The 134,230-nt window shown below is 42.5% G+C and overlaps 5 protein-coding genes across 8 annotated transcripts; 2 read left to right on the top strand and 3 right to left on the bottom strand.

The window, feature by feature from the left end:
• The first annotated feature begins 334 nt into the window (after window positions 1–334).
• kcnh6a (potassium voltage-gated channel, subfamily H (eag-related), member 6a) lies at window positions 335–55,172 on the top strand. Of its 3 annotated transcripts, none has more exons than XM_064322014.1 (16): window positions 335–997; window positions 11,083–11,313; window positions 14,656–14,808; window positions 15,108–15,220; window positions 17,557–17,854; window positions 18,741–18,934; window positions 39,714–40,139; window positions 43,091–43,490; window positions 44,808–45,007; window positions 48,226–48,478; window positions 50,075–50,268; window positions 50,560–50,659; window positions 51,703–52,002; window positions 52,385–52,565; window positions 52,816–53,017; window positions 53,525–55,172. In XM_064322014.1, the coding sequence occupies exons 1-16, from the start codon at window positions 922–924 to the stop codon at window positions 53,804–53,806; spliced, it is 3,603 nt and encodes a 1,200-aa protein (XP_064178084.1). In that variant the 5' UTR covers window positions 335–921; the 3' UTR covers window positions 53,807–55,172. The 3 variants fall into 3 exon arrangements, with proteins under 3 accessions (XP_064178084.1, XP_064178085.1, XP_064178086.1); XM_064322015.1 differs by having other exon boundaries at window positions 338–997; window positions 51,703–51,987; XM_064322016.1 differs by lacking the exon at window positions 335–997 and adding an exon at window positions 4,841–7,016.
• Window positions 55,173–56,230: 1,058 nt separating this feature from the next.
• On the bottom strand, window positions 56,231–61,780 carry dcaf7 (ddb1 and cul4 associated factor 7). The gene is made up of 7 exons (XM_064322017.1): window positions 60,734–61,780; window positions 60,059–60,217; window positions 59,816–59,927; window positions 59,548–59,666; window positions 59,073–59,282; window positions 58,793–58,910; window positions 56,231–58,584 (listed from the first exon to the last, which is right to left on the bottom strand). The coding sequence occupies exons 1-7, from the start codon at window positions 60,869–60,871 to the stop codon at window positions 58,412–58,414; spliced, it is 1,029 nt and encodes a 342-aa protein (XP_064178087.1). The 5' UTR covers window positions 60,872–61,780; the 3' UTR covers window positions 56,231–58,411.
• Window positions 61,781–65,291: 3,511 nt separating this feature from the next.
• Window positions 65,292–73,570, top strand: ccdc47 (coiled-coil domain containing 47). The gene is made up of 13 exons (XM_064322019.1): window positions 65,292–65,449; window positions 67,857–68,140; window positions 68,399–68,491; window positions 68,811–68,985; window positions 69,377–69,498; window positions 69,955–70,020; window positions 70,120–70,221; window positions 70,650–70,760; window positions 70,977–71,062; window positions 71,163–71,221; window positions 71,674–71,783; window positions 71,893–72,060; window positions 72,860–73,570. The coding sequence occupies exons 2-13, from the start codon at window positions 67,865–67,867 to the stop codon at window positions 72,938–72,940; spliced, it is 1,449 nt and encodes a 482-aa protein (XP_064178089.1). The 5' UTR covers window positions 65,292–65,449; window positions 67,857–67,864; the 3' UTR covers window positions 72,941–73,570.
• Window positions 73,571–74,472: 902 nt separating this feature from the next.
• erbb2 (erb-b2 receptor tyrosine kinase 2) lies at window positions 74,473–103,591 on the bottom strand. Its single transcript, XM_064322018.1, has 27 exons — window positions 103,268–103,591; window positions 90,991–91,142; window positions 90,679–90,847; window positions 90,356–90,493; window positions 90,165–90,233; window positions 89,555–89,667; window positions 89,146–89,287; window positions 87,643–87,771; window positions 87,404–87,530; window positions 86,758–86,831; window positions 85,890–85,980; window positions 85,544–85,746; window positions 85,139–85,271; window positions 84,503–84,593; window positions 84,257–84,411; window positions 83,849–83,896; window positions 83,567–83,705; window positions 83,173–83,295; window positions 82,968–83,066; window positions 81,521–81,706; window positions 81,194–81,349; window positions 80,861–80,936; window positions 80,545–80,691; window positions 79,735–79,832; window positions 79,457–79,642; window positions 78,217–78,571; window positions 74,473–78,058 (listed from the first exon to the last, which is right to left on the bottom strand). Exons 1-27 carry the CDS (start codon window positions 103,338–103,340, stop codon window positions 77,712–77,714), a joined length of 3,819 nt encoding a protein of 1,272 aa, XP_064178088.1. The 5' UTR covers window positions 103,341–103,591; the 3' UTR covers window positions 74,473–77,711.
• A 2,720-nt stretch (window positions 103,592–106,311) lies between these two features.
• On the bottom strand, window positions 106,312–116,779 carry pgap3 (post-GPI attachment to proteins phospholipase 3). 2 transcript variants are annotated; one of them, XM_064322020.1, is made up of 8 exons: window positions 116,365–116,777; window positions 114,940–115,037; window positions 113,956–114,108; window positions 113,635–113,697; window positions 110,208–110,269; window positions 109,787–109,923; window positions 109,412–109,616; window positions 106,312–109,093 (listed from the first exon to the last, which is right to left on the bottom strand). In XM_064322020.1, the coding sequence occupies exons 1-8, from the start codon at window positions 116,570–116,572 to the stop codon at window positions 109,030–109,032; spliced, it is 990 nt and encodes a 329-aa protein (XP_064178090.1). In that variant the 5' UTR covers window positions 116,573–116,777; the 3' UTR covers window positions 106,312–109,029. The 2 variants fall into 2 exon arrangements, with proteins under 2 accessions (XP_064178090.1, XP_064178091.1); XM_064322021.1 differs by lacking the exons at window positions 106,312–109,093; window positions 109,412–109,616; window positions 109,787–109,923; window positions 110,208–110,269 and adding an exon at window positions 111,509–112,490 and having other exon boundaries at window positions 116,365–116,779.
• Window positions 116,780–134,230: the final 17,451 nt, after the last annotated feature.

The raw sequence follows: 134,230 nt of genomic DNA on the forward strand, positions 1-134,230 counted from the left end.
TGTTCTTTTTAGGGCTACCATTTATTATCACTCAGCACCCACCCTACTGATAATGGAAAAATAAAATTAAGCGCTTTTCAAAACCTATTAATAGGCTACGTATGGACTGGTTGCAGGCTAAATGGAAATTAGCCTAATTGAACTTTAAAACATGCATTATCATCAACAAAAATCACATTTTATTAAAAGTGTCTATAAATCCAAGTTTCAAACGAACAATAGGTTCACAGTATAATAATGACCCACGCAAGCATGCTTAACGTGGGCCATTTCTTCTAAACACCTAGGTTTGTTAGCAAGAAACAAACGACGCAAGTGTTGAGTGGGAGAGGTGCTTGTGACGAATTAAATAAAACATCCAAGAGGGCAACAGCTCATGCCGCAGAGACCACTTCGAGCGGGGCGTTCTGTGTTACGCAGAGGAGTGTGACAGTGCCTCTGCTTTCCGTCAAGTCAAACAGTCGTGCCTGCTGATGGACTCTGGAAACTAGGAGGGGAAGCTCAGCTTTTGCGTTAATACGGTGTCCCATGAACACAGATGCTCGCTGTTTAAATCTGACTTTAGACTTTGTTAATTTACTTTAGTTTTACATAAAATGCTGAAGCCTAGTTAATAATCGGAACACGATGTGGTTACAACAGACACAATAACATTGTTAGTATTTCCCCACAATATAGTTAGGCAGCCTATATATCGACTTCCATTTCGCAGAATTTCATCTTTTCTCTCAGCTCGCGCAGGAGTACAGTCGTTTTAACATCGCCTTGGCAACCGGGGAGCACTGAGATATTTATCGTCGCTCAACAATATCTTAAAGCAGTATACGATACTGTATTCCTCAGAACACTGGTTTCATAGTTATCTGAAACAAGCGGAATTATTAATGCGTGGAAGAAGACAGTTCGTTTTCCCTCGTCAAAATGCCAGTGAGAAGGGGTCATGTAGCGCCCCAGAACACTTACCTGGATACAATTATCAGAAAATTCGACGGCCAAAGTAAGTGCTGACTCTTTAACGTACCTAACGTTTCTCAGATCTATTCCACGTTGTTTAATCGGCAGGTTTTTACGTGTATGGGACGCGCAGGTAAATTACACATTTTAGGCGTGGAAGTGTAAGGCTACAGTGTAGGGTAGCCTACTCAGTTCTGTTTCAAATTCGTAGTTTTCTTGCTTTTCAAAACTTGTAGCTTTTCAAAAATAACGATAAGCAATTTACGACAGCAAAACTTCTTTCAGATGCATTTCCTATAATAGGTAAACCATGGTGTATTTTAGTGCATTTATGTTGGATGTTAAAATGAGTTTCTCAAGTATCGTTTACAGGTCTGCTGATGCACTCGCTTTTATGAAAACAATTTAGGCCGAGCATTTCAGATTAGGATCATAATAAATATTTTTTATTTATCATTGCCGTTTTTTAAGTATCCAAGCAAATAATTGATTTGCTAGTCCATACAGAAAATGTTAAGCTTGTGTAATTATAGTTATACTTATATCTGGAAAAGAAATGCAATTGTTGTGATTTATTATTTATAATTGGATGACATGTTTAAACAATGAAGCAACGAAGAGTATAGAACTTGATTTGAAGTTAATTCGCAATACTTGTTTGCCAGACAGGCCCAGTCCAATCTAAGAATAATCCCAGCACAAGTGACTATCCAATTAGGAATATTGCTGAAGATCAGATCTTGTAAAATGTGTTGTTTATATGATTAGGCCAAGTGTGGCTTGACAATGTTAGTGGAAAATGCATGGGGAGGGATGAAAGAAGAGAGAAAAATGGAGGAAGAGAAGGCAGGGAGAGAAATATGTTGTGTACCTCAGTTTTCTCATTTTATTGGAAGGGAGCTAGATGTCCTTTGGGAAATGCATGTGTGTGCCTCTGCATGGATGAGCATCTGCATGGACTCTTTGCTCCGTCCATCATAGCTTGTGTGTAGAGCATATAAATAACATGAATCGTGAATCATGTTACCTTATGTGTGCCACTGAAAAGAAGTATCCAGGATCCTCATCAGTCGTCAAAGTTAGTGAAGTGTACTTTTGTTTAAATGTCTCTTGACAAGAGGACACTGGCGTTTCAGTTGAAAGATAATTATCCTCCATTAGGCAATCAGCAGTTGCTTTATCGTGCCATAGCTTAATTTGAGAACAGACCATTTTTTTCCCTTCTTTTCACTGGTTGGTTTCAGGCGGCTAATTTTGTGTTGTGAAATTTGTAACTTAAAATGTGTGCTTTCTTACAGCAGTTTATTTGTACAACAACACAGATCTATTGATACACTATCGGCTCTCACCTGGGTTATTAGAGGCAGAGAAGAATACACAAAAAATACATGATACAATGTCTCAATAGCAGATGTCTTGACATTTAGGATGCTGTCACACTGTACTGCTTACAAATTTCGTACATTTGTCATATGTAAGGAACCTCTCATTTCATGTATCACAAAGGTTTAGACAGCATCAAACAAATAGTAACCCAATCACAGATTAAATAGAATGCTGTAAATGGTCCTCTGGTTATAGTCCACAGTACACATGCTTAGCTGTAAATAAGGTGCAGCAGTCTGGTTTTAGTCTAGTTCATTCTGAAATGATGAAATGATTTCATTCTGAATGAGCTCTAAAGGAAGATGACTCTAAAACAGTTGAAAGAATCCCCCGTTTCCCCAGTTTAAATAATATTCTTCCTTCAACACTGAGGTCTCCCCTTTAAACTGTACATCTCTCCTTTGCTGTGAGTCTCACTTCTCTCAAGGCCCCACAAGACTTCTCTTGGAGTCCACAGCTCTCATAGCCCTGTCCACTATGATGGGTCCACAGCTCTCATAACTAGAGCCCGACCGATGCCAGATTTTTGGGTTTGATGCCGATCCCGATTTTGGAGAGTCCTAGCCCACCGATTACCGATGTTTTGACCGATATTTTGTCAAAAAGTGCAACATTTTCAAATCAATTTGAAAAATTTATATTTTATCAAAGTTTCTATATTTGAGAACATTTAACTTATAAGCAAACAAATAAATAAAAATAAACACACAAAGAACTTTCTGATAGATAAAAAAATGTAAAAGATTATATTAAATTAAATATACATATTAACACCATCTTCAGGTGGTGTGAATTCAAAATAACTCCACACGTTACTTTTACTCCTTTCTTTTCCAGCCATCTATAAAAAAATTAATTAAAACATTTTTTTTCCAAAAAAATTTTTTTTTTAAAGTTTTCCAGTTCCAAACATGTATTTTTATGAATATTATTATTATTGTTGTTGTTGTTATTAATTTGTTATTATCATTTCTTAGTATCTATTGTCAGTAAATTAATTATGTTTTCTTATTTCATTCCGACTACATGATCTCAAAGAGTAAGACTTTATCTAGCGGAGCTAATGAGTGAATAAAGTGTAACGTTAGATGAAACTAAATTGACTGTATGAAATACGTAACGTAACGGCTTGTCCATAAGAATTCGGTGGTGAAAAAACTACAATGCGCTTTCGTGCAGGTTACCGCGCTAAGTGTTGGTTGATTCACTTCTCCAACAGCAATCCTTCTCTCATGTTATCACGACAAAGCTAGATAACATGGCTTAAAATTATCCACGTTAGAAGCGTTTTATCGGCGTTTTTACTGTCTGGTTAGCTTGCTACGATGACGCGTGACTAGATGACACACTCGCTTGCAATAACGCGTTGGCTATTGACACAGCATCATATAGTAGCTAATATCATTACCTCAGATAAAAAACAAATGTGTGATGCATTCAATCACCATTTTATTTTGGCTGGTTATTTATTTGAGAATACAGCGATGTCCTCTGGAAATGTAGGCCTAGATCCTACGCTGCTTATGTGCTCACTGCCACTTCATAAAGGCTTGCTAGCCAGCTCGCTTGCTAAAGTGAACCAAATATGTTAGCTAGCACGCTCGCTCGAAAATGAGGATTGATAAACATAGTGGTCGTATAAACGCATTTAATTAAAAACTTTCACTAAATATACATACCTTTATTGCGACAATCGAATTTGTGCAGACAAGTCTTGCAGTGGAGAATACTGGATGAGGCACGAGTGACAAACGTCTTATTACAGAAGTAGCGCGTCAGCTGCTGCAGTTCACACTTGTATTAGAGCTCCCTCTACTGGATAATTCTAGTAAATAGCAATTACAACGTTTGAACAGGCAAGTACAGATAAATAATCAATGTTTTTTTTGTTTATTATACTTATTTAAAAATCGGGACACATCGGCTACATAACTGCCGATCCCGATGTTGTCAAAAAAGTCAAATAATGGCCGATATATCGGCCAAACCAATATATCGGTTGGGCTCTACTCATAACCCTGTCCATTATGGTGAGTCCACAGCTCTCATAACCCTGTCCATTATGATGAGTCCACAGCTCTCATAACCCTGTCCATTATGATGAGTCCACAGCTCTCATAACCCTGTCCATTATGATGAGTCCACAGCTCTCATAACCCTGTCCATTATGATGAGTCCACAGCATAACCCTGTCCATTATGATGAGTCCACAGCTCTCATAACCCTGTCCATTATGATGAGTCCACAGCTCTCATAACCCTGTCCATTATGATGAGTCCACAGCTCTCATAACCCTGTCCATTGTGATGAGTCCACAGCTCTCATAACCCTGTCCATTGTGATGAGTCCACAGCTCTCAGAGTCATAACCCTGTCCATTATGATGAGTCCACAGCTCTCATAACCCTGTCCATTGTGATGAGTCCACAGCTCTCAGAGTCATAACCCTGTCCATTATGATGAATCCACAGCTCTCATAACCCTGTCCACTATGATGAGTCCACAGCTCTCAGAGTCATAACCCTGTCCATTATGATGAGTCCACAGCTCTCAGAGTCATAACCCTGTCCATTATGATGAGTCCACAGCTCTCAGAGTCATAACCCTGTCCATTATGATGAGTCCACAGCACTCATAACCCTGTCCACTATGAGTCCAAAGCTCTCATAACCCTGTCCATTATGATGAGTCCACAACTCTCATAACCCTATCCACTATGAGTCCACAGCTCTCATAACCCTATCCACTATGAGTCCACAGCTCTCATAACCCTGTCCATTGTGATGAGTCCACAGCTCTCATAACCCTGTCCATTATGATGAGTCCACAGCTCTCATAACCCTGTCCATTATGATGAGTCCACAGCTCTCATAACCCTGTCCATTATGATGAGTCCACAGCTCTCAGAGTCATAACCCTGTCCATTATGACGAGTCCACAGCTCTCAGAGTCATAACCCTGTCCACTATGATGAGTCCACAGCTCTCATAACCCTATCCGTTGTTGCGGGTTCACACCTGTCAGTGCATACTATGCATCATTTTGAGCTGTATACCCCTGTATTTCTCTGCTCCTGATTTTTATGCAGTGTGTAGACAAACTGACTATGGAAGGAGCAGGTTAAAAATAGCTGCACCATGCTCTGTTTCAGCTGATGGCGAGGGGCTGAAAAAAGAAACCCCTGGCAAGCTTGCTTTTCCAAGTCAAGATTGCTATTATCACAATTGTTGCCTGCAACTGTCACCATTACAGAGTGAGATATTGTTGGGAATTTTAATTAAAAACCAGCTTGTAATATTTGCAATGTTATACGTTACATTACAGTCCCTTTTCAGACACTCTTATCCAGAGCGACATATAAAACTGGAGAACATCAGTTGTAGTTTCAGGAATACGAAAGTGTGATATCACCAAGAAGGCACAGAAGACCTATTTATAAACAATGAGTGTAAAGTTGACCAAACAGACAACAATTTGCACCATAAACATCAGTAAATACTACCATGCAAATAATCAGTGACCACTTTGTAAGGTGCATCTTGTAGGTGTCCATGCATCCATCTTGAACCAACAGGTCAGACTCACGTCATTCACATCATCACGCTGGAAAGACTGATCACATGGTGACTGAGTTCATGTAGGTTATAAATGTGAATTCCCTTCTCGGTACCTGTCTGTTATCTGATGGACAGGATGTCTAGAAGATGTGCGGATGGCACAGTCTGTAAGGGCACCTCGGCCTAGCTAACCCCGCCGGGGACAGAAAGAGCTAAGGCCTGCAGGTGCAAAGGAACATGCGAGAGATGCAATCACTCTCTCTTTGCCCGTGATCAGTGGATTCTAACTCAAAGTGAACGCTTTATCCTGCAAGTAAGCTAAAGGAACTGATCCATGTAGACAAATCGGCAACATAGCAACAAGAAAATTCATGTAGCCTATGGACCTTCCTGCGACAGCGAACCATGGCTTCCACCTCCAGGAACAACAAAAATCCTTTCGTCATACCAGCAAAAAGGAAAACCAAACAGAGACTAGAGACGGCCTGATCCAAGGATGCTCTCCAAGCCAAAGTTTCCTTGGAAAAACCAGCAAGCGTCTGCTCACACGGACCCATCTGCGCTACATTAGTAAGACTGACAAACATTCAGGCATTAGCTTAGGAAACTAATGTGTGTTCTTTATTTTCAATGAAGGATGTTATCAATTGTATGTAATGTTGTGTTTAGATTATATCACATTGCTTGCTAGTTAGCTACAAAACCTAGCCTCGCATAGCTAACGTATATACCGTATTACTACCACAACTCGTTAGATAGATGGTCGTATATTTAGAAATGGTCCGATAAACAAAAAGTATCCAGTGAGCAGCAGTTCTGTGGGTGAAAACATCTTGTTAATGAGAGAGGTCAGAGGAGAATGGGTGGACTCATTCAAGCTAACAGAAAAGCCACAAATGCTCAAACAGCTGTTTACAACAGTGGTGTGCAGAAGAACATCTCCTGAACACAGCACATTGAACCTTGAAGCAGATGGGCTACAGAAGCAGAAAACCATGCCAGGTTCCACTCCTGCCCGCTAAGAACAAGAAGATGACCCTGCAGTAGGCACATGATCACCAAAGCCGGATGACCGAATATTGGAAAAACGTGGACTGGTCTGGTCTGGAATCTGCAACATGTAGGTGGTTGGGTCAGAATTTTACGTAAGCAGCTATTTCTGTTACATTATCCCAAAAGTAAATCCAAAAAGAAAGAAAGAAGATAGCTCAAGAAGGTCAGGGGAGCCATAGTGTAGTCTGAAGAGGTGGGTCTTCAGTCTGCGTCAGATGATGGGTGGGATTTCTGCTGTCCTGAGTTCAGTGGGAAGCTCATTGCATTACTGGGGTCCAGAACAGATGTGATAAATCAGCAGTTGAGGGAGATGAGAAAGGAAGTGACATGGCCAGGTCTGGGGAGGTTGTAGATCAGGTGAGCTGAGCAGCAGCACAGTGGATTTACCGCAAAGGTTAGAAGGCAGGGGGACCAAAGTGAAGGGAATTACATCTAACGTAATTAATTCTCTGAAAGATTCAAAGGGATCTACCTATGTAGCCACAGGAGATGGACAGTGCATTAGGTTTTGCTTTGAGGCATACGGCAGCTATTTGGTGATATCAGTGATGTCATTAAGGAGTGATACAAGTGTGCAATCCATGTCTATGAATATGCTCACAGCATCAAAATTCCTTCAGAACCATCTTAAAAACATAATTACAGTATATAGTTTGTAACACCTACTTTTATCAGATTGACCTTTTGGGGGTGTGGACCCCCATAAGAGTGAGTGAGCTTTGGACAGGAGATGATGGAGGCACAGTTTCGGCACACGTATGTGAGCTACCAGGAAAGTAACATTGAAGTAAGTGGGGAGACTACTCCACATTACTGCTGCTATCATCAAATAAGCACACGACCATATTATTTTACAGCCATGTGAACATGTCTTTTTGTGTCAGGGAGATAAAAGGGCCAAATGTAAGTTTGACAGCAAAAATGATGATTGCAGGGATGATTCAGGTGGGGAGTCCTTTTTTCCTCCTGTGTGAAATGCTGTGTGAGCTGGAATGGAAAACAGCTGGCTTCCTTATCAGCTGTATGTTTGTACCTCAGTATCATGCCAGGGTGCTTTTTCATGCTTCACACAGGATGCACAGACATGCTTTATTTAGTGTAAGGCAAACATTTGCACCACTTCTCAAAACAGCAACATGCACACAACGCATACCAACATCTACACTACAACCCAAAACAGTGTATAATAAGAGAGGGGAAACCAATTTATGCATATTGTGTCTTAAAAACTTGGTTTTCAAACCACAAGTCACTCTTTTGTGGCATTTTACTCATTTGAATTAGAAAGCTTCTTACTCTTGCAGGCAAAACCAGTACTTTGCGATTGTGTTGGAAATGTGGATGGAATTTAAACATAGCTCAGGCCTTCTTGGTGGTCAAGTAAAGATAACGACTCTTTCCTGCTGTCACAGCTGCAACATGATCCCTTATGCATTCTGCACAGTTGTCACTTCAATGACAAAAGCCCTCAATTTCTCAGTTAAATAGTGAGGTGTTCCAAACCCCTCAGGCTGTACTGTGAATCAAAATTCCATGACAGCTGAGACTTAAGAGTAACTAGTCATAGCCCTAATTTGAAATGTTTCCCCTAACTGTAATTGACTCTGACTTTTACTATGAGTCTGAATCAAACTGAAGCCCTGACTCTCACTCTGACTCAGACGTAAGTTATGTCTTTGGTGATAGCTATGCTACGTTTTTCTGCCTGTGCAGTTATTCAACCCCTCGCTGCCTACAGCGTGGAAGGCGTATCGCTGAGATCTCTTTCATATTGGTGCAGATCGACACTTAGCTCAGTAGGCAGGAAACAGCAGTACTTGCTTGCATATCATAGCTGTCAGTGTGCACCCTCACCACTTCCTGTATAGTCCTACTCTGTTGACTGGACATGGCTATGAGCCAGGGGACTGCCTGCTGCTGGTCATTAAGATGAAGGGGCCAAACTCATTAACACACTCACACACGCACTTGCACACTCAAATAATCATCCTCCTGGCTCGTTGTCTTTATCATCGCACCTGCTAGCACTTGAACAGTAAGATAACCTTGTTTGGTTTTTGTTGTTTTTATTGAATTTCCATAACTCATAAACCAGACTCATAAAACATAGGCTACATATATTTCCACACCCTCCCACACAATCCATCGTCACTTAATTAGGTTGTAGTTTGTTAGAAGCATGGAGTGCGTTTCATAGTAGCACCTTTGTGACATCACAGCACTGTGGACGGGGATGAGATGAATGCTTAAACCTAGTGCATAACATCCTCACCCACCAATGGGCTTCTGGCTCTGCTTCACAGTGGGTCTGCTGTCAGCCCTGCATTTCTCTTAGATACGAGCTGTCAATTGTTTTTTTAATTAACTGCTTTGTTATGATCCCTCACGATTCTCTGGTTCCTGCTATCAGGCAGTGCCATATACTCTGTATGTGTTGCTTCATTAGGGTAATATGCAATATGCTTCCTGCTTCTTTCTTTACAAGGTATGCAGCAGTGATAGCCTGGCACAGTGATTACAGTAAACGGGAAGACTTTTCAGACATTTTCCTTGACATACTTGAGTCCCAGAGCTGAGATTTTAGCATTTGTTTTTGGTTGGGTTTTAAAGGCTGAAAGACATTGTGATCCAGATAATTTCTTGGTTATCCAGCCTGAGCCTTATTGAAGTTTATGCGTAGCTATTGCATCTTTCAGAATTTAAAAAGTAATCTTGAATTGCAGGATGGAAGATTTTGGCGTCTGAATAATTTTGGATCCAGATTACAGTATCTAGATCATTCTGGATCTGGCTCATTTCGATCCATTAGATGTTTTGAAAAGGCCCAGCTGAATATGGATTCCTGAGGGGGCGGGGGAGGTGAAGGGGGGTGGAGGGGGTGGAAGGAAGAATTGAGGTAACTGGAGGTCAAAATGTCCCATGCAACAAAATAGAAATTCTTGCCAAAATTTGAGTATTCTCAAGCTGTGTGGAGTCAGATTTTCAGTCAAGTTTCGTGCTGATTTTAATTGAGCAGTCAAGCATCCAATCACAAGATGGTAATGCGGGTCTAACTGAGAGTAAAAACTATCTGAGGAGCAGTCTGATTGCTGTCCATGGGCCTTAGTCTAGGGTTTAGTGAAAATCTAGCCCTTCCCTTGTATGTCTTGGTACAGTCTCTTAGGGTAGAATAAGAATGGTGGATAAACAGTACTTATGGTGGTTTTGCTTCATTGTGTTATACTTACTATTCTGTACCCATGCCCTTGTATTTGTAGCTCAATTTACACACAATTTTTGCCATCCTACGACAGGTTTTTAATTTGATCTGGAGAAAAGAATCTTTTATTTAAATCATAGGTATTATATAAATAGTAGCTTTTCCTATTTTGAAAAAATCATATAGAGAGTCTGAGCTAAATACTACAACATTTTAATATGAAATGTTTAAAGAAATGTTTTATTTTGGCTTTTGAAAGTAGCAGTCCACTTGGATTGAGTTTACACTGGCATTAGCCTATAGAGTGTTCTTTGTTGGCTTGTTGGGCACTGTCCAGTGTAGGCTGATACCTGGATGGTTAGTCACACTCACCACTTATGTCAGAGCCATCTTCTCTACTGCCTCTGTGGCTCCCTGAGTGGAACGGGGAGTAGCTGCTTAGCAACAGTGTAATCAGTAAATAGCATCCCTACCGCCTGTGTGTGTGTGTGTGTCTCAGAGCTAATACCACACCAATTTTCCGACAACATATTATACTACAGTGTACCCTTTCACTTTTCAAATTTTTAATTGGTGACAAAGATTTTAATCTTTTTGTCAATCCCTATAGCCTGCTCTTGCAGTGAATCTCAGTCGTGGGCATCCACTTTAAGTTTTGGCATTCATTTTGATAGGATTCCAAATTGTTGTTAGGAGGTGTAGCCTAAATTATGTTGATCTTTATTTGACGCCTCTTAACAATGATCTGCTACGTGTCATCTGGGGGCTGTGCTGCAGTCACAGAAGTTGGGTTTTTACCGTCAAGCCTTGAGCGATGGCTCCTTACCCAGAATTCATTGTGTTGTGTCATCCCTCATCCCTTATGGGTGTTTATTTTATCCCACTCTTTCTCTGCCCTCACTTGGCCATTTTCCTTGTTTTCCTCTTTCCGCAGACCGCAAGTTCCTGATCGCGAACGCGCAGATGAAGAACTGTGGCATCATTTACTGCAATGAGGGCTTCTGCCAAATGTTTGGCTTCTCGCGGGCTGAGATCATGCAGCAGCCCTGCACCTGCCAGTTCCTGGTGGGACCGGGCACCATGAAGGGGGCCCTGGCACAGGTGGCCCAGGCCCTGCTGGGCTCTGAGGAAAGTAAAGTGGAGATCCTCTACTACGCTAAGGAAGGTACAGCAAAAACTGTCCCCCGTTACTGCAGACTTCCTCCAAACAAAACCCCCTCACTGCAGACAGACTCCCTTCAAACAAAACCCCCTTACTGCAGACAGACTCCCTCTAAACAAAACACCCTCACTGCAGACAGACCCTTTCTAAACAAAACCCCCTCACTGCAGACAGACCTTCAAACAAAACCCTCTCACTGCAGACAGACCTCCTCCAAACAAAACCCTCTCACTGCAGACAGACCTCCTCCAAACAAAACCCCCTCACTGCAGACAGACCTCCTCCAAATAAAACCACCTCACTGCAGACAGACCACATCCAAACAAAACCCTCTCACTGGAGACAGAATCCCAATTATGGAGAAAGCTTGTCCCTTGTGATTGAAGTGCAAATTTTGTCTGTGGAGAAGAAATTCACTTTTGTGTTTATTTGTTAAGGACTGTCTGTAGGTACAGTCATTGGACAAGAGCATATATGATGTAGGCTGGAATCAATCAGAATGTTTATAATGACAAATGATTGACGTTGGCTGTGAAGGACTTCTTTACATAAATGAAGGAATGGATTCTGCATATGACAGAAGCCTGAAGAGATGGACCTCTAGAGATGTCAGTTAGAGGGGAGAGTTAGGAGAAAGGTGCAGAAAGGTGAGCTACCAGCAGCTTTCAACTGAGAGGCTGACATGCAGGCAACTTCAGTGTTTTTCTTCCTCATTATGAGGTTGTCTATTCACCCGCTGTCTTCATCCATTTAGTAATGGAATGTAAATGTTAGGTGAGTCCTCCTAAGGATATATTTTTCCTTTAGTTGCACGCTCAGGGATTTATTGTCTTAGTGGAGATAAAATCCCTGATCATGTAAGGACAGTGAAAATTGAAAAATCCTCTTGGGACCAATCTGTAAATGATGTGGCACTCTTGCATCAGCCGAAGAGGCCTGTGTTTATTTCCTCTCAGTTCTCTCCTGTGCCTTGTGACTGATACAAGGGAATAAAGGGAGAAGGCATAGGAAGTCAAAGCTCACTGTACTGTACTGTCCACAGTCTGAACCTCCTCCCCCTCCCTGAACCACACGTGTGCACCCACACACACGCACGCACACACAAACACAGACACACACACACACAGACACACACATACACTACTGGCTGATGTGAATGACTTTCTGTTTTTGCAATGGGCTTCACAGTGAGAGAGTCCTTTTGTTCTGGTTTGGTTGACTTGGCACAAGTTTCCATTCTGACAGATGAGCATCAGGGTTGCACGGTTGCCCGTTGTTATGGAAATTTAATTAGTGTGACAATTCTCTTTCATAGCACACCTGTTTACAGTCCTTTGTATCTCTAGGCACATGCATGAACATGCACATGCACACAGACAGCCATGCCCTCAAACATAAATACAAATATAAATGCACACACACGCGCATGCACGTACATGCACACGCGCGCGCGCACACACACACACACACACACACATTTGTTAATTAATTTTATTTTTGAGACCAGACTAGCTGAACATATAATAAAGTATGCCACTTTTTCCATTACAGTCTGCATGTTTCCATGGTTCCTGAATTTGCCTGTTACATTTCTCCAAATTATACCTAAATATGGAAAGCAGAAAACCCACAGGACCAAACTGTGTTTGCTTATGAGTTCAAACCGCGTTATGTTCAGTTTCATTTCAGTTTTTTCTTTCTGCTGGTTTCTTTTGTAACATCTATGAAAATAAATGGAACAGAGTGAATTTAGTAAAAGTCAGGTGCAGCTAAGGTGTTTCCATGGCCAAATAACCAACACCTAATTAGCACCAGTAAATGGCAAGGGATTATGATTCATGTGGATAAAGAACAGAATAAGAGGTTCCTCCTGGATAGGATGCTATTTTTAACCTGTTAATAGGAGAGATGAGGCAGGGTGTGAGCAGGACTGACTTGCTCTGATCAGTGTGATAGAAGTCACTAAATGGTCTTCCCATTGCTCTGGCCTTTTCCTGCTGTTAGTCCTGCTCACCCTGTTACTGTATCTGTCCTGATAGGACTGTTTTAGTTTTACCCATGTCTCAGGGCCACTGGTGTTGCTTAAACCCATCTGTAATAATTATTTGATATTTAACCTGCTTCTTTTTTTGAGGCTGTCCTCAGAGTCTTCAGATCAAACTTGACAGTCACCACCTGAAGCTTTTGCATACTAAAGCTGCTGAGTTGAGTGAAACTCAGCTCTGTGCATGCCATACATTTGGCTTGGTTTGCTTAAGACACAGCTAAATATTTTAGCCTCAAGCTTAAGGTTTGTGCATTTAGACTTAAAGCCAAAGTTCACAAAGAAACACGTGGTGTCACTGCTGCTTTTTGTTATGCTGCTGGCTACAGCTAGGCTTGCATAGAGTGGAGTCGGAGGAATACCTGTCATATGCGGCTTTGACATGCAGTCTAGGGGCGCCCTAATGGGAGTCACTGAAGAGCAATGAAGTGCGGTCTCCCAACTGACTAATCCCTCCCGTGCCCTGGGTGACGCAATCATCAATTACTTATCGCCCCATGGTGCAGCCACTTTGGGCACTCGATTTGATTTGAGGCTGTGAGGCTCATCTATGCACCACAGTGTGGTGCTTTAACTGAACGAGCCATCCAGCAGCTCTGTTTTGAAGTGTTTATTGTTGGAGACAACAGAGTGGCTTGATATGAAAGCCTGCACCTGTCCCTGTTGGATTCTACTTGTATTTGAAGTGCTCTTTGCTGTATTTTCCTGTTTGAAGTTCTCTGTGATGCTGTCAAACTGGATTTCACAGCCCCCTGTCCCTCTCTGCTTGACCATGGCAGTCTCTTTCTGAATCATCCGTCTCTCACTCTCTCTCTCTCTCTGTTCCTGTCATTCACTGCTGACTGTGGTTGACACTCCTTCGAGCACTGCATCTGATTTTCCCTTGAAGGACAAGATCCAAAACACTTTTAAAGACTGTCAATGTTTGAAAAACTTCTCTAAAGAAAGTTGAAACGAGAGGAGCAGTGGAAGAGCAGTGTGCTGCTCACCACACAGGTCCAGAGGCATGCAGTCACACAGCGTTTTAAGTGTACCATCTTCTCTTGCCTGATTGACCGCAGTTACTGTCACGTAGTCACCTCCTAAGCCCTATTTTTAGCCTGGAAAAACTCATTCGAAACTACAGCTCAGTGTAGGCAGGAGTGAATGTGGAGTAGCTACATGACAATGCATTCAGCTTTTGAAAGGGCCATTGTGGCCAATGCACAGAATAGACGGTGTGTCTTAATAAGAGGTTATAACGTGGTACATTTTGTGTATGTAAAAAGGAGGGGTGACTCAATGTGTGTCTCTCACCACAGGGACCTGCCTGCCCTGCCGCGTACATGTGGTTCCAGTGAAGAACGAGGACGGCGCCGTCATCATGTTCATCCTCAACTTTGAGGAGCTACTGGAAACCTCACACAAGAAGGGCGGACTCAGGCAAAGGCTAGCCCAGGGCTGGATCAGGGCAGGTGTGTGTTTGTGTGTCTATGTGTGTGTGTGAGTGTGTGTGTGTTTGTGTGTGTGAGATAGATAGAGAGAGAGCGAGATGTCAGTCGATGTCAGTGTGTATCACTTTCAGAGGTTATTTGCACAACAAAATCCTGTTAAATCTGACTACATTCGTTAATCCAGCAGAGGATTGTGACTTTGACTGCTGTGTGGAGGGGTTTTGAATGTTATGCAAATTCCCCCAGTTAAAATAACACAGACTTATGTTGAAGTGACAAAGACAGCCTGATGTCGGTGTCCTGGGCTCATGGTCTTTCAGGTCAGAGCCGAGGGGCGAGGCTGAAGCTGCCCTCCCTGCACACCATCGCCCTCCAGCGCCAGCCCTCCATATCCAAGGACCAGTTCGAGGGTGTGGTGGTAGAGCACTTGCAGGTGACTGAGCCTTTTGACCAAGTGAACCTCATCCACAGAAGCATGTGACATGCGGATTTGAAAATACATATGTGTAACACAGCATGTTCCCTCTCATTTTAAAACATACTGAGCAAAGCTTCAGCACTGTTAGCCGCTGGTGGGGGTGGTTGAATTTCAGTTTAAAAACATTCCTAATTTCAGTAGAAAATATAGTAATGTCGATGCTACATCTTTATACTGAAAAGGTGGCCAGTGAGCATTACATTTGCCCTCAGGTAGTCTCAAACATTCGATCAATCAATCAAGTATTATATTGTACACTTCAAAAGAATTTGTTCCAATACACTTCACAGTATACCCCGTACTAACCCCCACAAAGCAAGCCAGAGGTGACAGTGGCAAGGCAAAACTTCCTTGATGGCATTTAGGAACAAACTTGGGAGGAACCAGACACAATAGGGGGAGCCCGTGCTCTGGCTGGCACACTTGTCTGATGTGTGAGACTTGAGGTCTATGTAACAGAAATCTGTAACACTCTCATACTTTTCCAAACTCTTTAAACTGTTTCACTGTAAGTACTGTACTTCAAAATATCACAACATGTCCAATTCGCTTGAAACTTTGTTTTATTCAATTTAGTTGTCTGTGAAAATTTGTATGACTCATTACAAATTTTTTGGGCCTTCAGAAGGGCACCATAAATGCCACAGAGCCGAGGTCAATGTACACATAGGGCACATTCCAAAGAGTAGCGGCTAGGGTATCACGGCAAATATTCTGTTGATTGCATAGACAAAACATCAACAGGTCACTATGACTACTTGGAAATTCCATGGAAAATCTTTTCTAAATTAAAATCACTTAAGGACTTTAGCAACATACAGTGAGCTCCATATTCTCTGGGAAAACAACATTTAAAAAAATTATTTGGCTCTGTAACCCACAATTGTAGATTTGTAATCAAACAATTCACAAGTGGTTTGACGATAACAGACCAAAAGTGTATGAAAATGCTGTTAAATGAAAGCTGAGAATGTGAACTTTAAACTTTAAAATTTCTTGTCTATCTTGGTACTAACTAATGTTGTCTTCCTACTGTAACATTATGTAGCTATCTATAGGTAGCTCTCTACTCAAATTAAACTACAGTGCTCATTCTATTTAATTGAACCTCACCTACAAAACTACTGTGATGGAAGTAAGTAGAATTAATTGAGGTTAGCATACATGCGGTTGCTCTGGTCACTTGCCAGTTAGTTCCTGTAGAATGCAAGGTTTAATCTCCAAAACATTGAGGTTTACTCTCATACTATGGTGGCTTGGGAGGCTCTAAGGCTGAGTTGGGTTGGCACTATTTTGACCAACCCAGTGCCCAAGTGTTTATGATCAGTACGTAATTCTTCTGTGCCATTTGCTGTAACTCCTCGGCTGAAGGCTAGCACAGTAGATCTGTTCAGTGAATTTGTTGCTTTAAAACCCCGTTTGCAGATTGTTTTTGCACGGCGTGAAATTTCAGGTGGTTTTACCCCCGGTCAGTTTGATTGCGCATGTGCACAGCTTGAGGGAGGCTGGTTTACAGAGCACGCCTTTAAAAAAAGAGCAGCAGAAAAGGCAGCCCAGCTGAAGGTTAGTTTGATAAATATGACTTTAACAATGGCAGCACACGAGAGGCCGAAAGCCTGCACGCAGGATAAAGAGAGTTTACAAACCCCGGGTGACAGCCGTGGAATAAAGCGCTGTTCAGTCAGGGCTACTGCCGTAGATAGTTGTCTGGGTTTCTGCCCCTCTGTTCAGGTGAGATAACAGCAGCCCCCCACCCCCCCACCCCCCCCAGCTCGGCCTGCCGTGCAGGTGCCATCCAGCAGTGCTCGGGTCACATGACTACACGTTCGCATAAAACCTAGAGAGGCCTGACAGCAGTGCTTCCGCCTGTGGTCAGTCAGCGGAGCCCCCTTGCCTGCTGCACAGCCCAAGGCAGATTCCATCTAAGCTGTGCTGTCACTTCCTCTTTTTCAGCTGCCAATAAGATTATTTAGTGCCTGTCAGTATTACCGTTTAATGAAAATGAGTAATTCAATATCGGGCTGGGCCAATGGTACTATGTCCGGCATTCATTTCATAGCGTAGTGTCTCGCATGGGCATTTAAAAATATCTGAAGTCCGCTTCAATGCTTATTATTATTTTTATATGATTGCAGTGTATAACATTGTTTGATAAACTGGGGGTTAATGAACGATAGCTGTGGACTACACAGCCTTAGATGTCTATAGCTATTTGGTTGAGTTCTCTTGTAATGATTGATTGATGCAGGGTGCTAGAGCCACATGCATGATCTCCACTCTCCGCCCCTTAGCCCAGCAATGACCAGGTGCCCTTGAAGGATTTCCACATCCCGTCCAAGGAGAGCTGCATGCAGTCTGAAACGGAGGCCCTGATCGAGCAGGGCCGATCCTCACGTCCCATTGGGCACTCTTCTCCAAAATGGCACCCCGAGCGCCTGGACCCAGACAGACCCTTCCACGGGGACGGCCTGCCCTGGAGCCGGTCCCGGGACAGCCTGCGGACCCTCCGCCGCGCCTCCTCGCTCGATGACATCGACAGCATGAGGACGGACTGGTGCGGCCGGGGTGGGGACCCGCGCCTGAACAGCAGTGAGTCTGTCTGTGCGAGAGTCTGTCTTCATGCCCGCCCATTCACCTGTTTCTGCTTTAATCCTTCGTTCAACTCTAACAGAGATCCTGTTCAGTTTAATTTTTTAATCCATGGTGAAATTAAACTTATAGTCAGTGTCATATGTGATATTATATATGTGATATTCACTCCTGTCATGCTTTTCACTGTGGTTGTCCTGCACTATTCTGACCCTTGGAAGATTTTGAACATCAAGTCAAAACCAGTGCAGAATCGCAAATCAACTGCAGCTGTCTGAACGAGGCACCCTAAGGTCTTCAGCTATGTGCAAGATTAAGTTTAGACCCTTGGAGGTTATTTCGGGAAAGCTATTATAATCAGATTACTTTTTGCTTCCTCTTTACATCTGCTATGGCAACAGCCAGACTTCAGTGAGAGAAAAAGAGCGAGAGAGAGAGAGAAAACAGTCATGATGCATCAGTCAATGGCTTAGTAACCATGGCATTTATGACTACCTGTGAAGTGAAGTTTGAAATTGCTGAGCCTCTATTTAAATTAGCGGTTGTGGAATATTTGTATTTGGCTTACGACTAGGACAAAACAAGAATCCATAAAACTTCATTTCTAATGCTGAAATTGCATTGGGTAATTAAAAACAGCAAAGTTGTTTTTTGTTTCTGTGGTAAATCAGACAGAAAATGCTAATAACTATGAGTTGTGAGGTTATGTATTTTTAGTGGTTCATTTATTTTGCTTGATTTCAAGTCTTCTCAAACAGCTGTGAACAATTATTTGTTGAATACAAAATAATTAACAAAGTACACCACACACAATTATCGCATTTGGATTATCAATGTAGCTCTCCCCTGAATCCCTCTCTGATTAATCGCGTGGGTTTGGCCGTAGACCTAAAGCACAACTTGCTGAACTCCACCTCCGACTCGGACCTGATGAAGTATCGCACCATCAGTCGGATCCCGCAGATCACGCTCACGTTCGGGTCTGACCGCCTCCGCCCGCCCTCGCCCACCGAGATCGAGATCATCGCGCCCAGCAAGGTGAAGGACCGCACACAGAACGTTACGGAAAAGGTGACTCAGGTAGGACCCCTCAGATTGTGAGGTCATGTCAGCCTTTCTCTTATGTATTGCTGTGTTCAAACTGGTGCCGGTTGCTGCGCTAGGTGAATTAACTATTATGACCTCACAGTTAGTTTTAATCTGACAGTGGAATGTGTTGGACTTGACGCAGTGTCAAGCTTGGCTTTAGGACATCATGGCAGGCCATTTGCATGAGGTCAATGACTCCCCCGAGCCGTGCAGAATGGTAGAGAGTGTTGTGTAACAGCTGCTGTGCTCTTATGCAAAGTGTTTGTGTTTACGTCAAATAAATCTTTGTGTTTACAAAATTTCACAAAGAGTAACTGGAAATGTGCATTACAGCAGCAGACTAAACAGGGAACCAGTGGTTACACAAGTCTCATATACACCATGATGTTCTTTTTTTTAGTTTTAGTTGTGTTTTCATTTTGATAGAGGTCAGCTGTATCATCTGTAAGTCAAAGAATCCAATGTATTGGCGTAGTGACCTAGATCCACTGCATTATTTTTGTGTGGATAACTGGCCTGTTTTTTTTACGCATTTGGAGTGTTTTGTTTGCATGGATGAAGTGCTTTCTGTGCTTCATGGTGACTAATATCTGTAGGTTGCATTGGCTGTTAGCTGTGGGTGCCGCAGTAAGCTGAATATGGTGCTGAGAGTCCCTTATTGACACGCTAAGCAGATGGGAGGCACTATGGTCGCCTTACCAGTGGAAAAATCGTTACGGGCCAACAGATGCTGTTACCACCCCTGGTTCGGGAGGGATTGTGTGCTGCTATCCAAATCCATGACTGCTGTGGCCTACAGCACAACGTTCTGGACTCATGCCAGTCAAGTGTGTCGTGTTATAACAGGGAACACTTCAAACAGTGCTTCGCATTCACTGAACAGTCCAAACAGTCGGGTCACTGTTGAGCGAACATTTGTTGAGATTTGAGAGGGAGGCAGTGTATTTCAGTTGGGTTAAAAAAACTTGTAGTACGCAGTTAGGATATCTGGGTCAGTTGACGTAGATGTAGCATTCAAGGCTTCTGGGGCAGGGGAGGCTCTTGGTGGTCAGATGGAATGCCAGCACGGTTCACCAACACATTCAAGGTCTTTTCCCCCCAGAGAGATACACACATCCTTCTAGTGTAGTCACAACAGCATAGGGGACAGATGCCTGGGTTCACTTTATCTTCAACACACTCTTTTTTTCTCCCTTTGCTGCCCTATCTTCTGCCTCTCCTTCTCTCTTCTCATCTCTCACTTCTCATCTGTCTGGCTCCCTGTCCTGATTCAATCAGTCAAATTTTGTATGACGAAAATCAATCACAATTTATTTGATACAGCACTCAATGAAATAAATGTCTCGGAGCATTTCACAAAGCATCAAAGCATCTCATCAGAATGGATATTACTTGAAAGGAAGCGCGGTGGTTCCTTCATAACAGAAGTTAAATCTCCTTGGGTGTTAAGTGGTAGAAACAATTTGATGTGACCAGCTACGTTAGATGTAAGACAGGCAATGTTAACAGTGACACAGTAAGGTATTCCTTTTTTTATTTGCTCTTTTGAAAAGCGATAAAAAATGCTGGCAGTCTCATCCCATGAAACATTCGATTTCAGCGGTTGGCATGCCCCCATGGTCTGGTATTGACTCCTGAATGTGCCAGTGTGGACAGAAGCCAGCCACCCGCAGGGAGATACATTGTACACTGTAGCATCATCCAGGAGGGAAGGTGTCAGTTGGCTTCCTTCTGCAGCATGTAAGAGTGACTCCTTTGGTCAGTCGGGTACCAGAAGTCTCCCTGTGCCAACTGCACATGAAAAGTATTCCTCTGGTGCAAGGGGCCAGCAATGAATCAGACGAATCATTACTTTGTTTATATATGGTGTAGTCGTATGCCTAAGAACTGATTCATAAAATATGAGGCCAGCAAGTATTTGTCCATTGGGTTTATGTCGAAGAATCGCACTTCATCATAAATGACAAGACTGCATCTATAAAAACCTTCAGTCACTGTGGAAATATCACCATTGCATACAGTAAGCAAAAAAAAGACATTTCTCTGAGGCTGAAATGTGCCACAAATTGTATTAATAAAGTTTTGGCAAAGAATTGTTATTTTCATGCCAGCATTATTGAAGACTAAGCTATTAATGTTGGCTACTTGTACAGTAAATAACAATTTTTACTTTTTTCCACCCATAAAAATACATTAATGTCTATCTCCGCTTATTATAATCTGTAAACTTAAATTTACAGTCTCCGATATGATGCTGTTTGTACATAAACATACATAGCACATACAAAAACAAATCAAAACTATGGCTTGCCAACAAATCATTTCTGCTGTGAAAAAGACTACAGTTTTGAATACTGCAAGAAATGATGATGTCATCTGTAGGCAACTGACCATTAGCAAATTTATGATTGACACTGCAGTCCACCAGTCCCTGTTTAGAAACAGTTTCTTCCTCCAACATCTAGCTCTGACACTGCAAAATCATTGTTGCTAGCTAGCCGATCTTGCAGTAATTCAGTCAAGCTGACTCCATCTTTTTTTGTTGTACATAGCAACAGTAGCTAAGGTGGGTGGGAATTGTGGATATTTTGCTAAGGTCAATTGGTTTAAAAAAAGGTTATCACAACACACTAATGGAACACAAAAAGGGACATGCTACATGTGCTACGTGCTACCTCTGACCACTGAATGTGAAAATAAGCCATAGCCTATTATGTGGGAGATGTCCGTCATTCGTGGCAACATTATGCAGCGTTAATATAAACATCGTCTAATGTCTGTCTGGAAGCTTCTTCATATTAATTTAAAGACATAGCAGCATTAGGGATTATGGTTTGATTTATGCTGTGCTACATTTCACCGGCTCAGGCTAAAAATACCAAAATGTCCTACAGTGCTCCTTTTCTACCGCAAGGAATTGCGTGTCTGGAACAGTTGTTTGTGTTAGATCTTAATTATGTTCATGTTCATGTGATGAGTCGTATGTTTCTGTGAATATGTACACACTTTATGCACACATTCTGATCATTGCCAACACTATCATTGATAAATGAGGCCCAATGACTGCGCTGCTCAGCTAGTGAACTGCAAACTAGAAACAGTGACTGACAGGCGAATGCGTGCTTGTCGCACTCTCCCGAATTGGAGGAGGAAGTTGCGCCGATAAGACAGGCCTACAAGTATGACTGAGCATTTCAAGTTGTTAGAAAAGAGAAAAAGAGATTTCCTCCCAGCCCCATCATGGCTACCAAAGATAAACTTTAAGGGTAAGCCCCGCTGCCTATTTTGGCACATCACAGAGCTGAACCATCTTCTAAATAAGCTGACCTGGAGAAAATGCACACAGTTTACACTGTTATCGGTTACTGCCAGCACAGGAAAGCGGACATGTCTATGAAGCAGACCAGTGTCTCTGTGCCATTCAGAGGCTTAGTCATCTAAGATAAATCCATAACGGCTCTCCAGCAACGGAGGACCTGTGAAGAAGAACAAAAAAGAGAGGCAAGCTCTGAAGAAAGCAAGTGGCTTAGAGAGACTGTACGAGAAAGCATGTGTAATCTGCTTGTATGTTTTTCATAAATGTGGACATATTTGATGATTGATTGTGTCAAACGTATCTGTTCTTTACCAGCCTCTGGAGTAAGGCTCAACAAACAAATATGTAGAGGATTTAGAAGTAATACTCATCTTTGTTATTTCAGACTTATCTGTAAGAGAGAATTCTCAAGTTTATCCAGGCCTAGTGGAGTGAGTGATCATGTTCTTATCTCAGAGGTTCACTGTTTGGGTTTTTTATTTAATATCTTTTTTTTTCATTGATGAGACAAACAAAGTCATTATTACAAGGTAGGAATCAGCCAGGATGGGTCTGATTTGTTCTTTCCAAGTTGATGTGCTCTTCCTAGCCTCAATAAGGTCCAAAAAGTAAGATGACCTTGAGGAAGAGAGTGATCTTTTGTATTTTGCAAGACAGCTCTTGCTGTCTTGCAAAATACAAAAAAACTTAAAACATAGCAGCTCTCCATTAGCACTTCATTTTTCAATGCGATTGTTTTAGCAGACAGCATTTCTCATTGTGCCAGGAAGCAGGCCTATTCATTTTTTGAAGATGTATATTCCAGCATGTCTATCTGGTTCTACAGACCTTTTAGCTATAAAGGCCTCTACACAATACTCTATACATAGCTGGAATTTACTTGCCAGTGAAAATAGCCATTAAGTGCAAGTACAGAATATAATGCAGCTAATATATATTTAGCACAAAATTACATACCATCCTCCTCAACTATGTACAATATAATCTTTCAGTATTTAGTGTGTCCACCCTTTGCCTTCATTACAGCTTCCATTAATTTCAGTAGACTAGATTGCTTCTTGTAAACACCTCCAAAATTCAGTCGTAGTAGTCTGTTGCATTTTCTGCTTCTCTCAGTCCATGTAGTCCCAAACACACTCAGGTCTGGGGTGGCCAGTCCATTTATTCTGCTAACACCACCAGCTTGATCTTCTTAGCATTGTACTTGGTGTCATTACCTTGCTGTAAAATGAATTTGCCCCCAGTCAAACGTTGTCCAGAGGATGTTGCATATGTTAAGATTTGTTTTATTTCTTACAGTACGTACTGCCTTCTCTTTAGAAAATATCAAATTTAGACTAATCATTACATAAAACCTTACTCCACATCTCAAGTGTCCAGTTTCAGTGTACTAGTGCATATTTTCTTCTCTTTTGTTTATTTCCTTTTTCTGTGGTGGCTTTTTGACAGCTACACATCCTTTCAGACCCACAGCATTGAGTTGTTTATCACAGTGGAAGAAATGACAGAAAAAGCTGTTGATTTAGTCAGATCTGAAGCAACCTTGAAGCTTGATCTTTTATCCTGTCTCTCAAAGATAAAAAAATAAAAAAAAACATTTGGCCACTGTCTTTGTGATGGTGTTAGTTTCAGTGATCTACCAGTTCTTGCATGGTTGTTAGGAGTCCCATTTTCTTTGTATCTTTTAAACTCCTATTTTGGAAACTTTTTTTATTTTCCTTTGCCATTCACCTTCCTTATGCAGCTGAATTATCTTAGATCTAATCTCATGTCCTTTAGCCATTTTATACACACAAAAGAAATCTGCAAGGCAGCTAAAGTGTGTTTAAGTTCTAACATAACCTCATTGACACTTTTGGTAACAACATTTTTTGGGAGCGTACAGCTGTAACTTGTTTGTTGATTGGAAGGATGGAAGACATGTGGTCAGCCTGTTTAAACCTTCAAAATAGCTTGTAACCTTAAAGTACAACTAATTGCTACAGTAGCCTACAAACATGAACCTGACATTGCGGTTTGTGTCGATACATTAATTAATGTAACTGCCAACATTCGATCAAAGTAAACATCTCAGTATATAAAAATAATTTACTGCAGTTCCAGAATCCCGATGTGTCCGATGTCTGAACATACAGAGTACTAATTCACATAGATAATTAGTGCGGTCAAAAAATATTTGAAGTTCTAAAAATATTCGAAAATCTTTTTTTTTTTTTTAAAGTTCGAACCTAAATTTGAGCATTCGAATATTAGTTTTGGATCCCGCGTTTTGTAATTAACATGAATGTAGGCTTTAATTTCAGACGGCGAATCATGTTCATGCACGCAAAGTTCATTTCCTGTGCTAACGTTACTTCCTCTGTCAACAAAAAACGTTTTGCCCTGGACCCAGAGCAAGTGGATCGTCTGCTTTTCCTTGCCAATAACCTCCGGTGATACTTTCAGCTCCATGGACACCTAACATTACTGGTCAGCTAGCCTCGCGAGCCAGCCTCTTTTTTTCACTTCGTTCAACAGATCTGGTCAGCTAACACTTTAGGCTAAATAATGTTCCCATGGCAGGCTATGTTTCCTTTCTGTTCTGAAGAGTTTGATAAAAAAAAAACTCTAACTAATTACAAAAGCTAATATTCAAACTCAATTTCATGGCACTTTTGACAGCCTTACTAGCTATACTGTGACCGCCTACATTGCCGGTTCATTCCATCTCACACTGACTATTTCAGAAACTTTTCTGTAGATTAGTGAAACAGATGTCGCTTCATATTTTTGTTATTGCTTTCCAATGTTCAGAGTTCACACTTAAAAACAATTGTTTTCCAATGTAACATCTGATATCAAATTTGTTGTTAATAAATACTTTCTTTGGAAAGGGTTGGTTCAATAAATGGATTAATGCATATCCGCGCACTGAAATAATGGTAGCTGCCATGCTTATTTATGTTTTGAGACATGCTCATTTGTGAAATAGGTAAAATAAGTAAAAATACCTAGGTCTAGTGATTGTGTATGTGAATAGATGCTGAACTGAGTACACATTGAACTTTTTAAACTAGTATTTTTCCTCTGTTGACGAATTGTCTTACAAAAATAAATGTCTGTTCAAAACTGCTAGATTTGAAAATAATCTCAAAGTTTGACAAGAAGCACCAAGCAGGGACAGTAATCAGCATAAGTATGAGCTGAGTCAGATTCAGCTCCTCTAGCTCAGATGAAGGAGAGAGAACTGAGGGCTTTGTACTGAAATGTCAGTCTGTCCCAGTGATGGTAGCAAGGCAAGCTCTGCAATGGGTGAAGTGAGCTTAGCCTAGAATAGCTTTCTGGTGATGCTTTTGGCAGAGGCACATCTTCACCTTGTATGAAGATTTATTGCATTAATTCATTTATTAAACACTGCTTGCTTTTATAGCCAGGAGCCAAATGTTTTGCCTTTCCATTTGTTTTGTTTTTTTAGTTTTTTTTTCTTGTTATTTTGTTTTATGGTGTTCGGAACACCTTCAGTAAACACTCCACGTCTTCACTGTCATCAAAACGTCAATGCAAAGGCCACAGGCGAGGTCACAAAAGTCTAACATCCGCAATTAACCACAAGGGGTGGAGAGAGTCTCGGTGCGGCTAATTGAATTATTCAGGCTGAGACTAGTTCGAGCGTTATCAGGGCCAGCAGGCGCCATTGTATCCTAGACCTGTGGCCTGGCAGGTGCTCTGTGTGTGTCATCGCTCTCCTCTGGAGATGGATTCTCCCGTAGAGAGCCTCCAGCTCTCTGACCCCTGTCAGTTAAGAGCCCATGTCTCAATGGATCTCATCTCCCACATACGCCATAATGAAGAAACAGAACGTGCGGGGTTTCAACATGTAAAAATACGAATCGCTTCAATTTGAGCAGCGTGTCAGTGACACAGCGGAGCGCAGTATCTGTCCAATTTTAATTGGGATATTGGAGGCATTTCACTGGGGAGTTGGAGCGGGCCTTTTTGATGTGGTTTAAGGGTGTGCAGTATCCCTGTGTGTGCACTAGATAGCAGCCTCTCCCTGCCAGGCAGCGGTCCTCACCGTCCACTCCTGCTGCTCCGCGTCTCTCTTTGGCGATGCAGACTCTAGGGGGCAGCAACTGTGCCAAGGGCTGCCAATGGCTGATATTCAGTTGTGTTATTGCAACTGGAAGAATCCATATTTATTTTACTGATGCTATAATATTGCATACAAGGGTTTCAACAATAACGAGATTTGCCAGCTAAGTTCTAGTCTTATTGATTAATCGTTAACAAAAATAGTTTCCTCGCAGACAAAACAAAAAATTTCCATTGCAGAAGTTAATAAACTGATTAACACGCCTCCTCAAGAGATTATGTAACTGACAGATGTTTCAAAGAGTAATAATAAAAAAGTATTTGCTATTGTCACTCAGTTCCAGTGTAAAGGCTTCAACATATAATATTTTAATCATATTTTAAAAAGTGAATATTGCTCGGTAATGAGGTTACACTGCGTGCATGACACTCTTATTTTGTGACTGAAAGTTTGAAAGATCTACGATTTGTGTTGGGTTTGCCCTTTTTTGCACATATTATGTTGTAGATCATTTAGCTAAATACCTGGAAGACATATAGTTTGTCCATCAACATACTCTTCACCCTCAACCCCCCTCATTAATAATGTCGGCTTGATTCTTGGTTTATCATCATTTCAAACATCTTATTATTACAGACCCTCAATGCTCACTACATTTGGTCTGGTAGCCTAACTCGAGGCATGTTTTCCCTGTTGCTGACAGCATTATTCCCACTGATACTCCCACCCTCACACTGCTTTTTGTGTTGGGCAAATTCCAGCCGGATCAAGGATCATTGCCACTGCCCATTACTTTCCACAAAATAGGACCTAGCTGTCTCACTACTGAATTTACTAAAAAAATATGTCAATAACTGTATCAGTTAGATAGAGAAAATTAGATGTTAGTGGGTGGTATGTCTTTTGGTTCAGAGAATGATTCAGAATTGCCTAAACATACTCTTAAGATAGGAACATACCCTCATGAGTATTTTAATCTGTCTAGGAATCTAGTGCTCTAAATATCTGCTCTGACTCACAAACCAGATATTTTGCTGTAGGTAGTAGTTCAGTTTATTTATTTAGTGTTTATCTGATAGGGACAGATCCATGCAAACATAGATTAGTATAATAATAAAAAATCCAATGCAATGCGGTACACCATTTGTAGCATATGGTTATTTCCAGTGCTTGTCCCATGATGGGTTTTTCAAACATTCATATATACAACGCAGAATAGAAATCGTAAATTACAAATACTACAGTGTTGTTAAAATCGTGTAAAGCTGTCATATATATCTGTCATATCAAATAAAAGCCTGCCAATACAGGAGCATGTATGATTATATGACTGATTGTATTTTAAAAATTGCTTCAGTTTGAATGTAAAATTCTCAAAATTATGCTCAGTTTTAAACTGTGCAAGTGAAGAATTCCAAATAGTGACTTCCTTAATAGAAAAGGCTAAAAGAAGTCCTCCAATATGGAACTTTATGGTTCCCCACAGTTGCACCCCTAGTGGTAAGACCAGAATCCTGCGAAGATTTCACCATGTCACTAAGAGATGGTGGAGCCATATCATGCAGACATTTAAAAATAAGTTTGACATTGGCAAAGTTATAAATATTTAAAACACCGAGTTTTTTAAATTTAGAATGTGGAAATGGTGAAAACTTGTTGGTTTTTTGTCCAGTTGTTGCACAATTATAGTGCCTTTCAATGGTTTGATCACTGGGAGGCATACTTGCGACCAAGAGGTTACACAATAACTGAGATTCAAAAAAATCATTGAGTGCATGCATAAATTTGCTGTATTGAATTGCAAACCATTTCTGATTAGCCTAAGTGGGTAAAAAAAAGTTAACTTTTAGGGTTGTACAATCAGGCAGGTGTTCTTTTTGTTGTTCATTTTTAAGGGGTATTTTGTCATCAAAGGAATTAAGGCATGATACCAAAGAGGAAGTATTTTCATTAAAACTGCAGCATGTGTCTGTTCCATACTCTGAACCTGAGAGAAACTAAAGGTTACCATGCTCTCTATGTTAAGGTACATTTTTTAGTTCTATATGTCCGTATGAGAGAGTGGCTGTTGTCAGCTGGGCTTTGGCACTGTGGGGTACCTCCTTTATGGAAGCCTTTTTGCGGAATATTATTGGATTATGGAAGTGTTGTATAGGGTTTGCAAATGGACTGGAATTCCTTACAGAGAAGATGAGTGATCTTGTCAGTTAGTGTTGAAATTACATTATTCCGCTAGCAAGATGAGAAGTATTTCTGACTGATCTGTATCTGAAGAGGCAGAGGAAGATAGTGATGACACTGAGGGCTCTTGCTGCTTGCAGACTTCCTGGTGCGATTGTTCCCAGTGCAGTTTCATGACTACCCACCAGGAGGAAATCTGATAGCAGGAGCTGCATTTGTGATAACAGGTATAACTCTGGTTTCATCACTGCCATTCCTTTGATTCTGTGGTTCGCTACCATATGGTTATTATTTTCCTAAATAGACTGCAAAAATGGGAAATCAGTGTCTACCAAAATATAAAACACTTCTCAGCTGACAGTATATGCTGACGTTTGCTACATCTCTGTTTGCTTTTGCGGTCACCGTCAAATGTAACCAGATTCAGAAAATGTCTTTTCAATACAAAATATGTAATTGAAATTTTGAAGTGCAATCCAGTGGACCAACTACAGATACCTACCAATAGTTTTCCCAACTGTCAGTTACAGGTAACTGGAGAAGGCATCGGTGTATGGGAACCTGATTTTATTATGGTCTGCTTACATTAATTGCTATATGTATCTATGTATTTATTATATGTGTGTTATATGTATATACTGTATGTAACTATGTATTTATGTGAGGCTGCAAAGCAAAGCTGTGAAAACAAATTTCCCCTGAGGGACAATGAAGTATTGTATTGTATTGTATTATAGATCAAAATACGAAGAAAGAACTCTGCTCCTGTCTGAAATGTGCTATCAGTATTAGAGCCATCTGTACCTAGCTAAGGCACATTTTTCAGTCTTCTTATTTCCTCTACTTAATGGCTGTGTTCATAAGTAAAACACATAATTTCCCTTCCAGCCCTCCAGTACTGATTACCTTCTATGTTAATGCAATTTATGTAATTTAATCTGCCTACAATGCTTCCTCAGTGACTGTGAATTGACATGACTCTGTGGACTGTATAGGTCTGGGGGGCAGACTGGGCTGTAATTCAAAGTTTGTGGGTTCAAATCCCACCTGCGTTGCTGCTGGTGTACAGTTGAGCAAGGTACTTAACTTAAATTGCTCCAGTAAATATCCATATCCATAAATGGATTGTATGTAAATACATAATCTGTGTCAGTCGCTCTGGATAAGCACATCTGACTCTGATCGTGGACTTGCTCTGTGCCTATGGCAACTGCGCATGAAGTGTACTCTGAAATAATGACTATGCAGCACAGCTTGTGGACTGTAGATTGATAAGAAACGCCATCTGGCTTCAGAGAAAGGCGAGTACTCTGCATTGTCCTGAATTGAGGGAGGTAATTGCAGCAATGCAATGGGCCTGTAAATCCAGATTAAACATTTGTGGTTACAAATTGTTTCCCAGAATGTGGACAGTTATACCTATCTTTATATAAAGTCTTTATATATAAAGTTGTGTACATTTATAAATCAGGGCTTATACAAAAATGGATAAACATTATCCATTTTTTTTTCTCTTTTTTTCTTAGTATGATGTATTAATTTTGGAGGACACAAATCGATGTAAGTGAACTGGAATCGGTGGAAGCACCTGCTCTCAAGGTCTGTGACAGAGGGAAGTGCAGTGATCTGCCAGTGTAGAGGGGTGGGCCATGTCATCCTCAGAGATGGTTCATTACTGCGCTCCCCCCTAATGCTTACCTCACCGCCCTGGCTTAATGGAAGTGGAAGGAGCCAGACAGCATGCATGGTCTGTTCTCGCTCTCTTTCTCTCTCTCTCTATCTCTCTCTATCTCTCTAGCGGTCTCCATCTCTCTCTCTCTCTCTCTCTCTCTCTATTTCTCTCTAGCGCTCTCTCTCTGTCTCTCTCTTCCTCGCTCTCTTTATCTCTCTCTCATGGTCTCTCCTCTCTCTTTCTCTCTCTCTGTCTCTGTCTGTCTCTCCATCTCTCACTCCGTCGCTCTCTCTCTCCCTCTCTCCCCCTCTCTCTCGCTTCAGCTGTGACTGAGCCGCTGCCCACCGGTGCAGGAGCTCAGCTGCTCCTCGTTTCTGCTCCATTAAGGAGCCCGTATCTCTGTCCCTCCATCTCTGTCACAGCGTAATAGTGGCACCCGGCCCCACTCCGCTCGGAAGAATCATGGCCCCCGTCAAAATGAGGAGACGCGCCGTTCGCCCCCGAGTCCAGACCCACCGTATTAGGAAGCGCCGATTCCTTTCCATTACTCGCCATTTCCCTCAAATTTCCTGTCGCTGGCCTGTCGTGTCACCTACTAGATATAAATGAATTTCGCCGCCACGTCATTGCACTGAAGGCGCCGAAGCTGAACAGGAGTTAGCCGCAAATTTATAGAGCGTTGAAGTCAGCGGCCTTTTCATTTGTTTCCCGCCGCACGATTCCCCCTGGTGTCCTTAAGGCTCGGGTAGTGATGGATGTTTAAATCGGGATGGATGCCTATCTGAGTGAATGCAGTGGGCACTTCTGTGTCAGTCTGGCTAGGATGAGTCAGGCTTATGTGGTTCAGGCTGCTTTTTTAAGTAAGATGCTAATGCTTTGGTAACGTGGTTCTTATGCATTGACATTTTTATTCCGACATATAAGGTGAATGACAATCGTGCAGTTTATGCAGCCTTTTCTTAACATGAATTGTCCTCCTTGGTTTTTTCGGTCTTCATTGCCCTTTGAAAAAAACAAAAAACTGAAAAAGACTGGAGAAATATTCCCCTTAGACTCAGCAATTCATTTTTGTACCCTGTAGGGGACACGGGTCTCTGGTCTTCATCTCGAGAACCATATATTCTCTTATGCTGAAACCTACAGTACATGGGATATGCTGAAACCTCTTCTTCTGCCTGTTCTCAGGAGGGCACGATTGACCTTTTCGTTACTGATTCGTGTCCATAAGCGCTTAGCACGTTCTGTGATGAGACGGCCCGCTGGCATCACGTGAAGGCCACGGGAGGGAAGGTGTACTGAAAGTGTTACAGAAAGGTGGCGGTGCTTTTTTTCTGATGATGAGATCATGGTTAAGTACTGCCCGAATGCGAGCGTGTGCATTTGTGTGCTGCGCACCTTATCCAGATACAACACTCCTATCGCCTATTTACTGCTGAGCCAGTGAGACTGTGTTACAGTGCATATACATTAGGATGTTTACACACAATTTCAGTTTTGTGGAGATTGAGTATTTGTATATTTGTGTGTAGTTCATGTGTTTGTGTGTCCACAGGTGTGTGCTTATATGTAATATATGAGTTGTAATACTTAATGTGTGTGTCCAAGAAGGGCTAGACAGAATTTGGGGGGGTAGGGAGGGGGGGGTGCGGCTGAGGAGGGGGGCGGCGTTTGCCAGCATGATTCCTCTCGCTCTGCCAGCTCGCTCCCACTCTCTCTCTGAGATGCACCATTAGCTTCAAACAGAAACTTGTAGGTATTTTGTCTGTCTGCTTTCTCACCCCCACCCCATTCTCTCTGAGGACTGAGTACTCATTGCTCATATACACCTTTACGCCTGGAATGATGCTTTGGTAAGAGTAAGAGACACAGAGGCTGCTGCATTCATTGTGCTCTCTGGTGAATTTGTCTGTGCTGACCTGGGTTATGTACCATTTCCCGATGGAACCAGAGTCATCGCGTGTGGATTGAGTGTTGAGCAGTGGTTAGGTATTGTGGCGAAAAACCTAAGGACAGTACAAAGTTCTTTTGGTTGTGTAGTTTTGGGACACCAATGAAAAAAAGTTAAATGGTGGATTATCATTATTAAAATGAGGGGTTTGTTATTGTGATTATTGGTGTAGTAGCACTGTTTAAAGGGCCCATAATGATCCTTGTTGACAGTGAGTTGCATTGCATTAGAATATTCTACATATGGTGACAGATTTTAAAGCATATGATTTTTCATTTGAAATTACTGACTATAAGCAGTTGGCCACTAACCTTTTATTGAGAAGACCTCTGAATTTGAAAAATGAAACTCCATTAAACTTTACATTTCACCCACAATTAGGCAGTTAAATGTGCCTGTTGATTTTTTATTTTGAATATTAACGTGTCTACACTTACTTTTTCCATTTCGGTGGATCTGGCAACAGTAGTTTAGGCGCTCGCTCTATTGCTTTTCACATGCAAGTTCCTGTTTGAATATTTATCAAAATTGTGGCAACCCACACCACCAGTGGAAAATAGCATGTAGAGGAGCAATTACAGAATGCAAACACATTGAATCCACATTGCTACAAATTTGCCATTATGAAAAGGTGTCCAATATGGAAGTTTTTAGTGTGAAAAAATGAAGTATTGACACTTAAGTGATCTCTGCGATCAGCTATCCAGATTACTAGTATTATTGTATGCAGGAACAAAGCACATTGACAGCACTCAATCCATCATAAGCCTTGAATATCTTCCCAAGAAGTCTTGTTTGCAACTAAAACATTTATGGGGACCAACAGATACTGTTAAGCATCATTTGTGATTATAAAGCTATCAGGTATGAAAGGTCAGTATGTGTGATTATGAAAAACCCAGATCACAATTCCGCTTCCTGTAATCCATCTGAAGCACTGACAAGTGAATTGTGGGAGTAAACTAGACTTGGTCCATTGTGTGCTGTGAACAGTTACAGCAGTAGATGGTCTGCAATGTATTTTTCAAATTGTGACCATCAGTGTTCTCAGTACGGGTCAGTCCTGGCTGACCTCAGTTTGACCTCCCACTCTTTTTCCCCTGGAATAGTCTGGGGGGTTGGGCCCCTCACACAGGCCCCTCACCCGGGGTGAGTGAGAGGTCACAACGACTGCAGTGGCCAGGGTGAGATGGGAGGGTGTGGTGGGATGAAGCCTTTGACTTCAGCAGGGAGAAGAGCGCTGACCCAGTGGGGAAAGCACAGGGCCCGGGAACGGTGGACGGGTCCACACTCCCCTGCACCTCCGAAACTCTCCGTATGTTAATCAGCACTCTGCGGTGACAGCGCAATGAAATCCAGTGGGTGGCGGACACGGATGCAGACAAGGCGGAAGACTTGCTCTCTTCACTCCACTGACTCCTTTCAGCAGCTGAGGACATGTCTGACACAGACGGGGGAGGAGAAGAGCAGAGAGTGGGGCTGTAGTGAGAGGACACGGTCGGTGCTATTTTTCGGGTTCGGTCACGCCCCGTCCAACTCCAGCGGCCCGCTCCAGCATCACGTGGTTACCGTGGTAACAAAAGCTTCCACAGATGAAAAAAAGTTGCATTGCAAAAATCTTAAAATCTTGCTTCAGTCCTGCCAGCTGAGAATCCTTGGAAATATCCACTGTGTGTTATGGCCAAAAATAAGACAGTTTGTGCCAGTTAGGAATCTGGGTGTTCTTTAGTTTCTTTTAGGAGCTGCTCATCTTTGCTCAGGATTTTTCAGATGGACTTTGGACGCTTTTGACCAGTAACCTAAACTACAGGCTCTGCCCTCTTTCTGTCCTCGGCTGCGAATGAAAACGGGTCCCGAAAAAAACGGCGATGGCTTTTTTTGGACCTGCCTGTAAATTGGTGTGATCAGCGTCCCTGGCCGCTCGCGGAGCGGAAGTGTCACACGGAGCACCAGGTGCGCCGCTGATAGCCGTATAAAAAAGGGCAGGAGGCGCGGGGAGGAGACGGGGAGAGAGCGTCAGAACGGGAGAGCCGTCCTCTAGCGCGCGCGTGCGTGTCCGTCCGGTCTCCTCAGAGGAAGGGGGCGAGCGGCCGGCGGCGAGCCGCGGAGAAGGGGGAGAGGGAGGGCAGCGCGCGGGTCCCGGGTCCCGGGCCATTCCGCCACGGAGGGACACGCCGGGGGCTGCTCCCGTCTCCCGGACATCAGACATGCAGGCTCTAATCATGATTCCGGTCAGTGCTCAACTTCAGACTGCTACCCACAGCGTGCCGTGTTTCATGAATGAACTGTTTGCTGTAAAAGAAGCGTGTGTTACTTAGTTTAAGATTTGCGTTTTGCTCGAGAGAAAAAAAGTTGAGATGGTCATGTTGCAAAGGAATATCTGCTTGGGCTAGCTTGAGTCTTTGATTTTGGTATTGGATTAAGCTAATTCTTGAACTGAAGTGAAGTTGTGTGAGATGATTAGCATTTGGGATGTTGGTGACAACAATGTTAGATAATGTTGGAGTACAAATACTGAAAGGGAAACAGTTGTTCAACTTAATTGTACTGACTAATTTAATTGTATTCAAATTTGGTCCAAAAAACCACCCACATAAGGACAGCTCTGTAAAAATGTACATATATTGTTGTATAATCAATTGTAGGAATCATAAGCAAAAGTATCAATTGCATATTTGCTCAAATTTGCTCAAAAAATTTGAATCAGTGTAAAATATTTTCTAAATGAGAAGGAATCGCTTGTATGAATTCACTCAAAAGGAAAAATGCTTCTCTTGTAAATAAAATGTACTGGGGTAATTATACTTAGCCTTGTAGATAATTGGACTTACTGTGACACTGGCATTGTATTTATTTTTAGAAATACATTTATTTTTCCTCTATTGTGTCATATACTTAATTTTTTTTTAAATCTGACTTTTGATATTCTTTCATGAACTATTGACCAGATTTTAATTCCAAACAATAATATAGTCATTCAGAAGATTTATTTACAAAAACGGACAACTGGACAAAATACAAAAAATACACAGTGTTGTTATGCATTGAATAATGCAAACTAAACAAGTTTATACCCATAAATACAGATAGCAATGTCTGTGCTTAGGAAGGGCTCAACCATCAACGTTTGGTGTAGTAACGATTATTCAGAAAATATGGGGTGGTCTCTTAATTTTTTCCAGAGATCACCATAATATACATTGAAATGTGATAAATGTTGAGACTAACATACATTAGTTCTTCACGTATTCACACACACACACACACACACACACACACACACACTCACACACGGACTGTAATTACCCCACTGCAAATTAAGGCTGACTGATCTGTGACATCGTTAGGAGAACGGAAAACCGGTGGGAGTTTTGTGGTTGCTCCTGCTGTGGATGAGGGAAGCCTGCTGGAAGCTGTAAATAGGCGCTAGAAATCGCTGGTTACACACTGAGCACATAGGGGCCTCCGCAGGGGAATGAGAGGACAGAGCGCGCGGCGGGGAATGGCGGCTCCAGCCACAGCTCCGCGCGTGAAGTCGCGCTCTCCTGTGGGGCCTGCTGGCCTTCTTCGCTCTTGTCTGTGAAGTACCCTGCGTGACCTTCTCACTTGAACAGCCTGTCTCAGGAGTCGCTTTTGTTCAGAGCCCCCCCCAAGGAGACCAGGGTGTTACATGGCATGCATCAGAATTGAGCTGTGTGTCTGTGTCACACACACACACACACACATACTGTATACACACCTTCTTAGAGCCAGGCACAGATTTCATCCCTAGAAAAAAAAGGAAAACAAGTTTTTGTTGTATTTCTAAGGATATGAAAAATGGAGTTTTTAAAGGAGTCACACCCTCCTTTTCAAAGTATACCTTCATGCGTCTAATGTGCCTCTGTTCCTTCAGTCTTTGCTGTTTTATTTCTGTCATTCTTCTCAGTTTTTGTGTGTCCGGGGCAGGAATCTCTTTAATGGCATCGTGTTCCATCTCCCTGCGGGGGCAGAAAAGACTTCAGAAGCAGCACACGGCAAAAAGAGACCGCTAAGCAAATATAAACAGACTGTAAGCCATCCTTGAAAAATGCTACGTCTCTGTGGTAAAATATGCCATTTTCACTTTGATGTTTAGTATTCATTCAGGATTCTAAACAATTGTTTTTTTAACTTAAGCATCATATCCCTGTAAAACAGGACATAAACATTCATTCAGGCCCTTGGCATAGCGACTGCAAGGCAGATTTAAAATATATGCTAGAAATGTAAAGAATTTAAAGTCTTTATTATCTACCCTTTTTGTCTGAATATGAAGACTTCTCATTCATATAGTATTGTAAATATAAAGGTGTATTGTAATTATTACGGGTGGTCGGTCACAGCCACAACATAGTGGAGACACATAATATGTTTTATAAAAATGGATAACAATTTATTAACAAAATATGGAAAAAACGTTTTGTTTTTTTTAAAACAAACAAAAACAATCAGGGAACATAAACAAGTGTCAGCCCAACAATTAACTATGAAAATACCTGGTCCTAGAGCTAGAAGCCTCTCCTGGTGGCAACGCAAGCCACTTTCTGGAACACGGACGGGTGCTTCTAATTAACAGGTCACCCTTTTGGCCTCACTTCGACCTGTAAGTCACCTGTGAGAGAACCGAACAGGAGAAAACCAAACAGGAGCGGCAGCCAACCGTAAAATAATATTGGAATGGCAGGCAGGTACTACCCTATACCTATTCAGCATAGAGTGCTTGACCTTTTTGGGTTTCCCACAGAAATAACGACAATGACCACAGAAACTCACTCCTTATAAATATCAACCTCTATACTGTTTAACCCTGTGTAAACCCAGAATTCAGGTTTCACACAGTAACCAGTATTTTCTGTTTCTTTGTTTTGTTTTTATGCTCCTATTTCTTCCACTTCTTCATAACACTAGAAAGTTATTCTCATGAAAAAGATTTGGTGTGTGCAGTGTGACCCATTTACCACGCCATAGTCTTAACATATGAACATTCACTTACATATTTCTCACCAAGTTCCACATTGATGTAGCAATGGATAAAATTATGTCTGATAAAAGAATGCTCAATATGCACAAAGTCCAAATGATAACATTTTGATAAAATAATTAAAGGAGTACCATGGTGATTTTCACACTTTCTCGGTTTTATGTGCTATTTGCACAAGAGGCATTGAAGAAACACAATGAGTAAAGTATTAAATATGTCCGTTCTGTATTTTTGGAGAAATATGCGTTTTAAATTTATCGTCCTATTTTCAACCGGTTGAGAAAGTTGTCAACTTGGTGCGTCACGAACACAGTAACCACTCCCCTTTCCACGCCCCGTAAACCCATGGATAACTCGAGACCCATAGTTTGCGCCTCTGGCTTACAGGCAAGACAATGCAAATATTTGACTAACGTTAGGTTCACTTAAATTAGAGTGCCTTTTAAGGACTATTAGATTATTTCTGGTTATATTCATTTAGCTAGCTAGCTAACGTCTAAGACTAGCTAGGTAGTTTGCTTTCATAAGGCAATGTTATCGATAACGTTAGCTAGCTAGTTTGCTTTTATGAGGACGTTATAGTTGTGCTTTTATCTTAACTTGGCTAGCTAGATAGCAAAAATTATAATTGGATATAAGTCAATGTCCTTACCTTAGCTATCTATCGATACTTGATATATTACTAAGCTAGCTAGCTTTGAAAAGTCTCCATAAAACACCCTACATGGGGGTAGCTATGGTAACGGGGCACGGACTGTCAATCATAGCTAACTGACAGTTCTCATTACCATGCCCAGACGGTTCGGGTGAACTTTTATAGTGGGAAATTTAGGCTTAGAAAAATACGTTTTAAAGTACATTGAAATGACTGAATAATAAAAAAATTATTTGTTTTGTTGTTGCCTAAAGACAACTGGGAAGTGTCACGTTCAACCACCTTTAATAGCCAAACATTAGGTAGGCTAATTTGTTTTGTGTCCCCTTTTAAATGGTATGCAGTTTGACCTGACCAGTATTTTTAGTATTTTTACTGACAGAAAAGTTGTCTGTGCTTGGTAAAATATCCTGGCACAGTGTACAGACGTTAACTACTGTTGGCTGTGCATTTTCCTCAATGTATTATTATAATAATTATACAGTGCCGTGAAAAAGTATTTCCCCCCTTCCTGATTATCGCTATTATTGCATATTTGCCACACTGAATCATTTCAGATCTTTATACTAATATTAGACAAAGGGAACCTGAGTAAACGCAAAACATTTTTTAAATGAATTAATTGAAATTAAATAGATTTTTAAAAATTATTATCATTTATTTAGTGAAAAAAATTATGAAACACCCATCACAAATGTTCAAAAATAATTGCAGGTTGCACCACCTTTAGCAGGAATAACTGCAACCAAATGCTTCTTATATTTTAATATCCATCTTTCACATGCTGCAGAGAAATTTTAACCCACTGTTCTTTTCAGAACTACTTTTATCCTAACAAATTGGTAGGTTTTCAAGCATGAACTGCTTGTTTCAGATCCTGCCACAGCATGTCAATTGGGTTCAAGTCAGGACTTTGGCTCAGCCAATCAAAAACTTTCATTTTGTTTCTTTTCAACCATTCAGATGTGGAATTGCTTTTGTGTTCTGGATCATTGTCTTGCTGCATAACCGAATTACATATCAGTTTCAGCTCACACACAGATGGCTAGACATTCTCCTTTTTTCTGGTACATTCCTTCAATAATGGCCAGTTGTCCAGGTCCCGAGGCAGCAAAGCATGAGCTGTTGATGTGCCCTTGGAGAAATTCTCTCAGGTCGACCACTCCTGCGAAAATTCACCACTGTTCCAAGTGTTTCACTGTGGTTTTGGGGGGGGGGGTGTCGCAGAGCTTTAGACATGGCTTTGTAATTCTTTTCACACTGATATATTTCAAAAACTTTTTTCCTCATCTCTTCTGTAGTATTCTTTGATTGTGGCGTATTGTGCTTGTTGAAACTTTGTAATGACTACTTCACTCTGATCGTAAGGTTTAAATACATTTTTTCAAATACCTTTTCATGGCAATGTACTTTCAGTACATGGTCTGCTATCCTCTGAGGCAGTGCACTGTGGGGTATATCTGTGCTGGCTCAGCTGCTTCTGTTTTTGCAGAAGTCTTTGCTCCACATGGGACAATGTGTTAATTGAAGCCCAGCATAGGAGCAGATGATGTTGGCTTGCATTTGTGGTGCTGGAAATCCACGCTCCATTATTCTCGGTCCTGAAATTCTCTCAAAAGCCACAGGAGACTTTCCCTGCTGCACAGTGCCCTCATTTCCTGTCATTTTTGTGATTGGTTAATTTAGTTGTGGAATGCCCATATTGCCCAGGGGAAGTAATCTGCCTAGCTACCATTTATTCTAGTGCCTTGACAAACAAAAGTGTGTGGGACAGACCCTCTACCCCAAGCTTTGGGCACCATGGTCAGGTTATGGTGTTGATTTCCTTCTGGTTGGAAGTCCCTCAAAGGACAGGGCCATATCTGAACAGTGCATACGTGGTTCATGGTGGGTTTTTAAAGATGTTTTTCTGATGTCCCCCTAGGTGCTGTCCCTGGGAGCGGACGTGCTGCCAGAGTACAAGCTGCAGGCGCCGCGGATTCACAAGTGGACCATCCTGCACTACAGCCCGTTCAAAGCCGTGTGGGACTGGATCATCCTGCTGCTGGTTCTGTACACCGCCGTCTTCACGCCCTACTCGGCCGCCTTCCTCCTCAACGAGCAGGAGGACGAGCGGCGCCGCACCTGCGGCTACACCTGCAACCCGCTCAACGTGGTGGACCTCATCGTCGACATCATGTTCATCGTCGACATCCTCATCAACTTCCGCACCACCTACGTCAACCACAACGACGAGGTGGTCAGCCACCCGGGACGCATCGCCGTGCACTACTTCAAGGGCTGGTTCCTCATCGACATCGTCGCCGCCATCCCCTTTGACCTGCTTATCTTCCGCTCAGGCTCGGATGAGGTAGGGAGAGTCCGTATCTGATCTGCAACGTGCTATTATAGTGGACATTGACTTATTGCATCAAATGTGCCATTTGAGAGAATTTATGTAACTAAGTATGTGGTCTGTGAGGTAGTATGTGCATGTGGCATTGATAAATCTTTTGTTTGACTGAAGAAGAGGAAAAATCTTCAGATTTACTTAAAACTATTTAGGAAACTTTGGGTAGCATTGCTTTGGAATATAGCTTGTTTAATTTATGTGAGGTGAGATAGCCAATGTTGTTTCTTGTAACTTGGCCTAATTTTGACATGAATACTTTTAATGGCAGGCCTAGATTTTGCCAATTTGAATTAATTACTTATTGATAGTGCTTTTTATTTGTGGGTAATTTGCCATTTTGTTAGGTTGAAATATGTATCCAAGACCAGACATGTGGCACAGTCTGTGGGGCAGCGACTATTGAGCCCCACCAGCACGGTCCGGGTTTTGGTCCCTATCGTGGTGCATTCTGGGCTGGCATTCACTCTGTGTGTTACCCGCTCTGCTTTCTCCCTGAGTAAAGCAAAAATATGGAAGGAGAATGGACCTCTCTTCTCTCCTTTAAATAAATAAATATATCAATAAATAAGCGCATCTATGTTGCAGCTTAAATTTAGAAAAAAAGGGTGCTGGTCATGAGCAAGAACATATGTTAAAGGTAAAAGCAACATGATGGAATTCCCTCCGAGAACACAATTTGTTTGGTAAGCCAGGAGGTGAATGGAGGCAGGGTAGCAGCTGGCTTGTTGAATCCCAGTCCCTGCCCAGACCTCTCACTTAGGCCATAGTCAAAGCCAGTCTCTGGATAAAAGGGCAGAACGGACACATGCTGGAGCTAGTGATGCAGCAGCAATGGCAGCGGTGACTACAGAGCCCTGCCGCCCACTGAGTACCCCTCAAAGTGACAGCCTGTGAGATCAGCTTTTCTGGCAGAAAGGTCCCAAACTCACTTCTAATGGCAGACAAAATTAGCTGGAGATCATCTCTTCCAAAGGTCACACGGGCCCCAAGGAACGGGTAACAGCCGTGGGTGGCAAAGTCACAAGAGGTCACCCGTCAAAATGATCTAAAAGCTAAACTGATAACCTAAATGTGGCCCCCATCTGGTTGTATTCGGTTCGGCCGCAATGGTCGTCTCCTGCACACAGGTTGTCCTGACGATGATTTTCCTGGCTGTCACTCACTGAGCTGCATAATACCCATGGCAATCGGTCGATTAGCGAGTTGCGGGTGGAATCCAGGGAACACGGTGTTGATGTCGCTGTGTCATTTCAGCAGTCGGAGCTGGGTAAGAAGACTGTATGGGACTTGACATTGTCTGAAGTAATCCTCATGGAGCGGAGTGTTATTTATGGGATGCGTCGGGACAGCTTGTGTGGGACGCAGTCTGGCTGTGTTGTCTGAGTCCCGCTCCAGGGAGGCTCGGACCTAGCAGGGTATCTGGTCTCTGTCTGGAGAGTGTCTGCTAGCTTTTTTTCTGACAGTTCTGAGTTCAGCTGTCCCCTTAAGATTAAAGGATGCTCTGCCTTTACTGAGAAGAAATGGTAATCTCAGGGCTGTAATAAGAAATTCAGCAGAAATTGCTCTCAGTAGAAATTTTCCATCTATCTATCCCTCGACCTCACTGATGCCAGAACTCTTATACATGCATTCATATCTGCTTAGATTACCGCAGGGCCGTTTTCCCATCCAAAACTCTCCGGTATGTCCCAAACTCAGCTAAAAGGCTTCTTGCACACCAAGAAATTGCTCACAAGAAAGTCTGCTACACTGGCTTGCTATCACATCACGTATACTTTACGAACGTTCAAAGATCTTCATGGGAGGAGCTCATGCTGGGCTGCTGGCCACAGTCAGCACTGGCACAGTCTGGAATCCAGACTGTACCATGGAGCCCATCCATGCATTAGAACCACCCACCAATCCTTGTGTATTTTTTTCACTTTGTTCAGATGGAAGAAAGCAGAGAGAGATGGGATCACAGTGCAGAAAGTGGCATGGCAGGGAATCGAGCCCCTGTCTGCATGAAGGGAGTCATACATAGACCTGAAGTTCCCAGATGAACTCATTTTACACTGCGCTGTTATTACATATTTTGAGTAAAAGGATTTTTGGTCAAAACAATATTATGAATTCCTGTGTATTAATTTAATCAAATTATATTTTGAGACAGAGGCAGTCTGCTGTCATGCGTATTATTTTGAAATAAGCTATTATCAGTGCATGCAAGCATAAAATGATTCAGAACGAGGTGACGCTTCGCATTGCTGATAGGAAAAATGGAAAATTACAGCTTTACAAGCTCTGCAGTTGAGTGCAATTTTGAGGTGGAAGATTAATCTCAATGGGAGAAGACAGCGTTTACTTGCAGCAGTGTATGTCTGTTCATTCTACTACTGGCAATGCACTCAAATGCACTCAGGAAATGACAGCAAAGAACAGGTTACACTGGGAAGGATAAATGATCCAGAACATTTTCCAGATGACTTAGTAACTATCAAAGACATTCTTTCAAGAGTTAATACAGATTTGTAGTTAATTATTGCTATAGCACCCAGGTGACACATTTTCTCAAAGGCATCAAGAACAGATTGCAATCCTGTGTAAGGATGGTGAGTTGTCATGTCACTTCTGTAGGTGATTCCAATTACAGACTGCCTAGCGGGGCATTCTCTTATGCAAAGTGACTTTTTATTCAGATGTCCTCAAAAATCTTTATGGTGATGAATATCGCCTTTGGGCTAAAACACAATGTTCTCTGCAGTGGGTCTTAAAAGGCCGGGGTGGGGGGGGGAGGTTAGCCTAAATGCCGTCTGAAACATAAGGATGCAGTCTTTATGCTTCCATCATTTTGCTTATGTGCTGTAATGTAAAACAGCCTGTAAGGATTTATAGTTATTCAGTCCCCTTTGTTTTTCCCCACCTCCCAGCCTCAGACGACCACACTGATTGGCCTGCTGAAAACAGCCCGGCTGCTGCGATTGGTGCGCGTGGCGCGGAAGCTTGACCGGTACTCAGAATACGGGGCGGCGGTGCTCTTCCTGCTCATGTGCACCTTCGCCCTGATCGCTCACTGGCTGGCCTGCATCTGGTACGCCATCGGCAACGTGGAGAGGCCTTACATGAAGATCGGCTGGCTGGACAACCTGGCCGACCAGATCGGCAAGCGCTACAACGACAGCGACTCCAGCTCCGGCCCCTCCATCAAGGACAAGTACGTGACGGCGCTCTACTTCACCTTCAGCAGCCTGACCAGCGTGGGCTTCGGCAACGTCTCGCCCAACACCAACTCCGAGAAGATCTTCTCCATCTGCGTCATGCTCATTGGCTGTGAGTCTTTCTCCAGGGCCAACACAGGCCCCTCCCTAGCAAGTTACATGTATTTATTGAACCATATTAGGGCTGTCAACAAATATTCGAAGTTCGAAAACTATTCGAAAATCTTTCTTTTTTTAAAAGTTCGAACCTAAATTTGAGCTTAATTCGTTTGGACCGTATTGTAATTAACATGCAGGCTTTAATTTCATGCGGCGAATCATGTTCATGCATGCAAAGTTAACATGCAGGCTTTAATTTCATGCAGCGAATCATATTCATGCACGCAAAGTTCATTTCCTGTGCTAACGTTACTTCCTCTGTCAACAAAAAACGATATGCTCTGGACCCAGGGCAAGTGGATCGTCTGGTTTTCCTTGCCAATAACCTCTGGTGATACTTTCAGCTCTAACGTTACTGGTCAGCTAGCCTCGCGAGCCAGTCTCTTTTTTCACTTCGTTCAACAGATCTGGTCAGCTAACAATTTATGCTAAATAATGTTCCAATGGCAGGCTATGTTTCCTTTCTTTTCTGGAGATTTTGATAAAATTGGATGATGAAAGAAGTTAAACAAACTAAACGGAGTAAGTAATTTATGTTGTTTTAGGCTACAGGTATTAGCTGTTTGAATAGTTTTTGTGTTAAGAAATAAACATGGATTTCCTATAAACAATCATTTCCGATGATTAATAAATGCCGATGTGTGGCAAATTACATCCACGCGAAAGTGCTTTGTTCATTTGCGCATTAGGCTATAGAAACTGCAGGGGGCTCATTTATAAAATGAACTTGCATACGTCAAGTGAAGACCTGACGTAGAGCAATTACCGTTTCCACGGTCAAATCGAGTCATGTTGAAATTTTTTAAATCACTACTTTGACGTGATTTTCTACGCGCGCCTCACACAGTTGATCTAAAATACGTTTTGTAAATGAGGCCCCAGATGTAGTAACCTAGTTTGAAAGTTCACCGATGTCTTCTATTCTACTGCCCGCTCGTGGAAAATAACGCGTAGGCCAGTTTAGAGGGAGCGTCACGTGCATATTGTGCCCGACAATAAGCGGCTTATTTTTGTGAATTATAGGCAAATGATATTCGAATATATTCGAACTCTAACTAATTACAAAAGCTAATATTCGAACTCAATTTCATGGCACTTTTGACAGCCTTAAACCATATGCAAAGTTGCATGGGAAAACTTCATTGGGGAGCACATACATATGGATGTGGTGTGTATAAGTTTGCTTGTTCACCCAGTGTTGTGAGTGCTCTGCTTGTGTGGAGTTGTATGGGATTTAATAGCTCCTGCTCCCATCTGGCCCCTCTCTCAGCGCTGATGTACGCCAGCATCTTCGGGAACGTGTCGGCCATCATCCAGCGGCTGTACTCGGGCACGGCGCGCTACCACACCCAGATGCTGCGGGTCAAAGAGTTCATCCGCTTCCACCAGATCCCCGGGGGCCTGCGCCAGCGCCTGGAGGAGTACTTCCAGCACGCCTGGTCCTACACCAATGGCATCGACATGAACGCTGTGAGTACCAGCATATAGAAACACACTTTAGAGTGCCAATACACACAAACACACTCAGACCTACGATATCAACATGACCACTGTGTGTCCCAGCACACACAGACACACTTAGACGTGCGATATCAACATGACCACTGTGTGTCCCAGCACATAGGAACATCCTCACTTAGACATACGATATCCACATGAAAGCTGTGAGTACCAGATCACACAAACATGCTCACTTAAATCTACGATATCAACATGAACACTGTGAGTCCCAGCACACAAACACACTCACTTAGACCTACGATATCCACGTGAACACTGTGATACACCCACAGGAACACTACCTCACTGCCAGGTAGAAATGCGTAAGAAGGCAGCTGAATATGTTCTGTGTTAAGGGAGGGGATGTAAATAGAATTAGGCACACATACTGTACAAAACTTCTTAGCACTCATGGAAATTGCTCTGTGTTTGGCCTAAGGAACAATAAGAAAATGGTGGTAAAATCAGCAAAATGTTTTTCTTTCAACTTTCAAACTATGCCTAATACGCTAAAGTAATTGTATTCACCATGTCGATGCAGTTGCACACAGTGAGAATCATTATTAGAACTGGGTTCAGGTTTGTTATTAGTATTATTGATTAAATGGTTAATCTTTAACATTTCAAATGGGATAACCAATACAGTTTTAGAATCTTTTTCATACAATTCAATGAAGGGCCAAATCGAGGAGGAAAATGAAAGGGACTATAGTGAAAGTGGATGGCAGGTGACATGAACTCAAAGAGTGCCTGCCATCAGACCCTTCCTGATCTAAATGGAACAGGGATTGACTGCCGGGGTCTATTCAGAGCAGGCTCTCTGAACACTCGCCATCCCTCCTACAACAGAAGTCGTGTTGTGACTGGCGGCCATGTGCCATCATCGACTAACCCTCTCCGGCCTCTCTGACCATTAACCTCAGCGACACTGCTCCTGAACCTCACTGACCCCTTTCCCCCCACCCCCGCCACACACACACACGCACACACACACACACACAGAGGCACATACATGTATACTGCTCTGTGTCTGGACTCACACTACATCCTGAGTTGATCCTGAATGTTCCCAGGAACATTGTGCTTCTTTACTTCATACTGTGATGTCATGGAAAGCTCCAGGGTGTGCGTCTCTTCTCTATTCGGTGAATGTCTGTGTAGTCTGCATCACAGACAAATGTATCTGGTTCACAGAAGACTGTCATCTCTAATAGCTTTATCTTTTTTAGCCTAGGCCTGAAAATCTTAAAAGGACTTTTCCACACACAGAGATGCCAGTATAATACAACATACATTTACATACTGTCTCCTGAACATGGCCTATAAGTTAAAGGCTAAAAAAAACAGTTGTTATAAACATAAGTGACAGACTTCCATGTATGACACGTGCTTCGTGATTAAGTACAATCATGCATAAAATGTATATAACATGCTATACAGTGTAAATTGGTGTTAGGTTCACATGATCTATATCATCAGCTGTTCAGTATCCATATATCCACAGGCCAAACACATGACTTCAGTAAATGTTTTAATTGGTATAAAGGACAACATAATCACCCTCCCACAACACCATTGATGTAATGTTTGATGCCTGCATGTGATTGGCTTCAGGGCAGAAGCAAGAACACCCTTGAGAAAAAGGTTACTGTTTCCACTTCCAGAATTTTAGAACCAGTGCATGGACTACAGGTGTTCTTTTTGACACGATGAGCTGTGCTTGGAACTCCCCCCGACCCCCCACCTTTAGAGGTGTGACCCCTGGGTGTCTGACATAAGGGATGGATGCAGGAAGTCGTCCTTACAGTCACGCTTCCTCTCGGACCCATCACTAGCGCGCAGGCTAATGGAAGAGGGCATTTGGAAGTGCGGGGCTGGTCTGTCAATTCCATGTGAGCGGAGCCCATCACAGCCCCGTGCATCTCCTGCACTCTCCATACGTTGGCGTAATTGGGCGCTGGGCCGTGACTTCCGATAGCATTGGCCCGGGGGGCAAATCCAGTGGAGCGGTGGCTCGGCGCGCGGATATTTAGCCGCTAGCTGTGCCGCTCCTGGGTGCTGCTGCTGCTGCTGTCCCTGTGCCAGATCACTCACTCAAGAGGGAGTGCTGCATGTCACCATGACCAGAACTCGCTGACATGTATCTGTGTGTGTGGGGCCTCATAGCTCTTCACAGCCTGGCTGACACACAGGCTTTTATACTTCAGTGTATTTACCATTATAATATGCTCTTAGTCAGTGGACCTCAAACGTAGTCCTGGGGACCTTTGTGTATGTTGGTTTTTATTACAGTCAATCTCTTGCTCAGTTAAGGTTGCTGAACACATGCTTATATTCTTTCGTAATTTTTTTCCTTAAACCTATTAACACAATGCAGATTCAGCTTATAATCATTTGCTTTATCTTTGAATTTTTTATTATCTACCTAATGGTTAGATTTAGTGGCCAGGTGTCCACACTTTCACTAAATAGAGGTCTGTTGTGTCAACTGTCTTTAATTTGATCAGTTAAAAAAATATTTTCCTCTTTATGTAATTGCTTCCAATATAGCACAATAAGCACAATGTGTATGTGACTTGAAAAGTGGTTGCACAGTTTTACTTTTTTTTGTATTTCTTATTTTAGTTTGTTATTTTAGTTTAATGTTTCCTTTCCCAGAACCCGTGAGGTGGAAGGGTGAAATGTTCATTTATTTTATTTTGTGTTTGTGTGGGTGCGCTCTCTCTCTCTCTCTTCATGCGGCAACCAACGGTGTTTCCCAGAACTGCCGCATCTCCCTCCCAGGGGTGCCATGCTGGCGTGCTATTTACATAGCACACATACATAGCTATTTCTGACATAATGTGGCTTAAAAGGATAAATAATCCCTCAAATTATGAAGTGTCTAATTAAGAAAAATTGTCATTTTATGAAAATTATGGGATTACAGTTGTAGTTGGAACGAAAACCAGCATACACAGGGGTCCCTCAGGACCAACTTTGAAAACCACTGCTCTTAGCACACATTGATAGCACATGTAATTAATATTACTTATGAGCCGGCTCATTGTCAGTTTGCTTGCTTTCTGTCTTCTCTTTTCTTCCCATTTTCTCCCTTTGGCCTTGAAATTGATTCCTTGATCTTTGATCCCTCTCTCAACTCTGTCCTCCGTCTCTCCATCTTTATTTTTCTCTCTGTCTCTCCGTAGGTGTTGAAGGGATTCCCAGAGTGCTTGCAAGCAGACATCTGCCTGCACCTGAACCGCAGCCTGCTGCAGAACTGCAAGGCGTTCCACGGGGCCAGCAAGGGCTGCCTGCGCGCCCTGGCCATGCGCTTCAAGACCACCCACGCCCCGCCCGGCGACACCCTGGTGCACTACGGCGACGTGCTCACCGCGCTCTACTTCATCTCGCGTGGCTCCATCGAGATCCTGCGCGAGGATGTGGTGGTGGCCATATTGGGTGAACATCCCCCTCGTGTATTTCTCTCTGCTCTTGTCTCCAGGGCTCTTTAGCAGTGCTCAGCAGGTCAGAGGTGCAGAGTAAAGCACATTAAAATGCAGGTTAGGCTAGTTCATGCCTGGAGGGCCTGTGTGCAGGCAAGTTCTGCTTCCACCAATAACCACGACTCACTCCTGTGCTGTGGGATTCACGGTGTTTAACAATAAAATGTCAGATCACGTATGTAATTTCTATGGACTCGCTAAATCATTAAAAGCAGACATTGGTATAAAATCCAGAAACAGATATGGCTTTTCTTACCCACCCCTGTTCTTTGAAGCAGTCTACTGCTTTTGAAAAAAAAAAAAACATTTAGAAGTAGATTCATATAAAAATCGCTATGATAGCTAACTAGCTGCCAACATTGGCTGGGTACGATATAGTTTCGCTGTTAGGAAAAAATAACCGTCAGCCGATGCTAGCTAATGTTTAAGTAGAAAAAAGTAGCCAGATTAAATATAGTCTTTGAATATCAATTGGGTAAACTAGTCATAATCTACTTAATAGTCATATAACCATTACGTTTATGTAAAATAAATAAAATAAAGCTAGCTAAAGTTACCTTTACCTCATCTTCAGGTGACCTATACAGCAGTTGAGAGATTGATTGAATTGCGCAAGCTTCATCGACTGAAAACGTGAAATGGAAGATAGTTTGGTGTAATCTGAAAAGGGGGGGGGGGGGGTTACACCCTCGACTAAGCCCCAGGAACTTGACCGTAATGAATTTACATTTAAACTAACTGCAATTAATTATTTCAAAATATGAACTGAAGATATACCCATCCTGCAAAAAGCTAATTTGGTATGGACACTATTTGGGATGTACAGAACCATCTTGGAAGGGGTTCCCAAAATTTCAGACCCATGAAAAGCTTTTTTGAAGTGGAAGTGAAAAAAATGGCGGGGTGAAAAGCACTAAGATATCACCAAAAGCTGATGTTCCTCTTAAACACTGGCACACAATGCCAATTTTACCATTTAGATTTATGGACAGTAGGCAAATATGAAACAAACAAATCTCAGTATGTTTTGTTCTCAAATACTTGTTTTACACTGTTTTAAACACCACTGTCTTAAACACCCATTCTGAATAGAGTGACCTCTTAAATATTCACCTGTGAGAGGTATGTTAATGATTAGAAAGGCAGATAATAATGCTTAAAAAATTTTAACATACCCAAGTGATGGACTATAGGTCACTTATTGTTAACCTCTTCCGATTATGAGATATCAAGCCCACTATTGAGGTGCATGACCCAAGGGACATGTGTGACAAATTTCTTGATTTTATGAGGTCATTTACATGCCTTTTAATTCAATCGGCAAGCAAATAGGCAGCCATTTTGAGTTTGTTCTTACTTAACTTACTTACTTCCTTACTTGTTTACATTTTTTTTTTTTTTTTGGGAACACCTGGAATATCTTTGGATCACCCAAGGGACATCGGTACCCTTTTTCATGCTTTCATCTGCCTTTTTATCAGCTTTTTTCACATAATTCCCCCGGCTACCTGTGCTTTGACCCTGTCCCTCCTCCTCCCGCACCCCCCTGTAGGTAAGAATGATATCTTCGGGGAGCCCCTCAGTCTGTACGCGCGACCCGGCAAGTCCAATGCAGACGTGCGGGCGCTGACCTACTGCGATCTCCACAAGATCCACAGGGATGACCTGCTGGAGGTGCTGGATATGTACCCGGACTTCTCTGATAACTTCTGGATCAACCTGGAGATCACTTTCAACCTGCGAGATGTGAGTGCCACTGTCCTGGAGATGACCATTCATTCATAGTGCTCTGTACTTAGTGTAATCATACAACCTCATGCACACACACACGCACATGCACACATCCAGTCATGACAAACAAGAGCAAACGATTCCTCTTTGTATTGCTAGACTTTGTATTGCTACAGGCAAAAACACATGAAGCCCACACATTCAAACATTGCTCCCATTATACATGATCGTGCACACTTTGAACTACGGTTGTGAGTCTGTATGGCTATCTCAGGCTGTTGAGTTACTGAGGATGATGTGTACCAGGTAGATGGAATCTTCCAGTCGCTGCCCAGTGAAGACTCTGAATGTGGTTACCGGCGGCCAAGGAGAAAGAGAAACTCCCTGCACCGCCGCAACCGGCCCGGTGAGTGATGTGGGCAAACACATCCCAGTCTATAAGACAGTTATAACCCCCACTCTACCGATTATTATCCACACTCTACCAATTATTACCCCCACTCTACCAATCATTATCCACACTCTACCATTTATTATCTACACTCTACCGATTATTACCCCCACTCTACCAATCATTATCCACACTCTACCAATTATTATCTACACTCTACCGATTATTACCTACACTCTACCAATTATTACCCACACTCTACCAATCATTACCCACACTCTACCAATCATTACCCCCACTCTACCAATTATTACCCACACTCTACCAATTATTACCCACACTCTACCAACTATTATCCACACTCTACCAATCATTATCCACACTCTACCAATTATTACCCACACTCTACCAATTATTATCCACACTCTACCAATCATTATCCACACTCTACCCATTATTACCCACACTCTACCCATTATTACCCACACTCTACCAATTATTACCCACACTGTACCCATTATTACCCACACTCTACCAACTATTATCCACACTCTACCAATCATTATCCACACTCTACCAATTATTACCCACACTCTACCAATTATTACCCACACTCTACCAATTATTACCCACACTCTACCAATTATTACCCACACTCTACCCATTATTACCCACACTCTACCAATTGTTACCCACACTCTACCCATTATTACCCACACTCTACCAATCATTATCCACACTGACAGTTATTATATACACTCTACCATAGTGTAGAACACAAGAACAATATTATAATTAAAAGGATCATTATAACACCTATTACTTTCCATGTCATGGAAAGTAATAGGTCATGATCATGTAGAACATATTGTACCTGAACTATGATTAATTATGAACTTCCCACACACTTCCAAAATCCAAAATGAATCATACCTGGTTCTTGCAATTATGTTGAAGTGCTACAAATTCATGCCAAATGAAAATACCAGGCTTTGCACTGTACTAAAGCAAATACGTATTGTGCGGTTCTCAATGATGATCCTGCTCATGTACTGTAGATGGGATGGATCGGGAAGAACCCTACTCCAACCAGCCTTGCCCTACCATGGCAAACCACCAGGGGGCATCACCTGGTCCACAGTGGGATGAGCTCTGCAGCACTGCCAGTTCCTGCTCTCAGTCCAGCCAGGAAGAAATGAAGCCCCTGGCCCACAGCCCCACTGAGCTGTACCCAGCTGGAGGTGACAGCTGTGACTACCCCCCCACTGTGGTCAGCCTGCTGCCCCCTAGCAGTGCCACAGCAGGCACGGGGGGCCCCATGGAACGAAATGGCACCTATACAGGTACTGGTGAGAGAGGTGCGTACGTGTATGTGTGGTATGTGTGTGTGCGTACGTGTGTGTGCGTGTGTGTGTGTGTGTGTGTGTGTGTGCGTCAGACCTGGGTCAAATACGTATTTGTTTTGGATTCAAATACTTTTCTGTGCTCTGTTGACCTTGCCTGGTGTAATTGAGCCTGCCAATATGACCAGAAGGCAGGGTTTGCACCTTTTGAGAGTATTTCATTGGTTCCAATACATCAGACAAGATCAGTAAAGCGTAGAAAAGTATTTGAATCCAAAACAAATACGTATTTGACCCAGGTCTGGTGTGCGCATGTGTGTGTGTGTGTGTGTGTGTGTGTTGCAGTTGATACCTCTTCTGAGTTTCAGTTACACTTCCTCTCCCCCTCCCTCTACAGTGGCCGCTCTGAACATGCCGAGTCTGTACAGGTTCTGTCCCGACCGCCGGTCCAGTCAGTTCTCAGAGAGCACGCGCCGCTCCTCCTCCGTCAGGGCCACCTATCACCCGCCCCCCTGCGCGGAGGACCGGCCCAGCGAGCTGGAGTCCCGCCTCGAGCTGCTCCAGTCCCAGCTCAACAGGTAAGGGGGTGCGGTCAGGGTAACGGACAGTTCTGCCGAAGACTGTGGGAGAGGTGTGACTGAGAGGGAGGTGGAGTAACAGAGTAGACAAGATGGAGTAGAGAAAAGTAGACAAGATGGTAGACAAGATGGAGTAGAGAAAAGAGTAAATGTCCAGTTTAGACAAAAAACAGCAAAGCCTTTCCAGTAAGAATGAAAGGAGAGAGGGAAATGGAGGAGTGTGGCCCAGCTGCGGTCTCCCCCTCCCCAGGCTGGAGACCAGGATGACGGCCGACATCAACATGATCCTGCAGCTGCTGCAGAGGCAGGCGGCCCCGGTGCCCCCCGCGTACTGCGCCGTGTCGCCCGGCTCCCGCCGCCCGCGCCCCACGCACCCGCCCCGCCCGCGCAGCCCCGGCGCACAGGCCCCCGTCACGCCGGCGCGGACGCACAGCCGGCCCTCGCCCCCGCAGGTACGCCCCCCCCAGTGGGAATGAGCAGGGGAAACAGGGGGGGAGATACAGCGCAGCCTCAGCTGGCACTGAGGAGGACAGCAAAGATAAGGACCTCAGTTAACCCCCTGTTGTTAATTTCCCTTTGAATAATTGAAAATCCTTATGTCAATGTTTCTAATCTTCTATATGGCATACACTGTAAGAAGTGGATAGGCATGCCTTTGAAGAGGCTTTTTGGAATGTTTTTTTTTTTCTTCAAAATTCTAAGTCTAGAACTCCGTTGCTTTCCAATACCAGTAGTGAGTGTTACATCAGCATGTTAGGTTAAGAGCATTCTAATGACATATCTGTGATGTTACACTTTAAAGGATTAAGGCCTGTCAGGGATGACAAAAGCACTGTTGTTGTATTTGACAGTTTGTGTAAAGAATGCACAGACACAGAGGAGCCTGTTGTAGTCGTGTTTGTGTTAGAGACTGTCCAAAGTGCTTACTCTTCCTCCCCCTCTGCCTTTTGACCTGGCAGAGCGTGGAAGCTCCCGATCCCGACAGGCTCAACACGGACTCCAGGCGCTCCGTGTTCAGCGGCGTCCGCCTGGCCATGCCCCCTGACCAGGCCACGCCCCTTTCGCCTGAGACGCGCGCGGCCACGCCCTGCCTGAGGCCGTCCCCGGTCCTCGTCTCCGCGGGCGCGGGCGGACTGAGCGGCGGCCTGCGCTCCCCCTCGCTCCCCGAGAACCTGGAGACCCCCGCGGGGCCTGCTGACATACAGAGACACATCTCAGACCCAGTTCTGCCTGGCAGCTAGAGCCCCCCACCTCACTCAGCTCTGTCCAGTGGCACTAAGCCACGCACACATATTAGGACAGGAGCACGGCCACCCAGCTGGCCACCGGGTACCCATCGACCACCTCTGCGTCTCGGCCGCCCTCCTCTCTCTCCTTTCCAGCACGCACCCCATGGCCTGTGGGAGGACAGCGGCTTATCTACCTGGAGAACACAAGAGCACCTCCAGCTTCTCCTGAAGCCAGTGCAGAACGACATATGGAAGCATTAGGAACTTTCTCTTAGCCCTACACAAGCCATGCCCTGTCTCTGTTGCCTACTGGACAGGAAAATATAAGCACAACCAAACTCCCATCGCCCCCGTGGCTTTGAAACATAGCTGGCTCTGTACACCTTTGCATATATTGTGTTTTTGTGACTACGCACCTTCTCTGAGGAGATTTGAATCGTGTCTGAAAAGTAACAACACACATTAGCCAGGGCACACAGATTTTAATGATACCGTCAGTGGACTGTTAGTCTGTGGCCATACACTGTACAGTCTCGGCTGTGATGGGGCATAGATCAGGTCTGAATATGTGGGTGGACAGTGCACAGTTTAAGGGGGCAGTGGGGAGACATATATAGGCGCAACATGTGAAAGCTCCCCCCCCCCCCCCCCCAAGCCCCTATAATGGATGTGAGATTGTCAGAGGACAGGATGAGTCTACGCACAAGCAGTAACTAACAGATGCCCCCAGATGCTCAGCTGTAGACATTTTCCAGTTAGGTACCATATCTATGTTTTTTTTAAAACTCTGTTATGATCATTTTAAAGTAGATGCCTAAATTTGCACTTTTCATGCATTTTATGTCCACCAACAAGACAATGAAAGCTTGGGACTGGTTGCATGAGCATACCATAAGAGTTTAATTTGCACCCGGGTACAGGCATACCCACAGGTACAGATTCAGTTAGACTACAACCCTACCGGTACTCTATAATCAAGCAGCGATTTTCGTCAGATTTCAAAGAACAGTTGTCTAACCTCTGCCAAATGAAATTGTTGGCGCAATTTTGTATTGTAATTTATTTTGTCTTTCTGCAACCTTAACGTAATGAGGGGTGACGGGTGTGGTCTGGACACACAAGCACATGTAGCATACTTGAGCGTCTGGCGTTTCCACTGCTGTAAATCTTAGAGAAGCAACGTGGTGTTTTTAGGACATTTAGGACTGCTTGTTTCCAACGCGACTCCTTTATTGATGTGTTTGCATAGGCAGGTGAATGTAACAAGACATGAACCCTTCATTGTTTTGAAATTTTAAAAGGTTTCGTAAAGCATGAAGAATTATTTTTTTAGATTGAAGTGACCGATAAGCATTTCAATTAAAGTGTTTCAATTCTGTTTTCAGTCTCTTAAATATTTTTAAAAGGGCTTTTCTGTAGGAATGCAGTGAGTAAACAGATCATCCATCCATCCAACAGTACATTTATTCCAGGTTCAGCAAAGATAAGTATGTACGAACGACTGGTAATTAACTGACCAAGCTGGCATTGATGAAGGTCTTCTGAGTGAAAGCTTTAGCTATATTTAACTGACTTGTACTCAGTCCCAGTTTGCTGAAGTGACTTGTGTTCATGTCTGTAGAAACTTGTAGAAGCTCTGTAGAAGCTCTGCATCTTATGGGAATTCCAATTAACAGGTTCAGCAGGTGGTTACATAACCAGTCACATAACATTCAAATCACCCTGTGTGTCTGTTTTTGTGTTGTGCTAATACTGTATTAAGCTTGTGAATAAGACCTGTTGGACTGCAGTTTCAGCCAAGAAATTTCTGCACCAATTTCTGGCAGCAATTTCTAGTAGAATCACTCCCTATTGTCAGTATCAGTGCATGTGGATGCAAATTACACAAGGCAGAAATTGTGTACCAGCGCCCCCGTGTGGGCATGTAAATGTGCTGCAGACTGAAGCACACCAGACAACTGAGATCCCCAAGCCTCCTGTGAACTGCACAGGAAATCCTCTAGTGACATCCTCAAGACAAAAAAGAATACTCTTATGAACAAAGAATACATTATGTGTATTCTGTAATGTTTACAGCTGGAACATTTGGCCAGTGGCATTTTATACCAAGCTCCCCCATCTGTATATTAGCAATGACATCAGTGTGTTTATAATACCAACACAAAACTGGGAAGAAACAATATAAATACCCTACTTATTTAGGAGAGCATTTTCATGTTGGCTTTAATCTCTTGAACCTTTGAACCTTTTCAGAGCAGTGCTGTCCTTCAGTAGAACACTACATAATTTAATCCACTTGCAAAAATGAGAACATGCATCAGCAGTAAGTTTATTAGAAACATTCAGTGGGCGCTCATTTCCCTTCTCCACAGCAACAACCTGTTGGGAGAAAACAGTAACGGAAAATCATTCAGAAGCTACAAAACACAGGCGGTCTTACGTAAGAAAAAAATGTCATTTATTTGTCATAGTAAATAGTTGTCACAAGTTATTAAATCACACTGCTGCAGAGAACTCACAAATGGGACAGAGATGGTGGTGAGGAGCAAAGACTGGGAGCTGAGATAGGTGCTGTAGATCAAATAGGACCACAGGACTGTTCAAACCCCAAGGAACTAAACTAGGGCCTTAGGATACAGTGTCCTTTAATTTTGGGGTCTGAAGTACTGAAGGGCCAAAAAAAAAACCCAGGGTAGACTGTGCCTTATTGCACATTTAACCTTCAGAGTAGGTCAGATTAATCCAAGAATGGAACGATTTCAGCTGTCCTCTTCCTCAGAAGTACGACCAGGCCACGAGCACCTTGTGAAATGGTACTGCAGTTTTTTTTTTGCTGTGACCACTGTACCAGACTGCAAAGTTTAACTTCCACCTCACAAGAAACAAATACTTTGCAACTGCACATTTACAATAGTGTGCCAATAATAACCTGTTCTGCAGTCAGCTTTCTCCCTGCCGAGTTCCACAGCCATGCAGGGCTACAAGCTTATACACAGTAAGTAATAATATTCTACACACGATGACAAAAAGGGTTATATAGGGAAAAAAAATAACATGGACTGCCCAAATATGTCTATCGAGATTTCAGGAAAAAGAGAAAGAGAATTTATATTTATATATATATTTATTTCCCACTACAAACATGCTAAATTGTTCACCTTTAAATATTGAGCACAAGACGGGTGAGGACACAACACCAAGGAAAAACAAAAGGAAAAGTATGTGATTTGCAGCACTTGTCACAGGCGGGGCTAAGGGGACCCCTTTCATGGTCCATGTGTCCAGCGTAAAGCCCCCCTTAGACCGCCATTTTAAACTCCGGCCCATCTAGGTCTTAGTGCTGTGTCCTCTCCTTCATGGTGGCGAGCGAGAAGGACGCCAGGCTTCATCAGACGTCACGCATACTGGACTCCATTCCTCCGCTCACCGTCGGCGATGCCACACCCTCTCCAGTCCACACCTCCTACTGGTCAAAACCCCCCTCTTCAGCCCCTCCCCCCAGGGAGCCTGGGAAGTAGGGCCGAGTGACAGGGCAGTGGGGATGTATGTGGCTCCGCTCACACTGTGAACACTTCTGACACAGTGTGCTTCCAGTTTTCATTAAAGTTGTCTCACCCAAAAATGTCCAACTTATTAGTTCCAAGAAAACTGTTTAATTAGAAGGCTAACGATCTAGCCTCAGCGATCTAGCTAACACCTGACTGAAATGCCACTCAAAAATACACGTATCAACTCACAAAGCAGTCAGACTTCCACTCTTTCTTTAGTAGCCATTGTCAATTCTAGCCCCCACCAACATGTTTACCAAAAACTGCATCCTTAGTTGCTTGCCTTCACATACCATCAGTTTTCTATGGAATGAGAGCCCAGTTTTATCCTTTTGAACCCCACCCCCCACCCCCCAGCATTTTGACAGAATGTGTCACACACATTAACTCAACATAAATAAAAGAAAATGACTAGCTACGTATCACAGTTTACTACATGTGGAACTATGCGATTACACACATAGGTAGAACTGACTTGCTCTGTAATTTTATTCTCTTTTGTCTAATCCACATAAACTGTCCACAGACATCAGATCCGTGAGATTAAAGGGAGTAACATCTAAATCTCTCCAGCTGCACGTGATCAGTGTGGAGTATAAAATTTTCTAGGGAAGATCCGACTTCATAGTTACAAAACGGTGCTGACGTATAAAAGCTCCTATGCAGGGAATCCAAGGCTGAGAGACGAGCCGCAACAGTAACGTGAGTCGTCCTTCAGCGGCAGCTCTCAAGTACTGAGAACCCCGCAAATAGCCTGTAGACCCCCTTTCAGTCACTCTCAAATGCATATATGAAATTCACATTCACAACAACAGCAATAAAACCTTCCACGCACCATTATGACTGAGCCAGTACATCCTGTGTGACGCCAACACCAGCACCTAAAATTATGATCCCGCTCTCACCAGTGAGCGCTGAGAAACGGGTGATAAGAGTCTTTTTGCCCTTTTTCCTCTCACACATTTATCCGTTGTCTTTGTCCTGGCCTCAACTGCCTTCATCCACCTTTCCCCACCCCGTCCCGACCCCACCCATGCCCCCCCTTCCCTGTTCTCCCGTCGCCTGGAAGCTACACCCTCAGGATCTCCAGGCAGTTGTTGTAGCAGATGGCGATCCAGTCGGGCTGCGTGGAGGCCCACTGCACGTTGTTGATCTCCCCCTCGGCCGTGTAGGCCAGGATGGGGTCCTCGATGGCCCGCGGCATCTGCTGGATGTCCCAGATCAGGGCCTGGTGGTCGTCCGCTGCGGAGGAGACAAACTAGCATCAGCGCACACAGCACTGTAAAAATCATCCTCACGCGAAAGCATCAAAGGGTGCAACTAAGTAACCACAACAACCTTCCTTCGCTGATGGAAGGGCACTGTATCAGGTATCAGCGTGCTGGGGCTCTGATCCATTATCATATGGTGACGCTGACACTGCGGGTGAGGTGAGCCAGCTGCACCTTACCTGCGGTACAGATGTGGCAGGAAGAGTGGGGCGCCCAGGCGATGCCGTTGACGCAGGCGCGGTGGTTGTTGAGCCTGGCGACCGGCGTGCAGGGCACACGCACGTCCAGGATCACCACCTGCGATGGAGAAGAGGAGTTAGAAAAGAGCGTCGCTTCCGACAGCGTGAGGAGGCAAGAAGGTCAGAGGGGCACTGGGCAAGAGGGTCTGAGGGGCTCGGGGTTGAGAAGGTCAGAGGGCCTCGGGGTTGAGAGGGTCAGAGGGGCTCGGGGGGGACTCGCCTCCATGCCGTCCATGGCCATGGTGGCCAGGTAGTTGGGGTCCTGCTTGTTCCAGCACAGCCGCAGGAGGGGGTGGTGTTGGGGGTCCTCGTAGATGATGGTGCTGTGCTCCAGGTGCCTCAGGTCGAACATGCGCACCGAGCCATCGGCCCCCACCGACGCGAACATGTCCCGGCCGCCGCCCGCCCGGCTGAACGCAATGTCGTACACCTGCACAGGAGCGGACACACGGTTACATTACCGCACACAGAGTGCGGCACCCACCAAAATGTAAAAAGTGCCAGGAAATCTGTTCACTGCCCTCACATCCACTGTAGCTTCCTCCCGCATTTCTTCACTACCCCACTGGGACTTAATGGTTTAGGCTAACTGAAGCGCCTCTCCCCGCTGTGGCTTAGCCCATCGGGTCATTCAGAAGAGTTACAAACAGCACTCTGACTCTACCCTGCCCCCAGGAACGCCGCGGCTCCCTCACCTCCTTGTCATGGGCGATGAGCTGGGTCTTCACGTGGCCCGACACAAGGTTGACCCGGCCCAAAACCTGACCGGTTTCTAAACCCCAGATGGTACAGGTGGTGTCGATGCTGGAGGTGCCTGCAGAGAGACGTCGCGAGAAAGTTAAACCCGAGAATGTCCGTACGGCTCTTCACAGCACACTTACTATGTCACTTCCGTGGCTGAATGTGCAACTCGTGCAACAGAGGAGACGGGCCCGTGGCTGTCCGGAGGGCGGCATCGCTCACCTAGCAGGTTGGGGTCCACCTCGTTCCAGTCGAAGGACGTGAGCGGGGCGCAGAAGTCGGAGTTCTTGTTGTTGTTGAGCAGGCACTCCAGACGGGTCTCAGTATCACTGACCTAAAGGAGAAAGTGGAAGTCATTTTGCCAGGAAGAAGAGCAAGAGAACTTGCAACGCACGCACAATGCTGGACAAGTCGACACCTTGTTGCAGCGTGGCTTCGGTGCACAGGCGGCAGAGACACACTTACCCTCCAGATACGCAGGTAGTCTCCGCTGGTGGCCAGGAGGTCAGGGTATACCCCTTTTGTGTCAGGGATCCACATGATTTTAGTTGTGGGGTAAGGATGGTCAAAGGTGTTCCTGCAGACAAATTCTGAGCTCTCCTCCTCCAGACCCACTAGCTGCACCTGAAACCACACACAAGGAAACAGTCGGTCTAAAGTTTATCACACTTAACACTTCAGCATAACCCAGGACCATAGTGTTTCCACTACATTTCCCCAAGTATAAATACACTTTAACCATTTTATTTTATGCATACTTCGGTAACTTAATCTCGGCTTAAATGAGTACGAGTCTGTAAGGCCGGGAATGTTCCTATTTTAAAAAGCAGCATCGTTTGGGGGTGCGGGGTTCTAGTTAAATGCCGTAAACACTAATTCATAAGAAAAACACTTCGTAAGAAATTTTGGAAGTATTGTTTCGCTACTTTTAAATGTCAATCCGCTGTCTTATTGTATGGTAATAACACTGTTCTAGAAGTGACGGAGAGGAGCGTAGGTTGTTTCAGTTCTCCAAAGCGAATCGGCCAGCTCTCCCCAGAAAAGTTGGTGAAATAATTTCAAGCATGTAGCTCGCTGTCTAGATAACTAATTCCTTCTATCTGAAGGATAGAAATTACACTGACTTGGTAATTTACTCACCTTATTATTGTACTCTTCCACAAAGCTGCCTAGCGCCAGGCGGAAGCGTTTGTCGGGCCGAACACTCCAGTTCATCGCATACACAGTCCATGGCGCCTCGTATTTATAGATCTCTTTTCGCTTGCCGTGGAGTGACATAGCTGCGACGCTCAATAACCAAACCGACTATAACTAATTATTGTAAACGAAAATTATATATTTCTCCAACTGCATACAGCTTACCAGCTCGTTGCTATTACTAAATTGAGCTTTTACTTAGCTATAACAACCATACACATAATAGCTAACGCTAGCAAGTAATCAAAGAAAATAAAAGGCTAACGAGCTGTTTTATTTTGAACAAGCTAGCTAACATAGTTAAACAAAACCAGCATGGCAGTGATTCATACCGCTAGTTACTTAGCTAAGACAGCTAGCTAACAAGCTTGGTAATAGTGAACACCCGCGGCCCCAGAAAGGCAATATTCTGACTGTACAACTTAAAATCTCTAACGACGTCGTACAATTTGTTTTTGCTGAGCTGCGGACCCAGCTCCATTCAATTTCACGGGATAACGTTAGGTAGCTAACTAGGTAGCAAAACAAGCTAGCAAATCACCAAACGTTTAGTACCGCAATTCGTAACAAAAACAAACCTATGCGTGATTTTATAGTAGCAATGGGTTTAAACTGATTTAGACAGCTTGCTATAGACCAAGTTATGATCCTGTCCGCCCAGTAAAGTTACAGAAGTACAATTTCAGCTGAGACCATAGCACAAAGCAACGTTCTTCTTTGACTCATTCGCTCCGCAGAGGCTTCGCGGTATTCCTTTGTCGCAAAAACTGATGGCGGTGATGCGCGCCTCTCCGCTTGGTGAACGGATTTGCCCCCTACAAAAGTATGTACAGATATCCAAGTCATACAATTGGAAATCAATTTAAATCCTTTTAATTGTGTAGTTAGCAAGTTACAGTTGGCGGGGACCATATATTTCACACGCTATTAGTACACAACCTTCCCAAATTCAACCTTACTGGTACTTTCAGCTAGTTGAGGAAATATGATACACTCAAAGAACATGCTACCACTATTCGTCAGAGACGGTGTTGGATTTTAAATATTTTATTGGACAAAACAAGTGTCAATCATTTCATTGGCGCGGTACATTTTAATATCAATGTTACGATTGGTTCATCAAGCAATCAACCATTGAGGGGACTGGCAAAATACAGTTCTGTGGCGAAAACCCACAACGACTACCAGGGAGACGGAACTCAATTTGAAATGTATTACCTGGCTATTGACGAGAGACTTAAGTCAGACTCCTGAAGAAACAAACAAACTAGCAAACAAATGAATAAGTAATCTTGGCATTGATGGAGATGCTTGGCCTACTAGCTCATCTAGCCTACAAAACTGTGGTAATGTAATAAAATCATAAGAAATGGGATGTTAAGGTGAAAGATAGCTTAGAAAATGCACGCTCATCCTCTTCAAGACATTACATTACATTACATTACAGGCATTTGGCAGACGCTCTTATCCAGAGCGACGTACAACAAAGTGTATAACCATAACCAGGAATAAGTATGACGAATCCCCTAGAGAGAAGTACCGGTCCAAGTGCAGGGAACAACCGCATAGTTCAACTTGGATCCTGATGGTTAAACTGATTAACACTAACAACGAGAACGGCAACAACGCAATCTATGGAAAAATAAAGTATTTAAGATCAAGTTAATGCACAGTCACCTACTGAAATACAGTTCTGTGAAACCCAAAGATTACAGGGAGGAAAGATGAAATGTCACCTGGATTGACGGAGACTTAGTCGCTCTGATGAAAAAAAAACTAGCAAACAAAGAATAGAATCTTGGCTGTTGCTGCCTACAGCTCATTCCACAAAATCGTGGCCAGAATAAAATCTAAGAAATGGGTGTTTGAAATACAGAAATGCACGTTTCTGAAGACAAACCTTCACCTATCAGATAAACATCTCTGTGTAAACTTTACAAGCCAATGTGATTTCTAGCTTACGAATACCTCTTAATGAACGTTTACTCTCTTCTTTTGCTCATTAAATATATTAAACTCTCAGTGACTTTCTCTTTGACAAAAATTAAGTCTTCAGTGTGAGAAAAGAGAATATGCATGGATGCATCCATCAGGCCTTTGTCTTAAAAAAAAAAAAAAAAAACAACTTCTTGCTCATAACAAATCCCTCAATATAATACATGCCCAAATAAATCTTACTCCATTTGAATTCAGCAACACACGTTTAACTATTTACTCTTTCAGAAGATATCTTTCCCAGTAGGGTCTGATTGCTTATCAAGTAGGTATGGAAGTCTATTGCAGACATAGGAGCCCACTCTGTCTTAATGATCGCTAGCTATTGAGCAAGATGCTCCTTAAACAACAGGCAAACGCAGGACACTGCAGTGTTGCCTAGTAACGACATGTGCACTGTCAAGTTACGTCATAAGCATGCACATTGGGAATTATAGTTTAAATTAGTTAAATAACTAGTTTATGCAACAAACACAATATTATAATATTTATTTATATACCGTTAATAAAACAAATGGACCAAAAGAGATCCATATCCAGATGGATATTTTCAGTCCCAAACAGAGGACATGTCCTGAATAAAGAAGACTTCTGGCTAGCCTAAATAACATAAGATACATGCAGTCACTACTCACCACCTATTCGGCCCAGCTGTTAGTCCAGCAGCTACATCTCACTTCTCTTCTCCATTGGCTACCACAGCTTGTATCAAATTGAAGACTTTGGTGCTTGCCTACCAGGCTCTCAAGGATACAGCACTTCCATACCAGCAATCCATCATGAACACAGCATGCACAAGTAGGAGCACTGTATCCTACTCAGCAATGTAGTTGTATTACTGCGTGTTGTACTGTCTAATTACCAAGGCCATGCATCAATGTTGGTCTCATCTGTCCACAAGACCCTTTTCTAGAACACTGCAGGCTCTTTTAGGTACTTCTGAGCAAACTGTAACCTGGTAATCCTGTTTTTTTAGATAACTAGTGGTTTGAAACAGAGTAGCCACTGCAGTTTTGTTTGTATGGACAGTAATCACTGATACATCCATGTCTGCCCCCTGAAGAGTGTTTCTGAGCTGTTGGACAGGTGTTTGGTGAGAATTCTTATGTCATCATCTGTAGAGGTTTTTGTTGAAGAAATAATCCTTCATTGAAGAAATAATCCCAACAAACAGAGACGTGAATTCACGGCACTTTAATGCATAATATCATAGAGAGAAGGGTAGGCTTTCTGAATGTTCTCTAAAGCATACAGAGTTTCATGCCGCTTATATAGTATAACAGATGTGGCTTGTTTTGCATAATGGAATTACAGCAAGGACAGTTTGTGCATACTTGACAGAGTTCGCAAGGCGTGTTTTCTGTCAGTGGTTCCAACACAAATTTTTGACACAAGATAAGAGAACTGTCTTCCTGGGTGGCCACATTTGGCAATACGTCCAGACTAATCAGGGATAGTGTGGGCAGGCAACAAGGTCTTTGCCTGTTATTAGATAACAAATGAAGCATATACAGAGCATGTGTAAATTTTTCTCCAACAGTCTTCCTTAGCCTACCAGGCTCTTTGTGATTACTGAGCTCACCAGTGCTTTCTTTCTTCTTAATGATGTTCCAAACAGTTTTTGGTAAGTAGAAGGTTTAGCACATTTTCATAATTTCTCAAACTTATAATGTCTTCCTTGACATTCATCAATCAAAAGCCTAGAATCAAGACTAGATACTGAAAGCTCTTATACCTGCACCATTAAACACACCTGATTAATCAGAAACACACATGAAGCCATTTGTTGAGGCCACGTAATTAGATTTTGTTCCTGAGCGTTATAGTTCAAAAGACAACACCTTCATTCATATTTCCAAACCTACTAAATACTGCACCAATGACCACAAAAATGCTCAGCTACATGTAACTTGTTGCAACGAAGACATTCAAAAGTGCTTTTAGTCGCATATTTAACGTTGCCTATCGGTTGATCATGAGGACAACCATTTAAAAATTGCTCCATAGGGGCACAATTGTGCCAATGCTTGGACCCCTCCCAACTCCGCTTGCGGCTTTAATTTCTTAATATAATTTATGTAGGCCTAAATTAGTAATTTTCCTGTATGTGGGCTACTACATCTGAAGTTCCCCCTGGAAGAAAAGGTTTAGATAGATATTCAACCAATTTTTTGATCTGCTAACAACCTTTTAGAGTTGTGAATAATTTTTTTATTATTATTAAAAAAGAATGCTTATGAGCTAAAAAGAACCCTATAAAATGTACATTTTTTGGGCTTTGAGGCCACACAATGACGAAACTAAAGTGCGTTTTTATCAGATTGAACTGCAGCGAATATCTAGAAAACTCGTCACATTTCAGAGAATGGATCTGGATGGACAGGTACTACTCTGTGGAAGGGGAACCATTCCTTACTTCCAGTTTTGGGTAAACTGCCATTTAACGAGGAAATTAGGTAACATCATGAATATGTAGTTTAACAACAATGACGTCAGACGCCCCTTACGCATTTACGTAGTGTGCTGCCGTGATCTCGCGCAGCCTGATATACGAGAAACGGCACGAGCTAACGTTAGGTAGTAACGCTGGCAAACTAGCTAGCTAGTTTGAGTAGTAACTGAACATAGGAAATTATCAAACAAGCACAAGGAAGCGTACAAAAGGTAATTACACATATCATGGGAATTAGCGATGCTTGAATATAATAGATCCGGGAGCAGTCAACTAAGTTAACTAGATAACGCTTGCTGTTTTCGCAACACAGTGAAACGCACCCTAGCTAGAGCTAGCTGTATCGTTAGCTATTTCGTCGCCGGGGTTGGTGTGAGGCAGGGCATCTAGCTAAGTAGATCATGCTGATTAGTGAGCGTCATATGTACAATACTCAGCCGATGTTAACGTACGATATATGTGCCTTCGGTCGTTTAATATGCACCGCAAAGTATAAGTAAAAGTAACTAACTGTTTCAAAACTATGCCAGGACTATCCAGAATACCGGTGTGGCACTTCCTACTCAAAATCAGCATTTATCCCTAGCTAATGTAATCGGTTCAACTGAATTTAGCCAAGTGACGATAAGCAGATAACGTTACACATAACGTGATGAAGGAATCTGAAGGGTTGGCTATAGTTCAGTAACGTTTCCTATTTTTGGTAGTAACGTTAACTAAGGTATATGTTGACTAGCTGAACGTTAGCCATGGTGAAACGTTATTGTTCATTGGCTAAAGTTAAATTGAAGCTGATTCTAGTCAGTTAGCTAGCTAACGTAACGTATGGTAATGTCTTGTTAGAGGTACGTTAAATAAACGAGTTAAAAATAAACAAAATTATTGTTTACAAAGTAACACCACCTTCTGTGTAGCTAACATTAGCAATCAGTGTTCAGCGTTAAGGATGGGAGCCAAGCAGTCTTGATTCAACTTGTCCTCTCTGGAAAGGTTAACGTTACCGGTTCCCGCATGCGCATTAATGGTTAACCTTTGCGGGTTACTAAGGGTATTTGTGTAGCTCGTAAAGATTCCTTTTGAAACCATATTGTATTCAGCACAGATCCATTCAAGTGAAATTCACGCGTACCTTATAAAACACAAAGAACCATTTTCACTCTAAGTGGGTTTTATGATGGTTTCACATAGGAGTCAGTGTATACTTGCATGCCTGGGTAGCTAGCTCGTAGCTGACGTTTTCAAGTATGTGATACTTCACACTAGTTGATTTTATAGGCTCCTGGAGGCTATTTGTGAGGCAATGTTAAAATATCAATTAGAACACATCTGTATTGTGCATACAGAACATATGCAGCAATGCAAACCTATAGTACATGGGTGAGTAGCTAACCCAGTAACTGAAGAGTTGCAGTGCATGCTGGTTCAGTGATGCTCATGATTTTGTCAATCAGTTAAAGCAGTTGATTACACACTTAACTCACCTTGCATAGTTTTTCAGGGCTAAATGAGTTGTTGATTTCAAGCGATAGAAAAACTAGTATAAACCTGCAGGGCTCCAGACTAATTTTTCAACTTCTGGCACCTCTAGCTTTTGGTGGTGCAATCACAGATTTTTCTTGTGCAACATTTTGCCATGGAATTTCACATTTAAGTTATTTTGCTACATTTTTAGTGGTCTGTGTGTCGATTTGTTGTTACGATGTACATAAAAGGTATTAAAAGCGGAAATAATGTACAACATTTCATTAAAGTGTAGTTTAGTATAACTGGTGCCGGTAACTTTTTCAGTTCATGAAATTTGGTCACACCTAAACATTAGCCACACAAAAGGGTATTTAACTCTGTCCTTTTTTCTGTTCCATCACATTTGCTATGTAGTCACAGCACATGCATGTTACTGTTAAAGCAGGAATAACTTAAAGCGGATCATTTGACTGGTGTTATCTCTGGCCGGGGAGACACAGGTGGAGCAAGTACTGTAGGCCCAAAATCAGTAGATTTTATCCTGAAAAAACAAGTCTATTGTACGCTTCATTTTATGTAGCTTTTGCTACTGATAGTGATGCTATCTTCCATCACAGTTAACCTGCAGTGTGCGATGTGTTGGTTAACTGTGATGTAGTCTAATGATGGGCATTCCGGTTCCTTTTAGTGAGACAGATTGTTTGGCTCAGTTCACCAATAAGAGCCAGCTCTTTTGGCTCCCAAAAGGCTCTTTGTTCAGCAGCACTTCAAATTGTTCTAAATAAACCAGAATTAGGAATAGATATTCGGCACATAATTTCAGTTGTTCAATGTAATCTTACTCTACCTTCCAATTACCAAAGTAACATTAGTTTGTCATAAAACCTATTTAAATAAATGTAAGAACAGGAAGAAGCTGTTACACATGTAAATTGAAAATAGGGCATTTTTATGTATTTAAATAAATCACGCAATAGATTTGTCTTGCTGATGTGACCAATGAAAATGTTTAGTGGCTCTAGGCAAGTTTTTACTCACATATGCAAGTAAAATGGTCACACTCTGGATCCTTGCCTTGGTTACACCTGTAGTTTATATCACGCTTCTAGTCTCCCTGTCTCAGTACTGAAAGACGCTGCCTCCTCTCTGTCCCAGGTTTGACCATGCGCGGCCTACTCCTCCCTGCATTGATGCTGCTTCTGGCCTTTCCCCTCACCTGGGGCCGGTATGATGATTTTGACGATGGAGAGGAGCTGGCGGAGTTCGACGACAACGACTTTGCGGAGTTTGAAGACATGAGCGAGGATGTGCCCACGGAGACCGAGACGGCCCCTCCCCCCCGAGCACCCCCCGCCGCCGCCGCCGACCAGGATGATGAGGACGAGGCCACCGTGGAGCTTGAGGACGGCCAGGATGACTTTGAGGATTCAGAGACCCCGGTGAGTGGAAGGGGCTGTTTTGCACATAAAGTAGCTGGGTAGCTCAGGCTGGAAACATTAACATCTATTGACCTGATTTAGTTTCAGGTTGGATATGGAAACCCCATGATTAGATTAACACTGGAAAGTAATCCTGTCAGACTTCTTAGAGCCCCACACACACAGCAAAGAGCTTCTATAGAAGAGCATTTCTGAAAGGCAGAAGTCTGGAACCCTGCTGACATTTCCCATTTTCTTCTGCCCTTCTCTGTCTTGTAGGATGAAGATATGTACAACAAGTATGACGCCGAGGAGTTTGAAGGCTTTGAGAAGTCCAACCCCCCCTTCAAGGATCCCATCAACATCTTGACAGTAAGAAACTCATTTTACCTTCAGAAGCCAGAGGGAGTCTCCACACCCATTATGAGTTTGTTCAAAGAGATTAAAAGCTTTCTTCTAATGCCAAGTTTCTAAAATGGAACAACTGAGGTGCGTTGGTCTGACTTGAACCTGAATGAAATACCCTCCCTTTTACAGCTTTTTGCTCTTGAGCTGCTTGCCTTTCTTTCTCAAGGCCTTTCACCGCAGCATGTTGGAAACCACCGCACTCTCTATTTATAATGTGAATTACATGGGCCTTCAGCACTGTGGAGTTAACACTGTCTTTATTTTTGTGGTCTTCCCTGCATAGGTGCCCTCCCATCTGCAGAACAGCTGGGAGAGCTACTACATGGAGATCCTGATGGTTACAGGGCTGCTGGCCTACATCATGAACTACATCATTGGCAAGAACAAGAACAACCGGCTGGCACAGGCCTGGTTCAACTCGCATCGGGAACTGCTGGAGAGCAACTTCGCCCTCGTGGGTAGGACATGCAGGGAGAGGGAGCGCTGGGGTGGGATGGGGCTCAGAATCCTCTGGAAGCTGAGCCTGGTCATTGATGTTCACTGGTTTGCATAGTGCTCTCCCAAATTGAGGAGTGCATCCATTTTCCTGCTTGGAAGGGTGTTCTTTTAAAATCTGTAGTTAGCTCATGCTCACCTCATTTTGCATAATAATTTTCCTGCTATTCGGAATTACTATTGCCAGTGGTTGTAGCACTGTATTTTCCTAGCTGAAGCCACCAGAGGGAGACTAACATGGACCAGAGGCTCTGTGTACTCGGTCTACTACGTTTACATAGCTTCTCTCATGAGGCTGGTTCTCAGGCCAACGTTGTCTGTGCAGCATGACCGATAGCGTGTGTGTTTTGGCAGGGGACGACGGTACCAGCAAGGATGCAGTTAGCACCGGAAAGCTGAACCAGGAGAATGAACACATCTACAACCTGTGGTGCTCTGGACGCGTGTGCTGCGAAGGCATGCTCATTCAGCTGAAGGTGCCAACCGGACGTTTACCTCCCTCCCTCCTTCTTACTGATCTGTTTGTTTGTACGATGGAACTCCTATGGGGAGGGAAAAGAGATGGCATCTGACTGCAGTGTGAAAAGAAGCAGCTGGCTGGCAGGCGCAAATTTCAGAGGAGAATCACGGATTGCCTTCGCTCTCCCAAGTTGGCAGCAGGGGCCGTATATGAGCATGCTTGTGCGTAGTTCCCAAATTGGGCATTCCAAATTCAGGTTAGGCACGCCTAATTTTTATTGGGGGAAAAAAAAAGAAAAAAAGATGGCTTCTGATGTGTCGGTGATTAATGTAAATATCAAAGACCCATACCATATTTGTTGCCAGTAGTCTTAATGATGACGGTAATACTGTCTACCTACTGAAGAAAGGATAGGAGCCAGCGATGAGCCCCAGTCTGTCACTTAGCAGATGTGTGTTCCGCTGTGTTGCAGTTCCTGAAGAGGCAGGACCTGCTGAACGTGCTTGCCAGGATGATGAGGCCCGTCTGCGACCAAGTGGTACGTACGCTCGCTCGCCCCGCGCCGATCTGTGCCGCTAACGTATCCCGCGCTGTTTCTCCTCACCCTCTGGTCTTCCGCTTCCCCACGCTCTCGCAGCAAGTCAAAGTCACCCTAAACGACGAGGACATGGACACGTTCGTGTTTGCGGTTGGCACCAAAAAGGCCATGGCGCGAATGCAGAAGGACATGCAGGACTTGGTGAGGCACTGGGAGGGGCTGATGTTGTATGGTCCAGGATGGCTAGCGGATTGCATGGGCTGCTCATTCGTTCACTGAATGACGTGCAGCATAGAATTCCACTGAATCGAAAAGGAGTATATCAAGTTTTGGTGTCAGTTTGATATTAGCCATCCATGTGTATGTGCTGTCTGTCCTTAAAATGTTCACAGTAGTTCTGAATGGATGTGGTAATATCAGTTGAATTCACTTGTGTGAAGCTGTGTTCAGAAAATATGTCAGGATTAATAGCATGTTTTTGTATGTGAATGCATTAGATCTTTTATTTTGGGGGGAAGTTTAAAACATAGTAATGCTTATTCCCTCTAATTGTGCCATATGCTGTTGGAGCTGCATGAACCCGGAGGTGCCTGTGCAGTATCGGTGTTGTGTGTGTCCTTCGTCCACAGAGCGAGTTCTGCAGCGACAAGCCCAAGTCGGGGGCCAAGTATGGGCTGCCAGAGTACTTGGCCATCCTATCGGAGATGGGAGAGGTGACGGATGGAGTGATGGACAGCAAGGTGAGGACAGGGCCAGTACACAGAAACATGCTTATTACTCAGAGAAGACATAATTCTCTCACATTTTATTTGCTGCATGGATGAGACGGTTTAAAGAAAAAAATGGAGAAGGGAAAAATATGCTGTGAATGCAGCATTACATTGCAGGTATAAATAAGACACAGCAGAGCTGTTTGTATCCCCCTGATGTGGAGTTGCTGTATGTTTCTGTTTCAGATGGTTCATTTCCTCACCAATCATGCTGACAAAATCGAGTCCATCCATTTCTCGGACCAATTCTCTGGTCCAAAACTTATGCAAGAGTACGTGAGTCTGTTCCCCCTGGCACCGTTTACTGTTCTGTACCCGCTGAACGGGCGGCGTGTTTGTGACTCTGCTTCCTGTTGCGTTTCTTTCCCTCAGGGAGGGTCAGCCCTTGAAGCTGCCGGAGACTAAAAAAACACTTTTGTTTACATTTAACGGTAAGAGCCAGCTCCCTTTCTGCTTTGAACTTCCATTCACTTAAATTCACTGCATACTTCAGAAAGTACAGTATGTTCAGGGTGTCGGAATAGAACGGTCTTATTTGCAACTTCGTTACTACAGTCATTTGTTTTGGTTCACATTGTTTGCACAGCTCACTTCTTAAGAGGGCAGGTGTTTATGCTGATTTTTGTTCCAATACCAGTTCAGTACTATTATTGTGTCAGGCCGTGGGAAAACATTTTTGCCAAGGGTACATATTAAGATAAACGATTGGGCTAGTTAAATAAAAGCAGAAGTTGGTATGAAATGCTGTAAGGAATCAGACTTTGTTGTGCACCCTTTTCATACACTAAAAATTGCAGTGTCTGATTTGCTTTTACTACATTGAGGGAAGTGAGTGAGAGATGCATGTGGGGTTGTTCATAGATGTCCCTCTGTGTGTCCACAGTGCCTGGGATGGGCAACACATCCCCCAAAGACATGGACACACTGCTGCCACTGATGAACATGATCATCTACAGCATTGACAAGGTCAAGAAGTTCCGCCTGAACAGGGAGGTGAGTGAAGCTCCGCACGCGTTTCTGCGCTTACCCGCCCTTCCCTGAATGCGTGTATGAGCGTTCCGGCACGGTTCCAGAACCTTCCATGTTTGGTCTGCGCTCCCAGGGCAAGCAGAAAGCCGACAAGAACCGGGCCCGCGTGGAGGAGAACTTCCTGAAGCAGACGCACGCCCAGCGCCAGGAGGCCGCGCAGACCCGCCGCGAGGAGAAGAAACGGGCCGAGAAAGAGAGGATCATGAACGAGGAGGACCCCGAGAGACAGCGCCGCCTAGAGGTCAGCTGTCAGCCTCTCTGTCGGTGTTCAATGACCCTTCGCACCCTTGAGTATCTTTACCACCATTGCATTCTGCAGTCATGTAATAGATCAAGTCTCTTTACTAGATGCAACACCCAATATCGGAAAGACATGTTGCAAATGAAAAGCCTGACAAAAAGAGTCCAACTGGTTCACATTATATGCGTCTAAAGTATTTAGTATCCCTCTGTGGACCATATCAGCATAAGAGACAAATACGGGGGCAAGATGGTACAATATAACCCAATACAGTACGGCCTGTCCTCTACGCTGGGACCTATTAAGGATGGAGATGGCAGAACAGATGGTGCCTAATGAGTTCTTGTTAGCAAGCCGGACATTAAATTGCTCCAAAAATGTTCTGCCTATTAATTTTATGCATTGCTTCTGCAGCTGTGCCATGTGCCTCAGTGATTAGTTAGCAACAGAGGTATACCCATATGGTGAAACTTGTATAAAGAAAGTATTTGAATTTTGAGAACAAAATGCACACAATTCTAGGACGAAAGTACAACTGATGATTCTGAGAAAAGATTTTCACTCTCACAGCAATGCCTATTAAGGGGTACAGCCTCACCCTCAAATCAATAATCCAATCACCTTCGTACTTAACAGTAGATCCTCTATATCAAATGCCGTAGCTATCTTGGTCACCATAATGTTTTAAATGTGTGTTTTCATTTAATGAAGCACAGCATTGTCACAGGCACCTGTGTGTTTCTCATGTGCTGGTGTGACACTAGTTGACCCTCCCACCCTGTACGCGTGCTTATTTCAGGAGGCTGCTCAGCGCAGGGAGCAGAAGAAGATGGAGAAGAAGCAGATGAAGATGAAGCAGATCAAAGTCAAAGCCATGTGAAGCTCAGTCCAAACGGCCCCGGGCCTGTCCTCTCCCTCCCCCTCTCTCACTGCTGCACATCGTTCATCTCCCACAGTAATCCCAGCTCACCGGCTCACCGCACAATACACGCCGTTCGGATCTCAGGCCCTGCGCTGTACACCCATCCCGTCCGTTCTCTCGCTGTCCCTGTACTTCCTCTCTCCACAGTTACTTATGTCTGTGCTTCCCGTTAGGGCTGCACGGTGTATCCAATCACGGTTTTTTAAAGCATAATGAGAGTAACCGCAGCAGGGAATTAGGCTCATTTTTGTCTTTTTTTTTCTCTCTGTAATCATAGCTGCTGGGGTAGTAAACAACCAGAGACCATGTGAAATACTTCCGGGGGGGGGGGGGGGGGGGATAATTACTGATATCTTTTGGGTGCTGATGACAGCCAATCAGCAGCAAGGCCTTGCAGCTTCCATGTGACTGGAAAAAAAAAACAAATCACATGCTCACATACTAGCAAATAACTGAATGCTGACTGTTTGTCTTATCAACACCCAGTGGAAATCGGCGATGTTCTTTTCCCCCATATTTCACATGCCCTCTGACGTTTGGTTGTTTACTACCGCATTAGGTATGATTTAAGGAAAAAAAAAGACAAAAGATTGCCTGTACGCCCAGTGGTGGCGTATATTATTTTAACTATAAAAAAAAACCTCATGTCGATGTATATTGTGCAGTCCTACTTCACATAATACACACTCCTTACCTGGCTGGACATCTGTACAGGAAGAAACTGACAGCTGCCACAGCGGCGGGGAGGTCCTAGGGGGCGCTGCAGTGCCCACAGACCAAACCCCTCCTTGCGAACATGGGCCGTCTGTCCTCTGCCTGGGATGTTCAAATCTGAGCCAGTCAGTGTAGGGAGGAGATGCGCATAGCGTCTGTGTGTGGTCTACCATATCATCCTTTCACCCAGCAGGCTTTGCTGGAAAATGGAGAACCTGTGGCCATCTTATTTATGCTGCAGAAGTTCATTTTTCTGGTGATATACGTGGAGTTGTTTTTCTGATGACTGTGCATGAGGAGCATTCGTACGAATCAGGGAGTGGTTGCTCGTTTTTTCAAGAAATTTGGTTAGAAGAGGGATTTCCAAGTTGCTAACTACTGTTTGTTAAAAAAAAAGGTTTTGTAAGATTGTCTTTTTTGTAAGAAGAAAATGTCGATTTGCTTTTGGAGAAGACGGTTGAAAGATCTTCCACCAGTCAGGATGTACTACATTGGTAAGAGAGCTTTAGAATATAATTTTTAAGTTGGTGATGGGCATATCCAAAACGTCCTCCAGGCCAATTGAAAAACTTTATATTAATATCAGAGTAAAGCAAACTGTTCATTATATTCTTGCTTCTAAATTATTGTTCGAGTTATTTAAAAATTCTATACGCATTTATGCAATTGAAAATATTTTAATCGAAATGCAAATCATTGGTAGCTTTCAGAAAACTTGGATGTCTGTATTCCACCAAGAGGCAAACAGAATGAATTTAATAAAATACACTAAAATCTTTATGAATGTTTTGACAGTATTCATTTAATGCACACCCACATCTTACTAAAAGCATGTTCATGGAAAGTTTCTTTACACAAGTACATGTATTAAATACCGTGCATACAAGCCATTTGTTGGACTTCACTTATTGAAATTACTTCATTCTGACACAAACCAAAAGGGCTTTATTTTTTGTATCTTGATGTGGGGAAAAATGACTTGGCCCACTGGTAGGAAAACTTTAAAAACAAAATTAATCCACACAAAACATCCCACACGTATACAATATACATCTTTTAAAAAAGTAAAAAATACAAATGTACAATTTTTAAAAAATCTCAACATAATTCCTTCACCTCTCCCTTGTATCTCACTGGCCTTCACCACTACCCCCTCCCCCATCGGTTTTTTGCTCTGGGGGCTAAAAGAGGCAGAGATATCACTGACAGTGTCAGACTAGTGTGCTATTTGTGGCCAACACTCTGTGCCAGCAGTCTCAAAGGTGCTTGTGTAAAATATCATGTTGCCACATGGGGCTTGCACAGCACTGGTTTTATTTTTGGACACAATTTCAGGCTGTGTTCTCTTGGGTTTTGTCCCAAATTAATCCATCCCAACGCATCCTCCACATTCTGGATCGAAAAACCAGTATAGGTTTCCAAATTGACAGTTAGTTGGTTTAGGTTAAGTACGGCATGGTTTTCCAGCACTGCCAATGTCTACCCAGTTAGTAAAAAAAGTAGCAGAAGTAGTAGTTACTTGGAATAATTCCAACCTTTGGAAATGTCCCCTTGAGCAAGCGCTGAATATTAGGCAGCTCCACAGCATGCGCACTGCTGTTACCATGCGGAAAACAAAACTCGTGGAATTCAATCTGTCCTCCCCCTCCCCAGCACACTACACTCATTGTTCTAGGCATTGTTAAAGGCAAGCGCTTTAAGCGTACTTAATAAAGATCAATGACAAACCACATCCACGTTTTTTTAGACTCTGAAGTGCATATGGCTGGGCTTCTAAAATTCTGCTCACATTTAGGTCTCATCTGTCTGGTCCCCGAGGTCAGGTTACAAAAAAAAAAAAACTGCTAAAAGAAGCATGGTAATTACACATTACATATCGATATATCGGCTTTGGCATAAAATGCCCTATTTTAAATCAGCCATTTTTATCTTGAGTGCTGTTAAAAGGAAGATGAACAGAGCGCTGGTCTCTTAAACTGTCGCTGCCATATTGTACATACGCAAAGCACCGAGGCATCTGACATTCCCGACATGCCATACCCTTTCATTTGACTACGTTGTCCCTCTGTGTATTGTTCCAATCTTCACGCTGGCAGATCTGCCGCTTTAAAGCTGCTACACAGAAGCTCTATGAGGTTGTCGGTCGGGTGGCAGCGACCTCGCTTCCGTTGTGAACAATGGCACTATTCACATGGCACAACTGCCTTCAGCTACATCAATTTAAATGACAATCCCTCTCTTTAAATCTAGAGTTGAAAATTAACAAGTGGTTTCGCACTCTTGAGGAAAGTACGTGAACCTTCAAAATGATCTTCCTTGTGTTAATTTTCAGCTGATGTGTACGTGAATTGTGTGTAGTCTCTAGGTTTCTATTTTACATCCCATGAGGATTTTTACCAATTAGTCCCGGGAAGGAACTACACAGAATCTTGGCTCAAGGGTACAACAGCAGTATTACCATACAGCAGTCGGTTGTAATGAACTGAAGACAAAAGGATAAGTTGTGTCCACCAAACTAGCCCACTGGAACACAGGGCTTCTCTGAGAATAGTTTATGCGATTGGCATTCAGTCCACATCACATTATCAGTGGTTTTCATTTTCAATTGTTTTTCATTAGGCTTTTTGAAAACGAAAGTACAATTACGTAGAAAAAAAAATTAAATCCCACTCAGCTGGCTTGCAAAGCCAAGTTGCTGCTGTGAAGAGAACTGTATTAACACATGACATTCTAACAAAGTTGCAGTGACATTAAACCAGCATTATCAGTTATTTTACACCGCTAAAAAAGCCCTTGTTACTGCGGGTACACACAGGCTCAGGCTCCCTCCATTTTGGTTAGTACCGCTTTAAACACTTGTAAATAATACACCAAGTCGTACTGCAGGACTCTGCCCTCTGATGCATAATCTCGATTCATCACGTACCAGCAGGAACCAGATAGTTCTTAAAGACACTTTCTTTCTGGCAAGGACAGAAAGTTAGATGGTCTCTAAGCATTCGTTTGTTAATGACTGCACACTAGTTTTGTCTTGTCAAGTCGAAAACCCCAGATTATAGGTTATTTGTCTGCCAAAATAACCAACTGCAAGACTACACACTCACACACACACACACACACACACACACACACATACATACACACACATATATATATTCCTGTATATATAGACGTGACTCAAACATTGCTAGCAACTGCTCTTCACTGTTCATCTTAATTTTCCAGTGTAAATATTTGGGTTGCAGTCAATAATAATAATCACAAAGTTTTGTCTAGTTTCTCTGACATCCCAGAATTAGTACAGTGGGATACATTGGGGAAACATTGCTACAAACAAATATGTTTATTTCATGAGCAAACTTTGTATTATGGTTCCCAGAGGCAGAAGTTTCCATCTTGTCTTCTGCTGAAAGTCTGGGGCTTGTGTGGGACATCACTGTCCTGTATCGAATGCATACAAAAGCTGATTCTTTACAAGCTGCCTCAAGCTGTCCATGGAATTCCTCATGGAAATGCTACATTGTGTTATGTGATGAAGGGGGGTGGGGAGGGGTGGGTTGGGGAGGGGGCTGGCGGGAGCTTGGGTAGCAACGCACAAGACACAACACGTGTGGCCTGTCTCTGTGCCCAAGTTGCCACAGTCCAGGTATTACCTCACAGGTTAAGGCTGTGGTGTTCCCCTTAGTCAAGCAGTGGCTTCCTCTCTTCTGTCTCAGCTTCGGTGGTGACAGGGTGAAGTTAGATGGTCTTGCCTGGCCTGCTAGCTCAAGGGAAGGTGGAGGCTGGGATAGAAATACGGCCTGATCAGAGTTGTCCATCCCCCCCAAACCTCAGTGAACCAAAAGGTGGGAAGAGAGGGCACAAGTGTAAAGGCAGAGAGGCATGGAGTTGGAAGAGAAGAGAACCCCGGAGCCCGCGGTAACAGAACAGTCGTCCTCTCAGCTCTCTTTCGCACACACATCTTTCGCTCTTCTTTCTCTCGCACTCTCACTCATCTCTGATCGCTCGGGTGCACTCAAGAGTGTTCTCTCTGTCCACTCCAGGTGTCCGCCAGCCCCAGGTATTCTGGGTTCTCAGCCGTGGGTGTGATGAAGCCATTGGCCAGCCTTGCGACGGGCGGTTCCCCCTGCTCTGTCCCCCCGCCCCCTGCACCAGCCTTGCCCCCCAGGTCCAGGTAGTATGGGTTATCGAAGGCAGGCGATATGCTGCTCATCGGGACCAAGTACTCTGGGTTCTCCACGCTACTTCCCGGCCCCAAACCGTTGGGTAGGCGCCGCACACTCCCAGACACCTTTCGAGGCAGGGTGCTGGGACGGTCTGCCATCCCGGTTCTGCCGTCTGGAACCCCCTGGTTTACGTACTCTGGGGAGAAGGGAAGGACCAGAAAGGCGAGGATTACAAACCATTCCCTTCACCCAGTACGCTGTGACACGTTGCCGCTACAGGATGACACACTCAATCTCAGTGTGTGCAGGTCCTGGTCTCATTAAAAACAAAATGGCAGACTGCAGGGGACTCACCAGGCTGCGTACGCGCTCCCCTCGGGAGGGTGTGTGGAAGTGGCGGAGCCGGCCCGTCAGTCTCCAGGTCGCTGTCGTTCCCATTGGCCAGTGTGGGATCCTCGCAATATCGGCCCGGACTGCTGGGAGGGCCAGGGCCCTCTGTCCCCGCATCCAAGAACACAGAGTCCGACTGGCCCCCAGCCGAGCGGTGGGATATGCTGCGGGCCAGGGCAGGGTACTGGGGCACCCACGGGCCGTTCCCAGACGCTCCTACGGGCAGAGTGGGGTACTGACTCCGCCCCAGGGTGCTGACTGATGCGTACATGCTCCTCCCCCCTGCCGAGGTCTCACCATCCAGGACCTGATCTGCACTCTGAGGGGACAAGATGGCAAAGATTATCATTTGGTCCTTTATACAGCAGCAACACCAATAGGTTTTTTCTTAGTTTTATCAACTTTACTATGATAATTTGTCTGACAGTGTCCCTCCCTGATGTCTCAAATAGTTGTCTGCATAAGTCCTACCCATACCATCCCCCCCCAGCATTATTCTAGGCAGGTCTAATAATAGCTAATTTTTAAGTATGAAGTTTAATGACTTTGGAGGAGACCAAAGGATCACATAACTTCAAATTATATTAATATCCTAAAAAGTAACTGTACTGCACAGGTTATTTATACTTTCAAAACTAGTTCACTTGATGCATAATCTGTTTGTGACGTAGCTTCTTATTTATTTTGGTTTGATTTGCACTTTGAAAATTCAGTTGCACTGCAATTATTTAGGCAGATCTTACATTACCGCTGCATATGTGAGTACATAAGAAACATGCAGAGAACTAGGATACTGCTTTATAAGCCTAGAAATGCTCTCAGCCTACCAAGAGCTGCAGGTACCAAGCAACTATGGAGAATCCTTTGCACTCCAGGGGATCCCTGATACTAATTTCCTTTACATGGCTAGATCATTGGCGCAGGACATGGAAGAAACAAGCTAGTGATGCCCTTAAGGTAAGTGTTTCTATCTGAACGACACAAAGCTGCAGTCAATTTGGAGTCAACCTAAGGCCATTTGCAGCTGAATCCTGTCTACTTTCTGGAGTGCACTTAAGTGTGAAAGACTGCACCTAATCAAACCTGTCAAAAGAATCCAAACTTAAGCAGTAAAAAGTAAAAAGCGTGACCATAAATATCCTGTTCAGTCAAAGTGTGTGGAAAGTCCCCATCCGGTGTCCCGGGCGGTGTGTGCGGTGGTTACCCTGTGCGAGTGGTGTCTGGAGGGGCCGTTCCCGGGTCCCTCCCCCTGCGGCCTGAAGAAGGCCGGCTGGGGCAACAGGTACTCCTCAGCGTCCAGCAGCTCGCCCACGCCGGCCCCGTCTTCCTCCAGCAGCATGCGGAAGAAGCGGCTGTCCACGTGATTGGACACGCTCATCTGTTCGTCGTTCTGAACGGGAGGGGAAACGGACACAGTCACGCATTCGCAGGCACGGACAGAGACGCGGGCAGCGGGCAGAGGTAGATGAAGATGGGGCGGACCTGGATCACCACGTATCGGGGCGGGTCTCTGGCCATGGTGGTGAACTCCGTCACCAGCTCGCGGAACCTTGGCCGGCTGTCAGGATCAATCATCCAGCCTGCGGATGACGCACAAACCAGAAAGAGAGAGAGAGGTAGGGACTTCAGCGATAAAGCCTTCCAAAGGTACTGAAGTGCAACTCATAGCCAAACAAACCTATTGCCTGTACTTCATACCGAGTTGTGGTTGAATCCTTTTTTTGCTAACCTGTGGGTTGAACTTTGTGTATATTGTAGTACACCTGTTGGTAAAATCGCTCACGATGCAATTTCTGTGGCTACAGTAAACTACTGATATCGTACTGTAGTAAATCTATTCTGGGCTAAAAAGTGTTTCAATTTGTGATACTCCTATAATCAACAAAAAAGAAGCCATAGATGTTTGAAAAACACATCTGGGATTTCACTTCATTTATTTCCCAAATGTGTTACTGTTAAAATATAAATGAACACATTTTTGAGTATTTTTAAAGTATTTATAAGTGAATACATTTTGTGTCATAAGAATTTTTTGCAACATTTTAGGAAATGGCACTGTAGGTTCATGTTTTTCAGCAACTGACAAAAGTTTTTTTTTTTCAATTCTGAGCAGATTTACAATAGAATTTAGTTCACTGATTCTTATCAAATATTACACTCAACTAACAGGAGCAGTCACGACCCCAGCAGGTGACAGTGACTAGACTGACTGTGGAACTGCGGAATGCTGCAGTGCTGTTATGTAAATGTGAAGGACATCACAGCTCCTCCCCATCCTGTCCTGATACTCACACTTGACCATAATCATGTAGACATCAATGGTGCAGGTGAATGGCTGAGACAGCCTCTCGCCTCCTTCAAGGAGTTCTGGAATTTCCCGGGCTGGGATTGTGTCGTAGGGTTTGAGCCCGAACGTCATCAGCTCCCACACTGTCACGCCTGAGGACGTTGAAGACACATCACTTAGAACCAGTCTCAGGCTCCCAGCCATGCATGCATCAGAAAACACATGGATTAAGCCAAAAACACTCCACACTCTGTCAAAGAGCAGGTACTAATCAGAATCCAATACAGTTAATCCAAAACATAGATGCACACAGCAACTGACCATAACTCCAGACATCACTCTGATGTGTAAACTTCCTGTGAAGAATTGACTCCAGAGCCATCCACTTAATGGGCACCTGTAAACACACGCTGTATCACTACAAGTCAATTATACTGAACATTGTACTAGTTCTAGCTGATCAACATGCATAAGATGAGAGTGGGATATGAATGCCAAAAAGGCTCAAAAAATCTGACATTTTGTAAATGTTAAACCACAATATTACACATGGAATAGCAGCACATGAAAACCCAAAACTAAAAACATAGAAGTAACAAAAAAAAAACACAGAAAGTAACAAAGTGAAAAAACAGAAAAGGCCTATTTTCAAACCTTGCCCCCATCGGCATGGTACTCGGTCTCATCGATGTCCAGCAACCGTGCGAGGCCAAAGTCCGTGATCTTGACGTGGTTGGGGTTCTTCACCAAGACATTGCGAGCTGCCAGGTCCCGGTGAACAAGCCGCACATCCTCCAGATAGCTCATCCCCTATGAGTGCATGTACGCATATATAATAAATATCACATTCACACATATAACTATGATATTAAAACAGGCCTTCTCACTCCTGATCATCTGCACCTCACTGTGAACCCTGATGAACTAGAATTAATCACTGAGTAGTGACCTCCTCTGGTTCTGGATGGAAGCAGGTCTCACCTTGGCGATCTGCACGCACCAGTTGAGCAGGGACTGGGAGCCGATGCGCCCCTTGTTCTCACGCACGTAGTCCAGCAGGCAGCCATAGGGCATAAGCTGAGTGACCAGCTGCACTGTGGAGGTCAGGCATATGCCCAGAAGCCGGCACACATAGGGACTGGCCACACCTGCCATTACATAGGCTTCCTGGAGGGAAGAGTCACGAATCCTGTACATCAGTATACATTAGGATTGGAAACACTGCGTTAACTAATGAGTTTAATTAAAAAAATAAACACTAATTAACTGAGTTACCCATTTTGACCATGAAAAGCTAACTACTGGTTTGTTTTGCTGGAACAGACATAAGCTAAATAGCAGTGAGATTTTGAAGTTTTTTAGTTACACTCCATGGCCAAAAGTATTTAGACACCCACACATCACACTCATATGCACTTGTTAACTATCTCATTCCAAAGCCATGGACATAAACATGGAGTTGGTTCTCCCATTGCTGCTTCAATAGCTGCCACTCTTCTTGGAAGGATTTCCACCAGACTTTGGAATTGCAGGGATTTGCTTCGATTCAGCCACAAGAGCATTAATGAGGTTGGGCACTGATGTTGGGCAATAAGGCCTGGCTCGCAGTCGGCGTTCCAATTAAACCCAAAGGTGTGTGATAGGGTTGAGGTCAGGGCTCTGTGCAGGCCAGTCAAATTCTTCCACAGCAAACTCTACATACCATTTCTTTATGGACCTTGCTTTGTGCATGGGGGCATTGTCAAGCATAAACAAGAAAGTGCCTTCCCCAAATTGTCACCAAAGTTGGAAGCACACAATTCTCTAGAATGTCACTGTATTGCAGTGCTGTAGCATTTCCCTTCACTGGAACTAAGGGGCCTAGCCCAAACCATGAAAAACAGCCCCAGACCATTATTCCTCCTCAACCAAACTTTACAGTTGGCACTATGCATTCAGACAGATAGTGTTCTCCTGGCATTCGCCAAACCCAGATTTGTCCGTCAGACTGCCAGACAGTGAAGGGTGATTCATCACTCCAGAGAACATGTTTCCACTGCTCCGGAGTCCAATGACGGTGTGCTTTGCACCATTCCAGCCAACGCTTGGCATTGCGCATGGTGATATTAGGCTTGTGTGTGCCTGCTTGGCCATGGAAATCCATTTCATGAAGCTTTTGACGAACAGTTCTTGTGCTGACGTTGCTTACAGAGGTGGTCTGGAACTCAGTAGTGAGTCTCGCAACTGACAACTGGTTAAAAACATGTTTGGGCTCATTTCACACTTACCAACCTGCACCATGAGCAACTGTCATCACACATGCAAAAGATTCAAGGTTCAACTGAATGATGAACTAAATTCCGGCCCATAATTGTTAAGTCTGAAGGACAAATGTAGGGTGTGTCGCATATGGGCGGAGGTTTTTCAGGATGAAGGGCTGGAGACTTACATCCAGGATCTCCTTGTTGGCCTTGGGTGAGGTGTTCTCTCGCAACACCTTGATGGCCACCGGGATCTTCACATTCTCCCCATCAGGTGCCCACACACCCTGTAACAAGTGAGAGAGAGGACATAATTAGGCCGTGTGCTGCTTTGCGAACGACACACTATGTACAGGTGTGTGTCAATTTTCAGGGACACCTCTCAGTACTGACCTTGTACACGGTTCCGAAGGCCCCGGAGCCAAGCACCCGCAGCTTCTTCAGCTCGGTCTCCTTCAGGATGCGCATTTGGGCCTGGTTGGGCATGGCACCGCTGGGCGTAAGCGGCTCCACCAGCTGAGCACGGGCAGGAGGGTTGGGTTACTCTTTCTACAGAATGCTTCATGCTAACATTCTAACACACATGATTCAAGAGCATCTCCTCTGTAGCTTCTACGTCAATGCTCAAGTGACCGAAATGCTTTGGTTGGCCTAAAAGAAAAAGGATTACTCCAAGCCGAGAATAACAACTTCCTGCCCTCCTCATCTCCACCCTCCCTCCAAACCCCTGTCCTCCTCTGCCCTTCTGCTGCCACCCTCTCTTTTCCACTTCTCCCTCTTTCTGCACCTCGTGCTCCTGCAGGATCCTCCTCATAGTCTCCTTCCTCCTCAGGTGTCTCTGTCTGCGCAGGTAGAACACCAGCAGTGCCACCAGAATGAGGAAGAGCATGACTCCGCCCACCGCCGCTGCAATAGAGGTCGCCGGCCTATCACGGGCAGAGAGAAAGCAATGCTATCACATCAGTGGCTGAATAGTTCACTGGAATTTAACAGACCAGATAGAGTAATAAGCTCAGTATAACTGCACATTTCTACTTCTAAAGGTGGTCACTGTGGAGAATGCCCTTACCCTGTCTTCTGGTCAAGAGGACAGCCCTTCTCATCCATCAGAGTGCACCTAAAATCAAACCACATGAGTGTCATTGAGCTTAGCTTGGATTAGCCTGAACACAAGTAATGGTGGGAATGCATCAATCGTCTGTCTGTTCCCTGAATAGGTTTCATAGATCTATGACAGCATTAAAATAATTCTCTCCAGTGTGCAAATACACAAACGCAGGAGATAAGAGATAAGAATAATGAAGATACCTAATAAGCATGGATGCGTGAAAACCTCCGGCCGCCTCATAATTTAACAGTGTGTTCTGCTGTCCAGAAGGTGTAGTCATGCTGAGGCGAAAGTATTTAAGCACCTGGGTGTGACTACCCGCTATTCACTGTGTGCCTGAGTGGGGACAGGAGGAGGCTCTGTACTCACGAGTGTGTACAGTTGATGCCACAGAGCTGGCAGTGCCCTGTGGCGTTGGCATATTTCCAGATGGTGTGGTGCTCCTCCTTCACGCCGCTGGGGCAGCGTGGGACACACACCTCTCCGTCCTGGAAATGAAGGCACTCCCTGCACTGGTGCGCCCCCTGCAGGCCAGAAACAAAACAGCAACAGGCATGACTTGCCTGGCCTTCCTCGCGTGATAACCAGCGCGGAAACACGTTCTCGATTTCTCACCGGGCCGTCGCAGGATGCTGAGCCATTCATTGGGCGGCACTCAGGGTGGCAGGAGACGCAGCGAGATCCATCGATGTACTCCCGCTCAGACCTGCGCAGTGCAAAGAATGTTCCGCTCCATTACCGCACTCAGCTCTACGGCTGCAGCACACACTGCATTCGCCACAACCCGTGATATGACCAACCGAGTCCTTTTTTTTAGTGGTTATATCACTTAAACTGTCAAAACAGTGGTAGTGGGGTATCGTGACAAAATCTGACAGGAGCAGACATACTGCTGACCGGTTGAAGATGAACGAACACAGATAAATGCCCTTATTTGTTATTAGTGGAGCATGAAGCACGTACAGCCTCCCTTTCTGTGGGCATGGTGCCGTCTTTTACGTCATTTATACTCGGTTGGCTTCACATTCGATATCTTTGGAGGAAATTCCATGGGTAGCGGTTACCATCTTGATTTTCTGCTGTGATGCAATCAGTGCTTGCACTGGCTGGATGTGCATGGCCCAGTGTGAGGGTGAAGGAGACAGACTGCAGTGAGCGTCTGTATACACCTGTGTCTGTTCCCCTCCCCCTGGCCATTTTCTCTACCTCTCCTCCATTCTCTCCCACTGTCCCCCTCTCCTTCTCTCTCACCCCTGCATAACGTTGCACTCCTCCACACATTCTGTCCCTCGCTGGTACTTCACACAGGACACGCACTGGCTCTGGCCAGGTCCCCAGCAGCTCTCATTCGCACACTGGGCGTGACAGACACGCCCCTCTGCATCTGTGAGAGATGGCAGGGGGGTCACAAAGGATGGAAAAATAAATAAATAAATGATGCCGTGACCCACATAGAGTGTAGCAAGAAGTCACACACAGACCCAGAAAAAATGACAGTCACAAAGACAGAACTTCTAATCAACAACTATGCCCAACTCCAATTATATTCATATTGATATAAAGCTCACACGCGCACACTCACGCACACTATTGCACAGTCACGCGCACTCATGCGCGCACACACACACACACACACACACAGAGCTGGTGCCGTACCACACTCCTGCGGGCTGCGGTTATCGGTGCCAATGAAGTGTAGGTCCTGGGCAGGGTACAGGAGCGTGCTCCAGGGCAGCGATTTGATGTAGCAGAGGCGGGGGTTGCCGTGCACAAGCACCAGGCCCCCGCTCACGCTGCGCAAGGAGCGCAGGCCCAGGGACTCGATCTCCAGCGACTGCAGGCCCAGAGAGAACACACCCCTGCGCACAGGTGAGATGGGGGTTTGGGGAGGAGGAACAGTTTGGTGGGGTAAGGAATGGCAAAGAAGAGAGTAACAATGAAGATTATCATTAACTTTTACAGCCCCTATTAAACGAGGCCTCAGTGACCCAGACAGTCTCACCTGTACAGCATTCTTCCCCTGATCACCTCCAGGTTCTCAAACACGCTCAGGTCAGTCCAGTTACTTGGCCAAGCCTCTATGTACACATACCCTGACACAGCCAGACAGAACACAGGCACAGTTACACAAATACTGGCATAAATGCACTGGTACAGTGTTTCCCATACAATTAATATATTTGGGACGCCCAACTAGACTTCCCCCTGCCCAAAAATACTTTTTGGTATTTAGTTGCTTATTTCTCGAAGCAACACACTATACTTTTGTATTCGTTATTTTTTCTTTCAAATGCCAAAGTGACATACAGTCGACTCCCCCCTCCCTCTCATAGTCTGCATATGTAGAGCAGGGCAGGGTGGACAATGCCTGAACGCTAACATAATTAGAAGGACCGTATCTGTGCTAGGTAGCAAAATATTTGAAGTTTTTCCAAATTTGTAAAATTTAGCCGTTGTTAGCCATCGTTTCTTCAAAAGAATGTGTCCTCTGCCCCAACCAAGACTGCAAAGTTATCAACATTATTTGGATTAATGTTAGCTAGGATTTAGCAATGTTTGTGATTATATTATCATCCAAATAATTCTGTTCATTCTCTCTGTCGCCAGTACAACTTGACGTGAAAAGTGCCATACAGATTTTATTTTCATCTGGAGACACAACTAAAATAAAAATAAATAAATAAAACTGCCCTAACACAAAATATAAATAAATAATGTGCCCAAACACAAAATGTGAACTCTTATCAAAATGTAATACTTAATAGTTACAATACAATTTAATAACCAGTACAGACAATCCACCCCCCCCCACCCCGAATAAACTGCCACAAATATTTGATAGTGTAGAACAAAGTATCTTAGAAAGGTACCGGTTATTTCACGCAGGCTTTTAAACACATCGAGCTTGCTGGGATCCAGCGCTGAGGTGTTGGTGGCTGGATCTCTGTAACAAAGACCAATCACAAAAGAAAAATAATGTTTAGTATGCTGTAAATACAGGATTTAGGGAAGTTCACTTCAAGGAGAAAGTGATTGAAATCACTGTAACGGATCCTTTTAAGGTCTTCTAAACTTGACTGAAAGCAATTCACATGAACGCATTCCACATTGACCGTTTAAATCTAGTATCTTCCTAGCATCGTTAGCTACATTTCCAGTGGAATATCACATCAGATTTAAGTGAGCTGTCTATGTTTTACAGGCAGTGACCATTTAATTAAACCTTTTGCATTTTTAAGACATTTTTGTCTGCAACTGTCACTGTTTCCATTTTCCTTACATTTAGGGGGGTAATCTTGCCACTTTCTACTTTGTGATTTAAATAATGCCAGCTTTCATGTTTATTCCAAGTCACGCAAAATTGCGATTCAACAAAAATATTTCATAAATATTTCAACTGCTCTAAGTTCTAACATCTACACTGCACTAATTATTAGTGGGAGAGAATTCATGGGTAGGGAGAGGTGGAGATGGAGGTGTATGTTGGGGTACGAGTGCTTGGTTGCAGGCCCTCACCCCACGAAGGTCTCAGGGAGGAACGCCAGGCTTCCAAAGATCTTCTTGCAGCCAGAGAAGAGGTCGATATTTGAGGAGTTGACTGCAAGAACACCTTGCAGATTACCCATCCCTAAACCATAACACACTGATACCAGAAAAAGGGAGAAAGAAGGGGGGTCAGAGTCAGTTCACATGGACATAGGGAGCTGAATTAATGTTCAAGAAACACGTGCGCACACATGCACACACACACACACCTTTGGGACAATCTCCATCACACTTCTCACACTTCTGGGTCTCCTGGCCATTAGGCTGGATGACGATGACCTCTTGGTTGGCTTTGGGGCACACCATGGTGCAGGCCACCTCCATGGCCAGGTAGTTATCTAATATTCATTAAAAATGGTTAAAGGAGAAAAGTCAGAGGGAGAACAAAAGACATGTATTCTCTCATTGGGGAAAAGGAGAAAAAAGACGTTAAATTCTGAGCATCTGTTTGGAGTAGTGAGGAAGCTATTCTACAGTATTGTTTAAAAAATTGTCTGTAGAGGCAGATTAGCATTCTTTCAAAACACTGCACTACAAACCATATTTATACTCAACATAATAAAAATCTACAACAAAAAAGGAAAACATCATACAAAATTAATGAATATTTAAAAAAAATATGGCATGTAGTCTGTGAAACACTGTAGATTGCGCAGATTAAATAGAAAAAAATGAAAGATTTCTTCACACAATGGTGTGCAGTGAGGACAGGCCACAGCCCAACATTGTTCAATATCTGCATCAATCGGTTTTGGTGGTGTTACAAGATCTTCAGCTCCTAGCAACACTCTAAATGTTTAGTTACATATTAATAATATGACTCACTGACAATCATAACTTTAGCCTGACTATTAATTCATTAAAGGAAAAGGCTGCAGAACTTTCTAGGAAATCAAAAGATTACATTTAAAATTCACATTATAATTTGGACAAAATATTTTGATAGCATTAGCCAGGCTATTGCACTACACAGAAGTGTACTATAGTGCCCACTCTTGGGTTAACAAATTCTACAGAATTCTGTGAAAACACCCTGAAAATACATAGAAGTACTACTAACAGCTCAAGGAGGGCTAGGTTAGGCAAATACATTGCTCTTGTTCAAATCCACAATAGGGAATTTAATTTTAAAGAGCATGGCCTAAAAATAAGTCCAACAGCCTTTTTATAGAACAAAACTTTCAAAAAGCCAGGAGCTTGACTCACAAATGCGTCGAGCTGACCACAGTGAAAAATGTTAATGCTGACGAACATCTAAACAAATATTCTGACAAAGTACAGACTCAGCGAGCACAGCCTGGCCACAGAGACTAGCCAAAACATGCAGACCTGGCTGTACAGAGGCCCGGCTGTGCTTACAGCATCAACATGATGCAGAGGCAGAGCTCCACTTCCTTCCAAATGATGGAAAATAGACATAACTAGAAAATAGGCATTAACAGTTTTTCCAGTTAAAACAGTTTTACCCCAATTACAAACTCTTCAAGAAAAAAATGAGTAGCAAAATACAACCTTCTGCTTCTTTGGTGTACCTTCTCTTTTTCGCGAACATTTTATGGACCAAAAATATTTATGTAAAGTTTGATTGTTTACTACCTTACATAATGTTGATGTTTTATAAAACTTTGTAAATGTATAGATATACGTCATGCCAACAAAGGATTTTTGAACGTAACTGAGAAATAGAGAGAGAAAGGTAGAGAAAAACTCACGTGGGCATTCCTTCACACAGGTGGCACCGAAGCTAAACTTTTTGTCCTTGTTCGGTCTGGACTGGTAGGTTGCAGAGTTATAGATGTTAGGCAGTGGGCAGTTGTCCTTGCATTGTCCACTGTCATTGAAGTGACGACAGGCCTAGATCAAAGGGGAAGAGATCGGATTTTGTTTGTGTTTCTCCACAGAAAGAGAAATATAACATTATATTACTGTCCACCCTGGAACATCAAGATCAGACTGGGGCAGAGTTTTCATCCATGCACAGGTGTGTGTGTGTGTGTGTGTGCGTGTGTGTATGTGAGTGTGGGTGAAGGTGTGTTTGTGTGTGTATCTCTCTATGTATCACATAAGTCCACCAGTCTGTCTGAATGTGCGCAAACTCAGTATCTGCGATGGCGTCCTCACCAGACAGTCGGTGTCCTTGGGCCCAGTGCAGCCAGCTGCACACTGCTTGTGGCAGCAGTCATTGGGCAGCGGGCCCTTACAGCGCAGGCACCCAGAGGCGCAGTTATGGGTCACTGCAGGGAGAGAAGTGCTGCAGTCACAGATCTGCTAACAAGGCCAGACCGTGTGCCGCAGTCTGGAGGGCAACTCACGCTCAGCCAATATACCAATCCCCCATGCAAACAGGGATTCAAATCCCTGACAAGGCACTTCCTGTACTGTGATCCCATTTCTATCGGTAACATTATCTGTTCCCCCTGTCTGAATAAAGCGAAAAAAATACTGTCTGCTCTCCTTTAAAAAAGAAATCTGGTAACAACAGTGATTCTTTACCATATAAAGACAGAGGACATATATATGTATATACACCAGTGGTGCATTTGTCCTGTGTTACAGTGAAATCTGAAACACATGGACAAAAACACAATCAGGAAAAAATGGCCAGCCAGACAGACAGACAGCCAGGTAAGGGTGAAGACAGGTAGACGCATATGCAGGTTAACAGACAGAAAGATACACAGGCAGAGAAACCTGTATGTCGTATGACAGCCGTATGGCCCATGAGACTCACAGGTCTGACAGTCCTCATTGGTCGGACCCCAGCAGCCTCGGGACCCACATTCAGAGGAGCAGGCTTTGCCTGAGAAACAGAGAGAGAATCAGACCAGATGCTGGCCGACTGCACGCTGACACTGCTACAGAGAGCGAATGCGCATCATCACCACATCGCTCCACAGCTCTACACCGCAGATCTACACTCACAGCTTGGCGCTCTCTTCTGCAGGAGCAGGTGTCTCTGGGTGTTCTGTTCATCCAGGGTATCGTTCCACAGGATCTTCTCAGGGTCTGGGAAGCACAGGTGGGGGTTCTCCGAAATGTACACCCCGCCCAGCAGGATCTCTGTAGGCCAACCAGAGACGCGGCGATCACTGACAGCACATCATTAAATCCAAAATTGTCCTCTGCCCACAATTCACTGGGTGCGACGCTCACCACCTTGCACCCACTCCTCGTCCTGTCCCCATGGCCACCCGGCCTCTCCTCCCTCCTCCCTCGTCCCTCCACCCTCCCCGTGGCTCCCTCACCGGTCAGGCTCCTCATGCGCAGCTGGCTCAGTCCGGTGTTGCCCACCACGGCCAGGGCGTAACTGGAGTTGTACAGCTGACTGCCCCTGATGATGCGCAGGCTGTCCAGGGGCACTGCGGTCAAGGACACGTGGGCAATGAGGACATAGCCCTGCACCTCCACAATCCCCTGCACAGACAGAAGCAGGACTCCATCAGAGAAGCCACAAGGAGAAAGCAGATGAAGTGGGTGATGGGTAGAGAGCAGAAGGGTATGGCCAAGGGCCTAAACGAAACACCAGAGCAAACAGACAGGCCCGGTGGCGCACTTGCCTGGAGGAAGCTAAGGTCTGGTGCCCCCCGTAGGTGTGTAATTTCCAGATTGCCATGCACCACCTGGCATCCGCTGTAGAGCAGCCGGAGCATCTCATAGTGGTTTTCCAGGCTGGACGGTAGTGCCAGCTTCATGTCCGTGCCTAGGCACACTGCGAGAGCGAGACAGAGAGCAAACGATGGCTTTAAAGAGGTTACCCTCAAAACTCGACCTCCGCTAGGCAGTCAAAAAACATCCCCCCAATTACAGGAATGCTATTTATACACTTTATCCTGCCATGAAACAATGCTATGAACAGAGAAAAACAGAACCTTGGTGAAATGTACAAATTAGAGAAGAGTAAGAGGAAAAACTGAAATGTCTGGCAGTACCCTCTCATCACTGCTTCTGGAGAGCAGAGTGGCCAGGGACCACACAGACACACATTCTCACCTAGTGACCAAACATGGGTTATAATTACTTCCTCACTCGTTTCCTGTTGGCTTCCGGTAATTCCCTCAGCTGGCATGCTCCAAATATACACTTCTGCCCTCTCTTCTTCCTGTGCTATCACTTTCTCTCCTTCTTTGGAGAGGTGCTCAGAGATGCATATAAAAAGGTAAGGAATATATTCCTCTGGACATTCCCATTCTGGTTTTCTTACAATGAACATGACCAATATAATATAATGCTAAATGATTCAGTTAATGTAAAAATGTAGCTTATACTGTACCGATACCAATATATTGCAATTACTGCAGAGTGAATTATTTGAGTATTTATAATTAAATATCTAAAAAATGACAGCACTTACATACATAGCCCCCCCCGCCCCATTTCAGGGCAACATAATGTTTGGGACATATGAATGATAAGAAAATTAAAGCTGTCATCTTTATTACTTTGTTGCATATCCTTTGCATGCCTTGACTGCTTGAAGTTGTCCAGTGACCATGCTATGCTCTTTTGTACATCGCTTTGCATAAAAGCATCTGCTAAATAAATGCAATGTAAGTCTGTGACCCATAGACCTCACCAGGTGCTGCGTATTTTCTCTGATGATGTTTTAACAGGCCTGAACTGTAGTCATCTTCAGCCCCTGTTTGTTTTGGGGGCTAGTTGCTTTAGGTTTTCTCTTCAGCATATGGAGTGTAGTTCAATTAGATTCATATCAGGCGAATGACTCGGCCAGTCAAGAATTTTCCAGTTTTTTGCTTCAGGAGTATGTTTTGGATCATCCTCTTGCTGTAGGATGAAGTGCCATCCAATGAGTTTGGAGGCATTTGCTTAAACTTGAGCAGATAAGGTGCTTCTGTACACTTCAAAATTCATTCTGATGCTGCTGCCAGCAATTACATCATCACTGACAACACGTGAGCTACTATCTGTGGCAGCCGTACGTGCCCAAACCATAACACCCCCACCACAGATGAGGGAGGTGCTTTGGATCATGCGTAGCTCCTTTTGGTCTCCACACTTTGCTCTGGTCATCACTCTGACACAAGTGGATCTTGATCTCATCTGTCCACAGGACCTTTTTCCAGAACTCTACAGGCTCTTTTAGGTATTTCTTAGCAAACTGTAACCTGGCTATCCTGTTTTTGCAACTAGCAAGAGGATTGTAGCCTCTGTAATCCAGTGCGTGAAGTATTCTGCAGACAGTAGTTACTGACACATCCATGCCGGTCTCCTGAAGAGTGACGTGTCAGATACGTGTTTGGCCTCAGCCTCATAATGGCTTTCTTGACTTTCATTGGCACAACTCTGGTTCTCATATTGACAAACACCAAAAACAGATTCCAAAGGCAATAAAAAGCTGAGAATCAAGACTAGATACTGAAAGCTCTCTTACACCTGCACTAAGGAAACAAATGAACACACCTGACTAATCAGAAACACCTGTGAAGCATTTGTCTCAAACATTATGGTGCCCTGAAATGAGAGAGCTATGTATAAAAACTGCTGTAATTTCTACATGGTAAAACCAAATTGAATTGTATGTATTAAAATCCCCTAAAATAAAAGCTGAGAATGTGCATTTTAACCACCTAAGAACTGTTTGATTACAAATCCAAGAATGTGGAGTACAGAGCCAAATCAAGAAAAAATATGTCCCAAACATTATAGAGCTCACACTATATACACATCAAAAGCCAAATTACTCACATGAGCATATAATCTATACTTCTCCCTCAACACACTCCCAAAATGTGCATAGAAAATTGCATACAAAACAGTTTCCTGCATACATAATTATGTATATGGAAATGCAGCCAAGCTATAACGAACCATTCAACAAAATCTCCACAGAACAAGTAAATCCTTTCAATATTGTTGACTGACACTTACCAACAATACATAAAATACTCACATCTAAAGTATATTGTTTTGTATTTTTCCTGATAGCATTACATTTATTGACACTAATAATTTCAATACGTATGAGGGTAAATTACTTTATGTGCTATAATTTTTTCTAATAGCCTTACTAGCACAAGCATAGCACTGATCCAACATGAGTATCCAGTATGTTGGTGTCATTTGATTTCTCTTGTCATATAGCATACAAATATACTGTATATGCTTTGTGAGGAGAAATGCATGCAATAGTTTTTGCTGATCCCAGCCAAGACTGTACACACTGATCACACACAGACACTCGCACAGTCAGGGTACCATGCTTCTCCAAAGTACCCTACAGTCTTGCGACTATTTACATGCTAAAGGCCAAGCAGCACCACAGGATACAAGTAGCACGAATCAGAGCAAAGGCATATCTCTCAATGGTAATACATTATAGCAGTGGGGTATAATTTTAATAACATAATGAAGGAAATTATATCTTCATTATATATTAACGAAAGAAATGATATCTTATTTAAATACATGATATTCTTTAGTTATGCCATTTCTTTATAATTCTTTTCAATCAACATCCACATTTTTTCAACTCTGGGTAGGGGATTTAACCCCTTCATTCTATTTGTATCCATTCCATTTTTTAGTGAATTTTTCAGTGTATCTGGTCACACAACATACTATTTGAAAGTGGTTCTATCGCTATAAACTACTTTACAATTTTCTTGCCACAACAGTTCCTTATTTTGTAACATGGGGAGGCAAAACAGGATTGGGGGGGCCTCACCTTCTATGCATTTAGGAAATCCACAGACAACATGAATCACTGTAAAGTCAATATCCCTATCAGCTAATGGCAAGCAATTACAATGATGACTGAGAAGCATTTTTGCCAATGAAATTACGTTTCTAACAGTGTATAGGCTTGCGTAAAACGACATACATTGTTTCTCCTGTGTAAACAAACCATAACTTTTTCAATACACATGTTGAGAACCTCACGCCCCAGCAAAAAAGCTCTTGAAACTTTATACCTAATAAGGCAATAATACAATGCCTAAGGCTATACAGAAGACTTGGTATTTGGAGGCCTTGGAAGAAGTCATTTGTCTAAGTGAATATTTCTTAAAACAGTAAAAACAGCTTTGACTCCACAGCAGAGGGCATGTTCAGTTAAGAACTTGATCCCATTGTATATCAGTGAGCATGTAAATACATTCTCAAAATATTTTTTATTATCATGCAACACACTTATGGATAATGAGTAGGCCTGTTGGTTATTTCACTAAATGCAATAAATGTACCTCAATCAGTGGATTAGTAAACTAGATAGATAATAGTTTTTTTCTGCAATCTTCCAGACCTTGCAGCAAGAGATGGCAAGGGGAGAGTAAGGATGGGGGGGTGCGGGTGGGGAGGGGATGACAGACATGTGAAAAGGGAGCTAATTTTAGGACACTTCTTCCAGAAGCATATAGTATGCAATATATATACACTTTTAAAGAGCCATGGTATCATTTGGTAACCAAGTGCCCTTTTTGAAAACCTACCAAGACATAGCTCTGAAAAAACAATGCAGAATATTAATTTTTGGTGGTATTGTCATCATATTTATACTTGGATTTGTCCAGTGTTGTGGCTGTGGCTCCATTGTGTTTCTAAGCTGACCAGGTACAACCACAAACAAGTGTATTCACTCAAAAACATATTTTAGGTGAAATAACTGCCACTTCAACTGTGTTTGAGCTTTTGTTACTTTGTTTCAGTAATATTTATAGTAATTCTGACTCCTGGAAAACTCCCAAGGGTTACCTTTCAGACAACACTGACATTATACCTGCAGTCAAAGGGGTTCAATAACAGTAACCATTTTATTTTGGGCATGTCATTTGTAGTCTTCTATTTAAAAAGGGGGCACTAAAAAGGGGGATACGGCAAAACTAAAAACAAAAAAAAAAACTTCTTCATGGATCTGTAAGAACTGAAAAAAACAGGATGAAGCGAACCTCACTACAACTGCATGGAGTAGCTAAGTGAAAAGCTGAAACAGTCTCTCTTTTACCTCCCCTCTTTCACTTCCTCTCTAAACCCCTCCCAGTCTTCCTTTTCCCTCCGAAGTTCTCAGAGGGAAGTCTGTGTGCGTGTGTTGTGTCCATTGTGCCCCAGAGGCCTTGCCTCTCATAGACGGGCCCCCCTTCCCCTCCTTCTTTCCCTCTAAGATGTGCACAAGTGCTGGCCTTATGCATGTCACTGTGTCACAAAGGGACCGCGCTGACACTCATGCACACACAGACAGGCACGCTAATGCGCTGTGGACACCATTGCTGCCCACTGTATCCTAGCAACTTGGATCTCTATGCCAAGCCGTTTCTGTAGCAACCAATCAGTGGAAAAAAGAAAATGTCACACTGGCCAGTTAACATTAAAATTAACTCAGGACTATCTTCACCTGGCATCTTGCACTCCTCTTATCACAAACTCCTCTCAGCACAGTTTTCAGCCCATTAAGGCCTCCATTCCTTCACTCTGCAAAATGAATGCCCCTGGTTAGCTTAGTTTTTAACATATTAGTTTACATGACAGGGTCAATTCACATAACATTTCTGTAAATGTACCTCGGTTAGCCAGGAAGTCTAACTTTAATCTGTAGAACCGGGGAGAACACGCAAACCCCATGCAGAGAGGATCTGGACGGGCTCTAACCCAGAGCTTCCTTCTTGCAACGCAACAGTGTTAACCACCATGCCACCTGTTGTTCAATAATAAATGGTGCTATAACAGCCATTTCAAATATGACAACCCCACTCATTCTCGTATCTTCTGGGTGAAGCAGCAGGCTATAGACCCTTCCTGAGGAACAGAAGTCAAGGTGATTAATACTTTATTATCCCATGAAAGAAAATTCACTTTTTTGCCATTTCCATGCCTTATATATAATCAAAATATGAAAGCAGGAAACACACATCAAAACGGCATTAAGTTAATGCTCTACTTCCACTGCAGGGTTGAATACTGATTTACTCTGGGTGGCTCCTTCATTCTGTATCCTGAACTGTGCTGTTCCCACTCTCCAGCCAAATTTAAATTCCAGAACAGGACAACATCAGTTCCTCCGGGTCCTGTTATGAACATACGCATCCACAGGCTAATCTCTGATGACCTTATATATATATATATATATATATATATATAACGAATGCAGCTGCTTCCATACAGGTGTACTGCACGATACAATTAAGCCTATCATCCTATCATACTCTGTGGCGTGTATAAAAATTCTGAGCAGGCCCAGTTGACCTCGATATGGCAAGAGGAGAAGATGTAAGGGACTTTGAAAAAGGGTTCATTATTGGAGCACAGACAGCAAGATCTTCAGTCACAAAGACCGCTCAACTGGCTAGTGTTTCAATAGGAACAGTGACTAAAGTGACATCTGCATTTAGATCTATGGGAAAGACATCAGGAAATAGGGTCGGAAATTGTGGTCAAAAGCAGACATTCAATAACCGTGATACTCGTGCATTAGTGTGATATGTAAGGAAAAACAGAAGACCAAAACAACGCAGGATGTGATCAGACTGTCAGCAAGAACAGTCAGTCGACAACTACATAGAGAGGTATATTATAGTAGGGTTGCAGTGCATAAACCCCTCATTGCAAAGACAAATGCACATTTGAGAGTTCAGTGATGCAAAAACCATAGGCATTGGTCCACAGAGATGTGGAAAAAAGTGATATACTCTTCACTATTCTTGACAAGTGGGCAAGTGCATACATCAAGAGAAAGGTACAGGCCTGAATGCTTGACCCTACAGTGAAGGGTCTGTGTGTGATTACCTTTATTCTATGATGAAACATTTCTATCCTGATGGCAGTGGTCTCCTCCAGGATGACAAAGTGACCCCTTGTGCCCTATCTACAGGGCACAAGGGGTCACTGAATGGTTTGATGAGTATGAAAATGATGTGAATCATATGCTATGGCCTTCGCATTCACCAGATCTCAACCCACATGAACACGTATGCAAGATTTTGTACAGAAGTATTAGACAGCGCTCTCCACCACCATCATCAAAACAACGAACGAGAGAATATCGTTTGGAAGAATGTTGTTACATCTTAGCTTACTTAACTGTAACCGGGCTATCCTGTTTTTGCATCTTACAAGTGGTTTGCTTCTTGCAGTGTAGCCTCTGTATTTCTGTTTGTGAGGTGTTCCGTGGATAGTAGTTACTGCACATCCACACCTGCCTCCTGAAGTGTATCTCTGAACTGTTGGACAGCTGTTTCTGGATTTTTCTTCGTTATGGTGAGAATTCTTTGGTTATCAACATGACATGACTTTGATTTCACTAACTAGTCATTTCATTTACTACACATTATTGAAAAGTAATCGCTATATTCTGTAGTTGCCCCCACCGAGGCAGCGCACAGCAGGCAGCGGGCTGAGAGCTGACCGTTCCCGTCTATCACTCAGGGAAACTCTCGCATCGAGGAGGAGGTGCGAGAGCTAGCGAGACACAAGCCTTGTGTGACAGCTGGATTTCTTTCAAACCCCCGCAACTTATACATCAAAATCAAGCTTAGAATCTGCAGTTTTTAGCTGTATGTGTTAATTTCCTCCATTAAAAATAATGAAAAAATATTGAAAAAACCGACGTTTTACCTTGTATTTCAGTCAATATTAATCAATTTAAGATGTAACATGCTGTATGTAGTCAGTCATAGGTCTTGGCTATAATGAACACGAAATCAATTCATGGTAACAGTTGTCACCAAGGGAAAATATGAGCACATCAGATGGTTTGCAGTCTATCCAAACTTAGTCCAGTAGGGGAGAATAAATAAAAATAAAACAGGCAAAAAAAAGTTAATGTAGGCTATTACTGTTATGTAATTAGTGTTGTAAAGTAGTAATTCACGTTTCCCTAGCGAACTGCAGTAACGTTAACACATCAAGAAATGCGAACGCAGCATCATTGAAATTTAAGATTATTCCCTGTTTCCATATATCTTTACTGTAAATTGTTTCTATTTACAATGCAAAACAGAATCTTTCGATTTACAAAACATTTTTTTTTGTTACTGATTGTTCAATGTACCCCAGGTAAAGGGGGGGGGGGGGGGTGCTGGGGTTCAGACAGTTCATAAAACTTAGTTTAGTTAAAAATAAAAAGAGAGAGAGAGAGATAAAAAGTACAGTATGAGGATTTGGATATGTCATAATTAATTATATGCCATTGCATTGCCAATGAATATTAGCTTACAAAATACAACATTTGCCTGATTTAACGTGACTTTCGGTATAAACCATGCCCACTTTCGGTCTTCTATCTGAATATAGATACAGATACAGATCATTTTGTTGGTTGAACAGATACAGATACAGATAATGACGTCTCTGCACACCCCTAATATATGTGTATATATATATATATATATATATATATGTGCTTCTTAGCAGATACATTAATCCAGAGTGACATGGAGTATGTAGCCCCCAGGGATCTAACCTACAGCCTTGAACAGAGGCATAGGCTGACATAGGGTTAGAAAGCATGTCATGTCTTCAGTCAGCAGGAGCTGGCTAAGGGGGTTGGGTATGGAACGTCATGTCCCTCTCTGCAGAGCACACGTTTGCAGGTTTCTCTGCCGCACCTGCCCATGGCCGGCTGCCAAGCAGGAAGCTGCTTGGGTTTTAGCTCTGACTGACACGGCTGGATTTCTTGGCTGCCGATGCTTATGCCTCTGTCGTTGTAAAACTGCGTAAGCTCTAGTACTTAGGTTACCTCAGCCCACAACACCCACACAACTCAAACAAAAACTATCCACCCTAGCCTTGAACTGAAATACCTCCTGTAACCACCCCCACAATCACACAGCTCTTCACCCCCTACCTCCAGAACAAGGCATGCACATGCACACATCCACTCAAATACATACACACAACACACTTCAAGCACACGTGCACACGCACACACACACACACACACATAGGTACACATGCACACACACACGTACACACACACACACACACGTGTGCACACCACACTCCAAACACACACATGCAGACACACACGTGTACACACACATACACACATACGTGCACACACACACATACAAAGACATGCACACGTTCACATCTACAACTAAGTTGCCCTGTCCTCCAAACAAGGTTCCTTTCCTCCTCTCACTTCAGAACAAACAAGTATTGCTCAACGGACAGGACAAACAGGATCTGCACCAGACATTCACTCACTCGTGCAGTGTTCATAGAGATATTCACCACGCATGGACAGGCAATCCATACACACAGTACTATACTCAGTGTATTGCACCCCCATTTCAACCTTCCCATCTGCCGGTAAGACTGTTCCCATGGTGTGCGCTACAAGCTGATAAGAGCCTTGGTACAGATACACATCAAACTGTTGAACTTTGGAATGTTTGCCCTGCCAATTCCTTGCAAAGTTCTGTCTTTGTGTCTGCTGGCAGAATTTGTGCGTGCAAAAGAGAGAGAGAGAAAAATAAAAAGAAAGTGAGAGAGAGAGAGACCTTTGGACTTCAGCTTATTTGACTTCAACAGTGCATTAGATAACAACTTGTTTGAGTGGTGTTAGTGCATGGGTTCTGGAATGGAAAATCAATTAAAACAATAAAAACAAATCACAAAATAAATCTTCTCCAAAGCATGCATAACCAGGATTGTGATTTCTTCCTACATCTTCTCTTACCAGTAGTGCACGCACACACACACACACACAAGCAAAAAAGCTTTTTTCTCTTGTCTATTTAATATCTATACCTAAAGAGAGGAAACACAAGCATTAAAAATAACCCTGCTCCCCCTTCATGTACCTTCATGGTGACATGAATTGCAACTGTACCTATCTCTGAATTTTTAATTGTACAAGTTAAATAAAAGGTAGGGAAATCAATGTCATGTCCGAAAAACTGCACCATGTTTTACTTTGTGAATGTGTTATTATGTCAGTTTCCGTATACAAATGCATATGGTTTGGGATTTACTGGGAGCTGGGAGTATATTTGATCAGAAGGCGAACTTGGCTGAAATCAAACCACAGCCAAACCGGACACAGTATGCAAGCATGTACTTATTTGGACTCTGAACTGTTTGTTCGGTGACCCTCCAAGCCAGTTGGAGGGGTGGCATGGGGTGCAAATTCACATTCTGCCGTTATGATAACCACAGAAACACAGAAGTGACAACGTCTGCCGCACCAAACACAGAAAACAATAATGGCGGTAGTGAAGGAAAATAAACTTCAACAGACGGACACTGACTATTTTAAAGTCGCTTTCGTTTATTTAGGGCAGCACAAAAGAAAAAAAACAAAGAGAAGATGATATGTTCTCCAATTCAGTCAGACAAGGACGCGTTACACAACCAATGCAACTCGTGATATTTTAGACCAATTGCTAGAAATCTCCGCATTTTCATCAGTGCACAATCATGACTAGTTCAGCCAGCAGGGACGCACGTACTGCAGTGGCCAAAGTAATTGCGGAGCTTTGTTTTCTCCACAAACGCGTCATTTTAGGCATCATTTAGTTCATATGAACTAGCCAAAATTTGTTAGTATACTCCCAGCTTTAAGGCATCAACTTCCCCAGTATGACTTCAGCTGTCCATCCCCATAGCAATTCAGGTTCTGCCACACATTATCCAGCTCATGGGCAGTTCCCAGACAAAGTTCACATTTGATATCATTTATAATAGATGTAATTATGAGATTGTGTCCACACGAGAATAGTACAGCTCAAGCAACTTCCGGGAGGGTGTGAGGATTAGTACATGAGCACTGAATGGATTTCTACCTTAATAGGGCCAGTGAAATTTCAATAACAGTACCAAGCTGTGGTGATTGTGTAGCACAGCAACACTGTACCATCGACTACAACATAATCTGACTACAACATAATGCTACACCTAAATAAAATGGTCCCCTGCTGAGGAAGGCATGTTACCTTGGACAATGGGCCAAATACCTTTCAGTGAGTTTTTTTTTAAAGTCACGTCCCTGTACACTTCATCAGAAAGGAAATCTGATAGACACATTTGGGGCGAAAGCAGCAGGATAAACAATTGTTTGTAAAGAGGAGTTGATTATAGGAAAATGTAAACTCATATAAGAGCTTATGAGAAGCTATGTGTTTTCAGTGTTGAATGACAAATGGTTCTGTCATATATGAATCATATATAACTAATTTGTTCAATCTTATTAAACAGCTAAGAATTCTCAATGATCATGCATTTTCAGTTTGAGGTTTTAAAAACCTTCACCTAATGACAGAAGCTTTACCCAATTTGGATAAGATATAGGGGATGCATTCACTTTATGGCTGAATTAATCTCTAGCTTGATTAAGATATTTAATGTCCATTGGATTTGGAATGCAAATATTCTGTTAACAGAGAATATGTAAACTGATCAACTGCTGACTGACGATGATTATTAAAGAAATTGGCCTAAACGAAATAAAGTATTATCAATCCCCTGTGGTTAATCTCCAAGTCCTCTGCTTTTCTCTGTCTCTTGTAATATTTTTCCAAGCCTCTGTTCTAGGCAATTATTTGGCCTACTTATCAGATAACAAATAGGCCTAAGTGATGCTATATAATTATCAGACTCCTTTGACTAAATTAAAACAGTAAACATCTCCAGGATAGAGCCTACAGATTAGTAAAATTTGAAAATGGAGTACGTAAAAATTAAACGGAAGGACAGGAAAGAGAAAATCTGGAAACACAGTCTACCCTCTACCGATTGATACAATATTTGTGCATTGGTAACTAAAATGCAAGACGCCCCCTTAAACACACAAGCAGAGTAGCTGAGGAATTGCGAAAACTGTTCACATTTCTTTTAATCGTCTACAGGTTATTTTAACTTGTACCATTAGTTACACACAGGCTATAAAATGCAACAGAAAGTTTTGGTTACGTTCCAGTTTCCAAAAACAAAAATGAAACCAAGGATTTAATATTTATTTTCGTAAATAATAAAAACAATCTTTAAGTTAATAAAGAAAACCACATTTCCAAATACTGCACTAACCAAAATATAGGCCTATAGTAGTCTTCATCTGCCAAACCAAATCTATCATAGCGACATCCGCATTGACCCACTTTAATGTAAAGGTGAAAGTAATAGCCTCCAATAACATAGCTTTAAGAAAACACACCGATATGTATCTATCATCTGTAAATGGACTGAACTTGTTAATAGATGTATGCTTTTATAACTGATTTAGCATACACGTTTTTGTGATTTCGTGCGTGCGTGCGAGTTATTTCAAACCATAGCTTTTATTTCAGGGTCATCATTAAAATGTGATTATTGACAATGTCTTCACTTATTTTCGACAAAAACCTACAGAGCACGGCAAAAGCTTGCACAGTATTTCTTCTGTTGTATATTGTTGGAATGAAGACAGCTGTTCAGCTGGATGATTTTGTTTACGGTCAGAACTAGTCTTGCAGTAGCTCCAGTTATAGCTTTCATGCTGTTGTCAATGAAAGTTGCAAATCAGGTTTTCATTTTCTTTTGGTTAGGTTGGTAAATTAGTTCAAATTCCACATTCATATCTTTCACAACTGCTGAAACATACAGGATGGCTCCAAAAAAAACCACTAGAATTTTAATAATTGTAAAAACATACGATCACTTTTTCTTTAAAAATAATTTAGTTACTAAAAAAACTTACAACCCCGAGAACAGCGCGACGGGCTGTGTAGAAGTGTAATGGAATGTAAGTTATTGTCGTAGCACTACGTAGTGCCATTGGTTAAGTCTAAACCCTACAAATCTTACGACCTGTCTGAGCTTGACTTCGTTGATTCCTGGTACAACGTCCCATTATATCAGATTCCTGGTTAGCTTTGGATAGAGGGATAGAAAAGTTTCAATGTGACCCACCTTCTCTGCCCAATACGCTCTCAACTCCAACCAGCACGGCCCCGAGAAAGAGCAAACTTCTCGCCGTCTCCATCGTTTGTGCCGCAAACCACTACTCCATAGTGACCGATGTAACTTGATTCCCAATACGAAGCGTTTTAAAACTATATTCCAGCAGTTATTCTTTACTTTTGTATACTTGTATATAAATCCGAACAACTTCCTCGCGGAGATTCACAACCTCAGCTTTGCCTGTGGTTTGGCAGTAGAGCGTAGCATAACGCAAAGCGCGCTCCCGTCACAGGCCTGGGTGGGGAGTGGCAGTTGGAGGCAGATTGACTCTCAGCCCTCCTCAGTCTAGTCAAAAAGTCATTAAGTCTGGAAGGGACACCACGTATTCCTGAGTCATTATTTTTCAATAGTTTTGCGTACGGTATTTTCGCGTCAAACGTTAATCTGAACGGCAAACACTGGGTAGTTTGGAAAGTAGTAGTTTAACTTGTAAGATAATTTAGTTGTTTTATACTTTGGCCTAGGCCTACACAAAATACAAAATTATTTTTTTTAAATTCCCCCTGACATTATTAAGACGCCTATGTCGTTGATACGTGCACATAGGCCTACATATTAATAGTCTAGTTGTGTTTTACACTGTTCTCAGCTCCACAGTCCCAATTGATGAGAGCGAAGAGGAAGAATAATCATCTCTATTCATAAGGAACCCCGACTCCAATGTGCCAGCAGCCCACCCCTTGTGCATACCCGGGTCATAGTACAACCCACGGTTTATGACTCTCAGGCCAGGGTGAAAGCCTACTGAATGTGCTCCCGGAATCAAAACAACGTCTTCTGCATGCGTTTGCGCAATCTGTTTTAGGTTTTTGGCGAAACCGCCAGCCTCCTTTGGCCCATGAGAATGAACTCACAGAAACAACTAGGCTACAGTTTTCAACACGTGCAATTGAATGAATTGATATTTACATAATATTTTTGTTTTTTTATTGTTTGTTTGTTAGACTAAAAAAGAATTCCAGATAGGAGGTCTGGGGCCAACATCCCTGACATTACACATTACAACAACATGCTGCCTTTCCACCCTTGAAATGTATCTATTATATGAAATTCCATTCAGTGCAGTATTTGCTTTCTTCATACCACAAAGGATATTCAACAGTGAAATAATGAATTGATGATACAGTGTTTTACCCACAGCCGTGTACCCCAAAGTCCTCATTTGTACTCCAAACCGCCATGTACCCCAAAGTCCTCATTTTGACGATGCCAGTGCTGTGGCAAGGAGCCCTGTGAGACGATGCATCATTGGCCATAGTAGCAATGGGATGGGGTAGATTGCAGTTCGTTGGATATTGTGTAATACCAATGCCCTAGTGTGGTCATGTGCCTGGGCATTCATAGAACCAAAAAAAGAATAGTGGCTACATCTGAAATATTGCAACAAGTTATAGAGAGCAACTGAAGCCAGTGCAGAAAGTGATAACATCATCCTCTGGAAAAGCACTGTGAATGCTTTGATAGGAAATCTTGGTCTTTTGCTGAGTAGACTTTTTCAATTTCTGTTTTCACAGAATGACAAGCTTGTGCAGCTGTTAGAACCCTGAAGCTCATTGTTTGAACAGCTAATCTATAACTATGACTGCAACCTGAGAACTAGATGGAGAGCATAGCATCAACAGAAAGCAGGAAATAGGCATGTGCCTATGATATAGGGCACCTGCGTCACATTTCAGCTCAGCAAAGTACATACTGTACAAATAAAGCTACTATAAGGACCAACATTTATGTAGGGTAAATTTTTCATTAAATAAGTGCATCACCAAATGATATTACCATAAACCAGTGTTCGGTTGTGTTTGGTTTGGGTCAAATTGACCTGAAACTTTTATTAAAATAAGAATGGCCCTTGAGAGATGTATTTCATAATCACTGATTAAACCAGTGTAAGTTTGGTTCTTGTTTTGTGTTTCTATTTGTTGTTCATCATCTCTATTTGTTTAATGTCATTTTACCCTTGTGATTTCTTTGAATATAAATATCTAAATATGTAAAATAATCGAATGTCGATTCAAAACAATAAATATCAATAATCCACTGCATGAAAACATTGTTTTATCTAAATTTTTCACATATGAACATGATTTATGCCTTCCATACCTTCAATATAGTGGATTTTGTTTTCTTCTCAAAAATTTAATGACACTTTCATTGTTTTAAATGTGATCTAGCAGTGACAAATGGCATATTGTTTTTGTTTTTTTTTGGAATTGAGATAATATATTGAGTTTTTTTTCTAAGTCTGATTTCTAAGTTCTCTCTGTGCAGTTCCAACTACATATGATCAGCAACCGGTTGGTTAGTCAGTCAACTCTTGGGTGTTAATGGCATATTGGATCACAACTCTTATTCACAGACTATCCAAATGTTTCATTGAGTTAATTGTGAAGTGTGATGCAAACAAATCTTATTGATTAATCAAAGGTTCTGTTTCATGCTGCCTATATTTCTAAGTCTTTTAATGGCATTTATTTTTAATCTAGCAGGACATATCTCTGCAGTGCTTGGAGAGTATTCTTGAGGACTGCATTCATATGTTTTAAGATAACTGCATGCTTTTCTGATTTTGTTGATATAATTACATAAATTTATTTATATTCTCATAGATTCACATTTTTGTCCCATTAAGGTAAGTCTCACAGTACCTATTTAGAAAGGATGGCTTACTTGGACAGTGTTGCTACACAGTGTATCTAAACTGCCATTCAGGGAAAGAGCCTTTAGCCTCTAAATTCTGGGCTGACTTGTGTGAAATGCGGCCTTCAGTCTTGAGTCTTCGACGGTGTTCATAGTCTTTGAAATTGCGTTGGATGTTGAGATCTTCAGAAGCTCACGGGCAGGCGAGAGATGCCAGGTAGCTGGGCTGTAACAGTGACTGCCCTGGTCTCTAGTCTATTTCCAGCTCAAGTCAATCCAATGAATCAGAACATGCATTTTTGCCATTTTTTGTGTTGACCCAATAGCCATGCAAGGAAATAAATTTTACGAGCCACTTTTAAATAACAGAGGACACTTTATTTGTTCAATTCTTAAAGCTTTGAAACAACCACATGGTGTCATACAGGAGAAGAATGCATTTGGCAAGGAGAGTTACAGTGTACAGGGCCGCAGGCAGGGGGCACCACTGAGCCAGAGGTGTCTGGTCATGCTGGCCGGCCGTGAGGGGGAGAGGAGTCTCTGAGGGATTCTCAGCACTGCTGCACCAGGGGAATTCCTGTACATCCGAGTGACATCACACACCACTCTGGGGACAGGGCACCAATCAAAAAAGCAACAAACATTTTTTGTACATTTCCAAATACTTTAGGACCGAGTGACTGTGACACTTCTTAGTTACACTACTGTGGTTTGATTATTAGACTCTCCCAAGATCAAACAAGGGAATTATGACAGGATCCCATCTACTGTTAACACCCAACACCAAAAGAGGTTCTGCCGGGCTATTTTTCTTAATCATAGAGGATGGCAAGCTAACTGATGGAATATCATGCAGAAGGGTAAACATACTATAAGCCAGAAGCAGACTGCCAGAGAATAAAAAAACTCTCTGAGACTTGTCTGAGGCAGATATAATACACTGTCACCATTCCTCAATCCCTTGTCACCCCTCCCCCCCACATATCTCTTCTCTCTCAGGCTCTCAGTGAAGCTATATTTACCCATGGTCACTCTTTCATAGCTGGGGCACTCACTCACCAACACTCACTCACTTCTGTCGCATGCTTTCATACACACTAAAGTCCACAGAATCTTGGGATACATCTTGCAGTTGGCTTCAGTTTTTGCCATTATGCTGTATAGATTATTCCCCGCATATCAACATGCTCTGCTGTATTCACAGATCAGAATGTCATCTGAACACCCCCCCCAACACAGATGACATGCATCCAAGGACAGCCGCACACAGCAAGACATAAGTGCACATGAGTCAACTATTAGACAACCTCAGTGAACTAGCACACTAACACACCAGTAATTTTCTCCTATGTGCTCATCTGGTGGCAACTCTCAAAACAAGAACGTGTTTCTATTCCTAACTTCACTGATGTCAAACTTAAAAATGTAGAAAAACCAAAGAAAATGGCACTTCTGCCAAAAGAAAGGTGAAGACAATGCAGGAATATCCTACACAAATGTCTAAATCATTTGCAATTGACAAATGACAAAACTGCCTGGTTTCCTCTCTCTCTCTCGCTCTCTCTCTCTCTCTCACACACACACACACAGACACACCTCCTACCAAGACCATCAGGCACAAACGTGTTTGACAGGGCAGGACTTAAAATATGAGGTAAAACTGGTCAGTGACAGACAGCATCATACTACAGGTATGTGGCACACAATGAACGCACACAAAGTAAACATATATGCTGCAAAGTGCAAAAAAAGGTCTATTGGCCTCCCTCACCCACTCCACATAACTTGCTCACACAGTTGGTATCCCTGACCTCCAAACCAGACCAGTTCTCATTACAGCAGCCTTTTTGTTTCCCTTTCTGTCTCAACTCCATTCCTCCCTTGACTTTTCAGTTTCCTTCTAAATGTCTTCTCTCGGGTCCTTTCAAATTTGTGCCCCAACACCTGTAAATGTATGTCTCTCCTTTTTCGTAGGAACAGAAAGGCCGTCCAGGTGAATGTGAATTAAATGAATAGATTTGTTAACCCCTCACCCAGCACTCCGAAGAACTAAAAAACAAACAGAGCAAATCAGTGAATAAAGCACAAATGGTCATAAGCATTAAAACAATAATCACAACAAACATTAGAATAATGAAACCAAAACCATTCAAAAAAAAAAAGAAAGAAAAAAAAGGCAGCAATAGAATTCAAGCAAAAGTAGGTTGCTCACCCTATATTGGCAATATGACAGTGGGTGATTTCAGAACACAAGATTGATGGCTGCCCTCTACTGTCTGCATTCAGAAGTGCAGCTCAAGGACCAAATAAGGCCAAATTCCAGCACCCCAGTCTATTTCACTTGGAAATCCACGCTTAAAAAGTACTCCTATCCAAAATAGCTATTTTTTGATACTTCACCTCAATCCACTCCTTTCCCTTCCTCTCTAGCTTACCTAAGAAACAAATCCAGGTATCCTTATTATAAAATATGGGCAAGCAATTTGAACAATCATACATGGGAGAGCAACTGAGCATGTTTTTGAATGCTAAACCCTCCACTGCATACAGTAAATACTGGTCATCTGCTATCCACAAAAGTCACCCTCATGTTTACATTTCTGCATAGTGGATCATCAATGCCATAATTGTAGCACCCAATCAGTTTAGAGCATTGTAAAATCCTTTCCAACCGAGACAGTTATACATCCGGTCTGCCTCTTTTGGCTGAATGCAGATGAGAGAGAGACCAGAAGCGATGCAGTCCACTGGGATCAGACAGTCTCTGTGCATCTGGAAAACTGTGCAGAGAGAAATCAAATAACAACCATTTGAAAAACACTGTGTGGCTAACCGGGGCTCTGTTGGACCCGTCTCTACAAGGCAAAGCTTAGTGAATGCAATGTTTCAATAAAGCCAAAATACATACAAATCTCAAAACAAGAAATAAAATGAATTGTACACCCATGGAATGCAATACACAGCAGAGAAAAGTGCAGGTTGCGATGAAGACTGAGCTCTGTCCCCTTCTGGTGCCAGCTGCCCTGATTTGAGGAGTGCACAGGAAGAGGGGGGGTTGTGTGGCTGGGCTCTTCCTACTCCAGCTTGACCCCAGTTTTCTCTGTGTTGAGTAGGTGCAGGCTGTCATCTATTAAGAAACTGAGGTGAAGAGGAAGTGAGGTAAAAAAAGGGTCATTGAGACAGAGTAGATATTACGCGCACACACACACACACACACACACACATTTTATTTCTTTATTTAGGTCCACATTTATAAAATACATCATAAGGGCCCAAATATATTTCAGTTGCTGTCTGATGTCCTTCACATGAGTAACAGAAAGCATACCAGTAGGGATAATGAACATCTTTCGAGCAAAGGCACGCGTGCTTGCACCTGCAGCTAGGCTCAAGCCGCCATCTTGCACACACACACACACATACACACACACACACTGTCAGTGCTGGGCCCCTCACCTATAGAAGAGGAAGTGGACGGGCACGGTGCTGAGGTGCCAGACAGCGTGAGCGTCCAGCACCCATAAGAGTGGGGGGAAGTCCAGCAACTCCAGCAGGGCCAGGCCATGCAGCAGCAGCACCACCGCCCCGCACTTCCACCAGTATGGGAGCGTGCGCCGGTTTTGCCAGCACCAGCACAGCCACCACAGCAGGTTCACCATTCCTGGGAGAGTGCAGGAGAGGGAAAAACAAGAAGAAAACCACTGAGAACCACAGCTACAAACAGGCGTGCACATGAGCGCAAACACATATGGACATAAGGCAGTACCGTAATCAAAAAGAGCCAAAGTCTACCTTCCCCCATTACTTCCACATTATCTCCCACATTCTTACCAATGGTGGCGTTGGCAGCCATGTTGTAGCCATAGTCAAAACTGACAAAGGTGAGATAGGAAACATGGGAGGTGAAGACTAGGATGAGCAGCACTCCCACAACGCTGGACACCCCCGGCCTGCGTAGCCCTAATGTCCTAAGGGAGCGAACAGGAGGAACAAATTAAAAGGAAAGGAGAAGAAAAGAGCTAAAAGCATGACAGTTATATATCAGGGCTTCATTAGCACTAAACAAGCGATATCCATCACACAGCAAACAGGTCTTCCAGAGGGCACATAACAAGGAGCGTAATATGCCCAAACTTTAAATCTAAAACTAAAAAAGGATCCACCAGCTAGAACATCAATTATAAAAAAAACTGGCACTGGTTACAACAAAGCATTCAAACATTATTAATAGACAGGTATGATCACTGCTTACCTAACACAGCACAAGTAGATGGAGTAGAGAATGACTGCAGAGGCGCAGAAGTAGTCCATTTTCTGCACAGGAACAGAGACGCACAACTGACTCAAACATAACATGGCCATGCAGTATTAATTATTAGCAGCATCGCCACACTCCGCCAGCACATGGCTGCACAACCATTTTGACCTTAAATACTTGATCATTCTTTGCCAAGAGGAAGCGAAAGAAATTACACAAAGGACATGGATAAAAGTGAAAAGGATTTTTTTTCAAAAAGGGAATAGATATTTCAGATTTTAGTGTTAAGGTTTTTTTCATTCATGCCTGGTTGGGCAAGTTGGTAATACTTTTCTAATAACATTTAGCTAACATATGCATTTCCTGGCATCATCAAATATTTTAAAAATGAACAATTAATTGAAAAAGCATACATGAAGAGTAATTGAATGAAGAATAATTGAATGAAGCATTCAATTGTGATATTTAATCTACTACAAATAATAAATATTTATGTAAATACAAGAAAATCTTGGAGATAAGAAACCCTTCTGGAATGGGGGCCATTCGTAAGCCTGCAATGTTTGTAACTCAAAGTCAAAATAGCTTAACCTACATCAACTTTGAATCATTTATTGAAATAGTGCATAGTATTAATCTTGCTTTTTTTAGCCTAGCCTTTTAATCTAGAATTTTTAATATAAGTATCTTTTAAAGTTAAATAACCATAATCAAACTAATAAAAGCAAGATCTCAAAAGAGCATTATGTTCTTTCTAGTTGGGTTTTGAAAGCTGCAACATACTGTAAGATGGAGCTAATAGGTTAATAAATAGTGGGACAACTGCTAGCAAAACCTCTACCCATCTTGCCTTCTCAAAAATGAAAACATAATAAACAAACTTCTGTCATAAAAAGCTCAGCAAATGTGTCAATTACAAGGAGACCTACAATTTTGAAAAATAAAAGCATGTGAATGAGACGTAACAAAGTCCTAAGCAGGCATTGGATGGTTCTTGCCATAGTAATTAAAGAATACTCAAAGGAACATTGAAAGGGAGCAGCACTCTATGAACTTGGAGGCAGCTTCCAATTACCCAGTTCAACTTAAACTCCTTCTAGCACTTTAAATTAATAAATTAATCAGGCAATGTGTCCATAAACATGACAAATCACATGTTTTATAGTATAGTGCCATGAACAAGTATTTGCCTCCTTCCTGATTTCCTCTATAATTACATATTTATCAAACAGAATAGTTTTAGTTTCTGTAATATCAGACAAAGGGAAACTGAGTAAACATAAAACAGTTTCAAATTTATCATTTCATTTCTTTAATGAAAAAAGTTATCAAAGATCCATATCACCCATGTGAAAAAGTAATTTCCCCCTTAGTTAATCAACCAATTAACCAAATTTAATTGATAATTACATTCAGCTGATTGAACACAGCCAGGCTTGACTGCAACCACACTCATACTGAACCCTGCCATCAGAGTGAAGTTGCCATCAAGTTTCTACAAGCACGCTATGCCACAAAGGAAATTCCAGAAGAGATGATAAAAAAGTTATTGAAATACATCAGTCTGGAAAGGTTCACAAAGCCATTTCTAAGGCTCAGAGACTCCACCAAACGACAGAGAGAGCCATTATCTACAAATGGAGAACACTTGAAACAGTGTTTAATCTTCGCAGGAGTGGCCGGCCTGCCAAAGTTTATCCAAGGCTGCAGCATCAACTCATCCACAAAGTCAGAAAAGACCCCAGAGGATCTTCCAAAGAACTGCAGGCCTCTCTAACTTCAGCTAAGGACTGTCTCCATGACTCCACAATAAGAAAGACCCAGGGTAAAAATGGGGTTCATGGGAGAGTAGCAAGGCAGAAACCACTGCTAACCAAAAGAAACATCAATGCTCAATGTCTCACATTTGCAAAAACGCACATGGATGATCCCCAAGCATTTTGAGTTTATGTTCCATGGACAAATGAGACAAAAGCGGAACTTTCTGGATGACACAGGTCCCAATATGTCTGCCATAAGGCAAATACCACATTTCACAGTAAGAACATCATACCAACAGTCAAACATGGGGGTGGCAGTGTGACAGTGTGGGGATGCTTTGCTGCCTCAGGACCTGGATGATTTTCCAGTATTGAAGGAACCATGAATTCTGCTCCATGCCAGAAAATTGAAAAGGATAATGTCCAGTCATCTGTCCTTGAGCTGTAGCTGAGACGTGACTGGGTTATGCAGCAAGACAATGATCCAAAACACAAAAGCAATTCCACATCTGAGTGGCTGAAAAGAAACAAAATGAAAGTTTCAGAGTGGCCGAGTCAAAGTTCAAGACTTGAACCCAATATGCTGTGGCAGGACCTGAAACAAGCAGTTCATCCTCAAGAATTTGTATGAATTAAAGTAGTTCTGCAAAGAAGAGTGGGCTAAAATTACTCCCCAGTGATGTGAAAAATGGAGATAAAATTATAGAAAGTTTTTGGTTGCAGTTATTGCAGGTTTTGGAACCAGTTATTAAGCTTAAGTGGGAAAAAACTTTTTTACATGGGTGATATGGGTGCTTGATAACTTTTTTCATTAAATAAATGAAATAATAATTTTAATAATGTTTTATGTTTACTCAGGTTCCCTTTGTCTAATATTACATTTTGTCTAAAATTCTGAAACCATTCAGCACATCAAATATGCAACAATAAGAAAGGGGAAATCAGGAAAGGGGCAAATACTTTTTCATGGCTGTATACAGGAAAAGGTACAGTTTTTTCCTTTTCTTTACACAGCTGGAATTTCCAGCTAACAACCCAAGACTGAATCTAGCTAGAACCAGCTTTTGCTCTAGTTAGATACCACCTGGAATTTAATGACTGTCTGTTGTCTGCACCAAGCTGGCCCACCAGCTGGAAATGGTTCTGCCAGCATGGTTGCTGTCTCTGTATCATCTTGTTGCCAGGTTGACCATCTCCAAAACCAGCTTAAAACCAGACTGGAACCATGCTGGAATTTCCACCAGGGTATGCCACTTCATTGGACACTAGCTCCCAATTAATTTATTTTAGATGGGCCCCACATGCAGTTAGGCTATAGAGAGACATTTTCCATTTTTATTGGTGTAAAGTGTGGTCTCATTAACCAAAGTAACACCTGCTTCGTAACTTTTTTATTTTTTCCTTACCACACACAACTTGGCTTCCTGGCTTGCTTAGTGCTGCTAAACAGAGATTTCAAGGAATAAAAATTGTGAAACAAGATCAGGGAAGTGGCTCGGAAGTTTTACTTGTCAGACACCTAGTTTTGACTTCCGTGGACAAGAGTTACCGTCAAAGCCTCTATTTGTTTCCTTAAACTCTTTTGTCAGTTAAATGAAAGTGTCGTATTACACATTTTGCAGCAATTGCCTAATCATGTTTATAAAGCCCGTCTGAATTACCTCTGTGAGATAAGTGTCCCGGGTGTGGAACACTGTAGACCAGAACCAGGCATTCAAAGAGATCTGTGAGGCAGACAAAAAATAGGAAATACTGGGAAATAATAATCACATTCTCACTCAAGCAATGCTCCCATACCCAATTTACTCTTGATGTAGCCTACTCCTTACTCTTTTTCCACATCCTTGAAAAAGAGTAAGGAGTCCTCCCATGTACATCCTCCTGTTATTTTCGACCCTCACAAGCATACACAGACATATGCACGCACACATGTGCAGGCACCGTACATACACAAGCACACACGCTCACACGCACGCACGCACCAAGGAGAAGGCGTTGATGGTGTGGTACATGGGGCTCTGGCGTGGCACAGTGCTGCGGTAACGCAGTAACATTAGCAGGCAGGCCAGGCCGTTCAGCAGTGAGGCCAGGGCAGACGCCGGCTCCTCAAAACACAGGAAGCGCACAAACGGCCACTGAGAGAGAAGGAGGAGGAGGAGGAAGAAGAGAAAGCGTTAATACAGTCAGAAAAAATCTCATTTATTTATTCAGTCAATGCTGCTTATTCATGAAGTGCATGAACTTGCAGAAAACTGTCAACTTTTTGTTTTTTTTCCCCTCACTCTGTGCAGTTTTTCCAAAAGTTGGATGAATATCACTTTGAAATAATTAAATTTCAATATAAATACAATACCTGTGTTCTTGACCAGTGTTGAGCAGATTGAAGCTAATGCCACAGTACCGAAAAACCTTTAATTATTCCTTTTTTGGGGGGAATAAAACCTGTCTTATCTCTAGCAATGGGCTTTCAAATGTGACTTAGGGGCTGTGAAAAGCCATTGTTATTATAATTCAAAGTATTTACAAAATGGACAAACAGAGTCTAGGGTCTTTTTCTAATAAGCTCATGATTTCAGTTTTGGCTCATTTTTGCGAGGTTACCACTTCAATGCATACAACTAGATAGAGAGAGATATGCACATTCTAAGCAGCAAGTAGCAGGCCATTAAAAGACTGAATACAATGTATTTAAGGGATGATCCTCCAACCTTCAACATATGGAGAAGTTCCCATTTTATTTTAAGAGTAGGATGTTAAGACCTTTTAATGTCCATCACTGAAAATACAATAATACTGTCAAAAAAGTGAAATGTCTTTAGTGAACCTATCAGAAGTAACAGCACACACAGGCAAGTTTTTCCCCAATCAATAATAAGGCCAGATGCTAAAATGGGAAGACAGTCATGAGAAAGGGAAAGGGGAAGCATGCATTTCCACTTTTAAGAAATTCAGAGAAACTTTCACACCTTGCCATGAAATTGAGGCACTCTGTACCCTTCGGCCTGGTACAACCCCACTGTGGTCCACATGCACTGGTAGCGGCAGTCATCGCGACACGTCCAGCCTGTCCAGGGAACAGCTATAATCACCCACTCATACACATATGCATTGACACACCAATATAAAACCAGGGAAAACATTTGTGATACAGAAGATATTGATAAGCATGTATAGCCTACATTGGCACAGACAAGCATACAAAGGCACCAACATCTATTAACACCGGTAGTGTACGCATTGAGACGCTGAGGCGCTTATGCATCAGAGCTCTGAGATGTTAATTTTTGATCTTACTCAGACAATGAATATCCTATGCGGACACACAATGACAACTGAAACAACTGACACACTACACCTGTCAAACAGTACCATATATACAGTACCAAACTTGTATACAGAAGACAACCAGTCGCAAGCAATGGGGACATGACTTATCAGGAAGCCCTGGTAGTACTGACAAATCGGGACTGGATGCACTAATAATTTGAAGTGAGAGGTTCAGGCCAGCTTTTCACATTTGATCAGCTCATCCAAATAAACAGCCCACTGTCCAAAGCGACACATCCAACTTGCAAGCAGCTAGGCCTGCATCCTTGCACTGTATTCCGTGACTTTTTGTTCAAAAGGAATATCCACCAGCACCCAATACACCACAACACTGCAACCATTATATAAACTGGACACATCAATGTTTGGATGAGTAAACTGTACAAATTCGTGTTTTGATGAGGTTAACTAGTCTAAAATGTTGATACATGTCAGTATAAGGAGCAGGTCGTATTGACACCCAAAGCTGTGATAATCGTCATAAAGTGCACAATCATTGTAAGGTTAAGGTAAGCAAGCTAAAAACGTACGCACTATGTGGAGGGAGTGTATTAACATTCTTTTCGGAAACCACGGAATCTGATTGCCCCGAAAGTAAAACACTGTGCAGCACAAAACGTTTTCTCAACATAAATCTGCTGACAGCCAATTTGCTATATCATTGACGTTGTATCGAGTTCGACAGCTAACTTTGTTCGCAAGAAAAAAGTTCATCCTCGACGCTTCCTATCTGGTCTGTTGGCAAGCTCATGAATAAGTTACAGAGACGTGCAACAACGCCTTCTGGGCAATGTCGTTTTTGCATTCGACCATACTGCCATCTAGTTAGCTTGCCAGCCATTTTTATTATGCATGCATCCAGCGAATTATATGCATTAGGTTGTAAACTGACAAACTGGTTTTAACAAACACTCCGCAAAATTTAAAAACAAGACCCGGGTTGTTAGCCCAGCAAGCTATGTGGCCATCATTCAGATTCCTGTAATTAAAGGTAGCGCAGACAGCAAGAACAGCTAGCTGGCTAATGTTAGATACCTCCAAATAACAGCGGCCTGATATCTCACCTGTTAGTGCCATATAACGTGGCTGAATGGACTGAAACCCTCTCAGTCGAGCCCCGGTGCAGTTTGTTCGGACACACTGCTTCACACAGTCTCTGTAAACCGGCTCCTTGTCGCCCTGAGACGCAATGACAGCGGCCGGGAACAGCAACAAAATGATGCTTGACAAGACGAAGTATGCAGCCGGACGAGATGGCAAGAACGAGGCCATGATCACTGTAGACCCGTCGTACGCGGTACTGAAGCGAAGGCACAACAAGGCCGAATCGGCACCTCAGGCCATCGAGACCCAACAAGAAAACTCTTTCACCAGGACATTTCTTTTATTTTAATCGTACCGAGCACCTCTCTGGGTAGCCCGGTACAGTGGTAAATCGTACTCGCTCCTCCCCTTTAGTCAAACACCTGATCGTTACTAGGAAGCACCAATGAACTGTGGGAAGCACAAACGACCCGGAAATTGGTGTTGGTACCCAGTCAAAGATGGTGGAGGAAATAACAAGATGCACATGTTATAATGACCGCCCCCCCCCCCACCCCCCGCAAGTTTAATTATCCGTCGGCTAATTTGACTGGCTAGCTACGTTGAGACTGAGCAGTGTTAATGTATGAATCTTATATGAATATTGAAGCAGCAGGGAAACCTGATTAAGGATGATGTAAGCAAACAAGATAAGAGAGCAAAGTTGGTGTCAAATAAGATTTCAACTCTATTTTTCTTATTAGAATCGAATATAAAGCAAAAACAACAATTAATAATGGAAAACATAATAGCTAAACAATGGAGTTATTTAAACAGTTGATGTATTTCTCCCATTGTAAAGCTGAGAGGTTCTGGAAATTGTCCATATCTACAGTTATTAGGTTAATAGTGTCATGGAGCCATTGTGACAGTTTCTACACCATATTTTACAGAGTGAGGAGGAGCAGAAAAGCATGTACTTTGTGTATTGTTGGCGTTTGTTAAGTTGTTTTTGACTTTTGCAGCTATATTTTTTTCTTGTAACAGTACAAATAGTACTGGACAACATGCAGTAAGTACAGTGTCATGTCATGAAAGGAAATTAAGTAAACAAGCATCTGGATTAGAAACTACAAATAAATCAGTTAGTATTTCAAATAAAACACCAAGCAGGAGGCAGTAGATGGCAGCAAAAGACAGCTGTTGCCCATGAAATCCAAATGAAAAGGGGGATATTTAAAACTGACATTTTATAGAAAGAGAGCCATAATGTGGCATATTGGTGGCTAGGTGGTGATCCACCAAGCTAACTCACAGGCTAACTCATGTCGTTATACTACGGCTAGTTTGCATAATTCTGGTTTTCCTGCCTCACTTCTTACTCCTTTTTGCCCTGAGGCGATCTTACCTTACCAGCTTAGACTTCCTTGACTAAAACTCCCATCCAGATCCAGGTTGTGCGGTGCTTTGCACTGAAAATTTTAAAGGGCCTGCTACAAAGAGCCTGACCTGAACCTAACCAGATATAAATTAGGACCCAACTGTACCCAAACTCTTGGGTTCAGGTTGGGTTTTATTGGGTTTGGGTGACAATTACAAGCTCTAGGTCCATGACCCATCACTGGAGATGGAGTTTGGCCTTATACACCACATCAGAGATATGCCAAAGGATAGGGCAGGGGCCTGCCAGCAGTGGCCCAAGCTTAGGCGACTGGCTCTTCCTCCAGCAGGGGTTGTATGCCCACACCTCCTTCCCAGGCTAGTACACCCGTCTGGTGCAGCAAGAGTTCTAATTCATGTTCTGCGGGATTCCTGAGTTAGCTAGATGGTCATGAGCTAGCTGGTGGGCTCAGTCCAGATGGCCACTCAGCATTGGTGAAGTGATGTAGTCGCAATGGCAGATTGGGGCACTAGCTCATGCTCCCATTGCTTCTCTCTCTCCTTCTCCTCTGAGCAGTCACAATGATGACATGAGCTGCTGGCACAGAGGTGGTGGGAGAGGCCATTGGCATTGCTGTGTTTCTTCCCTTGGCAGTGTTTGAGTGTGAAGTTGAAGTGGGCTATCTGACCTTGAAAAGCCTCTGGAGAGCCACAAGGTCAGTGTGTATGTGGAACTTCTGCCTGGTACACTCTGAAGCCAGGTAACACAATTGTTCTGCTCTGCCTTGTGTAGCACTGTGCTGTGCTGGCTGGGACAGGAAACTGTCAATGCCCACATCACTTATGTCAGTTTCCAAGATGAAGGGCTTGGGAGGGTTGAACAGGGCAAAAATGGGGGAGTGACCAGGGCGATGCATATGTGGTCAAAGGCCTGCTGACACTCTGTCCTGCAATGAAGTGCCGGTAGTAGGACAAGGGGCCCAGGAAGCTGCAGACCTTCAGTGATGATAGGGTGGGCCAGTTCTTCATTGTTTTCACCTTAGCCGGATTGATGGTGACACCGTCCTTCCCCTCGACATAGTCCATGCAGCTGGGATCCGTTCAGAACAGCTGGCATTTAGTAGGGTTGTGCCAGAGGTTGGCCTTGCTGTATGGAGGTTGGCTAGTACTACTTCGAAGCTTGAGGCATGGACCAACATGTCATCTATCTGCACAATGCAGACTGCTGCCTTGCTGGGTCTTCTCTATCAGCCATTCGAACATTGCCTGGTTTTTAATAAGTCAGAACGGATGACAATTAATTCCCTTAGAGTAGACCCTTTCCAATTGTAAATGCTGTCTTTGGGTGGGCTAATTCTGTGAGTGGGACCTGCCAGTTGCCACTGCAGTGGTTGAACTAGCTGAACCATGTGGAGCCCCCAAAGCTGTCCAGGGCATCATTGATTTGAGGGCAGGGGGTACGAGTTCTTCTAGGTCACTGGAAGCTAGTTAGCTACTGGGATAGCCACTGCTACAATATTATCTGATCCGAAATCAGAAATGAAGGATGATAACGCAAGAGTGTGTCAGTACTGTAATTATGCCACTTGCGGTGTTTACACCAGTTCCGTTTGCTTAACCTCTTGCACTACAGTGAATCTTTCCATAGGTTACATTTGTTATGAAGTTTCATTTTACTTCAGCAAGACATCATTTGTATACATTACAATCACTTGATGTTATTCTTCATGCCATGCATAGCAATTTCTGAAATAATGTGGCTTTAGAGGGTAAATAATTCCTTTTAACATGAAAAACACCTAATTAAGAAAAATTAACAGCTTGTTAAAATTCTGAGATTGCAATTGTGGTTGGAACGAAAACCAGCATACACAGTGTGCCCCCAGGACCAGGGTTGAAAACCACTGCATTACATACATTCTGACATGAGCCATGATTTCTTTATTTTAAGGAGTGAATTCACTTTCTCACACTACAGCAATGGCAGGTGCCACACTGCAAGAAATCCATGCACCAGGGCTGAATAGGGGCCAGCTGGCATTCCAACGATTGGGGCAACAATAGAGGATGAAGGAATACACCAACTGGAAGGTCCTCTGACAAACTGCATAATCAGTATGCCAGCAGCATGCTTAAGCCAGGGATAGTCTCACAGCTTTTTTTAACCTCTGCAAACGCCCATCTCCTTGGAAAGCCAGAACTTAAGATTGTGCCTTCTATCCACAGGGCCCTGGGGCAGGCACACCAGAATCTGCTGTTTCAATGAAGTGCATATTGTCGCATGTTGTCTCTAAGGAAAGATGCTTCAGTGTTCTTGGATTACAATCTTCCTAATATAATCAACCTAACTCAAGATGGTATAATAATCAGTTTATTTTGATAATTTAACCAAAGAAAAGAGACAATGAAAAGCAGAATAAAATATATGCCAGACCTGACTACACACATTAACTGTTTCCGCTTCTTTATCTTCCTCCAGTGTTAAAGGAGCTTGGTTTGTACCTGGCCCAGCTTGCCCTAGGCCTGAGGCCAGTAACACAAGCATTTGAATGCTGGATCAAAATACCAATGCTTTCCTTGCCTGGTCTAATTCTGTGGTAACCTGATATTGTAAATCCTGACTGAAGTAGATTCATCCTATGGAATTATTTGTATGACCACTGCAGACTCCCATTCATAGTTGGCTAATTCCATAGTCCAGGTTTGAACAAATCAAGCCCAGTCTGCATTCATGTCATGTCTCATGGATGGATGGATCCAATCAAGAGCAATGTTAACATATAATTGTATTCCTGTGATATATCCTCCTGTTTTCTTTAAAAGAAGTTATTATTTATAGCTTCATATTCATTTTATTTGGAAGTATACAAAGGTGTCCACTTAGATATTTAGATATATAAATAAATGGAATGTTAGATATATAGTAAAATCAAAGCATTAAAATTGCTCCTATTACATAGGTCAGATGTATTTCACAACAATGATTATTGATACACTGTGTTTATGTACATTTTATGAGGAACACAATGAACACTTTATTTTATTTATGCTAATATCACTTGTGTATAACTTGTCAAAGCATATACAAACAACCCACTAGAAAAAGTAAAATACATTGTCATTTAATTTACTTTGTTGAAAAGCCTATCACAATTAATTGGTAATCATGTGTTGAAGGTGTCATTCTAGCCTATTACATTCTAATGGACAGTATGTTGACAAAATTCCTGTAATCCAACTTTTCTTTCTCAAAAACAACTTGGCCTATACTTGAAGAAACACAGGTTCAGCTGAATGAAATTCTATATATCCTATGGCTGTTTCAAGATAAATCTGGAATAAACCTTGGAATATGTCTATCACTTTTTGTCTCCACAACATTTAAGTTTACCCATACTTTCCAGATAAAGTAGGGGTGTCACACAACCACTAGCCATTGGGCCAATCAAGAGAGGAATGGCTATATTACATGCAAACTCAATTTCTGAGATAGGCATTAATGATTTAAATGCGTAAGCAGCCACTGGTGGAAGGTACGTTAACAGAGTTACTACTACATTTTTGGTGATTGTTTGGATGGCCTTTTGCTTAACATGGTGAATATCTCCACTCCCAGGACCCGACTTCTTCAAAACTTTGAGAATGCAAAAGCTACAGAGCACGAGGATCAGGAGGACAATGCAATATGTGATAATGCTTGCGGTACTGCTCATGAAACCATAATAAGTAATGATCAGGATACCATATGCTATGGTACAAACCCAGACACTGGCTGAGAGCAGCACCCTGTTTTTGAGACTCTTGCTGGCCATGTAGGTGATTGGGTACGCAACAGCCAAGTACCAGTCCATGCTCATAAAAGCCATAAATAGTGGTCGCCCACTCACGGTGAAACAGAACATAAAATCGCCAAATTTGTCAATTGCACTATTGTGCCAGATTAAGTAACTGAGTATACTGGAAGGGATGGAGATGTTGAAGAGAATGTCCATGATGGTAAGGTTGAAGATGAAGACATCATTGGTGAGATTTCTGGAGCCTCTTTTGTAACCGCGTAGCAGTTCACACATTATTGCCAGACTGGATGGTAAACCCAGCAGGAAAACGGCTGTAGAGAAAGCTCCCCAAACCAGAGCGCCTGTGGGATGCTCGGTACAGTAGTAGTCCTGTTCTCCATTATTACTGGAGTTACAGCTCGAATTAGACAATGGAAGCTCCATCTCTGATCCTTTATCCCAACATTGAGGTTATGTCCTAAAGGAAACAAAGTTTGGGAAATGGGCAGCATATTACAGAGCGTTTGCATTGCACACAAATATGCAGATTTTCACAGTGCTGGTTTCAGAACCACAGAAAAAAAGAATCATGTTAATTATTACATTAGACTGCATACTAATCCATGTACAATTTCCACACAAAATATCAAGCAAGCCTGATCTTTATAATTCTAGTGAAAAAATAAAATAGAATTGATATTTTTTATCTCAACAAATAATATTCAAAAACTGAGAGTTGATTCTGTTCATTCAACTGGATGTGTAAAACCAGACTGAAACAGGTTAATCATTTTGACACAAAGTACATGATAGAAATTTTACTGCGTTCACAAAGAAATGGCAGTCAAATATTTTCCATTAAAATATGGCTAAAAAAGCAACCGAGAAAATGAAATAATTTTAACAGTGTTTTTCTATGCCAACCATGACCCATTATTTTCCCACAAGAAACATTGTAAAGTATAAGAGGGTCAGCAAATATGAAACATCTGCCACATACCTTCCATCAAGATGAATGCTTGCACTGACAGAATTCTCTTGTGACTTAAAAGAGCCTCTGGTCTATACATATGCATGAGTTGGTGAATCCCAGAGCATCTCTGAGACCACGTCATAACTTTATACCACACCTATTTAGATTAGCCAAAGCCTGTATCAAAGTACTACCAGAGGTGCAATTTTGATAATTTTCATAGGAAGTATCAGAGGTTAATAATATCTATGGGAATGTCTGCTCAAGATACAGTAGATTTAGGCCATGTGCATGCTGTGGTGACACTTGCACAGGTGAGTGAGCTAGAAACAAATTAGTTCTCTAATTTAGTGTTTCCAAAGCTGTGAATATATAGTCAAAAGAATATATAGTCTTTATGTCATGTTAAAATACTGCTATTTGTATTCTATAAAATAAGTTTTTACACTACTTTTACTTTGTACATCCAGTGGTAATATTTGTGTCACATTGCTGGAACACAATTTCGCTGTATCAGTGACTAAAACATATTTAGCCAATTTATGAGTCAGATACTTTTAGAATGTAGGTAGTCTTTGGTATGAAGCATTGACCTGAGCCAGTCATTCAGCACCAAGGTGCTCTTTAAGTCTACCAGTTTGGCTATGCCAACATCAAAGTGTCTGCTGGGAGGCAGGAGGATGTGAATCCTGAAAATACATCAATCAGGTACACTTACAGTTAAGGCCAAAAGTTTACATACATGTAGGCTAAAGATATTCAAACTCAGTTTTTCACAACTCCGCACTTTTCATGTTACCATACATTTCTTTTGGCAAGTCAATTAGGGCATCTACTTTGTTCACGTCAGAGGTCATTTTAAAACAATCGATTAGAGACAGATTCATTTAATCTTTAATTGAGTATATCAGAATTCCAATGGGTCAATAGTTTACATACACCAAGCTGACTGTCTCAATAGTCTGGAAGATTCTAGAAATTGATGTAACAACTTTTTAGAAGCTTCTGATTGGTCAATTGTCATAATTAGGAGTTAATTGGCACATGTGGCTGCATTTAAGGACCTACCTTTAGAGTCACTGCCTTTTTGCCCTTGATACCATGGGAAAATCCAAGCAACTCAGCTAAGACCTCAGAAAAAAAACTGTGGACCTCCACAAGTCTGGTTCCTCCTTAGGAGCAATTTACAAAAAACTGAAGGTACCATGAGCATCTGTACAAACGATTGTATGCAAATATAAAAATCTTGGGACCACACAGACACTGCATCGTTCTGGAAGGAGGCACAAATTAACTCCCAGGGCTGAACAAACTTTGGTCCAAAAGGTTCAACTGAACCCCAAGACAACAACAAAGGAACTGGTGAAGGAGTTGGAGGCATCAGGTACCAAAGTATCTACATCCACCATTAAGAAAATCATCATCATGGCCTGGAAGGCTGTCGTGCAAAGAAGAAGCCCCTACTCCAAGACTGGCATAAAAAAGCCAGACTGAAGTTTGCAGGTGATTACCAGAATGAAGACCTAGCCTTTTGGAGGACAGTTCTGTGGTCAGATTAAACAAAAATTGAACTGTTTGGCCATAATGATCAGCGCTATGTATGGAGGGAAAAGGGTCAGGCTTTTAATCCGAAGAACACCATCCCAATTGTGAAGCATCATTTTGTTGGGGTGTTTTGCTGGAAAAGGGACTGGTGCACTTCAGAAAAAAGATGGCATCATGAGGAAGGAGGATTATCTAGAAATACTGAACCAACAACTCAAGACATCAGCTATAAATTAAAAACTTGGTCGCAACTGGGTCTTCCAGCGGAACAATGATCCTAAGCATACCTCCAAAGTTGTAACAAAATGGCTTTAATATAACAAAGTGAAAGTATTGGAGTGGCTAACACAAAGCTCTGACCTGAATCTCACAGGAAATATGGACTGAACTGGAAAAGCATGTCCGAGCAAGGAGGCCCAAGACCTGACTGAGTTACACCAGTTCTGTCAATCGGAATGGGCAAAAAGTCCAGCATAATATTGTGAGAAGCTTGTGGAAGGCTACCCCAAGCATTTGATTCAAGTTAAGCAATTAAAAGGCAATGCCACCAAATACTAACAACATGTTTGTAAACTTTTTACCCACTGAAAATCTGATATAGTACATAAAAGCTGAAATAAATCTGTCTTGATTTTGAATTTGAAATGACCTCTTATGGTAATAAAGTAGATACCCTAATTGACTTAACACAGGAAATGTATACATGGTAACATGAAATGTGTGGAGTTGTGAAAAATTGAGTTTGAATGTCTTTAGCCTAGGTGTACATAAACTTTTGGCCTCAACTGTACCTTGTCATGGGATGGTGTTGTGTGGCTGTGCTGGCTGCAGGTGCAATCAAACAGTCTCCTACTCTGTGGCAGCTGTGGTGTGTTTAAATGTATGTAACTAAGTGATAAGCTTTCCCAGTTATTTTGTACCCACTGTCAGAGATGAAGCAATGTGGCAATTGGCAGAAAAACATTTGCACTTAGATCTGTACACCAGTAAGCAATGCACAGTGCTTTACAACTAGGAGTTGTTTTTTCAATATGCTGAATTGATTTGAGGATATTAAATTACTGTAAACATTTGTATTGATCATTTGTGAATGTGTAATTCCAGGGAAGTACTGGATCCGATATTTGTTGTTGCACTGTGACTGTGTCTCAGTATAGATTGGTTCATGCCTATTTTCTGCTCTCTGCAGGCTAGCACAAGAGTCATTTGAATAGCAGCTGTGGCAGTTGGTGAGCTGAAAATTAGTTGGGCAGAAAACTTCCCCTTAAACTGATTATTTGTCTCAATCTGTTTTCAGTCATTTTCCCAGATTTTCAACACAAAAATTAATTCACAAAATATTCAATACCATCAGATATAGCCATCTCTCTTCAATTTGGTAATTTAGCAAGTAATAAAATTATTTTTATTTGCATTTCAAAATTGTGCACATTTTAGCAACACTATTTGTGAATAGGCCTACGTGCACGCCTCTTCCTTCTTCACAGTCACACTCAGACAATTTGCATGGCAAAGATCTGTAATGCACAGATTTTAAACAATCTTGAAGTGCAGGTTTTGTTATTGCTGGTCATGCTGAAAGCTAACGTGGTGGTTAACATGGTGGTGTATCTTCTTTCTTTAAGTGTACTTAGCGATTGAAACTAGTTTTTCTAAATTGAATTTATCCTTTAATCTCCCTAACACAATGTAAAAATTCTGTGTGTTATTTGCCAATTGATTAGTCAGATCATTGGCACGCTTGTTATTCAAGGAAAATTAATTTTGGGGCCAATAACCAGTTTAAAGGAAAGTATTCCGCATCACCAATTTTCAACTCACCAACCACTGCTGAATAGCAGGGACATGGACACAGAGCTGTCTGTAACCTTCACAGAGCTTGTTGCCTCCTCACACCTTGCCCTCTGATGTAAATCATGTGTAAATCCAGCAGCATAGGCATACTGTATGTCACACTAGAAATGCAGGTGCTTCGTCTTGAGCCCCCAGATTTGCATGCAGTCTTATATTTTTCCAGCTTATCTGCTTAAACTGATAGATAATGAACCCTTATTCAAAGTCACTTAAATCTTTTCCTCTTGCCAGATTGATCCAAAATTGAGATCAACTGGGCCTGCTCAGCATTTTTATACATGCCACAGTGTATGATAGGATGTTAATTTCTAAATTGTATCATGCTGTACACCTGTATGGAAGCATCTACATTTGTTATGTTTCTCCACTCATTTATTTAGGGTTTTCCTTTAATTTGTCACCCGTCTGTACATTATGCAAAGCAGCTGGGTGCCATCACCAGGTGCAGCTCGTATCAGAGCTGTTTACATGGTGTTAGCTAAAAAAGTATTTAAAGGAATATACAGATTTATTTTGCATTGCAAAACTGTATGCATGAAGGCTTTGTCCACTCCCCTTGCCACAAAGTTTCATGCATTCCTATGTATAATGAAGTATGTACCGTATGTGCTTACTGAACTATATTTACTTGATTTAGACCACAAACCTCCAAATGCCCTGATACCAGCCATTGTAAAGCAGACGATTATGTTTTAAAAAACCCAGAAGTATTTAACTGGAGTCGTGTCTTCCTGGCTGCTCCCATCATGCATGCTTATACTAGCAGTTAATGTGTAAATGCTGCTGGAAAATCTGGGGCACAATGCCACCATAGTTATACATTGACATGATCTGTGTTGCTTTTTCAGGTATACTTTCCCAGCATATTGTGGGAAATTCCCTCATAATGTTCATCCTCATTCGTAAAAAACAAAAACAAATAAGGTCCATTTAGCCCTGCCAAGCATGGTTATGCAATTAGTTGCGATGTTTAATGTATTCATTTTGTGATTCCAAATAAGCGAAAAAAAATTATCTGAACAACTTCAGTGGAAACCCTGCGCTGGACCCATGCAGACTGAAGACTTGCTTCCCTTGGATTTCCTTTTGAATAATGTTATATGTATAGTTGCATCAGAGAGTATTTAATTGCACATTTGGGTTACAATACCAATTGTTTGTTAGATTAATATTACTCTTTGTGATTGTAAATGGGCTTCTTGGTAATACCGCATTTTTGTATTCCTGAAAGTAACACTGATGTTCTCTGTTACTATTCATCACTCTGGATACGAGTGCCTGGCAAATGATTTCAATGTGACATAATGTAAAAATGTATGTATTCATCTTCCTGTCTTCAGTATTTCCCAAGCTTTTACTCTTGTCTTGTTCTCCCAGGAAATAGAGACCCTCACACTCTCCTCTCTAATTGCTTTGTTCTGTCTGCCCATAAAATTCAAGTGATGTCCCATGAGACTAGAGACAGAAACTTAACCAGCAGATCCACAACTCCACAGCTTCTGTACTTGTTGTATAAGCACTGTTCTGAGTCTGACTGTAGTTAATAATGCAGACTCACAAATATTACCAGAGGATCATTACTGCACTATCCACAGACTGAGGCTGTTAAATCCCATATCAGTTGAATCTCATTGTCTTGATGTTGTAGCGTGTAATGCTTCCTAGTTTGTCTTAACATAGGTTAGGTCAGAATAATATTCACTGTGTGAACTACACTTAATGTGTTCATGGCTATGAATAACTGTACAAAATGAGTATTGTACCTTATCAGACTTGTGTTTGTAGTTGTTCCAATGACCTTTGGTATGCACTTATTGTCACTTTGGATAAAGCATCTGCCAAATAAATGTAATGTAATCTATTTCCATGTGTTCAATAATTCACAGATTAATTATTATTAATTCATGGTGAATTATTTACACTATTATTTAATATATTTAATGGTCTATGGATTTTTTGTGTCAGGCTGGCAATTTATATTGATTCACTAGGCTTATATCATACATATGTTGACATCTACAGTAATTTCTGCTTGCATTTATACATTAAGATTAGTAATATTATGATGGACGCCACCTGAGGTAACATAATTAAATATAAGTGCTAAGAGATTGACTCAGATGGAGCAAATAGTTGCATTCTTTTCCCGAAGTTCTTTGATGCTTTGTGGTGCCGTCACATTAGCCCTGGGCAATAAGTATATAAAACATAGATTTTACAATTATGACATACATATTTCAAAATCTGGTAACAAGGAACCCATGTAAAAAATTCCTATTAACCATACTGGTAACTATATTGTTAACATAACAATATAGGGGCGACATAGCTCAGGAGGCAAGAGCGATTGTCTGGCAGTCGGAGGTGGGTCAAGTGTCCTTGAGCAAGACAACTAACCCCTAACTGTTCTGGCGAATGAGAGGCATCAATTGTAAAGCGCTATATAAATGCAGTCCATTTAACAACAACTTTTATGTTTTCAGTGACACCTAATTCCAAATTGAATGAGTGGCTCATTTGCTCATATCTATTTACATCTTATAGATTTCAGAGAAAGGTTATAGTCTGTACTGATATGCTTCAACATGAAAATTAATGTCAATACATACTTTAATGACATAAATATAAATATAAATAAATATAATGACATACATGAGGAGACAATTCCCCAAGTTTATGCTAAAAAAAGTGGGTGCATATAGTCCAAAGAAGGGAGGGATTCTTTTTATGATGACCTGGGGTCTGACTGTAGGGTGTTGGTAATTACTGTGATTTGATACTGCTGGAAAAATATTTTCAAGAGCTTCAGCCCATAATCTTCTCCACCAAAGCAGAGAGTGGGCATTCTCTGGGGTATGGGAGATGTATTTTACAGTTTAATGTCAATTACATCCAAATGACATCAGCCTACATCCAAGAAACATGTGAAAAGTGTCTACTTGATCTGCTTAGACTGTGAAAGTGCTTTAACTAAATCTGAAGACTTGAGATGGGCTTAATTGGAGGCTGGGGTGAAAACGGATAGTGGTTGGTGACTGTGTGCTATTGGTGGGAGAAGACAATGGAAGTGAGTGGAGAGTAGTTCTGATGTGTCATCAGGGTGGGATGGTTATTAAAGTTCACCCCTACGCCATAAAAATGCCTTACCAACACCTCCTGGTAAGCATGATCATACTGACCCCACACAGGTCCAAGAGGATTGCAACATAGAGCTGTGGGGCTATATGGCCTAGGGAGCCATAGACTGATTTGTGTACAAAGCAACATGTATTCATCTTATTGGCTACTTCCCCATCTATATTTTATAAAGTCGGCGTGCTGTGCAATCATCCCTTTGGCAACACGGCCCTCTAGTGGCCAAGACAAAAAACAACAATGGATTTCATAACAGCCTTATCAATCAGGATCCAATAATGAGGAAAACAGGATTATTTAAGACACAACTATGCCAAGTTCTTCTCTTAAAGAGTACTGTAGGGACATCAAACATCTGTCAGAAGGCAAGTGATTGGAAAATACATATAGGAATTTTCCAATTTCTTGAGCATACAATATAGCTCCTTACTTGTATTGTTCATTTTAAACATTCATTTAGGGAATCATTATGGAGGATGCATGGGCTATTTTTGGCACATTGGGCCATAAAATACACACACGCACACACACACACAGACACACACACACACACACATACACACGCACATATAACAAGATAGTTTTAAAATATCAAAATACCTTTACTTTCATTAAAACATCTGCAATGGCTGTTTGTCGTGCTTGTCATAATCCAGACTTCATCGACGGAGGCAGAAAGAAAGCATTTTCTATCTGCAGACAATTCCATAGCATACAAAGTCAGAAATCACTCGAATGCAGTGTCCATTGATACACTCTGCTTCTTGAAAGCACACTTCCAAAGGAAAAAAGAAGTCATGTGTGTCCCACAGAACAAGATCCATTTTGTTTTAATAAGAGACATATCCACTTTAGGCTATTTATTATTGTCCATTGCCCTTTTTAGGCTATTTATTATTTATTTATTTAGTCATTTATATGTGGTTAAATATAGTTAGTCTATATTTAGTAGTAATTATAGGCCATTGTGTTATATTATTTTTGCACAGGCCTATCTCAAATGTTTTAATGGCTATAGCCTATTTATTTGGCCACAATGCAAGAGCAAATAGGCATTGTCTTTAAATTTGATTTGTGAAACAAACAGTATCAATATTGTTCTGTTGATGCCTTTAATATTTTGCACCTGTTTGTAGTGCAGAAAAGTTAAATAAAGAAACGTTCTGTCATGTGAACTTCGAGTTACTGTTGACTTTATAGTGCATTTGAAGTGGCTAAGATTGCACATAAACTTGAAAGCAGTCAAAACGGTAAAATAATAATGCTTGGAAAACACAAGAGGGATCACTTGGTTTAACAAATTTAGTTTGTTTTTCCATTAAGAATTGTTAAACATTAATTCCATGAGGCTGTTCTCGCAGCAGACAGATCACAGGCAATGAACTTCTGCCAAAGTTCAAGCTGCATTTGAAGTTAATATTATGTGCATTTTAATATAATGGCATAACAAATTGTGTTCTCTTGCCTTGGTGACACCAAATACATAAAAGCTGTCATATTGGGATCTCATAGGTTTATTCATGTTTTTCTTTGTTTTATTCAGGACAATGTGCACCTATTCCCGGGAGAGAAAATGTTTTATTTTCAGGAAGTATATTAATCTGTTGTGAGGAGCTGGCTATAAAGGGAGATCCACCAACATTCATGGGCCCACAGACATGCCACTGCTTCCCTTTCACCTCTCAGCCACTGAATTAGACATGTTCACCCATACAGGGCCATGCCCAGGGACACTGCAAAAAATAAATAAATAAATAAAAAAAGAACTACATGAGCTGTGTGTGGAGGAGGGGAGAGGGGGAAGGTTGGCATTATCATGGGAATGCTGTGGGTTCTGACTCATAGGGCCTCCTATTCAAACAAGCATCCTTTGCCTTAGGGAGGCTGTGTTGTCGGCACGCTGGCCATACTAACAAAGGAGGCCAGCCGAGGTACTGACCCGTTGCCTAGTAACATGACAATTGCTTCAGTTAGGGACAGAATTGGCTGGATGCCAATTCTAGTGGAAATCCTGTACTCCACTAGCTCAGTCTCTGACCATTCTGTTTGGCAAGTGTGACATACTGTAGTGATGCTCAAGATGATAGGAAAATTGAAGCAAGTTTGTATAATATTGTCCCAGTGTCATAGCATGTCATAAAATTGTATCTAAATAGAGGACCTCTGCTGTGGGTAGAATTTATTTGCCACAATTTGAGCTCATCAGTTCCATCCCTGAAGGACTGAGCTAACGGCTAGAATGGATTTTGAGGAGAGTGTTGCTGCTATTGCTAACGAGGCTATTAACGGCAGCGTGAGTGAGGGGGTAACAGAGAGGCATGGACGCAGACGCATTCCACAGCCATTCCACAGTTTGGATTACGCAGCAGGTGAGGATCAAGACTGCTGGACGACCAGCTCCACAGATAATCATGCTCAAAAATGCTAATTCTAGTGATACATTCATTCCCATCTAGAACCTGTAGTGATTAGATGTGTCTTTCCCTCTCGTTCACCTGGCCCCTTTTTTATTCATCCTTTGTGTTGTAATATGATATATAAGGAATAAACCACAACGGGCTGTCCCGTTATTGGAAAATAATGTAGGGTCACTTAACCAGCCCCGAAGTAGGCTACAATATTTTCCAATAATGGGACAGAGGGGTTTATTCCACTTAGACAAGGGGTTATCAACACTATATATGGTTACTTTTATATTTATTGATTTTTATCGATTTAATCAGCTGAAAGTTAAATATTCTTCTGTGGGCGTTTGGGCAGATTATTTTCCCATGGTCAAGCAAAACTCTGGTTGGTAGTTCCATTTGCACCGTTGTTAAGCAAAAACCTCTGGTCGTTATTTCTATGAAAACAATTATTCTATCAAGAAAAAATAGTTCCTTCTCGTTTTATACCATACAGTAAGGACCAATTTTGGTCATTTTTGTCATTACATTATTTAATAAAACTGCAAGAAATTCATCTCCCTAGCACTGTCTTACTTTTTAAATGGTGTGGTCGCGCAACAACAATGTAACAACAAAAAGCGAAAGAATAACGTTGCTGTTTAAACTGCTTTAAAATGCTGGGTTTTTGTAGCACATTGATTTTAGAACTGTTAAAAGGCCGAGGTGTCCCTTTACTGAGAAATAATGCCCACCCTTAGACCAATCAGAATCGAGTATTCAGGCAATGATAAATGGTAATATGATATTTGTTCCTTATGGAAGATGTAGATAAACTTTGGGTGCATTACTTACCTTAGTTGTATAGTAAGTTAGCATTAGGTTGCTAGTTGGATTATTGCTACATTTGAACATATTAACATAACATAACTTGAGCATAAGAAAGTAGAGATAAGTAGCCAAATAGTGTAAAATAACATGATGCCATGGGTTGGTTTTCTTCCTGTCCTCCCCAATTTTTTGAGTCACCAGCCGCCACTGCATCACATGCACTGTATGAATTCATAGCATCAGTTATGAGCCATAACACAGTATCCATAACACAGCTTAGTACCTTTTTCTGGCACAGTGTTAAAGAGACACTGTAGCACAGAGGTACGGAAAGAATAAATGGGAGAGAATGTAATTAAGACTGAACTCCACTAGAGAGGCATTTCTGAGCTTCATGTGAGGAGATATTCAACTAAATTCTATTTTTTTTTTCTAGTGTACATTTTTCAGGGACATTCCAGTTCACTACTTACCTGTTTCACAAATTACTCAAACCATGCTGTTCAAGGTCATTGTGGATCTTTGTCCTAAATCTCAAAATCAAAGCCAGGTCAATTTTTCCCCCAGTGTGTAGTTGTGATTGCCTTGAACAGATTATCTTTTCAGTCTAAAGAAGAGGCGTAGTCGGCCAGAAATGCTGAACTGTTGCTGCAGTGCATCATAAAATAAAACGGCTATGTTCTATTTTCAGTTCCGCCAATGATGCTCTTTGCCGCTTCATTGCTTCAAGATATGTGGCACAATATCTTCACAACCAGCAATTCTGGCTACATGACCATAGAGATATTTTTAAATGGGCTCTAATGCTTACTAACATAAAATTGACGTGGGAGTTATCAAAAACCTGCAGATTTCAGAGGGGTGCACAGTAAAATGTCCAATGTCAATTCTAACGAAGTACATAGGAATCCAATTGGGACCATATGCACTCTGTAAAGAAAAAAGGACGTCTCACGAACGTGATGAAAAAGTACAAAGTTTATTTCCAATACCGACAGTGACAAAGTGCACGAATGACACCTTGGATTCAGCAGAGTCAGACTGAACCACAAACCTTTCCAGAGGCTGCTTCTTATTTGTTTTCGAAGCTTTGATCAGGAGTGTTGAATACACATACCAAGACGGATGTAGTCAGTTCTTGTAACACCTATCAATTAGGCCATAGTGTATTGGCTGTCCTGTTGTGATTGAATTAGCACGTCTGTTGACTTGAATAGTTCCCAATCTCTCACTCCCGGTCGCTATTCTACCATTGTACCAATTGTATTGTGATAATGATAAGATCAAGGGAATGTGTGGCCAGCAGACATATTGGCATCAGAGACAGATTTCTTAAAACTCTGTAAGAGTTGATTTAATACTGAACATTTTATTGTGTCTATTCAAAACAACCAAACCTTGTTAATTAACCGTGAGCTAATCTGGAGTAGTTTTAATGAACCTTCTGGGTCCCTCATTTTCTTAAATTTTTTGACCACCTCACAAAATATTAGACATACAATATATAATATGCAGGTTTTAGGAGGCTGTTGGTCCTTGAATTTGCAAGGATTGCCTGTCAGGTTTATAGTCTATAGGTTTATAGTTAACCATTATAAGTTCTTTCACTGTCCATGAATAACTGTTTACCTGTGGTTGAGGTGAAGTTGACAGGACATTATTATTAGAACTTGTGTCCAACGGCAGTTTGACTTGGCTAAAAAAGAGATTGCATTTCTTGTTGTGGGACTCACATTGCATCGAATAAAAAAAGTCTCATGATACTTAAGCTCATATGATCAGAAATGCCAACATGCTACTTAGTATATTCAATACACGTGTCTGTGTTTTCACAAATAATTTGACAGTTTGCGCTGTTAAACAATATTATAACCTGCAAAAAAGTTGTTAGTGTATGAAATGGCTACCCTCCAGACCAGGTTGGTTATACTTACAGCAATTACAGTTGAATTCTGTGATCAATTCACTGACAGCTGTTTCTCTTAGTGAGAGTGAATGTACGCCAGCATGTTTGGACTTGTGCCACTGT

The sequence above is a fragment of the Anguilla rostrata genome, chromosome 2 (genome assembly GCF_018555375.3).
Source record: "Anguilla rostrata isolate EN2019 chromosome 2, ASM1855537v3, whole genome shotgun sequence".
In the NCBI taxonomy this organism is placed as follows: domain Eukaryota; kingdom Metazoa; phylum Chordata; class Actinopteri; order Anguilliformes; family Anguillidae; genus Anguilla; species Anguilla rostrata.

Excerpts from the sequence above, each read along its gene's own strand:
- kcnh6a (XM_064322014.1), top strand. The coding sequence starts at position 922 with ATGCCAGTGAGAAGGGGTCATGTAGCGCCCCAGAACACTTACCTGGAT. Across the intron at positions 15,221-17,556 it reads TGGTGGTAGAGCACTTGCAG|CCCAGCAATGACCAGGTGCC; the intron begins GTGACTGAGCCT and ends TCCGCCCCTTAG. Across the intron at positions 18,935-39,713 it reads TTACGGAAAAGGTGACTCAG|GTGCTGTCCCTGGGAGCGGA; the intron begins GTAGGACCCCTC and ends ATGTCCCCCTAG.
- dcaf7 (XM_064322017.1), bottom strand. The coding sequence starts at position 60,871 with ATGTCACTCCACGGCAAGCGAAAAGAGATCTATAAATACGAGGCGCCA. Across the intron at positions 60,218-60,733 it reads TGGAAGAGTACAATAATAAG|GTGCAGCTAGTGGGTCTGGA; the intron begins GTGAGTAAATTA and ends GTGTGGTTTCAG. Across the intron at positions 58,911-59,072 it reads TGGCCATGGACGGCATGGAG|GTGGTGATCCTGGACGTGCG; the intron begins GCGAGTCCCCCC and ends TCTCCATCGCAG.
- ccdc47 (XM_064322019.1), top strand. The coding sequence starts at position 67,865 with ATGCGCGGCCTACTCCTCCCTGCATTGATGCTGCTTCTGGCCTTTCCC. Across the intron at positions 68,986-69,376 it reads GAGCAACTTCGCCCTCGTGG|GGGACGACGGTACCAGCAAG; the intron begins GTAGGACATGCA and ends GTGTTTTGGCAG. Across the intron at positions 71,222-71,673 it reads ACTTTTGTTTACATTTAACG|TGCCTGGGATGGGCAACACA; the intron begins GTAAGAGCCAGC and ends GTGTGTCCACAG.
- erbb2 (XM_064322018.1), bottom strand. The coding sequence starts at position 103,340 with ATGGAGACGGCGAGAAGTTTGCTCTTTCTCGGGGCCGTGCTGGTTGGA. Across the intron at positions 90,234-90,355 it reads GCAGAAGAGAGCGCCAAGCT|GCAAAGCCTGCTCCTCTGAA; the intron begins GTGAGTGTAGAT and ends TCTGTTTCTCAG. Across the intron at positions 80,937-81,193 it reads ACCATGCCGATGGGGGCAAG|GTGCCCATTAAGTGGATGGC; the intron begins GTTTGAAAATAG and ends GTGTGTTTACAG.
- pgap3 (XM_064322020.1), bottom strand. The coding sequence starts at position 116,572 with ATGGCCTCGTTCTTGCCATCTCGTCCGGCTGCATACTTCGTCTTGTCA. Across the intron at positions 114,109-114,939 it reads TGCCTCAATTTCATGGCAAG|TGGCCGTTTGTGCGCTTCCT; the intron begins GTGTGAAAGTTT and ends CTTCTCTCTCAG. Across the intron at positions 109,617-109,786 it reads GGCTGCCAACGCCACCATTG|GAATGGTGAACCTGCTGTGG; the intron begins GTAAGAATGTGG and ends GCACTCTCCCAG.